We start from the raw sequence: 135,520 nt of genomic DNA on the forward strand, positions 1-135,520 counted from the left end.
ATGGCAGTCAAGTTGGAGAAGCTTCTGAAAAGCTAAGGAACGGCTTAGAATGCTTTTTCTTACATGCAAAGGAAGTCCTAAGAATTGCTATTGCACAAGTTGGGGGGTTTTAAAAAAATGTTTTCCCTGTGCAGTGCCCGTCAGATGTTTCTGTGAGCTTTTATATGGGCTTCTCAAGTCAAATTTTCACATTCCTTTTATATGACCAGCTGTTTTCTGTTTAAATTACCTAGTCATGTTTTGCTGAATGTTTTTTTTCCTTTGCTGAGACCTCAGCACCTTTGTTTGGGCTTTTCTGTTCAAATGTGTTTGGTTATCCTAAGATGCAAAATCTAACTGACAAAATTAATTTTTAAAAGATATCCAGGTGCTGTGATGGACATCTTGCAATCATATCTTCACCCCGCTTGCAATGCTGGGTGTGGATCATGACATTACTGCCTGCAGTAGTTGCCAAAAGATGTTTTGCAAGGCCTGGAGATGGGGGGGAAGGATCATCTTAAAAAGATCTTCAGTTAAACACCAATTTTGATCCTCTGGTGTTAGTAATGAAAGCAAAGCCAATGAGTGACCCAGGCTCTGGACCAATCACCTTGACATTAAGGGAGCAGCAGTGGGATTCAGGAAGAGTCATGAGCAGGGAATGCGCCTACTCTAATAATGGTCATCTGCATTGCTTGAACACACACTTGCAGTTTCTGGGATATCTAGCATTGTGTGATCCTGGCAGCAGAAACACAATGAGTGCAGCCATCTCCTCTCATAAGCAGCCCCTTCGGGAGGTAAGGCCATCTTCCAAAGCATAGCATCTTTCAACAGTTTTCCGGCAATATCTACACTAGCCCTCTGAACTTTGGAGAGGACATATCTCCTTCTACAGACCTTCACCCTCAGTTAGGCTCCAGCATTCATCAAGGAGGCATTTGATAGAATGCAAGAGGCCATCTTGACACCTAAGTTGTATTGGGGTATGTGATAAAAGTGCATCATTAGCACTGCAGGTGTTGAGAAAACAGTTCATTAGGCCATTCTGAATACTAAGCACTATGGAATCTGAGGTAGCTCAAGGTAGAGTATCATTGATAATGCAGACAGCCACCAGCAGGAGCCCATCATTGTTAAAAGTTGACAGAATAACTATCCCACCCTGAGCGATTAGAAGGGTGTTTATTCAAGTGTGGCATTATTTCCAGCTAAAGAACTGAAGGCATAACGAGACAATCAATTTATTGGGTCTTATTAACTTTAAAAAAATAAAAGCATTGACTCAAATGGAAGGGTGTCAAAATTTTGCACATGCCATATTCAGTGTTTTATTATTTTCAATCTGTTAACATCAGCAAATAGGAATGTTGCATTAAAAATTGCAGAACGATGTAATGTTTAAATTTGTGAAGGATAAAGTAGTTGTTACAACCCAGCCTTCCAGCAACTGTGATATGAAAGTCAGAGGAAGGGAAATAGACATGAATGTCCTCTGTTACAAATAATTACACATTTTGAATTTTAATAAAGTTCAGAATATTGTACAAAGTTTAGACATTTTTCTAGACCCTGACATGAGCTGTGTTTCATAGTAAAATAAATAAAATCTTGCTTAGGTACCACATCTGGCAGACCCAAAAACCATAAAAAAACAGCAAACGAACACATGACTGTTGTAGATCAATAGTACAACAGAGGAACACAAGCAGTTACTGGAAAAGATGTGGTCATTACATGTATAGTGTATTACATCATGGAAATAAGCAAATGCATTAAATGTTTAAAACAGGATACTTTAAGAATGGGCAGTCCAATCAATTTCCAGAATGCCAAATATAAAGAATTCAAAGTAAAAATCGCATTGTTCCTTCTAGCAGGTGCAGGGCAAAGTATCCTTCCTGACTACAACGAGAGCACTCCTCACAAACAAAAAAAATTGCAAATCATTAACTGTATGTTGGTGTTGAAGCCAGTGCAATACCAAAGGGGCCATCTAGTGAACACATCTGATAATTATTGTGTATTACTATTTTATGTATGTGTTCAAGTTGTGAAGCGCCTTGATCTTTGGACTGTGTGACAAACAATTTTAAATAAATAATTGCAATGTTAAAAACAAATCCTGGTATTAATCTTGTGTAATGTTTTACCAACATATAAACTAGAACAAGGGCAAAAAATTCCTTCACCACCACCACTGTATTACAAGTTTTAAGAGGAAAACATCTGCCTGACAGATGTAAAAACTCACATAAAGAGAGGGCACATACCTGAGAGTGATCACAAGGAGAGTGCCTGAGTGTCGAGGCATCAGAAAGGATGCTAACTCAGAAGAAGTCAGTATAACCATGGTGAAATGCCATGAAATGCCCATGGTGAAATGCAAAACAAAAAAAATTGGGGTCAGAATTGATCAATGTTGTCTAATGATCTGACACCCCACGTGTATTGCTTGAAAAAGGAAGAACAGGGGTAAGATGAGTAAAATTCATATTGCACTATGGAAGAAACAAAAGATAATTGACAAAAAAGAAACCCACCCTTGTTTAAACACATTCCTTATCACATAGTAGGAGTAGGCTCATTGTAAAAGATTATCCACCATTATAGGTGCTTGCAAAATAAAGTTTCAGCAGGAAGAACATAAGTCTAAAGAATTATCCCACAGAAATATTTCTCAAAGTCTAAGGGTGGTGGCTATTATAATGCAACAAGCTATTCCTGGATTTTCTGTAGACTGAGGTCTAAAACCCGTCATTGATAAGAGAAACTTTGTCCAAAAAAGCAATCTGCAGCAGGTATACAATACACTGTAAGAAAGATATAGATAGGGATCACATATTGAGCCAGTCAAAAAAAACCATAAAAGAATTGTATAATGGTCCCATTCCACAATAGGAAAATATTGTCAATATATTTATTTTTTATATTACCACACCTCTAAAAATGTTAAGGGGGAATCTGTTGCTATGTCAGGATAGAAGGCCTAAATGGAGAGGGATACAACCAGTGAATGTTTTTGTTTTGTTTTTTAAATCTACCGTGCAGTATTCTGAACTTTTTTAAAATTCACAATACCATATATAACAAGGACTTTCATGTTTAATTTTCCTTCATCTGTGTTTAAATTTGTATTATGGGGCAGCTTCTGTTCACTTAGATATTCATTGCAACATACATGCTGACTAGGGGTGCCTACATTTTTGCATATAATTGTACATCTGTGCCCCGCAGGAGTGGATAATGGCTGCTACCAACTTCTTCATAAAGTGCAGAGGGTAATGTGGGAAACCAGTTGGTTAGAAGGTGGACATGAAGTATTATGTTCTGAAAGCTTCCAGAGCTGAAAAGGTGCAGCTACCTCACAGGCCGATGGAGCGCACTGTTAACCTGCGTTTGACCGCGCATTTTTGACGCGCTATTTTTACCCCTTATACAGCGTGTCAAATGCATGGCCAACCCCCCCCCCCCCCCGAAACTAATAGCACCCGCAACATGCTATTAGTTATTCCCGCATGATTCAGAAAATAAAATGTGCAGCCAAGCCACACATTTTACTCTCAGAAATTAATGCCTGCCAAAGGAGTGGATAATGGCTGCTACCAACTTCCCCAGTGCGTTAATTTCGGCCGGCACTGGGGAAGTGTACAGAAAAGCAGAAAAAACTGCTTTTCTGTACACCCTCCGACTTAATATCATAGTGCTATTAAGTCGGAGGCCCCAAAATAAAAATAAAATTAAAACTCTGCCTGCGGCCCATGGGTCAGAAGATGGACGCTCAGTTTAGCTGGCGTCCGTTTTCCGAACCTGTGGCTGTCAGTGGGTTCGAGAACCGACGCCGGTAAATTTGAGTATTTGCTGTCAAACACGCTGATAGCCGCCGCTTCTGTCAAACAGGTGCTAGGGACGCGCTAGTGTCCCTAGTGCCTCTTTATACCGCGAGCCCTAATTTACAAACCTGGGCTTTCTGATCGCGCGCCCAGAAGAGTGGCTTGTGCGCGCGTCGGGAGAGCGGGCGCTTGCCGGCTCTGCCACGCATTTTTCTGTATCGGCCCAGTGTATGGTAGAAGAATCTGCTCTCAATAAAGGATAAGAGGACAAGGGCTGATTACTTGGTGCTCCCTGGGAAGGAGTCCTGTACTTCATAGATTTTTGGGAGGAAAAAAAAAACACATTTTCAGCATGGTGTGCACACGTAAACTCCTACAAGGCTTTTGATGGAATATATTCATCCTGTTCTGAATGGAGCAAAATGTTCTGAGTTTCTCCCTCCAGAGAAACAGGAGCAATTGTTCAGTTGTTGACCTCAAGGGTGCAGAAAGCATCTGGTCAGAGTGAACTATGATGCTTTTCAAATGGCATAGAGAGCCTCTACCATTGCTTTTGGTGCATGCTAATGCTCAAGGCTGCTTCGGAGATGTGCAGGATAGGTTTTCGAACATGCCAGTCAGTGAAGAAAAATCTCTTTGGCGATAGTGAAAGAAGCTGTGGCTCTTATAAAAGACAATTATATTATGCTTTAGACATTCTCTGCAGTCATTCCTTATCTGACCTTCACTACTTTGAAGTATCTTGTCCCCATGATGAGACTATAAAGGCCACAAGTCACAATATGCCACCCAGTCAAAACCATGGCTGGGTTGACTAGATTCAGTGGCCTGGTCACTTTCAGATCTCCCTATCTGGAGCAGGCTGGTTTTTTTTTGTTTTTTTTTGTTTTTTTTTAATAATTCATGCACTTAGGGGTAGATTTTAAAAAAGTACGCCTGCGCGTATTTTTGTTGATGCACCAGGCGCAAACGAGTACGCCGGATTTTAATAGATACGCGCGTAGCCTTTAAAATTCGGGGTTGGCGCGCACAAGGCTGTGCAAAAGCGGCAGCCTACGCACGCTGAGCCGCACAGCCTGCCTCCATTCCCTCCGAGGCCGCTCCAAAATTGGAGCGGCCTTGGAGAGAACTTTCCTTCCACCCCCCCACCTTTGTTCGAAAAGTTACGCCTGCCTGAGGCAGGCGTAACTTGCGCCGGCCGGCCGGCGCTCGATTCCCCGGCTTGGGAGCGGTTTCGGAGGCCTTGGTCACGCCCCTGAAACACCCCCAGGCTGGAACCACGCCCACAGCCCTGCCCCCAGATGACATGCCGCCGCGACACGTGACCAACAAGCCCCCGTGCGTCCTGGGGCTATGCTCGCCGCCGAGCCTATTCAACATAGGCTCAACGCGCGCAGGGGGAGCTTGGGGTAGGTTTTCGGGGGATACGCGCGTATCCCTTTGAAAATCTGCCCCATAGACTAACCCCAGCAAGCTGAGTACTCTATATTGTAAAAATGGTTACAGATAAGTTTTGTAGATTCCTCTAACTGGCACTCTGAGGCGGTCATTTCATATCCTGTGCATCAGGAAATCCTACGTATGGAGCTCTCACCTCCTGCAAGCCAGAGTGATCAAACTCATCCTGCCATAGGAGAATGTACGGGGACTTCAAATATTTCCTTGCATTCAAGTGAATGGGGAAAGCGGAGGGGGAATTCCTATCCTATTCCTGGAATAGGAGTATTGAACAACATGGGTACTGAATAAATATCCCCTCAAAGAGTAGTTAAAGATGATTATCCTGGGTACCATAATTCCCCTTTTAAACGAGAGACTAACTGTGCTGTCTGTATCTCAAGTAGGCTTACACCCATATAGAGATATTTCCAGTATTTCATTCTGCCACTTGGCCTAGTGTCAGCTTGACAAGTTTTTATGAAATATCTAACCATGTAGGCTACATTTTTATGCTGTCTTGAAGCGCATGTATGCCCCTATTTGGTTGATTGACTGGTCACGAGCACATCATGGGAAGGAGCAAACAAGTCCATATTTACAACAATCAGGGTGTCTTGCCTCGATAAGATTTGCTTTATATAACCTAAAATCACATCTGTTGACTCGATTTCAGTTTATAGGAGTTCTGCTAGATATGACTTAGGCAAAACCTTTTCTTCACCTTAGCAAGACACAGGGAGTCCTTCAGAGTTAGCAGACATCAGCTCAGAACATGTTAAGGCGCTGTGGCCCAATGTTCTCAACAGCTTATGCCACTTCCGTACAGATCTCTGTATGAGACAAGCCCAATGAACTTTAAAGTCCCAGTGGTCCCAGGCCATTGAAGGACTTCAAGAGCATATCCAGATCATGAAACAGCTCAGACTCCTGGTCCTGGTGGCTAATTCATTCAAATTTGGCCAGAGGTCTCCCCTTCCATATTCCTCATTATCAGTTCTGGTTGCCCCATCTTAAAAAAAAGACAGAGTGGACATAGAAAAGGTACAGAGCAGGGTGACAAAAACGATAAAAGAGAGAGAAAAGCTCTGTAATAGAGAAAAGCTAAACAGATTAGGGCTGTTTAGCTTGGACAAGAGATGATGAAATTTATAAAATCATGAGTGGGGTGGAAGAGGTAAACGGGGAATGATTATTTCCCCTTTCAAAGTCATTAGGACAAGGGGGCAAGAATTCCATGAAACTAACAACCGACAGATTTAAAACAAATCATACAAAGTATTTTTTTCACTCAGTGCACAATCAATCTATGGAATCTGTTTCCGGAGGACATGGCCAAGGCAAGTAACATAATGGGGTTTCAAAAAAGCATTAGATAAGTTCCTGAAGGAAACGTCCATAAACCATTATTAACCAGGTAGAGTTGGAAAAGCCAACACTTGTTCCTGGGAGTGAGATATAAGAAACAGATTAAATTTTGGGGATCTGATGGGTAATTGTGAGCTGGACTGGCCACTGTTGGAGACTGAATGCTGGGCTCAATGGACCTTGGTCTGACCCAGCATGGCACTTCTTATGTTCTTAAGGTACCATAAGAGGGCCAAGATCAGGCTGGGTAGAAACAGTGGCAGACTAACACAGCAAGAACCAGGAAAGAGGTGGGGTCAGAGGAGAAATATATTTGTTTCTCTTTTTTAACATTCTTTCTTTTTTGGGACAAAATACCCCAGTATAACCAACAAAGAAAATAGTGTGGGAGGTGTAGGTTGGTATCCTAGAGAGGTACAAGAAAAGAGCAAGGTGCAGAATCCAGGAAAGAGGTGGAGTGGGAGGAGAAATTTGTAATTTGTTTTCTTTTTCACTATATTTTCTTTTTGGGTGGAAAACACCCCAGAATAACTAAGAGAGGGTGCAAGAATTAGGCTGAGTGGTACAAGAAAACAGCAAGGCACAGAACTAGGAGTAAGGCAGAGCAAAAGCAGGCAGGCCAGCAGACCATCATCAACAAGAGAGATACCTGGCAATAACACAGCAAGGTGCTGAGGACCAATACTATGGGCACTGATTCTCTGTAGCTCTACAACCAGGCCTGCCTCTCACATGGAAATTCTGTAAAACCCAAGAGGTCCCCTGAAGCAGTATCTTCCAAAACACTGGTGTTGGGACCCATTGCACTGATATTTCAACTGAAGCTAAGTATTACCATTTGGAACTTTTTCAGACACTATATTTTTGGATTAGATGTGATCTGGCATTCGGTATTGTTTTTAAATTTGAAGAAAATGGGTACCTTATAACTGCAAATTTGTTTGAATTATATGAAGTAATCTCACACACACCCCTTTTGAAGACTGGCAAATGATGACAATTTGTTTGTTTCTCTGATATACCGTATATCAGGCCAAGGGAGGCACTTACTCTTCTTGGATCAAGGTAAAATGGAGCTCCCAAATGGGCAGGGTCTTTAGGATGGTCAAACCCCTTCCAGGCTGATAAAACTAGCAAAGACTATGGCACAGAGAGTAAATTCTCTCTTTCTCTCCCCAGGGTGGTGAACACCGGATGGGTGTCCCCAGTGAAATTGTTTTCTTTACTCTGAGTTAGAAGATCTTCAGGATCTCCTTGATCTTTCACTGACTCTCTAGTACTCTCTCTGGATCCTTGATATATAGGACCCTCTTTGAAACAAGCAGTTCTCTTGCTTCTAGCAGGAAGGAAGGGACAGGCAAAAGCCTTTCTCCTGGATCTTCTAACAAAATTGTTCTTCCCCAAAAAGGAACAGAAACTAACAGCGGAGACACCTCCTCACAGCAGGTCACCACCACTTCAGGGGTGTATTTTCCCTATCCCTGGGCGGTTCACACGCATGGTTCCCTGATCTCTATGTAGAAGACAGGTCCAGGTATCCAGTGAGGCTCCTAAATAAAAATCTCAAAATTCCCCTTAGACCCAGAAGGATCTCAGCCAGACAGGTTGTATACTAGAAGAGGAAATCCCTGGTCAGGACCAACAGCATAGGTGAGCCTGCCATTACTGACACAATCCCTCTGTGATAACCTAAATTGACTGCTTGCCAACCTGTAGCAAGGGCTCAGTTATAGATTGTTTCAAGTGGGTTGGCCATTCCAGACCCCACAGAAGTAGGGGCTGTATTTGAATGGTACCTCCTTCTTCTCTAACCTTCTCTCTCTAGCTGAAAGAGGGACTTAATGGTGACATGACTGCAGGGTCCAGCACACATAACTGAAGTTTTACTAGATAGTGAACTAAAAAAAAAAAAAAGGGTTACAAAGAACATGTACTGATGCAAAGTGTACTAATATAATAGCTTTCAACACGTTTGGCTGTTTTTTTCTACTTTATTATTAAATAACGATGGAAGCAGGAGTTAAATGTGCGCCTAAGAGCGCCAAAACAGTCACTACTCCCGCGTCTCGTTTGTCCAGCCCTGCCTCCGCTTTCAGACTTCCCCAGCTCCGCCCCACGATAGGCAATAGGTAGCATTCACCATGGACCTAGTGTTTGGGCAGCTCACGTCGCTTCAACCATCTTGAAAGTGCTCGCCTTCTGTGCAAGTATCTACACCTCCCTCTGCTTTGCTTTTTCCTGTCATTGCCGATGAGTCATCACTCTGCGACTGCTGGTCGGGCTGCCTGAGACAAGGAAAAAAAAGTACCAGTCACATAAAGGGCCGCTAATACGCAGCTACTCAGCCTCCCGACCCAAAACTAGCCCAACCCGCACAATAAGAAGAAAAAGAGCCCAATTGGGCTTAAAATATCCCCCATCTGGCAACCGGACAGAGCGAATGACGTCACAAAGGGGCACCGACACCTCTGCGTGACGGGCACTGGATGATGACGACGGAAGTAGTAGTGGGACAGCCTACGGGAGTTGGTAGCAGGCTAAGAATAGGGTTAATTAATATTTTTAATCATCTCATTAATTAATACTGAGAGGTTTGTAAAGCGGCGTCGTAGCGTGCCAAAAGCAGAGTCGGAGCTGGTGGTAAGGTGAGTCTAATTCTGTTTATGGCGGTGCCCGAAGTTTCTAGGAGGCTTAGGGAGCTGTAAGAATCGACTGGACTGCGGTAACAGAGCTGGGCACTAAGATCCTTTTTTTTTTTTTTTTTTTAATGTTTTCTCACTCTGCGCGCCTCACGAGACTATGACATACTTTATGTTGCCTAAAATCATTGTGAAGGAAATAGGGTAATCTTTGGCTTTATTTCTAAGAAATTAAATAGTGAACAAGTTGTAGATAATTGTACAATAAAAACAAACATTTTGTATGAGATAGGGGCAAGTTATGTTCTTCAGTACTATAGTAGATGACGTTAAAAAAGACCAATTGGCCGTCCATTCTGCACCAACCTGGTCAACACAAACTGTTTAAGATTTGGATTTTAGATTGAGATAGTCTGGTATAGTAGGTATGTTCCTGCTTCAAAGAGTTTACAATCTAAGTTGATTCCTGAGGCACTGGAGGGTTAAGTGACTTACTGAAATGTATTCCCTGTACGTACCAGGATCAGTCCAGACTCCTGGGTTTTGCCCCCCCCCCCCCCAGCAGATGGAGACAGAAGTTTATAAACAAAAACTCCGCCTATAAATAGGCTGGTGCCACCTACAGTCTGGCAGTATTCTTCTGTCTCCTAGCAGGTGGAGAGGGTGCAAAACCTACAGTCTGTTAGGGCCTCAGTTTAGGGGTTTTCAGTGTTAAGTGTTTAAAAAAAAAAAAAAAAAGGTTAGTTGTCAGACAGTCACTAGCAGGTAGGTGCTGGTTTTTACTGAAGGGGAAGGACTGCAGAGGCTTGCCTGCTGGTCCCAGTCCCCGCCTCCCAGGGGAAGGTAAGGTCCTGAGGGGACCATTCCCCCTGGTAGAGGCTGCTGAGGAGTGGGGGAGCCCCACGTACCGGCACTGACAGGCCTGGGGGTGATACCGGGGGTCCCGGCTCACTCCCCCCAGCCGGCTCTGGATCTGAGGTACAGTTATTTACTTTAAAAAAAAAACAAGGTACAATATGGCCTGTAATTTACGCCTGGTGTGTGTGCTGCTGTTAGGGCTGAGGGGCTTCCAACTTTATGTTGCCTAAAATCATTGTGAAGGAAATAGGGTAATCTTTGGCTTTGTTTCTAAGAAATTAAATAGTGAACAAGTTGTAGGTAATTGTACAATAAAAACAAACATTTTGTATGAGATAGGGGCAAGTTATGTTCTTCAGTAATATAGTAGATGATGTTAAAAAAGACCAGTTGACCGTCCATTCTGCACCAACCTGGTCAACACAAACTTTCTAGATTTGGATTTTAGATTGTTAGTTTGGTATAGTAGGTATGTTCTGCTTCAAAGAGTTTACAATCTAAGTTGATTCCTGAGGCACTGGAGGGTTAAGTGACTTACTGAAATGTAATCCAGTCCTCTAATACCTTTCACGTATTTGAATGTCTCTATTACAGATCTTTATAAAAGTCTCCACACCCTTGCATATTTTTCACATTTTTCATCAATAATCTCCCCACAGTATAAGAGAGCTCCTCAGCTCCAGGGCTAAATCTAAATGACTTGAAAGTCAAATGGCTGATTTGTTCCTTCTGTCCCTCACCACAGAAGGCCTGCAAGAGAATCCAAATCTGCTATAAACCTATTATAAATCATGGGCCCTACAAGTAAATCTAGAGAAAACAAAAATTATGATTTTCCAGAAAAGGCCAAAGTTCTCCAACACAAATTCAAATTCTTCCTAAAGAAACAAGAAATTGAGCATACGCTAGACTATACATACCTTGGCTTGAGACTTAAGAGCATCTGGGAGTTTTGAATTGACTATAAAGATGCTACAAAGAAACTTCTGGACAAATACAAACCCCAGAAAAACTGCAATTAAAATTATTTGACAGCATCATTCAACCAATCTTCTTATGTAAGAATGAGTTCTAGGGCCTGTCATTAAACAAAATAATACAGAATGGGACAGGACCCAGGACCCCAACAGAAATCCTATAACTCCGGTTCTGCAAACACACCCAGTGTCCACAGAAATACCTCTAATAAATGGGTGCAGAGCAGAATTAGGATGTTTCCTCTTATTTTATTTATCTGTTCAATATATATTTCACCTTTCAGACACGTCAAAGCAGATTACATTCAGGCACTCAACATGCAAAAAAAGAATATTCAAATTCTGGTGTCATCTCAATAACAGCAACACAAACTACCTCCACTACTAGGCTGTGTGAAACAACACAAAACCCTGGAAAAAAACACACACTGCAGCTATGTAGCAAACCTGCTCTACCAGTCCAGTGCTAACAACTGGAACCTGGCAATGCAAATATTGCAGCATGTCCTACAACACTAATACAACTCATTTTAAGACATGCAAATTGGAAAACAGAAAAGCTGGACTGCTATAGCTCCCTACACAGAATACCTCACCTCATTTACAAATGCAAAAAACAGACAGACCTTCATCAAATACAGAATAAGAGATCACAGGCTCGAAATAGAAAGATGCAGACAAAAGCTGAACTAGAAACACCAAGAGGCCAAACTCTGGATACAATTCAACCCTAGACAAACAGAAATAGAAATGCATTTCCTCCTGTGCTGTGCAAAATACAAAGACATTAGATATGCACCTTTCCCAAAGCTGGCAGAGAAAATCAGACTTCCCACAAAAGAATGAGCAGGAAAAGCTCTTTATTATCCTAGAGGAAAGAAGAGAAACAGCAGGTATAGCAGCAAAATATGTGGAATCCTGTCATCAGGCCAGAAATGAAAACTGACAGAAACAATATAGACCAGCACCAAAACCTGAGACGTGTGACTAATACTGTACTTTCCGTAACCTGAAACTTTACTTGAAGGGGAGGAATATGCAGAAGCTGATAAGGAAAAAGCAAAATTGTTTAACAAATATTTCTGTATGGTGTACACTGCAGAATTGCCTGGAGCAGAACCACATAAAACGAACACAAATAAGCTTGGAAGTGAGGTAAACCTCAAATCGATTTTCAGAACAGTGTGTTCCTGAGGAGCTAACTAAAAGTAGGTAAGGCAATGGGTCCAGATGGGATACATCTGAGGGTACTAAGAAATATCCTGGCAGCTACGTTTGCTGACCTTTTCAATGCTTCTTTAGAGTCTGGAGTAGTTTCGGCAGATTGGAGACAGACAGATGTGGTTCCTATTCAAAAAAAAGTGGAAGTGAGGAGGAGGCTGGGAACTACAAGCTGGTTAGTCTGACCTCTGGTGAGCAAACTAATAGAATCGCTGCTAAAACAGAGGACCGTGCATTTTTTGGAATCCAATGGATTGCAAGATCCGAGGGAGCATGGTTTACCAGAGGTAAATCTTGTCAAATGAATCGGATCAATTTTCTTGGATTAGGTGACCAGAGAGTTTGATCAAGGGAGAGGGCTAGATGTAGTGTGCTTGGATTTCAGTAAAGTCTTTGACATGCTTTTGAATAGGAGACTTGTAAATAAAATTGAATGCGCTAGGTATGGGACCTAGATTGACTGACTGGCTTAGAAACTGGCTGAGTGGGAGTTGACAAAGGGTAGTGCTAAATGGAGTTTTCTCTGAGGAGGGGGTTTTTACTAGTGGTGTGCTTCAGGAATCTGTCCTTGGCCTGATTTTTCTCTCTCCAACTTTTTCATGAGCAACAGAAAAGCATTGTCAGGAAAGGTTTGTCTTTTGCTGATTATGCCAAATCTGCAACAGGGTAGATGGCTAGGAAGGTGCAGAAAACACAAGAGATGTAGCAGCTACGATTTAATGCCAAAAAATGCATATTGCATTTAGGATGCAAAAACCCAGTAGAGAGGTACAGTATTGGAGGTGAAATTATTCTAAGCACAAAGGAAGAGCACGATCTGGGGGTAATTGTATTTGATGATCTTAAGGTGGCCAAACAGTTGGATAAAGAGATAGTAAAAGCCAGAAAGATGCTTGGCTGCATAGGGAGAAGAATGGTCAGCAGAAAAAGGGAGGTGATATTGTCCCTGTAGAGGTCTCCGGTGGGACCTCACTTGGAATACTGTGTACAGTTCGGAGACCGCACCTTCAAAAGGATATAAATAGGATGGAGTTGGTCCAGAGGTGGCTACTAAAATGGGCTGTGATCTTCGTTCTAAAATATATGGAGATAGATTTAAAGAGGTGTGGAAGAATCAGGGCATTGTTTATTTAGAACACCTTTTATCACAAGGGGTTCTAATGCCATTTCAGGATATATTGGATAGTTATGAGTTGGGGTCCGCAGAAATGTTTTCATTTTATCCCTGAAACTCGCTAACTCACTGTCTCCGGGTAAATCGATGTTTGAACATTATTGTGACCAGGTTGATAAGATGAGGACATGTCTTCTTAATGGAGTAATTATCGAACCTTTTAAGCACATTCGTGCATGGGAGAAGAACTTGGGGGGAATCATTAAGCCCGAGTGATTGGGGCTTAGAGCATTTGCTCGCATTTAAGAGAATTGTTTCGCTGGAATATGACTCCTGTTAAATTACATCATATGTATGCTAACGCAGAGGCCACTTGCTGGAGAAATTGTGAGGCACCGAGCACCCTACTTCATATTTGGTGGGAGTGTAAATATGTCTGTACACTTTGGGAGAAAATCACAAATTGGGTCTCAGACATATCGGGCGAGGGGAAGGTGCTTGATGCCTGATCTATATTACTTAGTATGCCTGTGAGGGGCCATGATAAACATGGTCAGAAATTCTGCCTTCAGGTGTTTATTGCAGCACGTTGTGAAATTGCTGCTTATTGGAAATGTCCAGAGGTTCCCACTATTCAGATAGTGTTACATAGACTACATACCCATTATTGTATGGCGTACCTTACAACTGCGCTTCATAATCAGTTGCCATCTTTTGAAAAGGCATGGTGGGATTCCCAACACTCTAAGACTTAGTTTTGTTGTTTCCTGAAGTCTATTTTGTCTCTCCCTTATGTGCCTGACCTTTTATAGTTCTCTCGAGGGAGCTGGATTGTAGTGAGAGATACCTTTTGTATTAGTACTTTTCATACTATTTTTATATGTACCTGCAGGCATTCATTCAATGGCTGATTTCTTTTTCCTTCATATTTCAAGTGCTGAAAGTATGTCATACCTTATTGTTTTGTATTATTGGTTGCAAGTATTTGGGAAGGCTATGGGTGGGGGGAGCTTCTTATGGAAACTGGGGATGTTTACTTTGTACACTATTTTCTTTTCTTGTGTTTTCACTGTTTTGACATCCAATAAAAACTTTCAGTAATATAATTTACCTGATAATTTTATTTTTATAAAAATATTCCAAAAGTAATTAAGAATAAAAAAAAAAAAAAAAGACTTGATTGCGTTTTCACATCCATCGTGATAGCAAACCCAAATTCACTCCAGATCAAAAACTTGGAATATGTTAAGTAGAGCCTACTTTTATTCAGTCACAGGTAGGCTCTATTTAAAGGTCTCACTATATGTGATCTTATTGCTGACTCAGGTTTCGATTTACCATATGTAATGGAATCATGGTATTATAAAGCCAATACACTCATCTTGAATGATGTTTCTCCCTCAAGATATGCTAACCAAATTCCACCCCTTTCCCACCTCACCAAAGTGCAAGGGCAGGAATCCCAACTTAAGAAGTAGCCTTTCCTTGCTCCTTTCTACCTCCCGCTTCACCTTTTATAAAATTATTTATTTTTGAAAAGCAGACTGACTGACTGTGAGTGTAAAATGAAACCAGTTCCTCTGGCTCTCCAAACTGAGGCTGGAGGCTACAGCAAGCAACACATCCAGACCTTTCCTTTTCTAGTGATTCACATGCAAGGTGGCTCCCCTTGGAGACCTACACAAGTCCCACTGCTGCCATGCCCTACTCTTGCCCCTTCTAAAACCCATAGCCCATCTCCAACACGTGTGTGTGTGGAGGGCTATACAGGAGACCTTACACATGGATTCTCCGTTTTCTCAGACCCATGGACTTTGTTAGCACTCGCCTTTTGCAGAGGCCCTCACATCTGCCATCCATCCCTTCACCACTTCCATCCTTCATCCTTCTCTCTCTGGCAGCCTCCATACCTCAGCAATCCCTTCTTTGTGTGCCTGGTGTTTCCTGGCTCTGTGTTCCTCGGCGTGCAGCTCTTCATCTTCCTCCCTAGCTCCAAACAGTGCAAAACCAGGGCAGTACCTCACACACTGCCCAAGATCCAGGGAGGCCACCCACACCGGAACTCTGCATGGCAGCTGGTGTCGCAGTAGCCAATCCCAGGACTCGAGGCGTACCAAGCAACCAATCCCATGCTTCATGACTTCCCAAAGCACAGCTCCCGGCTCCAGCTCAGCCAATTCCAGTTTCCAAGCGCAGCCAATCCGTCTCCTGCAGCCAGATTTTGGAGGGGCCATGGCCCCGGTGGCCCACCCCATTCTGATGCCTATAGAATGACATTGCTATCAGAGTACAGTTATTTTCATTCTGCTATCTGGCTGGATTAAGCAGAGGGAAGGCAGGTTAGAGAGAATACTTTCTATTGCAGTTTCAAGCCAGTTCTATTTAGACACCAAAGAAGATGAGGGCTAGGCATTCCATTAAACCAAGAGTTGCCTCTTAGATTTGGTTTGGGTTTTGTTATATGGGTCATTGATATCCTGCTAATTAATGCAGCCTGTAAGGTTTTCTTCTAAAGGATTCTCCTGTCATTTTCAGGTTTGGAAGACAGGAGAGATGGCAGAGCATGGGTTCTCAGCTGGACAGAGAGTAGTGGTGACATGGGATCGTTCCTCCTCGGCAGAGTCGCTGAAGGAGCTGGTGGAGAAGGTGCAAACAGCAGTGGGTGCGGAGGGACACGTAGCTGTGGAAAATCTTGACCAGCTGCTGCAGTGTAAGAATCCAGCAGATTCTGCTTTATATACAGGGAACACATTTCCTGGGGCTGCATTGCAAAAAAGCAAGGCACAACTCTTTTTTTTTTTTTTTTTTTTTGCAGTGCAGCATCAAACTGTCATAAAGGACAGAAACAGAGCAATTATAAAAATGGATTATGAGAGAGAGGAATTTGGGCTCTACACCTCAAACAGGCCTTGGAGAGACAGTCTAGACTAGAGTCCTGCCAAAAGCCCAGATCTAGACAATAATGAGAAGTGAACTGAACTTTGCGTTGCGGTCTCACAGATCTCAATAGTGTCAGATCTAAGATGGGTGACTAACACTGCCATGACCCTTGACATGGTACTCAAAAATCAGACCTGTCCGGGCATAAAAAAACCCCCCAAAAACTGGGTAGATTTTCTTCAGTCTACTTTAGACAGAAGGCAGCAGTTCTTTTTTATAATCCGGTGAATGGAGGGCCAACTCAGCCTTATGAGGTGACAGGACAAGTGACTGACTAAGGTGGAATTCTGCATCTGCGAGCAGAGCACCACCCTTTTGTGAAACTTAATACAAGGCATCTAAGTTACTAAGGCCTGCAACTCCCAGACTGTAGGCTGAAATGACTTCCTCCATTGTGGATATCCTGAAAACCAGATTTCACTCTTTTAAAGGTGCAGAACTGCCCCTGCTCTCCTATACATTCCTCAGCTCCCATGTCACTTCTCTGCTTTCCTTTTCTCATCATGGTGCTACCCTTTCATCTCGCCCCACTGTCTCCCCATGATGCTCCTCTTCCTTCCCTCTCATCTATCCCCATTTATCCACATGGTGCTCCTCTTTTTTTTGTTTTTTTTTCTCTCCCCTTCACCCCAATCTCTCCTCATTGTGCTGCTCTTATTCCCTACCTCTCCCCCCCCTCCTTATCTCTCCTAAGCTCCTCCTCTCCACTGCGATCTCGCCATATATTACTCCTTTTTCACCTCCCAATCCCATCTCTTCCTTTCTCCAACTTCCTCTCTCCCTATGATACCATGAGGCTCCTTTATCCTCACCCCTGCCCTCCACACCACCATGGTGCTCCTTTTCCTCCTGCTGCCTACCTCCACCCCACCTCTCCCTTTGCTGTGCTTCCTCCTTTTCTCACTCCCATCTCTCCTCGGGTGCTCTTCTTGCTCCCCTGGCTCCACCATCTCTCCCTCTGATGTTTTTTTGACTTTGTTCCCACTCCTAGTGCTCCCTGTGGTGCTCTTCTTCCTAAAAGTGCCTGTTAATTGTGTGGGCATCCAAGGAAATGTGAAATAGCTTGTCTACGTTTTAAAAAAATCCCATCTCTGAGTGCTGTTGTACTTCCCGACCTAAATCTGCCCACAGGAGCTCCTTTATTTCAATCCAGCAAAAGGTTATGTACAGAACAGAAGCCTGTGTGTATGTGTAGCTGTGCGGAGGATGACAATTTTCAGTCTAACCATCTTACCCAGGGAAAATGCTTTGAACATTTTCCTCTCCATCTGTGCGCAAGCACGTACGTACGTGTGTGTGTGTGTGTGTTTTCTTTATTTGGCTTTAGCTCGGGCCTTTTTGTTGGTAGCTCGAGGCGAGTTACATTCAGGTTCTGTAGATATTTCTCGATCACCTGGAGGACTTCCCAAACCTATCCTGGGGATCCCACAGCCAGGTGGGTTTTCAGGATATCCACCATGAATATGCCCAAGTTAAATTTGCATATACTGAGTCTCCATGATATGCATATTCATGGTGGATATCCTGAAACCTGACTGGCTGTGGAGCGCTCAGGGGTGTGGGAAGCCCTGGCTTACAATCTAGGTTTGTGCCTAAGGCAGTGGAGGGTGAAGTGACTTGCTTGAAATCACAAGAAGTGGCAGCGGGATTTGAAGCCTGGTTTCTCAGCCTGTTACTCTAACCACTAGGTGGCTACTCCACTCGTAGATAGTGGAGGAGTACCTTAGGTTGGGGAAGCCAGCATTCAAATCCCGCTGATGCTCCTAAAATGCATACTCGTGTGTGTTTATGGATATGTGTATAATAAATTAATATCCTCAAAACCCAGAATGGTTTTCCTCTAGTTTCTGAAAAATCCCGCAAAAATATGACCTAGACATTTTTAGAATTTCCTGTGCAAATGCAGATATATTAGTATGTATATTCTGCATGTGCAAATATATGTTTATCCTTTATAATAACATGTGCATTTTTCCCCATACTGTGGTGGGAAGGGGGTGAGGTGCAGTTTTGAAAGGGATTTCTGCACGGCTAAAAGCCAGTTCCCTGTATGTACCTGGATCAGTCCAGACTGCTGGGATTTGCTTCCCCTCCAGCAGATGGAGACAGAGAAAGTTTTGACAGACTCTGCCATATATACCAAGGTGCTACCCACAGTCTGCCAGTATTCCTCTGTCTCTAGCAGATGGTTGAGGTGCAAAGTCCACAGTCTGGTTTGATCGGTTAGCTAAAGAAAGGAATTGTTGATTGAGTTGAGAGTAGTAGGCAGAGAGGTTTGTTAGGATTAAAGTTAGATTGAAAAAAAAAAGGCTAAAGTTGGAGTCTCAAGCCGCCTGGAGGGTTGTGAGATCCTGAGGGATCATTCCCTCTCGTGTAGCAGGCAGCTGCTCGTAGGGGTCGAGGGCCCTAGTACAAAGGACAGAGCAGCTCTGGGGGTGATACCGGAGAGTCCGTCTCACCCTCCCCCCCCCCCAGAAAGAACTGAGACACACGAGGACTGCTGTGCCGGCCCGGGGGTAACTATTAAAAAAAATAATAATAAGTTTGTTTGTTTCTATTTGCGCTGACTCTCCCTTCCCTACTTGCGACTGCTGCTCCGGTTTCTTTTTTGATTTGCCGCTCCTGTGCGCTGCTTTAGTTTTCTGTTCGGACGGCTCTCATGCCCCAGTCCTCGGCATGCCGCGCGATGGACTCTGCTCTTCATGCATTCCTGGAGGGGAGGGACCCTCTGTTTTACCCCGGGAGGGTCGGCAATCTGCACACACGGCTTCCTCAAGGCCTCCTGCATCTCAGTCGGCCTCGGCTGACCTGTTACCGCGGAGCGCGGGAACGGCAGCCATTTTGAGTACAGGCAGGGGAGCTGCGAGGGGGGAGGGGATTTCTCCTCCCGATTTATTCCTGCAACAGCTCTTCTCCGGGGGAGCAGATGAGGCAGACCAAGATTCCACTGGTATTCATGATGATATTGAGGGGGCTGTGGACTCCTCCTCTTCCTCTTTTTTTTCTCATCAGTTTATTTTGCTTATGCATAAAGCCTTTAAAGCCAAAAAGGCTGGCAAGAAACAGGTTGAGGAGAGTTTTCCTACCGGTATTCCCCATAAAGTGACTCGCAAGTGGCCCAGGTCTAAGGGGAGCCGGGATGCGGACAAAGTGGGTCCCGGTCCTGCTAAGGTGCAGCGCCAGTTAAGACTGGGTAGCCCTCAGACGGATATGGATACTTCAGAGGACCAGGATTCGCAGTCCAAAACCCCGATGGGGGTGGATGGAGATCTGGACCAGTAAGGCTGTGGACAAGCTATATCCTCTGCCAGAGGAAGCTTTGGAGATGTTAAGAGTTCCCAAGGTGGATGCGGCAGTGTTGGCTGTCACCAAGAGAACCACTATCCCGGTCACCGGGGCGATGGCCCTCAAGGACTTCCAGGATAGAAAATTGGAACTTCAACTCAAGAAGATTTTTGAAGTGTCCGATCTGGCGGTGCAGGCCGCCATGTGTAGCAATTTTACTTTACGGGCAGGCCTCCGCTGGGTTCAGCAACTGCAGGCTAATGAAGACCTTTCGGAGGGTGAGGCTCTCCAAGTGGGTCAGCTGGAAGCGGTGGTCGCTTACAGTGCGGATGCGCTTCATGATCTGTTGCAGGCCTCAGCCAGAATCATGGTGTCCTGTGGTTGAGAAATTGGTCGGCGGATGTTTTGTCAAAAGCTCAGCTCGGCTCTTTGATTCAGTCTCTGGGAGAGAATAAGGTACACCGATTGCCAGAGGATTGGCCCAAGTCGAGAGGCTTTCTCTGCGAGGTCTCGCTTTCACGGAAATTGGAAGTTTCGTCTGGCCAGATCTTTGGGTCCTGCCTTTCGGCCAGGGGCTAAAGACAGCAATCATGGTCTCAGTCCTTTCGTGGCCGCCAGTTCGGGAGGCCTGGAACTTCCCAAGCTGCTCCTGGAGCCAAATCATCACAATGAGATGAGGCTGACCCATTCTTCGGAGGCCATCATGGGGGGGCAGGCTGTCCCTTTTTTTACGAGGAATGGGCCAAGATGACGTTGGACCAGTGGGTCCTCACAGTGATAAGACACGGTTGCGTGTTAGATTTTGTACGCTGTCCTCGGGACATGTTTCTGCTGTCTCTGTGCGCATACAAGGAAAAATGACAGGCAGTGCACGATACGTTGCGGCGTCTTCTAGCCCTGGGAGCCATTACCTCCGTTCTGTCGGGAGAACAGAGAAAAGGCCGATATTCCATCTATTTCGTGGTGCCCAAAAAAGAGGGGACTTTCTGGCCCTTTCTGGATTTAAAAAGAGGCTACAGATGCTTTCGTGTACCTCGCTTCCGAATGGAGACTCTGCGGTCAGTGATTGCCTCCGTAAGAAAGGGTGAGTTTCTGGCATCGCTGGACCTGACAGAGGCATACCTGCAAATTGGCATACGGAAGGCCCACCAGTGGTTTCTAAGATTTTTCATCCTCTGACATCATTATCAGTTTTGGGCTCTGCCGTTTGGACTTGCCACCGCTCCCAGGACTTTCACTAAGATGTGGTGGTGGCAGCGCAACTTCGCCGGGAAGGATTGTTAGTACATCCATATCTGGACGACTGGTTGATTCGAACCAAGTCCAAGGAGCTTTGTCAGGCGCGGTCTGCAGGATGCTGCAGCTGTTGAGATTGCTCGGGTGGGTGATCAACTTGGTCAAGAGTCACCACATTCCCTCTCAGACCTTGGAATTTTTGGGGGCTCTATTCGACACACAGCAGGGGAAAATTTTCCTGACGGCGGACCGCGTTACCAAGCTACAGGGTCAGGTTCGGGCCCTGTTGGCCAAATGTCTTCCCAGAGTGTGAGATTATCTGAGGGTCTTGGGATCCATGACTTCCACTCTAGAATTCGTGCTGTGGGCCTTTGCACATATGCGTCCTTTACAGTCGGTGTTGCTGTCCAGGTGGAGTCCGGTTTTAAGAACAGTTTCATCTGCTTCTACTGCTTCTGGAATTGACGAGGACCAGTCTCGAATGGTGACTTTGCTCGGGCAATTTGCTGCAGGGAGTTTCCCTGGTAATGCCTGAGTGGACAATAGTGATTACGGATGCCAGCCTCTCCGGTTGGGGAGCAGTATGACTACGGAAGTCTGTGCAGGGGCAATGGTCTCTACAGGAGTCTCAATGGTCCATCAATCGCCTAGAGACCAGAGCGGTATTTCTGGCATTACAAGTATTCTTTCCTCTGGTTCAGGGGAAATCGGTCCGTATCCTGTCCGACAATGTGACCACGGTGGCATATATCAATCGCCAAGGAGGGACCAAAAGTCGACCAGTGGCGGAAGAAGCACAGAGACTGATACAATGGGCGGAGCAGCACTTGCCCCACATCGCGGCATTTCACGTAGCGAGAGTTGAAAATGTGCAGGTGGACTTGCAGATCTGCTCAACCTGGTCGTGTCGGGTCCTCTGCGTCTACAGGATGGCCCAGTTCTCCTTCATCAAGGTCCCGTCTGTTTGGAAGAGGCGGATCGCTTTTGTCTAGCGGCATGGCTTTTGAGAGGCGCCGCTTGAAAAACAAGGGTTATTCGGACACGGTGGTCACTACCCTTTTAAGATCACGCGAGACATCTGTGTCCTTGGCTTACGCCAGGGTGTGGAAGATTTTTGAAGCCTGCTGCATTGAATGGGAGATTGTCCCTCTCCGGGCATCTCTAGCGGATATTTTGTGTTTTCTATAAGCTGGCCTAGCAAAGGGTTTGTCGTGCAATTCTCTGAAGGTCCAGGTGGCTGCTCTTGGTTGTTTTCGGGGTTCCATTCACGGACTGTCCTTGGCAACGCATCCAGATGTGGCACGTTTCCCTCGAGGAGCAAAGCATTTGCGACCCCCGGTCCGGCCACCTTGTCCTTCGTGGAGTCTGAATTTAGTCCTCAATGCTTTGTTTGGTCCACTCTTTGAGCCTTTAAAAAGGGCAACATTGAAGGTGGTGTTTCTGGTAGCTATTTCTTCGGCTCGGAGGGTGTCAGAGCTTCAGGCGTTATCTTGTAAGGCGCCATTCCTGCGGATTTCTGAGTTGGGAGTTTCATTACGTATGGTCCTGTCTTTTCTTCCGAAGGTGGTTTCTTCATTTCACCTGAATCAATCGGTGGAACTTCTATCGTTTCCAGATTTAGATCGGGCGGATCCCCTCGCGCGAGACTTGCAGAAATTGGATGTTCGTAGGGCGCTCATGCAGTACCTGGAGGTTGCAAACGCCTTTCGTTTTGTCAGACCATCTTTTTGTGCTGTGAAGTGGTCCAAAGAGAGGCAATATGGCTTTTAAGACTATGATAGCTTGCTGGCTGAAGGAGGCTATCACCTCTGCTTATTTACTGCATGAGAAGTCCTCTCCGGTGAATGTTCGGGCACATTCTACTAGAGTGCAGGCTGCGTCCTGGGCGGAATGCCAGCACATTTCGCCTCGAGATTTGTAGAGCGGCTACGTGGAAGTCTCCGGTTTTCGGGGGGGATTTGGAGAAGGAGTGCTCCAAGTGGGCCTCTCCAGGTCCCACCCTAAGTAAGTTAGCTCTGGTACATCCCAAGAGTCTGAACTGATCCGGGTACATACAGAGAAAGGAAAAATTAGGTCTTACCTGATAATTTTCGTTCCTGTAGTACCACGGATCAGTCCAGAGTCCCGCCCCTTCTCAGCATCAAGGCAATGGAGAGTCTGCTCAGTCGATATTTGTCTAGTTTGGGTCTGAAGATCAATCTTTTCACCTTGGTTATTGGGTTTGGGTCACGGTCAGTGTTCTAGTATTGAGTTTACGGTTCCTGTATATACCGTATTTTTCGCTCCATAAGACGCACTTTTTTCCCCCCAAAAGTGGGGGGAAAATGTCTGTGCATCTTATGGAGCGAATATATAAAAAAAAAAAAATCTAACAAACCCCCCCCCCCCACCCCCAAGACCTGCCAAAAGTCCCTGGTGGTCCAGCGGGGGTCCAGGAGCGGTCCGGGAGCAATCTCCTGGACTTGGGCCGTCGGCTGCCAGTAATCAAAATGGCGCCGACGGCCCTTTGCCCTTACTATCTCACTGGGGTTGACCGCTGCCATTGGTCGACTCCAGTGACATAGTAAGGGCAAAGGGCCGTCGGCGCCATTTTGATTACTGGCAGCCGACGGCCCAAGTCCAGGAGATTGCTCCCGGACCCCCGCTGGACCACCAGGGACTTTTGGCAGATCTTGGGGGGGGGGGGGGGGGTCAGGAGGGTGGGGGGGGGGTGTATTTAATTAATTTGGCAGTTCATGGGGGGTCAGGAGGGTGGGGGGTTGTTAATTCATTTAAAGGGTTGGGATGGGTTGTTTTTTTTTTGTTTTTTTTTTTGGGGGGGGGTGTCCCACAGAAATAGAAAGACAAAAGTTTTCTGATCTGGGGAATGGACCGAAATGGACCTCCCCAGACACGAAAACAAAATGGGGAGAAAAAGTTATGTACTCCCCTAATTTGCTCCATAAGACGAACAGAGCCGGTTTAGCACACCATTTTTTATTTATTTATTTTTTTTAATTTTCCCCCTCTGAATCCTAGGTGAGTCTTATGGTCAGGTGCGTCTTATGGAGCGAAAAATAAGGTAGTTAGTTTGGTTTGAACCATTCTGCTTTGACATTGAGTAATACTGGCAGACTGTGGGTGGCACCTTGGTATATATGGCAGAGTCTGTCAAAACTTTCTCTGTCTCCATCTGCTGGAGGGGAGGCAAAACCCAGGAGTCCGGGCTGATCCGTGGTACTATAGGAACGAAAATGATCAGGTAAGACCTAATTTTCCTTTTCCCTTTGAAAATGCCCGCAGCATGACAGCAGGTCCACACGTCGCACAACCTGCCCATCTTCCCTTTGGGAGTCACATTTTCCTTTCTGCCTCTGGTGAGCTTAGCCCAACGTAAACTGTGCAAACTTGGGGTGCACAGGACATCCTGAATATGTCTAGAAAGTATTGTTTTTCTAGGATTTTTCAGAAACTGGGGGAAAACTCCACATTCGGCATGTGATCATTGTGTGGCTTCATCATTTTGACTTGTTGGTGTGTCATCATCACGGAACACTTGTAAGCAATTTTTTTTCCGTTGCTTGTTGTGGTATCTAAACCCATGAGCTGATGGTATCTGCCTGCTCCTCCAGGATAGTGGTTTACATAGAGACTGGTTATTACCTCTCATGTGCACCCGCACAGGAAGCCCTGAGCCTGAAGTCCACTCAGGAAGTGGGCCACAACCCAGTGCTGCCTGGTGAGAAGCTTTTTTTACAGCCAGGGTAGGTGAGAGACTCTGAATTTACTGAAGGATGCCAATGAATATGTTTGTTTTTTTCCTCTTCCTTTCAGCGGCACACGTAGAGTCCAGTTTTGATGTGGCTCTGTTGGGCCTTGTGCCGGGCAGCGCCGCTGTGCACAGTACAGCCATGCTGGCAGATATTGCTCGAATTTTGAAGCCTGGTGGTAGAGTTCTTCTGAAGGAGCCTGTGACCTCTGCCTCAGTAACAGGAGGTAAATGATACCACCCAGTCGCTTATAAGTATCAGGAAAAGAAAACCTTTCTTAGAGAGCCAAAGATACAGCTTCTAGTAGGCTGCTTTAAATTCACACACATGTCATCTGCTGGAAATTTTGAGGGGGTGTAATGCAGGCTGCCACAGGAATAATGGCTGACCTAAAATATGGAACTGACCTTGGAGTATCCTGGTATTGTGCAGATGGAATATGAGTTAGGGTCAAAGCAAGAGGGACGCTTCTTGTTCATATCAAACGTATCCATAAGATTTGTTTTATTCGTTCTTGTATTTTATAATACTTACATCCCATCTCCTCCAAAACACTTGTTCTGGGCAGGTTACAGACTTGCATATGACAAGCATATTAATTAAATCCAGTGTAATAAACACTTAAAAGCTTCATGAAACAGGAATGACTTGCTGATTTTAAATATTTCATATTCCCTGTACGTACTCTGATCAGCCTAGGCTGCTGGTTTATGCCTCCCTTCCAGCAGATGGAGACAGAGAAAAACTTAAGACACCCCTGTAAGTAGGATGTACCACCTGCAGCCCCTTCAGTATTTCTCTGTCTCCAGCAGATGAAGATGGCAGAACCTGCAGTCCTAGCTAATTGACTCTAAACAAGAAAAAAAAAAAGAGTTGCTGTGACAGGAGTCCTTTAAATTTGTTTGACTGAAACAAAGTTTAAAAAAAAAAAAAAGAGAGCTGGGCCTCCCGAGGAGCAAAGTCATTTCTCCTCGGTGGTAGGCCTGCCGTGTGCTTTGCCCTTCACTCCAGTGTACCAGGAGCAGCAGCCGGTGAGTGACTGGGGGGGGATTTACTGGTGGGCCGGTCCCTCCTCCCCTGGCCAGAAACAACCGTGGGTTGTGCTCTGGTGAGACCAATGTGAATAAAAAAAAAAAAAAAAAAAAGAATTGGAATGCGTTGGTTTTTTTGTTTATTTTTTTGCAGCCGTGATGCTCTTATTCAGCCTCCCAGGCTCTGGGGTTTATTTTTGCGGCCTCCCCTCCTTGTTCAGCATGGCGATGCCGTGCGCTTTGGCCTGCAAATCCTATGGGGAGCCGGCAGCATGGCTCTCCAGAGATAGCCTCTGCTCCCAGTGTCTTCCCGGGGGCGAGGGCTCATCAGCGGGGGCAGCTGGTGGCAGGGGGAAGCAGGCACATCAGTCCCATGGTGCAGGCGCCCTGATGTTGCCTCGTGGTACTCAGCCTGCCCTGTGGAACGCGGGAACGGTGGCCATTTTAGGAGCTTTAGATGCCAATGCAGATAGCTCAGCAGGAGGAGGGGATCTCCCTCCTCAGCTATTTCTGCAGGATTTTTGCCCCGGGTCTCCCCATGATTTATTTCCTGCTTTCCATGCTTCTTTGGTTACTCCCCCTAAGGGAAAATTTAAAGGGCCAGCATCCTTTTTCGGCTGATTTTATTTTACTATTACATAAGGCTTATTTAGCTAGCCTTATGCCCATAGGAGATCCTGAGCCCCCTCTGGGGTGGCCTGGGTATGGGCCCTCTCCTCCAGTGCAGGTTCCTAGGCCAGATCCTCCTGAGGGTCTCCCGGATTAGGGTGGTCCGGGAAGGGACCGGTTCCGGAAACTAAGGGGTGGTGCCGCTGGGGGATCCGCTTCAGGTGGGCATGGATGAGGATTCCGAGCGTGTGGCCCCGGTGAAAGGGGATGATATCGGGTCCTTAGGCTCTTTCATAGAGATGAGTCGGAGCCGATGATCCCACATGTCCTAGCGGAGTTGGGTATACCGGCCGGTCAGACACCAGCGCCTCAGTATCAGGGCACAGTGGATCCGGTGCTGTCTGGTCTTCGTCCCCCAGCTAGGACTTTTCCTTTTCATCCTATGTTGCTCCAGCTAATGTTTCAGGAGTGGGATACTTTGGAAGCTAGCCTTCGTGTAGGCTGAGCTATGGAAAAATTGTACCCGCTGTCGGATGACCTCCTGAAGGTTCCCAAGGTTGATGCGGTCGTATCCGCAGACACCAAGCGTATGACTATTCCTGTGGTTGGGGCGGCTGCCCTTAAGGATCCTCAGGATCGTAAGCTGGAGGTGCTTCTCAAGCGTCTCTTCGAAGTGTTGGCTCTGGGGGTTCGAGCAACCGTTTGCAGTAGTTTAATGCAGCGTGCGAGTCTCCGGTGGGTACAACAACTCCTGAGTTCCAGAGAGCTCTCCCCAGAGGAGTCGGAGCAGGCTGATTATTTGGAGGCCGCGGTAGTGTATGGGGCGGATTGCCTTGTATGAAACTCCTTTGTACGTCCTTCCCGTACTATGGCTTCTGCGGTGTCAGCCCGCAGACTTTTATGGCTCTGTAATTGGTCAACTGATGTTTCCTCCCAAGTCGCAGCTGGGTGCTTTTCCGTTTCGGGGGAAATTACTTTTTTGGAGATGATTTGGAGCAGGTCCATTAAGTCCTTGGGGGTCAATAAAGTGTACAAGTTCCCGGAAGATAGGCCAAAAGCTTCCAGAGGTTTCGGCCCTTCCTGGTCGCGTTTTCGAGGACAGCGTCGTTTTCGCCAGTCTAAGCCAGCTCCGTTTGGCCAAAGACAGTCATCCGGCAGGTCGCAGACCTGCTCCTATTCCTTTCGTAGCAGTAGACCCATCCGAGACTGCAGTGCCACAGGAGTAACGGGAGTCAAGTCCTCCCAATTAAATAGCGCCGGCTCACTCCCCTGTTCCGGTTGTTGGGGGGTGGCTGTCCCTGTTTTAAGAAGAGTGGGTTCTAAACATTATAGAACACGGCTACGCCTTAGATTTTGCTCGTCCCTTACGCGATCTATTTCTGGTGTCACCCTGCTGGTCTGTGGAGAAAAGGTGCCAGGTGTCTCTCACGCTTTGCCAGTTGTTGGACCTCGGGGCGGTCATTCCGGTTCCTCTGAATGAACTTTGAACTGGCAGGTATTTGATTTATTTTCTGGTTCCGAAGAAGGAAGGGTCCTTTCGTCCAATTTTAGATCTGAAAAAGGTCAACAGAGCACTCAGTGCCCCATTTTCATATGGAGACGCTACATTCCGTAATCGCCTCCGTCAGAGCAGGGGAGATTTTAGCGTCCCTCGATTTGACGGAAGCATACCTGCACACTGCAATTTAGAAGGACCATTAGCGGTATCTCCGGTTTATGGTCCTCTGCAAGCATTACCAGTTTTAGGCAATTCCCTTCAGGCTGGCGACTGCTCCACGCACATTTACCCAAGGTGATGGTGGTCGTGGCGGCGGCTATCCGTTGCCAGGGGATCCTGGTCCATCCCTACTTGACTGGCTTCGAGCGAAGTCAAAGGAACTATGTGAGGTGGCGGTCGCCAGGGTGGTGCAGACACTTCACGCTCTGGATTGGATCATCAATGCGGACAAGAGCCAGTTGTCCCCCGCCCAGGTCCTAGAATTTTTGGGGGCGAGATTTGATTCTCTGATTGGGAAAGCCTTCCTGATGCAGGATCGAATAGACAAACTCATGTCGCAAGTTTGGCGTCTCTTGTCCATGCCAGTTCCCAGGGCGTGGGGCTATTTTACAGGTTCTTGGTTCTATGGCATGTTCTCTGGAGTTGGTCCCATGGGCTTTAGCTCTCATGAGGCCATTGCAAAGGGCTTTGCTGTCACGTTGGGACCCCAAGTCGGAAGCTTTTCAAGTTCCCTTATCCCTCCAGGAACCGGCCAGATCCAGCCTAGCTTGGTGACTGACCCACGAACACTTGTCCCGGGGGATGGATCTGGAGTCCCTCAGTGGACTATTATGACGACGGATGCCAGTCTTTCCGGCTGGGGGGCAGTTTGCCAATCTCAGGCAGCCCAAGGCCAATGGACCAGCAGGAAGCGCAATGGTCCATCAGTCGTCTCGAGACCAGGGCATTCTGCTTGGCCCTGCAGAAGTTCTTGCCTCTGGTTCATCGTCTGTCGGTTAGAGTGCTCTCCGACCAACGGTAGCATATAATCAACCGGCAGGGAGACACAAAAAGCCGCCCCTTAGCAGCGGAGGTGGATGAGCTCATGGCCTGGGCAGAAACTCACCTGCTCAGGATAGCGGCTTCACACATTGCCGGGGTAGACAACGTACAGGTGGATTTTCTGGGCCGTCAGAGATTGGATCCCGGAGAATGGGAGCTGTCCGACGAGGTGTTCGTGTTGATATCTCATCGCTGGGGGATTCACCGTTTGGATCTACTAGCGACTTGAGCGAATGCCAAGGCGCCGCACTTCTTCAGTCGCAGAAGAGAGCACGGAGTGGAAGGGGTGGGCGCTCTTGTCCTCCATGGCTTCACGACATTCTGCTCTACGCATTCCCTCCTTGGCCTCTGGTATTCAAGATCTTGAGAAGGTTAGAAGCCCATCTGAGAGCGGTGGTGTTGGTGGCTCTGAAATGGCCATGAAGGCCGTGGTTCGCGGATCTCCTCAACCTTGCAGTGGACAGGCCACTCCATCTGGGTCATCTTCCGAATCTCCTGCAGCAGGGTCCAGTATTTTTTGACCAGGTGGATTGCTTTTGTCTAGCGGCTTGGCGTATGAGAGCCGGCAGTTGAGAAAGAAGGGGTATCCGGATTCGGTAATTTCCACTCTTTTTTTATGGGCTCGCAAAACTTCCACCTCTCTTACATATGTCAGAGTCTGGAAGGTTTTTGACTCTTGGTGTAGTAGGTCGAATGTTTCCCCTAGGCAGGCCTTGATAGTCCACATTCTAGCCTTCTTGCAAGAGGCTTTGGCAAAAGGGCTAGCTTTCAGTTCTCTCCAGGTTCAAGTGGTGTTAGGATGTTTATGTGGAAAGGTGGACGGTGCGTCCATAGCGGTTCATTCGGATGTGGTTCGTTTACTTCGGGGTGCTAAGCATTTGCATCCACCACGTCAAGCTGTTTGTCTATCTGGGAGTTTGAATTTGGTCCTTAGGATGTTGTGTGAACCTCCTTTTGAACCGCTCAGGTGCATCACTCTGAAGGACCTTACAATCAAGACGGTGTTTTTGGTAGCTATCTGCTCGGCTCGGAGAACTTCAGAAATTCAGGCCCTATCTTGTTGTGAACCTTTTCTTAGGTTTTCCGATTTTGGTATTTCTCTTAGAACGGTGCCATTGTATCTGCTTTTCACGTGAACCAGTCCTTTGAGTTGCCTGCGTTCCCGGATTTGGATCAGAATTCTCCACATGCTTGTGAATTGAAGCGTTTGGATGTCAGGCGGGCACTGATGCATTACTTGGAGGTCACTAATAATTTTTGCCTGTCTGATCACCTTTTTGTCTTGTAGAGCGGTCCCAGGAAAGGGCTTAAAGCTTCCAAGGCTACTATTGCCTGGTGGTTGAAAGATGCTATTGCTTCAGCATACATATGTCATGGGCGAGCAGTTCCAGAGGGTCTTAAGGCTCATTTGCTCTGTTCTCAGGCGGCGTCCTGGGCAGAAAGTCAGTTGATTTCCCCTCAGGAGATCTGTAGGGCTGCAACCTGGGAAATCTTTGCATATCTTTGCTCGGCATTATCGTTTGGATGTTCGGGCTCCCGACTCGGAGAGTTTTGGCAATGGTGTGCTTCGAGCAGGGCTTTCTAGGTCCCACCCCATGTAAAGCGGCTTGGGTACATCCCAGCGGTCTGGATTGATCTGGGTACCTACAGGGAAAGGAAAATTGGTTCTTACCTGCTAATTTTCATTCCTGTAGTACCACGGATCAGCCCACATGCCCACCCAGTTTTTTTATTCCGCTCGACATATTATCTGGTTTTTTCCTGTCATACTATAGCAGGATGAAGATTCACATTTTGTACATAGTTGAGTCTCCTAAATTTGGTTTAATCATTTAAAGTTTTGGATTCCTGTTACCACTTTAATTCTGCTTTGATATTATTTATACTGAAGGGGCTGCAGGTGGCGCATCCTACTTACAGGGGTGTCCTTCAAGTTTTTCTCTGTCTCCATCTGCTGGAAGGGAGGCATAACCCAGCAGTCTGGGCTGATCCGTGGTACTACAGGATTGAAAATTAGCAGGTAAGAACCAATTTTCCAATTTTTTTTTCTCATACTTTCTCAGTTTTGGCTGCAGTTGTTTGAGGCATACTTTGATCTTCTACCTCTCTGGATAAGTGGCCTAGCCAATTCTTTCATTCCCAAGTTTCTTTTATTTAGTACAGCAATGTCTGAAGAATAAATTTTGGGAATATGCATTCTGTTGGTTAAACAGTAAAAATGAGGTCCAGGAATACTGAGGAAGACGCAGGGCAGCTCCAGCCTTTAGCAGGCCTGGCCAGGCAGAAAAAAAGTGCTTAAAATTAATCTGAAAAACATATTAGAACATATCTTTTGGGTTTCGGAAGAACTTTTTAAAATGAATAATCATGCCCAGGGCCTGACCTTTCCTTATCTGCTAGCTGAACCTGGTGCATGGGGTAACTGCTGACTCATTCCTTGGCTGCTATAATTCATGACTTAGATCAGACCTGGAGCGAGCTGCTGGGTAACTGTTTCTAGCAGGCTCGTGTAGCCTTAACAGGGAACTTTGCCAGGTGGGAGTCCTTACATGCTGCCTAAAAGTAATTGTAATTGTCAGTCCTGTCCCATGGAATGTGGCCTTTAGCTTTCTTCCAAATGAGAGAAATTTCCAAAGAGTAGAAAGCGAGAAGATAATTTAATAATCAATGCTGATCCCTCATTGAATGCCAGGCTGCGTCCTCTTCCCTTTCTCACTTCTGCCTATTTGTTCCAGGAAGCACTGTGAGAACAGCAGCTCGGCTCTCCTCTGCCCTGACACTAGCTGGTTTGACGCATGTGACAGAGGTAGGTTTAACCCTAAATTTGGATTGTGAAGGCTTCTGAACTTCCAGCTAACTGCATGTCAGCAGTGCCATTCTGAGTCAGGCATATATTTTTAATCTCTCTTCTCTAAGAATTCTTGGACTCCCATCTTTTGTCGGTGCAAGTACTTAGAAGTCTGAAAACCAGGACTTCCTCAGAGATATGTAAATGGGTATTCTTAGAATGTAAATAAAATCATAGAAATTTCTAGGATGGAGGCAAGAATACATAAGTGGAAGATAAACTTTGAGCCGTAGCTGCCTCTATTCCACAATTTAAAAACAGCATCAATCTATCCCAACATAACCCATGCATTGTCCTCATAATACAAAAATAATGGCGTGATTCCCTGCATACATTCTATCCCAGGACTAGTACAGATTTTAATACAAACGTAGAATATGAGGACTGTTAGGCCCATCTAGTCTGCTCAGTTTCAGACCTGGTGCAGGGCCTGTTGATGATCTGACTTTCCTCCTCATGTCGCAGTTCGGGATCCTATGTGCTTATTTCATGAATTCTGTGTTGTGTGTGGGGGTTTTTTTTTTGGTCTCCACCGCCACTAGGAGACTGTTCCTTGCACCTACCCTATTCTTTCTATAAATAAATATTTTCTTGTGTTGCTCCTGAGTGTACCTTTCTGGGGTTTCATAGCATAACCTCTTGTTCTAGAATTTTTTATTTTTCCTCTGATCAAGTAGGAAAAGCATGCAGAAGCTGGGCTTTGAGGAATGCTTTTCCAACATCAATTTGTAGAAGGAGGTGATGGAGGTCATACATTATGGGGCAGATTTTAAAAGGCGTGCGAATAGCCTACTTTTGTTTGCGCTCCAGGCGCAAACAAAAGTACGCTGGATTTTAGTAGATATGCGCAGAGCCGCGCGTATCTGCTAAAATCCTGGATCGGCGCGCGCAAGGCTATTAATTACGTATAGCCGGCGCGCGCCGAGCCGCGCAGCCTACCCCCGTTCCCTCCAAGGCCGCTCCGAAATCGGAGCGGCCTCGGAGGGAACTTTCCTTTGCCCTCCCCTCACCTTCCCCTCCCTTCCCCTACCTAACCCACCCGCTCGGCCCTGTCTAAACCCCCCCCTTACCTTTGTCGGGGGATTTACGCCTCCCGGAGGCCGCGACCTGGGGGCGGGTACGGAGGCGCCCCCGGACCGCCCTGGGCCGTAGCCACGCCCCCGTACCCGCCCCCAAAACGCTGCCGACACGCCCCCGAAACGCCGCGACGACCGGGCCCGCCCCCGACACACCCCCCTCGGAGAACCCCGGGACTTACGCGAGTCCCGGGGCTCTGCGCGCGCCGGGAGGCCTATGTAAAATAGGCTTCTTTATTTAACATGGTGGTCAACATAACACTTTGTCCATCAACAAGAGAATAATGCAAAGACATGTAAAGATAGACATATATGATATAAATGTAAACATAGGATCAGAGTAAAATACATATTGTTCAAGGAAAAACCATTCCATGAAATAGTGGGCCTTTGTATGAGACACCACTGCGTCTTATATTTGACCTATCGTCTCGCTCACACTTTATTGGTACTGCAAGGTGAGTTATATTCAGGTACAGTAGGGATTTCCCGCTCCCCAGAAGCTTAAAATCTTAAGGGGGTCATTTTACTAAGCTGTGTTCCCTGTACGTACCCGGATCAGTTCAGACTCCTGGGTTTTGCCTCCCCTCCAGCAGATGGAGACACAGACGTTTTGGCAGACTCTGTCCTATACTCTGAGGTGCCACCTACAGTCTGCTAGTATTTCTCTGTCTCCAGCAGATGGTGAAGGTGCAAAAACCCTACAGTTGTAGTTAGACAGTTAAAAAAAACAAAACAGTGTAGAAGGTTTAAGTTTTTACTCAGTTTGATCTGTGGGAATAGTTAAAAAAAAAAAAAAAAAAAAAGACTTTGAAGGATTTCTTCAAGCTCAAGTCAGCCTCCCAGGGGGTTGGCAGTTACTGAGAAGACCATCCCCCCTGGTATCTGAGGCAGTTAGAGTGGGGGTCAAGGACCCTGTTTGTCACTCTTTCCTCTAGCGCTTTGGGGTGATACTGGGGAGCCCGGATCACTCACCCCAGGAGGCACCAGACTCAACGCCAGCAGGCTGTAAAAAAAAAAAAAAAAAAAAAAAAAAAAATCTTAAATTTTCTTCAGAGAGCAGAGCTCTCCGTTGGTCTTTTTCGGGAGCGCTATTGCTAGGGGGTGAGCTGTGTGCAGTTTTCTTTTTCCTCCGTTGCCATTTTGCTTCTGTGGGCAGCTGCTTCAATGCCGCATGGTGCGGCCTGTAGAACATGTAGAACATCCGGAGCCGCCGAAACTAAGAGAACTAAGCTGTGCCACGAGCCGGGGAGACTCGGCCGGCCGCAGCACAGTGCACCAGACCCGTTCCACTCAGCGCAGGAACGGAGGCCATTTTGGCTACTTTTCACATGGCTGAGTGTGCTGCGGGGGGGGGGAGGGGAAGTCCCTCCCCTTATCGCCGCGTCTTGTCAGTCTCTGCGGGGGTGGCCCATCGGATTTTGCATTGGATGCGGCAGAGGACAGCCCTGAGGGACATCTGATTCCTCTTCATCCTCCTTTTCCTCGGACTTCATTATGTTGTTGCATAAGGCTTTTAAGGCCTGCAAAGTGACAAAGAGAAGTTCCGGGTCCTTGACAGCGACGTCTAGCCCTCCTACTAAGCGGCCTAGACACCCTGATAAAGTGGGCATGCCGAGACTGCAGCTTCCCCTTCGGACCGAGCCATCCCGTCCGCTGGACGATTCCTCGGTGGATTCTGAACCGGAGGATCAGGACTTGGGGGACAAGCCCCTGAGGGGGGCGGATCCAGATGATGACACAGACAATTCACTGCCGCAGGCTATGGAAGGAGATGACCCGAAGGTAGTCTGTCTCTTCAGGAGGGATGAATTGGGGCCGTTCATCCCGGCAATTCTGAATGAGTTGGATATTGAGACTCCGCAGGAAGATTCCCAGATGGGGAATATTGATCCTGTTATGGTGGGCCTTCGGGGGCCAACCAGATCCTTCCCTTTTCATCTCTTGGTAAATGACCTGCTCTTTCATGAATGGGACACCCTAGATTGGGTTTGAAGGTCAGCAAAGTGATGGATAAGCTGTATCAGTTACCGGAAGAAACCCTGAACCTTCTTAAAGTCCCCAAGGTGGATTCTGCGCTGGCTGTAACAAAAAAGACCACCATCCCAGTGACTGGAGCGACAGCGCTGCGAGATCTCCAAGATCGCAAGCTATAGGTTCAACTCAAGAAAATATTTGAGGTCTCCGCGCTGGGAGTACGGGCTGCCATGTGCAGCAGCTTCTCTTTGCAGGCAAGCCTTCGATGGGTCAAATGATTACAAAGTGTATCATCTCTCTCGGAAGAGGAGGCCGCTCAGGCAGAACGTTTGGAAGCCGCTGCGGCCTACAGTGCGGATGCCCTGTATGACCTCCGTACATCCGTCCGTTCTATGGTATCAGCTATCTCGGCCCGCAGATTGCTCTGGCTGAAAAACTGGTCTGCTGATGTCTCCTCCAAAGCTCAGTTAGGATCTCTACCGTTTAAAGGCAAGTTGCTGTTTGGAAAGGACTTGGAGGATTTGATCCAATCCTTAGGGGAGAATAAGGTCCATCGGCTGCTAGAGGATAGACCCAAGACGAGAGTTTCTTTTTCTCCTCGGTCCCGCTTGAGGGGGAATCGGAGATTTCATTCTTCTAGATCATCAGGTTCTTCAGCTAGACAGTCTTCCAGCCAGCAACAGTCCTGGTCTCAGTCCTTTTGAGGCCGTCGCTTCAGTAGACTTGGGTTAAGCCAGTCTGCAGGAGTGCCTAAGTCCTCACAATGAGATGAGGCCAGTCCCTTCCTCTGTTCCAATTGTGGGAGGCAGACTTTTGCAATTTTACAATGAGTGGACCAAGCTGATGTCAGAACAGTGGATCCTCAGTGTGATAAAGCACGGCTACGGTTTAGATTTTGTTCGGCGCCTTCAAGACCGCTTTCTTGTCTCCCCATGCTTGTACGTGGAAAAGCGTCAGCGGTGCAGGAGACATTACGGCGCTTTATCAAGCTCGGAGCCTTCATTCAAGTGCCTCCCGCTGAATGGTGGAAGGGCCACTATTCCATTTACTTTGTGGTGCCAAAGAAAGAAGGCACTTTTCGGCCCATTCTCGACTTGAAAAGAGTCAACAGATGCTTTCGAGTACCTCTGTTTCGCATGGAGACCCTGAGATCAGTCATTGCTTCGGTGCACAAGGGGGAATTCCTAGTGTCTCTGGATCTTACCGAAGCCTATTTACACATCAGTATCCGGCCTGATCACCAGAGGTTTCTGAGATTTTCAATCCTTGGAGATCATTTTCAGTTTTGGGCTCTGCTGTTCGGTCTTGCCATGGCGCCCAGGACCTTTACCAAAGTCATGATCGTGGTAGCGGCACAGCTCTGGAAGGAAGGACTCTTGATTCATCTGTATCTGGATGATTGGCTGATCCGAGCGAAGTCAGCAGCTCTCTGCCGTGCAACGATTCACCGGATTATTCTGCTGCTGCAATCACTAGGTTGGGTGATTAAACCTAGCCAAAAGCCATCTGATTCCCTCCTAGTCCTTGGAATTCCTGGGAGCCCTGTTACACGAGCCAGGGGAGGGTTTTTCTGACTGGGGATCGCATTATCAAACTACAGGGACAAGTGCGAGATTTGTTGTCCAACAGCCTCCTAGAGTTTGGGACTATCTTCGGGTCCTCTGTTTGATGACTTCAACTCTGGAATTGGTCCCATGGGCATTTGCTCATATGAGACCTCTACAATCAGAATTGCTGTCCCATTGGAACCCGGTGTCAGAGCAGTTTCATCTTCCTCTTCCTCTTACAGAATGTACTCGTTCCAGTCTCGATTGGTGGCTCCTCTCGGACAACTTAAGCTGCGGTGTCCCTCTGGAATTTCCCGTTTGGACGGTGGTTACCACGGATGCCAGTCTCACAGGCTGGGGAGCGGTTTGTCAGGACAAATCAGTGCAAGGTCTGTGGTCAATGGAGGAATACCAATGGTCGATCAATCGTCTGGAGACCAGGGCGGTTTGCTTAGCATTGCAGGCTTTTCTACCACTCTTGCAGGGCAAGTCGGTTAGGGTTCTGTCCGACAATGCGACAGCAATGACTGACTTGTATCAATCGCCAGGGGGGAAACCAAGAGCCAACCTGTAGCGATCAAGGCTCAGCAATTGATGCATTGGGCAGAACAGTATTTAGTGAGGATCGCTGCCTCTCACATTGTGGGAGTCGACGATGTTGGGCAGATTTCCTCAGTCGACACACTCGATCCTAGGGAGTGGGAGCTATCTGCAGAAGCCTTTCACCGCATATGCACCAAGTGGTTCCAGCCGAGTATGGACCTGATGGTGACGTTTTGCAACGTCAAGGCCCCTCTCTTCAGTTGACGCAGAGAACCGGGGGCAGAAGGCGTGGACGCCCTGGTTCTTCCTTGGCCGACGACGGTACTGCTGTATGTATTTCCACCCTGGCCCCTCATCAGCAGGGTGCTGCACCAAATAGAGTCTCACCCGGCGGAGGTAATCCTAGTGGCTCCGGAGTGGCCAAGACGTCCGTGGTTTGTGGATCTCGTCGATCCAGTGGTGGACGGGCCCCTGAGATTTCGAGGGCTTCCGAGACTTCTTCTTGGTGTTGGGTAATTGCCAGGTTCTTTGGCCTGGTTTGGCCTCTGTTGGAAACGGGATGCTAAGCTTGAATGGACCCTTGTTCTGACCCAGCATGGCAAGTTCTTATGTTCTTACATCAGGGTCCCGTTTATTTGGAAGAGGCAGATCGCTTTTGTCTAGCGGCCTGGCTTTTGAGAGGAAACGTCTCATGAGCAAAGGTTATTCGGACGGTGGTGGCTACCCTTTTGCGGTCTCGGAAAACCTCTACCTCCCTAGCCTATGTCAGAGTGTGGGGAGTCTTTGAATCGTGGTGCGTCAAGCATAAAGTGGAACATACTCGGGGCCCTGGTGTTGGATATTTTATCATTCTTACAGGAGTGCTTAGCCAAAGGTTTATCCTGCAGCTCTCTCAGGGTACAGATAGCGGCTCTTGGTGTTTTCCATGGTAAAGTCCATGGGGTAGCCTTGTCCACGCATCAGGATGTTGCTCTTTTTCTCCGGGGAACAAAGCATTTGTGTCCGCCGATCAGAGACCCTTGTCTCTCATGGAACTTAAACCCTGGTACTTAAAGCTTTGTATGCAGCACCTTTTGAACCCCTGAAGAGAGCGATGTTAAGAGATCTGACGTTGAAGGTAGTTTTTCCTTGTAGCTATTTCCTCTGCATGCAGAGTTTTGGAGCTTCAGGCACTATGATATAGGGAGACCTTTTTGAGAATTACGGATACGGGAGTTTCCTTGCAGATGGTGCCTTCCTTTCTTCCGAAGGTGGTATCCTCCTTTCATTTGAATCAGTCAGTTGAACTTCCGTCTTTTCCTAGTACAGACCGGTCTGATCCTCAGTCTCGGGATCTGAGAAAGCTTGATGTCCGCCGGGTTCTGTTGCGCTACTTGGAGGTTACCAACAGTTTCTGTATGTCAGATCATCTCTTTGTATTGTGGAGTGGCCCTAAAAGAGGACATAAGGTGGTTAGAGCTACAATCGCCCACTGGTTGAAAGAGGCTATTGGGTCAGCGTACCTTCTTTGTGGTCGGCCATTCCCGGTTGGTCTTCACGTACATTTTACCAGGTCGCAGGCGGCCTCGTGAGCGGAGTGCTAGCAAATGTCACTGCAGGAGATTTGTAGGGTGACCACTTGGAAGTCACTTCACACTTTTGCTAGGCATTACCGGTTGGATGCACAAGCCCCAGGTTCTGGGGGGTTTGGTGAAGGGTGATCCGAGCGGGGCTCTCCGGGTCCCACCCCATGTAGGAGAGCTCTGGTACATCCCAGCAGTCTGGACTGATCCGGGTATGTACAGGGAAAGGAAAGCTGGTTCTTACCTGCTAATTTTCGTTCCTGTAGTACCACGGATCAGTTCAGAGTCCCACCCAGTTCAGCACAGAGATAACGGAGAGTCCACTTGTTCAGTTATTGATTTTTCATCGCTCCGCAGGTAAGTATTTTTTAAGAGTTTCAAATTTTCATTGAAGTTGTACTATGTTGTCACGGGCTGTACTGCCATTTGAGGTTATTGGGCCTGGTTCCTATGATAGTACATCCCAGTGGTTATAGCTTGTAGTTAGTTAAGTTAGGTTTTGATTCATTCTGCTTTGATATAGTGTAATACTGGCAGACTGTAGGTGGCACCTCTGGGTATAGGACAGAGTCTGCCAAAACTTCTGTCTCCATCTGCTGGAGGGGAGGCAAAACCCAGGAGTCTGGACTGATCTGTGGGACTACAGGAACGAAAATTAGCAGGTAAGAACCAATTTTCCTTTAGTTGTTTACTTTGTGATAAACGACTTAATGCAGCAGTACTATGTGGTATTTCACTACGATGTCACTGGAATGATGAGTTGCTTTGCATGCACATGCAGCTCATTATTAGGCAATTTTATGTTAATATAACATGGCTTGCCCAAAAAAATCACAAACCGCATTGTTTTTATGAAAGCTATAAGTGAGGAGTTAATAGCTAACTTTCCCAGGAGCATTGGGATACTAATGTGCACCCTGAAGCTCCCAGAGCAGTAACCCAAAGTCTTCCTCTCTGCACTCCACCCCCACAAAATGTGGGAAAAACAATCCCTGAGGGTCTCGTGAGATCTCACTCCCTGCCACCCCTAGTGGTGGCACCTGTGAAAGAAAAAAAAAAAAAAAAGAGTGCAACACAGGCCCCTTCTCAACTCTGCCTCCATCAAAATTCTCCATCAAATTCTCAACTCTGCTTCCATCAAAATTCCCCTGCCCTGCCCTCTCCCCAAGGTTATAAGTACCAAACTGGTGGCTTAGTGGGACACTGAGCACCCCCTAGGCTCTGGGCCCTGCATTGTACCCTGAAAAAATGGCGTGTGCCAGCTGTCCGGTTTTCAGCTTATACCTTCATCACATGATAGAGACATAAGTTGACAACCAGCTGGTCAGCGCCATTTATTTTTTTTTTAAGCGACAGCTTAGGGCCCAAAGCCTAGGGGCCATTCAAGGCCTCAGTAAGTCACCGGGATTTGACAGGTATGACCTCAGGGGAGAGCTAGGATGGAGAGGGAGATCTGGAAGCCGAGAGGGTGGGGGCAGGAATTTTGACGACAGAGCGGGGTTGAGAGGAGTGGGGTCTGCACTGCATGTTCTCATGGCTTTTTTTTTCCCCCCCCCAAATTCTTGCATTGGGGCTGCCTCTGAAGGGGGTGTGACAGAGGAGTCTCAGTAGACCCCTGGGGGATTTTTCACACTTTGGGGGTGGGAATTTGGGCATCTCGAGCCCTTTAACAAGATGGCGGCCCCGAGTCGTAGGGCTGCCATTGCATGGAATTTGTGGGAGCTCCTAACCCCACTACATATTTCCTGGCAGCATTTTACCACCAAATAAAAGTATCGCAAGGTTTACTAAGTTGTGGTACTCTGTACTGAAACTTGGTAAATCCTGTGCAATTTTGAATCTCTGGGAAAAATACTGCAGCTCAGTAAATGACCCCCTAAGTTTTGCGAGGTGACTTGCTGAAGGTCACAAGGAGCGTGGGTGAGATTTGAATCCTTTCGTCCTAGTTCTCAGCCTGCTGCTCCAGCCACTAGGCCGCTCCTGTACTTATGCTATGCTTCAGTATGGCTTTTAAACTTCAGCATGTTGCCACCATGGGATAAGGATGGTATGGGGGGGAGGAGACGGGGAGAGCAGCTTGAAAGGCACCATTTTATTTATTTATTTATTTAGCATTTGTTTATATACCGGGGTATAGCTGACATTGCCTTCACTCCAGTTTACATAATAACAACCAGTTACATTTAAATTCATAACAGTATGACAGAGATTGAATCAAAAAAACAATAACTTAATAAAATTCAATAAATACAATGAACATTAGATATGAATGTATGCATATCTTGAAGTAGACAGTTGATATCGTAATTGAGAAAAAGGTTTCTGCGAATTGGGGCAAGTTAGAAGGAGGGGGTTGCAGCAAGAAAAGGAATGAGAAGTGGACATGATAAAAGGTTTAAGTTCTGCTGTCAATGGGTGAGCAGTCATTGTATGACTCTGAGAGTAGCCAATTTTTGAGTTCTTTTTTAAAAGATTTAGAGTTTACTTGCAAATTGAGGTGTTGAGGTAGTGAGTTCCATAATTTTGGGCCGACGATAGAGATGGCTCTATTTCTAGTGGAGGATAGCTTGGCTTGTGGTAGTGAGGGGACATCCAGCTGAATTTTATATGTTGATCTTGTGGTACGTGATGATTTATGTAGATTTATAATATTGTCCAGGGCAGTGAAGTCAGCTTTGTGAATTGTCTTGTGTAGGATAGTGAGGACTTTATACTCTATTCTATCCATTTTAATCTTTCGTCTAATCTTAAAAATCTCAATTACCACCTTTAACAGAAAAAAAAACATTTGAGGGCCGTGTACAATGAAAGCGTAGAGAACAAAATGAGGTCTGTATTGTCTTAGGTTTGTGGTGCTTATGGGAGGCAGTTAGATGCTGCAGCATGTTGGCAAGTTGCTCCATGCCAAAAGCCGGCAGCTTGGCCCAGCGCGAAACTGAAGCTTTTCTCAGCTATCGCACATCATTCTGATGTAAACTCAAACTTTTGAAAAACAATTGAGGAAGAGTGGGCTATGCACACATACTGACAAATCTCAGATGTGTCTGAGCAGAGGGTGTGTGTGACTGGGGGGGAGGGAGGGGGTGATATTGTGAGAGTCTAAAGTTATTTCTCTCACCGTAGAAGATTTACCCCGTCCAGTTTTCTTTTAGACCATTGACTGTATCCTACATGTCCTCTGTTCTACATTCACATCCAGTACTTTGTTGCTTCTCCAACTTCCAGTAATATTTCTTTTACCAATTCCTCAGTTATCTCTTATTCTGTTAATCTCTGCCCTCCAGCTGTTTTGTCTGCCACCACTGCATTGCCAGCCGAGGCCCCTCTTCTTCCTCATTTGTCAACTCCAAGGCTTGAGACTTTGATATTTTTTTTTTAATTCCTCTGATACCCTTTGATATATTGGCATCTGTGCTCTCCATTCAAACTTTAAAGATGATACAATTGCAGTAAAAAGCTTCTGGATTTAGTTGAAGTATGGAGCCCCACTAAGCAGCAGTTAGTATCTCCAAATGGGTTTGTTTTGTACAAACCATGGCAGGAATGAATCTCACACTTAAACCAGGGTATGCTGGTTACGGTCTCAGCCTCTCAGCTTTACTTCCAGTGTTAATACTTTCTTCGTGTCAGACCGCTTCTTCTGGCACTCATAAGGTATAATATGTACATGCAACATAGCAATGCATTCTTTGAAGTTCGTTTTTAAATAGGCCAGTGCCACCTGACAATTAGGACTATTTCTGTATCTTTCTAACATATTTTCCTAGTCTCTGGTTGCATCCCTTGGTAGTTAATGTCTGTCCAAACGTAGTACAGAAATAGTCACTTGGTAGTGACACTTCTAGGAGCAGTGCCATTCTTGTATTTTTCTCCTTTACCACTCTGGTTTTCTGGCATAAATCACTTTTATGTGTTGCTATGAGAATGTCCCATATAATCCCAACTTCATTCTCTGCAATTATGTCAAGGTCATGATCCCAGTAGTTCGTTGGCACCGCAATATTATTTTGTTTATAGTTTCCAGTGAATAAGCCATGCTTCTTGCATCAACATGTTGCCCAAGATGGGAGAGTTTCCAGCTGCATGCTACAAAATCTGTGTTTATCTGTCTTCTCTTTTTTTTTTTTTTTTTTTTTTAAATCAATGCTTGCTGAAAACCATCTAGTGCATAGTCTACTATCCTGTGGTACAATTATAAATCTCTCATTTTTGGGTTAACGTTCACCTCTTTAACCATTCCTGTTATCTTGTTCAGGGCATCCTGTGATCTCAGAGTCTTGTGGTCTTGACTTATCTGGTGTGACTGTGCCTCTTAGTATCCAGGCCTTGGTTAACCCTTGGTCCTGCCTTTTTGTTTCAGGTGCAAAAGCAGCCTCTGACGCTGCAGGAGATGCAGGCTGTTCAGCGGCAGCTTGGTTACCAAGACAATGACCTGGTCCTACTTGAGATAACAGGCAAGAAACCCAACTTTGAAGTAGGCTCCTCAGCACAGCTTAGACTTTCATTTGCCAAGAAGTTGACTCCAGCAGGTAAGGGTTACATAGTCATTTAGATTGAAAGAAGACTGTTATTGTAAACCGTTTGTTAAAACTGTATATAAAATACTTTAAATAAATAAAATAAAGGTCCACTGAGTTCTACTTCCTTCTTATGCTCTAACAACCCTTCAGTGATGAACAAATACCTTCCTGACCCAGTTGGGGTGATCCTCTTATATTCTTTCCCTCTAGTTTCTGGTTGCGTCCTCTTATACACCAATCACAAATTTTTCTTTTTTTTGGCAACGAAAGGGATTTAAACACACAGAGATTGATGCTCAAAGGGTTTCTACTCCTGGGGGAATTCACAAAAACATTTAGAATTCTGTCTACTTTATATTGGTCAAAATAACACAATATACATGAGAGTCTTTAAATAATTTAATTTAAAATGTAATACAGGAAAAAGTTAATACTTAAAGATGCAGAGTTTTAAATATTTTGAGCAGAATTTCCCTAGAAGTTCACTGTAAAAGTTTCTCTTCCATCCTCTTTCCCTATTCCCCTGGCCAGTCTCCATTCACTTTGCCCTTTCAGGCCCCAACTCCTCCACATGCCACTCTCTCTCCCCTCCCCTTATAGGCTCAATCCCTTCCACTCTCTCTCTCCACTCCCAGAGTTTGACCCTCTCTCAGTACTGCCCCTCACACCAGGCTCCCTCTGTCTCTCACACACAGGCTCCCTCTCTCTAGTGCATACACACACCTTCATATAGACTCCCCCCTCTCTCTCTCATGCGAGCACACACCCTCATACAGGGTCCCTCTTTTCTTGCACACACCCCAACTCAGGCTCAGTTTCTCTCTCACACATACACCCTCACACAGACTACCTATGTCTTTCTCTTACACCCCTGCACATGGACTCCCTCTCTTGCTCATGCCCCCCTACACATAGGCTCCCTCTCTCTCACACACACACACAATCCCAATTTCACACCAGCACCCAATTTCACACATATACACACACCTTCAAAATCTCCTCACATAGGCTTCCTCTCTCTGGCACCCTCACACATGCTCTTACCCCCCAGGCTCACAGTCTTACGCACACTCACTCTCACTGGGGCCTGATCCATCTTCGCCGCGAGTGGGACGGCCTCCACTCACGGCATGCCGGGACTGCTGAATTCTGCGCAGAAGGGGAATTCTGTGCTTTGCAGTAATGCAGAATTCCCTCAGGACTAGGTTTCTTTGGTTAACTTTTGGAATTAGTCTAACAAATCTCTGGCTAAATTTTGTCCAGGCAACTCATTGCACACAGAAGTTACCTGGGTAAAAATGAACTCCGGCTCTGTGTACGTTCAGGGGATGGTTTCCCTTGGTCTGGGCAGCACTGAAAGTTAGTCGGGTAAGTCTGGTCAGACCAATACCTTTCCAGATGTCTTTATCCAGTTTAGTCTGATATTCACCAGAACTTAAGTTTTATATGAGGAACTTCATCCGGATAACTTTCCTGCTCACTGGCTTACTCAGTATGGACTTCTTTTATTCATATTTAAGCACAATTGCACACTAATACAAATGTCAAGGATAATAATTCAAACAAAAGGACATTTCACACGTGGATAGTCACAATAAAAGTGGACTACACACTTCCTCCACATTGAATTCATAGTATCAGAGAAAAACAATTGGGCACGATATAACGGAAGCCACATCAGATCAGGTCCAGTAATCCACAATTATATCCCTTTTTCTTCTCGTCCTGCTACACCAGTCCAACCATAAGTGGGTTTTTTCCCCTACTAGCAGATGGAGACAGACAAAACTGTTTTCCTGTGTGACATTGAAGAGTTAAACTTCTTAAAGAAGGGAGACGCTTGAGAAGCCAAGTAATGTTATCTTGTTTGGGTCTGAGAGTGGGTTTCCTCCTGCTCTCCTGCTCTGATCTGTTCCCCCTCCCTCTCCCCACCCCTCGCCTCCTCCCACTCTCTCTTCTGTGGTGGCTGAAAAAAAAGACACAGTGAGGAAGAGGCAAATAGAGTTCTTCAGTAGCTGCCTCACTATGCTTAAAGTAGGTGCTGTGGGGGCTCAGGGCCAGGCAGACAAAGAACACGGTTGAGGGTGGGGAAGCTCCCCAGTGGAATTTTTTCGCAGCACAAGGGAAGCAATAGAAAGGCTTGCTCGCGGTTTCAAGCAGTCTGAGCCATGCGGGGTCCTTCGGGCTGCAGCGGAAAAGAACCTGGTGTGCCCCCACCCCTACTCCTCGCATCCCAAAAGATCCCTTCCAGGTTTTATTCAGAAAATGGCTAAGCCCCTTTTGAGATACAAGCAGAGGGTGAACCCAGGGTGCCTCTTGGCAGGTCTCAGAATATAGTAACATAGTATAGATGGCAGAAAAAGACCAAATGGTCCAGCCAGTCTGCCCAACAAGTTTATGGAAGTAACTGCCACTCCATGCAGGTTACCCCCCAAGCCTTTTGTAAAGGGTAGAAATATTAATAATCAAAACCAATCACTGTCAAACCCATATCAAAATTACTGCTTTCAGCATTTTCACAGGGTGAGTAGCCTTCTTGATAATTCAGACAGTGCTGCAAATAGAAAAATTTAACCTTATGTCCCTTCCACAATGGCGTTCACAAAGACATTGAACTCCCTTAACACAGTTCTGTCTTTAGAGTGTGCTCCATTTACCTTTGCACGCTGTCGCCTGTCAGTTAACCAGTTTGTAGTCCACTCCACCACCTTGGCGCTCGCTCCCAAGCTTCTCATTTTATTCACAAGCCGCCTATGTGGGACTGTATCAAAAGCTTTGTGGAAATCCAAGTAGATCGCATTGAGTGCTCTTTTTCAAACCAATTCTCAAGTCAACCAATCAAAAAAATCAATCCGATTTCTCTGACAGGATCTTCCCCTGGTGAATCCATGCAGCCTCAGGTCCAGCAACCCTCTGGATTGTAGATAGTTCACTATCCTTTCCTTCAGCAGAGTCTCCATTAATTTTCCCACCACCGAGGTGAGGCTAAGCAGCCTGTAGTTTCCAACCTGCTCTCTGCTCCCATTCTTGTGAAGCTTGTTGCACACTCTACTTAGCTTGTTTGAAGCTTGGTAGAGAGTGCATTGTACAAATCAACTCCTCTTATACCTTTCATCGATTCAAACAGCAGAAAATAGTCAGTGATGTCACCTTTGTTGTTTATACTTCCTACTGTGTATGTAAATCTGCCTCCCCAAACCCCACTCAGAGTTAAGTGCCTCCTCTTACAGTGGTATAAATAGTGGAGTGACATTGTTCTCTCCAGAGTTAGTCTCTTTCTTGCCAAAACACAGCTATCGTGGGCACACCGTGCTTTACGGTGTTATTGTGTGCTTAAAAATACTTTTAATGAGTTTATTTGGGGGGGGGGGGGGGCAGTGTCATTTACATGCACATCAGCTTTACCATGTACTTTCAGGAGTAAACTTTTTTGAATATTGTACCCATGCTACATTTATAGAATGATGTCCAAAGGTGCTTGCTTTTGTTTCTGGAATATTCTGGCTTTGTGTACCATGGCTTTGATCATTTTTGTTTGTTTATTTTTTCGGCCACCACTCCATATCATACATAATCAAATTAAAACAATACATGTAACACAATGCATTTCCTAACATTAAAAATAAAGCCACGCAAGACATGTGACCGGAGCCTAACCTTGCATAAGTGCTTCAAGGAGTATTGCTTCTTCTTACCTGAATTTATTGGGGGGGCCCCATCATGCTAAGAAATTCTATTCCTGAAGGCTTGCTGGAATAGCCAATGTTTCAGCCCCCTAATTATCTCCCTAGATAGCATGTTTGGAGGACAATTCATTCACACACTTCCCATCTTGTTGCATTGTCTGCACATTGAGTCATGAGTAACTAGTGTCGTTAGTCACAATAACGTCCTAGCTCCCAGTTACAGTCCGGTGTGTGGTTTGCATAATGCTTCATTATGAATGATAGCTGTAGAATTTGATCACTAACCTCTGCTACTTCTCTTGTGTTCTGACCCTAGTGAAGCCCCATGTGGACTCTGCTGCTGCACAGCTCTGGATGCTCTCAGCAACTGATATGGATGATGAGGATGTGGTAAGTTTGTTTGGTTTTTTTTTTTTTTTTTTTTAATGGCTCTTGCTTCTGATACCCATGATACTGAGGTGTCAGTGAAGCCAGTGGTGATTTTCTGCCTCTCCTTCCAGGATCTTGTAGACTCAGATGAACTGTTGGATTCAGAGGACTTGAAAAAGCCAAATCCTTCTTCTCTACGAGCTGATGTGTGTGGAGAAGGAAGCAAGAAAAAACAAAAGGCCTGCAAGAACTGGTGAGTTCTTGTTCTCTCCTCTAATGACAGGAGCCCAAGCAGCATGGTGAAGAAAGTGTGCTTACACTATAAAGTAAACCACACCACCTCCGTAAATCCAAAATGGCTGCAGAGACAATAGAAACATAACAGTAGGAAAAAACCGTATGGCCCATCCAGTCTGCCCATCCATCCAATTAATTTAGCATTATAATTCTCATCACTTCCTTAGAGATCCCCTGTATTTATCCCATGCTTTCTTCAATTCAGATACTGTTTTTTGTCTCTTCCACCTCCACTGGGAGGCTGTTCCACGCATCCACCACCCTCTCTGTAAAGAAATATTGCTAACCTTACTCCTGAGTCTACCCCCTTTCAACCTCATCTCATGAGTCCTCATTCTAGATCCTCCTTTCCATTAAAAAACGCTCACCTCCTGGAAACCTTTGAGATATTTGAATCTCTGTCTTGCCTTTCCTCTAGCGTATTCATGTTTAGATCTTTAAGTTATGCACATATGCTTTAGAATAAAGTCCACTGACCATTTTAGTAGCCACCCCTTGGAACAGCTCCATCTTCTTTTATAACTTTTTGAAGGTGCGGTCTCCAGAATTATACAAGGTATTCCAAGTGAGATCTAACCAGGGACCTATACCGGGGTAATATCACCTCCCTTTTTAAGCTGACTGTTCCTCTCCCTATGCAGCAAGCATCTTTCTGGCTTTTTACCATCTCTTTATCCAACTGTTTGGCCATCTTAAGATCATCAAATACAATTACCCCCAGATTGTACTCTTCCTTTGCACTTAGAATAATTTCACCTCCAATACTGTACCTTTCCCTTGGGTTTTTGCACCCTCAATGCATGACTCTGCATTTTTTAGCAATAATTTTAACTGGCAGCCCTTTGATCATTCCTCAAGCTTGGCTAGATCCCTCCTCATGTTTTCCACAATTTCCTGGCTGTCCACTCTGTTATAGATGTTGGTATCATCAGCATAAAGACAAAGCTTTCCCGACAATCTCTTGAAGTCTTCTGTGCGGAACAGTGTCAGAGCTCCTGCTGAAATCCAAGTACACTGCATCTAACGCTCTCCCTCGATCCAACTCTCTGGTCACCCAATCAAAGAAACTGAACAGATTTGTTTGACAAGATTTACCTCTGGTAAAAACCATGCTCCCTTGGATCTTGTAATCCATTGAATTCTGAAATGCACCGTCCTCTGTTTTAGCAGCGATTCCATTACTTTGCTCACCACAGAGGTCTGACTGATTGGCCTGTAGTTTTCAGCCTCCTCCTTATTTCCATTTTTATGAATAGGAACCACATCTGTCTGTCTCCAATCTGCCGGAACTACTCCAGACTCTAAAGAAGCATTGAAAAGGTCAGCAAGCGTAGCTGCCAGGATATTTCTTAGTACCCTCAGATGTATCCCATCTGGCCCCATCGCCTTATCTACTTTAAGTTTAATTAGCTTCTCATGAATATGTTGTTCTGAGAATCAATTGAGTTTACCTCACTTCCAATCTTTATTTGTTTTTGATTTATGTGGTCCTGCTCATGGCCCTTCCACAGTGAACACGGAACAGAAATATTTGCTAAGCAATTTTGCTTTTTCCTTATCAGTCTCTACATATTCCTAGAGTCTCACAATGCCTCTTTTGTACTTCCTTATATCATTAATCTCCCCCCCCCCCCCCCCCATGTTACCATATTTGCTAATCCTGTTCATACCCCAGATCAGTCCAGACGCCTGGGTTTTGCCTCCCTACCAGCAGATGCAGACAGAGAGGAAAAGCTTTACTGACACTGCTACTTAACCTAGTGTATCCCCTGCAGCCACTATATCTAAATCATCTTCTTCCATGACTGCCTCTAGATCTGGGACTTTATTCCCCATACTATGAGCCTTGGTATACATAGCTTTCCAAATATTGCCTCTTTTCCCCATGTTGCACAGTTCTTTATGAGTCGGACCTTTTTTAATTTATGGATTGAAAAGTTCAAAGGGAGAGTCGTTTCAGTGATGCGCAGACTCTTTCTCTAAGCTTGCCTGGTTTCTGAACATGCTGTGAACATTGGGTTCTCTTAGTGATTTTATGGGGGATTTGGTCCATTCCTGCACAGAGGGGAGAGTAGGTGCAGCTTCCACAACACATACACAGTGCTCATTTTCAGGGATGGGAGTGTGCGCTCTTTGTGGGTGGAAAGGAGACTGTCCAGCCTTGACAACACTCAGTGTCTATAATGAGATTGAGGTCTCTTCCTTTAGGGAAGAGGGAATGTGCAGCCCTGACAATACAGAACACTCACAGCATCTGTAATGCGATCAGCAAAGTGAGTAATTACTAACAGCTAGATTTGTCAGGGAGAAAACATTTTTATTTTTTTTTGTAATTTGTTTTATTCAAAGATATTTTGAATTACAGCCATATAAAACAGAACATAATATGTACCCCTCAACCTCAAGGAAGAAAACATTTTTAGTGTTTGTTTGAAGCAATTGGTGGAGTTCACCATTTACGTGCCCGTCCTAGGATGTGATGCTACTGGAAGTGCTTTTTCTCCCTTCTTTAAGATTTTATGTGCGCACATGATCAGGGATCATTACTATTTTCAGCTTGAATCTTTTTTTTATCTCCAATGCTCCAGTAAGATTATATTTGAAGGACTGATTTTAAGCAATGTGATCCGAACCTAATCCTGGAGAGCGTGATGAGGTCATTGGGCCTATGCAGTAAACTGTAGGGTGAACATTAAGGTCCAAGAAAACAAAGAGGTAGGCGATCTATGGTACCGTCAGGTGAACACAAAAGGAATAGATGCCGTTATCTTTTCCAAGTACTTTATTGATGCAGAGACGTTCCAGATAAATTGCCCGACTCAGGCCGAATTTCGCGGCTTTCTAGCCTTTTGTAAGAATTTTATTTTTAGATTTGCATATACAGTAATTGTTGCATGAAATTATTCATTAAGTTTTTTATGAAATTGACACATGTTGCAATGGTGGTTGTTTCTCTTTTAGTTGTTTTATCATCGTTGGCATATTATCTGATCTGAGTGGATCAAACTTTATTAATGATTTGAATTTTGAAGGTAAAGTATTGTCTAACGTCATTGTCTAACGTCACTGTTATTTATTTATGTATTCATTTTTGTGTTCACTTATTTAACTTTTTTAATTAAATTTATCATTTTAATTTTAGATCTTCATAATGTTTAAAAAGGATGTTTATTGATTTATATAAATTTCTTTTTAATATTTATAAGATCTTAATAATATATTTGTTGTGAGATATTTATTTGTTCAATGCTGATTGTTCATTTGTAGCCCCTGAGGCAGCGGCTAGAAAGCCGCGAAACTCGGCCTGAGTCGGGCAATTTATCTGGAACGTCTCTGCATCAATAAAGTACTTGGAAAAGATAACGGCATCTATTCCTTTTGTGTTCACCGGGTGAACATTAAGGCCTGTTTGCACTTGCCAAAAATATTGTACTGTGCAATCAGGCCTTAACATGCACGTGAAGCTGGTCTCCTCACCACCAGCCCACACATACATTAAGGTCCACATGCTGAAATTAGCATTTAAACAAATGTAAATGAGGTCTTACCAGGTTCATGGTAAATAGCGTGGTATACTGATCTCCACCCACAATTTACCATGGAACTGATTTTTAAAGGCAAAAAATGAACACTTGCTTTGCACCAGGCCTCAGCACAATGAACTCCAGGTTCAGCTCCATAGATTAGTGGTAGCCTCAGCAACTTTACTGCACCTCGTACCAGGAGTTACATTTTCAGTGCTAATAAAACACAAGTCAAGCCTCCACCTTCTCTTCATTGGGGAATAATAGATTAACACGAGAGCTGCATGGAGGAGTGCTGATTTGTGCCCACTTTTACTCACATTGGTGGAGTAAAGTTGTACGTACAAAACTGTGCAGCCGAGCACACCTTATTCCATCAGGGACTCAAGACATGGCTATTGCTGGCAGTGTATGAATGGGGCTGACTGAAAAAAAAACCCCAAATAGTTTCTGTGTGAAACACTTTTTGGCAACTAAGTGACTGTGTTTTAAAGTTTGGAAACGGTTGCATCAAAGTGTGTCCCTCCAACTCGCCCCTCTTTCACACTGAGGACTGTCTGGTTACGTGAGGAAAAAAATCATGTTCGTACTTCAGATCTCTTCCAAGTTGAACATAAGGCTTGCCATACTGGGTCAGACCTAGGGTCCATCAATCCCAGTATCCTGTTTCCAACAGTGGCCAAGCCAGGCCACAAGTACCTGGCAGGTTCCCAAGGGGTAGATAGATTCCAAGCTGATTATCCCAAGAATAAGCAGTGGATTTTTGCACGTCTACCTTAATAATTGTTAATGGACTTTTCCTCCACCAACTTGGCCAAATCTTTTTTTTAAACGCAGCTATAGCTTTCACCATATCTTTTGGCAATGAATTCCAGAGCTTAATTATGCGCTGAGTAAAAAAAATAATTGCTGTTATTAGTTTTAAATGTATTACTCAGTAACTTCGTTGTGTGTCTCCTACTCTTTGTACTTTTTGAAAGAGTAAACAACTGATTACTGTTTACTCGTTCCATTCCACTCATCATTTTATAGACCTCTGTCATATCTCCCCTCAGCCATCTCTTTTCCAAGCTGAAAAGTCGGGGAACTGTTCCATCCCCTTTATCATATTGGTCGCCCTTCTCTTTACCTTTTCTAATTCTGCTATATCTTTCTTGAGATGTGGTGACCAGAACTGCACACAAGACTCAAGATGAGGTTGCACCATGGAGCAATACAGATGCATTATGATATTCTCCGTTCCATTCCTAATAATCCCTATCATTCTATTTGCTTTCTTGGCTGCTGCTGCACACTGAGCAGAAGATTTCAATGTACAGGGTGGCCCATGGAAAATACCAGTGCATTGGAGGCAGGCTACATTTCTATGGGCCACTCTGTATTATCAATGATGACGCCTAGATCTTTTTCCTGAGTGGTGACTCCTAATGTAGAACCTTGCATTTTGTAGCTATAATTTGGCTTACTCTTCCATAAGTGCATCACTTGCACTTCTCTACATTAAATTCCATTTGCATGCTCAATCACCCAGTTTTGCAATGTCCTCTTGTAATTTCTCATAATCCTCTTGTGATTTGACAACTTTGAATAATTTTGTGTCATCAGTAAATTTGATCAACTCGCTTGTTCCCATTTATAAATATATTAAGAAAGCATTGGTCCCAGATCAGATCCCTGGAGCACTTCACTATTCACCTTTTTCCATTGGGAAAATTTACTATTTAGCTCTACTCTCTATTTTCTATCTTTTAACCAGTTTGCAGTCCACAATATGACACTGCCACCTATCCAATGACTTTCTAATTTCCTATGAAGTCTCTCATAAGGGACTTTGTCAAGTGCGTTCTGGAAATCCAGATACAATATATCAACTGGCTCACCTTTATCCACATGTTTGTTTACGCCTTCAAAAAATGTAGCAAATTTATGAGGCAAGACTTCCTTGGCTAAATCCATGTTGGCTTTGTCCCATTAAACTATGCTTATCTATATGTACCCGGATCAGTCCAGACTCCTGGGTTTTGCCTCCCCTCCAGCAGATGCAGACAGAGGTTTTAACAGACTCCATCCTATACCCCTGAGGTGCCACCTAGAGTTTGTCAGTATTTCTCTGTCTCTAGCAGATGGTGGAGGTGCAAAAGCCTGAGTCTGGTTAGGTGTTGGTTAGACTGGGTTTAATTTAATTAAAAAAAAAAAAGTAAAAAGAAGAAGCATATTTTTCTTTTGGCTGAGAAGAGTTTCTGAAGAAGATACCTTTTAGCCTCCCAGGGGGTTGGCAGGTCCTGGTGGAACCAACCCCCTTGGTAGAAGAGGCAAGAAAGCAGAGGATTGAGAACCCTGTGCCTGGGAGTAATACCGGGGAGCCCAGGTCACTCATCCCCAGAGCGAAGCCACTTGCTGTCTTGAAAAAAAAATTTTTTTTTTAGAAGTAAGTTTTTATTTATTTATTTATTTATTTATTTATTTGTTTGTTTGTTTGTTTTGCCACAAGGTGGCTGGCCCAGCGTTCTTTCTCCCCTTCACCATCGTACCTCTGTTTTGCTCGCGTCCAGCCGTGGTCCGCTTGTTTCGTAAGGAGGAATTGGGGCCCCTTATCCCGGCAATTCTGGAGGAATTAGGGATTGAGGTTCCTCCTGAGGACTCTCAGTTTGGCGCTATCGATCCGGTGGTGTTAGGCTTAGGGGACCGGCAAGGTCCTTCCCATTCCATATGTCAGTCACGGACCTCTTGTTTCGCGAGTGGGATACGCCTGACCTGGGCTTAAAGATCGGGTGAGCTATGGATAAGTTATATCCACTCCCAGAGGATGCTCTTGACCTGTTTAAAGTGCCCAAGGTCGATGCCATGGTTTCGGCAGTGTCGAAGAAGACCACCATTCCGGTGACAAAGCCATGGTGTTGAAGGATTTGCAAGATCGTAAACTTTCTCAGCTGCAACCAGTTGGACTCGGGGGAGTAGGAACTCTCTGAAGCATTTTGCATGCTGTGCAACTGCTGGACCACTCTCGTCATGGACTTGATGGCGACCTTTCGCAATGCGAAGGCACCTCGATTTCTTCAGTTGGCGTTGGGAGCCAGGGGCAGAAGGGGTAGACGTTCTGGTTCTTCCCTGGCCAAAGGATGTTCTGTTGTACATCTTTCCACCGTAGCCATTGGTCGGCAAGGTTCTTCACCTCATCGAAGCTCATCCGGGCACGGTGATACTAGTAGCACTGGAGTGGCTGAGGCGCCCCTAGTTTGCGGACCTTCTGAACCTCAAGATAGACGGTCCACTGAGGTTTCGTCCTTCGAATCTCCTGTGCCAAGGGCCCGTTTGTTTCAAAGAGGCCAATCGCTTTTGTCTAGCAGCATGGCTTTTGAAAGGCAGAGGTTAAGGAATAAGGGTTATTCAGAGGCCATGATTGCCACACTCTTACGTTCCCGGAAGACTTCCACGTCCATGGCGTATGTTCGCGTCTGGGGAGTCTTTGAGTCTTGGTGTGTGGATCAAGCGGTGGAACTGTCCAGGGCTTCGATAGAATGTTCTGGCTTTCTTGCAGGTGGGCTTGGTGAAAGGATTGGCCTTTAATTTCCTTAGAGTGCAGGGGTCGGCGCTTGGCTGTTTTCAAGGGAAGGTGCAGGGAGTTAGCCTGGCGTCTCATCCGGATGTGGTTCACTTCCTGCAGGGATCTAAACATCCGCGCCCTCCGATCCATAAACCCTGTCCTTCCTGGAAGCTAAATTTGGTGCTGTGCGCCCTTTGTAATGCCCCTTTCGAGCCGTTGAAGCGGGCGACTCTGAAGGACCTGACGTTGAAGATCGTGTTTCTGGTGGCTATCTCCTCCGCGCTACATGTTTTGGAGCTGCAGGCCTTATCGTGCCAGGAGCCCTTCCTTCGCATATCGTATTCCGGGGTTTCCTTGCGGACAGTTTCCTCTTTTTCACCGAAAGTGGTGTCCTTTCATTTGAACCAGTCAGTGGAGCTCCCTTCCTTCACGGAGGAAGATAAGGATCTCTGGAAGTTGGATGTCAAGAGGGCACTGTTATGATATCTAGAGGTCACGAATGGGTTCCGTCTATCGGATCAACTGTTTGTCCTGTGGAGTGGGCCCAGGAAGGGTCATAAGGCCTCCAGGACCACTATTGCATGCTGGTTAAAGGAAGCTATTGTTTCGGCGTACCTTGTCCAAGGTTGACCGATCCCGGTCGGTCTTAAGGCTCATTCTACTAGATCTCAAGCTGCCTCGTGGGCAGAATGTCAACAGGTGTCGCCGCAAGACATTTGTAGGGCAGTGACTTGGAAGTCTGCCCATACCTTTGCCAAGCATTATCGACTGGATGTCTGGGTCCCAGAGCCTGGATCATTCAGGGCTAGTGTGCTCCGAGCAGGACTCTCTCAGTCCCACCCTTATTAGGGAAGCTTGGGTACATCCCATGAGTCTGGACTGATCCGTGTATGTACAGGGAAAGGAAAATTGGTTCTTACCTGCTAATTTTCATTCCTGTAGTACCACGGATCAGTCCAGAGTCCCACCTATAATGGGTTGAGAGTCCGCTCGGCTGGTTGTTATCTATATTCTCAGAATTGGAATGTTTCCTTAATTGTGTTACAGGTTTTTCATCCCCTCTGCTTTTTGGGGTTTGTTTATAGGAAACTCTTTGGTTAACCTTGATTTCTGCTTGGGTACAGTGTAAAACTGACAGACTCTAGGTGGCACCTCAAGGTTATAGGACGGAGTCCGTTAAACCTTTTCTGTCTCCATCTGCTGGAGGGGAGGCAAAACCCAGGAGTCTGCACTGATCCGTGGTACTACAGGAACGAAAATTAGCAGGTAAGAACCAATTTTCCTTTCAGCAGTTTTGTTCTTTATGATAGTTTCTACCATTTTGCCTGGTACACACATCAGACTCACTGGTCTGTAATTTCCTGGATCATCCCTTGATCCCTTTTAAAAAAAAAATTGGCGTTACATTAGCAACCTTCCAGTCTTCAAGTACTATAGATGATGTTATTGATAGTTTGCAAATTTCCAATAGCAGGTCTGCAATTTCATTTCTCAGTTCTTTCAGCACTCTGTATACCATCTGGTCCAGATGATTTGCTACTCTTTAGTTTGTCAGTTTGCCCTAGTACATCTTCCAGGTTCACTGAGATTTATTTCATTTCCTCTGAATCGTCATCTTTGAATTTCATTTCTGGCATGGTTACATCTCTGCAAAATATGTTAAATCCCCTGCTCCAAATGTTAGGTATTAGATAGCGCTATGGTAATATGACCTTCATAATAGGCGTCATAGTGTGGTAATTCTTACCATTTTGTCACTCTGCCTTATGCTTAATCATTGGTCAGTCCATTTTTTATAATATTTTCCGTGTGCTAGTGCTCCGTGTATTAAAACGTTAACTTCATTAGTACAAAACTTGCAGTCTTTTGTTGATACTTATCTTAACTTAGATGTAATTTCTTTGCATGTTATTAGCCCGAGACTCTCCTCACAGATGGTCCGTAGCAATGCGACCAATCTCACATCGCTTCTCCGGTGTCTGTGCCCGACACTGTACAGGGTTTCGGACGTGCGTCGTCCTTCCTCAAGGGCAAGAATCTACGCCGCAAAATAATGTTTTAACAACAAAACTAAAACATACTATACTTAAGGTCAAACGTGTATTAGCTACTCACTCATATCAGGCTCATCATGGCTCCCAGCGTTTTTTGTGCATCTTTTCCGGTTTTTGAATTTCCCGCCTCCTTTTTAAAGCCCCCTCACGTACAACTTACGTCACTTCTGGTGTTAAAGTGAATACCATTCAATCATAGCATTAAGTCCTAGTGGTGTGACCGTATGCATGCGAAAGATCCACTGTTGCTCTCTTAAATTTAATAAAAAATTAGGATCACCTCCTCGTACATTCTCTGAAACCACTTCCAGCACTGCCATCGTAGTTGTTGAAAAGTATGACGCTATTCAAGGCAGTGGGCTACCATTGGGGCAAGGATTTTTCCTGTGGAAATACAACTCCGATGTTCGGTTAACCGGACACGTATCTGGCATTTAGTGCGCCCTATATAATAAAGGTTACAAGGGCACACCACAATGTATATCACTCTTGAGGTTTCACATGAAGAATATTGCCGTGCACTATGTTGATGTCCATCTTTATCAATCCACTGTTCTCCTTCAATCACTTGATCGCATACTGAACAATGCTTACATGGCCAGTGTCCTTTATTTTCATTCGCATTAATGGTGATGGTAGGTGAAAGAAAAGAATGCGTCACCAGATCGCCCACATTTTTGCCCCTACTAAAGGCAATGATTGGTGACTCTTTGAAAATACTATGTGTCTTAAGTACTGGCCAATAATGATGTAACAATTTAGAAATATGGGTACCTAAACTGGTATATGGCAGAGTGCACACTATGCGTTTTTCTTCTCTAATCTCTGTTGTATCTAAGAGTAGCCATTGTCGTTCAGCATTATACGCTCTTTTGTATGCTCTTTTAATGTATTTAACAGGATACCCGCACTGTAATAACCGCAATTTAAGAACCTCTGCTTGATGTACATATTCACTTCTTGTGCTACAAATCCTACGTAATCTGAGAAATTGCCCAATAGGTAAATTCTGACGCAAATGATGAGGCATTGGGCAATTTCTCAGATTACGTAGGATTTGTAGCACAAGAAGTGAATATATACATCAAGCAGAGTTTCTTAAATTGCGGTTATTACAGCGCGGGTATCCTGTTAAATACATTAAAAGAGCATACAAAAGAGCGTATAATGCTGAACGACAATGGCTACTCTTAGATACAACAGAGATTAGAGAAGAAAAACGCATAGTGTGCACTCTGCCATATACCAGTTTAGGTACCCATATTTCTAAATTGTTACATCATTATTGGCCAGTACTTAAGACACATAGTATTTTCAAAGAGTCACCAATCATTGCCTTTAGTAGGGGCAAAAATGTGGGCGATCTGGTGACGCATTCTTTTCTTTCACCTACCATCACCATTAATGCGAATGAAAATAAAGGACACTGGCCATGTAAGCATTGTTCAGTATGCGATCAAGTGATTGAAGGAGAACAGTGGATTGATAAAGATGGACATCAACATAGTGCACGGCAATATTCTTCATGTGAAACCTCAAGAGTGATATACATTGTGGTGTGCCCTTGTAACCTTTATTATATAGGGCGCACTAAATGCCAGATACGTGTCCGGTTAACCGAACATCGGAGTTGTATTTCCACAGGAAAAATCCTTGCCCCAATGGTAGCCCACTGCCTTGAATAGCGTCATACTTTTCAACAACTACGATGGCAGTGCTGGAAGTGGTTTCAGAGAATGTACGAGGAGGTGATCCTAATTTTTTATTAAATTTAAGAGAGCAACAGTGGATCTTTCGCATGCATACGGTCACACCACTAGGACTTAATGCTATGATTGAATGGTATTCACTTTAACACCAGAAGTGACGTAAGTTGTACGTGAGGGGGCTTTAAAAAGGAGGCGGGAAATTCAAAAACCGGAAAAGATGCACAAAAAACGCTGGGAGCCATGATGAGCCTGATATGAGTGAGTAGCTAATACACGTTTGACCTTAAGTATAGTATGTTTTAGTTTTGTTGTTAAAACATTATTTTGCGGCGTAGATTCTTGCCCTTGAGGAAGGACGACGCACGTCCGAAACCCTGTACAGTGTCGGGCACAGACACCGGAGAAGCGATGTGAGATTGGTCGCATTGCTACGGACCATCTGTGAGGAGAGTCTCGGGCTAATAACATGCAAAGAAATTACATCTAAGTTAAGATAAGTATCAACAAAAGACTGCAAGTTTTGTACTAATGAAGTTAACGTTTTAATACACGGAGCACTAGCACACGGAAAATATTATAAAAAATGGACTGACCAATGATTAAGCATAAGGCAGAGTGACAAAATGGTAAGAATTACCACACTATGACGCCTATTATGAAGGTCATATTACCATAGCGCTATCTAATACCTAACATTTGGAGTAGGGGATTTGACATATTTTGCAGTTATTATAATTGATCCCTATCTCATTTCACAACGTAGAGGTCGATGACTGGGGGATATTGATGGTTACATCTCTTACATCCTCCTCACTAGATACTGAAGCAAAGAATTAATTTAGACTCTCTGCTATGGCTTTGTCATCCCTAAGTGCTGCTTTTATCCCTTGATTACCTAATGGTTCAACTGACTCCCTCGCAGGCTTTTTACCTCGAATGTATGTGAAAAAGTTTTTATTATGAGCTTTTGCTTCCACGGCAAGCTTCTTTTCAAATTCTCTCTTTACCTTCCTTATCAGTGCTTTGCACCTGACTTGCTAGTGCTTATGCTGTTTCCTGTTTTCTTCATTCGGATTGCTTTTCCATTTCTTGAAAGATGTTTTTAGATATTATAGCCTCTTACCTCACCTTTCAACCATGCTGGTAGTCGCTTAGCCTAATTTCCATCTTTTCTAATGCATGAAATACATCTGGTCTTGGCTTCCAAGATGATATTTTTAAACAACATCCATGCCAGAGCTAAACTCTTAATCTTTTGCAGTTGCTCCTTTCAGTTTTATCCTAACCATTTTCCTCATTTTATCATAGCCATCTTCTTGAAAGTTAAATGCTTTCGTAGTATGACTTCCTTTTGGGCTCCCTCCAGTTAAGTCAAATTTGATAATATTGTGATCACTATTGCCAAGTGGTTCCAACATTGTTACCTCTCACACAAAATCCTGTGTTCCACTAAGGACTAGGTCTAAAATCGTTTCCCTCTTGTTGGTTCTTGTACCAGCTGCTCCATAAAGCACTCATTTATTTCATCTAGGAACTTTGCTTCTCTAGAATGTCCTGATGTAACATTCGCCCACTCAACACTGGGGTAATTTGAAATTGCCCATTATTACTGTGCTGCTGATTTTGTTAGCTTCCCTAATTTCTTTTAGCATTTCATTGTACTGTTCATTCTGGCTAGGTGGATGGTATATCACCCCCATTACTATTTTATTCCCTTTTTCACCTAGAATTTCTATCCATAAAGATTCAACATTGCATTTTGTTTCCTACAGAAATTTTATCCTGTTTGACTCAACACCCTCTCTAATATATAGTGCCACCCTTCCCCAGTTTGATCCATCCTATCATTTCGATATAATTTGTACCCTGGTATCACAGTGTCCCATTTGTTATCCTGCTTCCACCAAGTCTTGTCAATTATATCTACCTCTTGATTAAATGCTACACTCTTTACTCTCCTATCTTTTATTTTTTAGACTTCTAGCATTTGTATATAGACATTTCAGAGTCTGTTTCTTGTTTGTATTAACACCTGACAGGTGTAATTTGGAATCTTTCTGCACTTAAAGGCACCGGATCCCCTTTGGCATTTACTTATTTATTTTAATTTTTTATTTTCAAAATTTTCCACAATTACAATATAATATGCAATTAGAACCCGGTACATATTTCAGCATTTATACGTTTTTTCCAAAACTACAAATCAAAAAAGAACATATATCTGTACCTAAATATAAGAAAACAGGGGACAAGAGAAACTAATGAGGACTACAAAGAAACTTTTATATATTATTAAAGGTAATAGGTAGGAAGGAGTATCTAATTCCCTTTATGCCGATTCATCCCTTGGGGTGCTATGCGAGTGGCCAGCCAGCAAATCCTTGAGCTGTTCCGGTTCAAAAAAAATAAATAATTATTATCCATGAAGCGAACACAACATTTACTTGGATATTTCAAAACAAAACAGGCACCCATCCATAGGACCCTATTTCTCATCCCCAGAAACTGCTTTCTACAATCCTGAGTAATTTTAACTATATCAGGGTATATCCAGACTTGTGCCCCATAGAACTTAGTCAGCCTGTTCTTAAGAAATAATTTCAAAACATTATTGCGATCGGTAATGAAAGCAAACGAAACCAGCATAGATTTTCTTTCCTTGATTCCATCGAAAGTTCAAGTAACTCTGAAATGTTCAGTGAATTCACCTGCTCTTCTTCCACAGAACTTCTTTGAGGCAAATAAATCTTTGAGCATACAGGAAGATGTCTCAGGAATTTTTAAACCCTGCTTCATATAAGTTTTAAATAACTCGAGCGGTGATACAGGAAAATTAATAATTCTCAGATTAAGTATTCTCCATTTTCTCTATTATCGTTTCAGATTTAATAATATTCTTTTGTACATTTTCCAACTGAACAATTCTTTGCTCATGATTTGCTATCTTAGAATTGAAAGACACAATCAACGAATTATTTATCATAGTCTGATTTTTTTTTTTTTTTTTTGTTTCCAAAGTAGTTGCTGTTAATGTTTTTAATGTAGCTTCAATTGCTTTCAGAGCAGACCACACAGTGCTTAAGGAAATTTGTTCAGGCTGTCCAAGCCGAATACTCACTGCTCCAAGGTCTGGCTGTTCTCCTCTCTTATCCTCAAGGTCTCCCGGCCACTTTATTCCCGTGGTGGTAATCTCCTCGGGTCTCCCTTGACTCTCCATCTCGTGGTATTCAGGGCTCCGAACAGACCAGCCATCTCCTCGCCGCAGGATTCCTCCCTCCCTCCTCCACGTGCTCGGTCCCCAGCTGGGCCAACTCTCCTCAAGCCTGATTGAATTTGCTGTTGGCCTCCGTTGTTCTTGGAGACTCAGCTGGCTGTGCGGGGTGTGCCAGCTTAATCGGCTCGCCGGGGCTCAGAGTCACTTCCAGGGTCAGAGGGGACTGCGTCCGCTCTACAGCAGTCCCCTCCGACGTTCGAGGTGTTCCATCGGAGAAGAAGCCCTTAATTCGTCTCTGCAAAGGGTCAGTGTCTGGTATACCTGATCAGGCTCCCCTAACGCGGCCCTTCCGTTTGGTATGAGGCATTCTAAGTTAGATTGTAAAGGTTGTAAGCAAAGGACGATGAGAGCTTCTCTCCTCCGTGTCTTACCTGGCGGCCATCTTGCCCCCCCTTTGGCATTTATTGCAACTTCTTTACTGGGATGCCCTGTTTTCCCTATTCTCTTAGTATCCTTCAAAGATGCATCATTCAGAACCATACACTTCTCAGCAACTTGCGCTGTCTCTTTTTTTAAAGGTTAGTACAGCAGCCTGGTTCCACTCTGGTTAAGGTGGAGCCCATCCTCGAAAAAGGCCTCCCCTTCCCCAAAATGATGCCTAGTTCTTAACAAACCTAAAACCCTCTTCCTTGCACCCTCAGCTCATCCACGCATTGAGACTGGAGCTCTACCTGCCTTTGGGGTCCTGCATGTGGAACAGGAAGCATTTCAGAGAATGCTACCCTGGAGGTTCTAGATTTCAGCTTCCTACCTAAAACCCTAAATTTGGCTTCCAGAACCTATCGTATGTTTTTGCTCCATAAGACGCACTTTTTTTCCCCCAAATGTTGGGAAAAAATGTCTGTGTATCTTATGGAGCGAATATTTAAAAAAAAACAAACAAAAAACTAACTAAAACCTCCCACCCTCCTGACCCCCCCCCCCCCCCCCAAGACTTGCCAAAAGTCCCTGGTGGTCCAGCGGGGGTCCAGGAGCGATCTGCACTTCGGCCGTCGGCTGCCAGTATTCAAAATGGTGCCGATAACCTTTGCTCTTACTATGTCACAGGGGCTACCGGTGCCATTGGTCGGCCCCTGTCACATGGTAGGAGCAAGGGACGATATGGGCCGTCCCTTGCTCCTACCATGTGACAGGGCCGTCCCTTGCTCCTACCATGTGACAGGGGCTGACCAATGGCACCAGTAGCCCCTGTGACATAGTAAGGGCAAAGGCTATCTGTGCCATTTTGAATACTGGCAGCTGACGGCCGAAGTGCAGGAGATCGCTCCTGGACCCCCGCTGGACCACCAGGGACTTTTGGCAAGTCTTGGGAGGGTCAGGATGGTGGAGGGTTGTAGTTAATTAAATTTAAAGGGTTGGGATGGGGTGGTGGGTTTTTTGGGTTTTTTTTTTGGGGGGGGGGGGGGTTTCCAACAAATAGAACGATAAAAGTTTTCTGATATGGGGAGTAGACAGAAATGGCTCTCCCCAGACCTGAAAATGAAATGGGGACAAAAAAAAAAGTTATGCCCTCCCCTAATTTGCTCCATAAGCCGCACAGGCGCCCGGGAACAGAGCCAGTTTAGCAACATTTAAAAAAAAATTTTTTTTTTAATTTTCCTGCTCTGAATCCTAGGTGCATCTTATGGTCAGGTATGTCTTTATGGAGCAAAAAATACGGTACCTCCTGCACTTTCCTATGTCATTGGTACCCACATTTACCAAGAGAGTTGGCTTCTCCCTAGCACTAATTAAAATCCTATTTTTGTGATTTGTGACACCTTCACACCAGGCCGGCAAGTTACCAGACGGTCCTCACGTCCACCAGTCACCCAGCTATCAACCTTCCCAATAACTGAATCACCATCTTTAACGGCCGTCCTAACCCTTCCCTCCTGGGCATTTGCTCCTGGAGACCTATCCTCGGTGCAAGAGGATACTACATCATCTTGAGGGAATGTCCTAGCTCCAGGATTGCTTCCTGCATCATCAAGCTGCTGCTCTCCTTCCAGGTGGCCTATCTCCTCCCAAAGCTGCACAGGGGCTACCAGATCAGAGGTGGGACTTCTCTACTATGTCCCTGATGGTCTCCTCTATAAACCTATCTGTCTTCCTTAGCTCCTCCAGGTCTGCCACTCTAGCCTCCAGAGATCAGACTTATTGTCTGAGGGCTTGGAGCTCTTTGCACTTACTGCATACACATAACCTCTCCCCAACTGGGGGATAATCATACATGTGGCACTCAGTACAGAAGACTGGAAAGCCTCTCTCTCACTGCTGGAGTTGCTGGATTTTCCAGCTGAACTCCAGTGGACTTCTTGGGTTTTCCAGTGCGGCAGTACTTTTTTTTTTTTTTTTTTTAAAGCAGCACTGGAGCAGAAGCTTCCACTGTGAGATGGTGTCCTCCGCGCTGTCATAGAAAAGTTACAAAAAAGAATCACAGGTAATATTACAAACATTGTCTATCTGCACTTTTAGTAAACATTGAGGCAGATTTTAAAACCTGCGCACGGGCACAGATTTGTTCACCCAACCCGGCGCGAACAAATCTATGCCCCCCCCTCCCCCTTTTCGTCAGCATGCCGAGGGCCCTCCGATGCTCGGCGTGTGGGGAACCGGGATCGCGTTTATCCCGCGAGGGGGTGTGCACGTGGTGCCTCCCTGCTGGGGAGGGCACCTCACAGCCGCCAGGACGCCTTTCTGCGAGCGATCAAGCGTGCCTTCAGAAGAAGGAGCCGGCACCGATGCCGCTTCTACGACCGGGCCGGGCCCAGTCACGCCGGGAACAGATTCAACACTTCGCTTGTCTCCCCTCTCCCACAGCCTGGGATTACCTGCAGGTCCTGGGATCCATGGCGTCCACTATCAATCTCGTACCGTGGGCATTTGCACATACGCGCCCGTTGCAGAGGGCATTACTCTCTCGCTGGACACTGGTCTCGCAGGACTACCAGCTCGTCCTCCCTCTCTCCCAGCTCATCAAAGCCAGCTTGAGCTGGTGGCTAGACCCGCTCCATTTGGCGCAGGGCATGCCCCTGGAAATTCCGGACTAGGTGGTGTTCCCCACCGATGCCAGCCTCACCGGTTGGGGGGCAGTGTGCCAAACGAGATCAGCACAGGGACAGTGGACAAAGACCCAAGCAGCGTGGCCAATCAATCGTCTGGAAACAAGAGCAGTCCGGCTGGCACTCATACGTTTCCTTCCTCTCGTGCGACATCGAGCGGTCAGGATCCTCTCGGACAACGTAGCGTAATCAACCGCCAGGGGGGCACGAGGTGTCGGCATGTCTCGTTGGAAATGGCCCGCTTGATGTCGTGGGCAGAGATTCACCTCTCCCGTCTGGCAGCCTCCCACATTGTGGGCGTGAACAACATTCAGGCGGACTTCCTGAGCCGACAACGCTTAGATCCCGGGGAGTGGTCACTCTCCGAAGAGGCGATGCAGCTCCTCATTCTTCGCTGGGGGCCCCTCGTCTGGATCTCATGGCCACTCTTCACAACACCAAGGCACCGCGATTCTTCAGTCGTAGACTGGAGCACGATGCAGAAGGCGTGGATGTGCTGGTTCTTCCCTGGCCACGTCATCTCCTTCTATACATGTTTCCCCCATGGCCACTAGTGGGCAGAGTCCTTCGGAGAATAGAACTGCACCAGGGTCTTATCATTCTGGTGGCCCTGGGATGGCCATGCCGTCCTTGGTTCGCGGACCTTATCAACCTCGCGGTGGATGGCCCTCTGCGCCTGGGCCATCTTCCCCGTCTACTACACCAAGGTCCAGTATTTTTCGACCAGGCAGAACGCTTCTGTCTTGTGGCCTGGCTTTTGAAAGGCGGCAGCTTCGACGCAAAGGATACCCGGAGGCCCTAGTCACGACCCTCATCAAGACTAGGAAGACTTCAACCTCAGTCGCGTACGTTTGAGTCTGGAAGGTCTTCGAATCCTGGTGTGCCTCTCACGATGCTTGACCAAGAGTGGCCTCTGTGCCTCAGATCCTTGAGTTCCTCCAGGACGGCCTAGAGAAGGGACTCGCCTACAACTCCTTGAAAGTACAAGTTTCTGCTCTCTGGTCACTTGTCCATTTGCCGGACCATCTTTCATTTTTCTCTCACCCGGATATTGCCCGCTTCCTCAAGGGGGCGAAACACCTGAGACCTCCAGTCCAGACCCCTTGTCCCTCCTGGAGCCCTATCTTAGTTCTCAGGATTTTGGCCGGGCCTCCCTTTGAACCTCTGTGCGCCGCCACTCTCAAGGATCTCACTCTCAAGACGGTTTTTCTGGTGGCCATTTGTTCTGCACGCCAGGTCTCAGAACTACAAGCACTCTCATGCAGAGAGCCTTATTTCCGTTTTACGGACTCAGGGGTCTCCTTGCGTACAGTGCCTTCCTTCCTGCCCATGGTGGTCTCTGCATTTCATCTGAATCAGACAGTAGAACTCCCGTCCTTCTCTGCCAGTGAGTCACGGACTCTCCACAACCTTGATGTCAAGCGCATCCTGATCCGTTACCTGGAGGTCACCAATGATTTTCGGGTGTCGGACCATTTGTTTGTCCTTTGGTCTGGACCAAAGAAAGGCTCTAAGGCTACGAAGACAACGATCACTAGATGGCTTAAGGAAGCTATTGTGGCAGCATACATAGGAGCGGGTTGACCACCCCCTTTGAGTGTCAAAGCACACTCCCTTCGATCTCAGGCGGCGTCCTGGGCGGAAAGCCAGTCTTTCTCCTCCCAGGAGATTTGCCGGGCGGCGACCTGGAAATCATTGCATACATTTGCAAGGCACTATCGATTTACATCTCCAGTTGCCGGCTTCCGGTTACTTTGGCGACAGGGTCATTCGAGCAGGGCTTTCAGGGGCCCACCCTATGTAGGGAGGCTTTGGTACATCCCACCGTCTGAACTGATCCTGGTACGTACAGGGAAAAGAAAATTATTCCTTAGCTGCTAATTTTTGTTCCTGTAGTACCATGGATCAGTCCAGACGCCCTCCCTAACAATTTTTGGGGATTGGAGTTCTCCTGCTCGATCTTCCCTTCTGACTTCGCTACTCTGTTTATCCTGTTCAGGTGTTCATGTTATTCCATTCAGGTTTTCACCTCTACGTTTCTGAGGCTGTTCCACAGTTCTTTTTGCAAGTTCAAGTTGTAGCACCAGTTGCTTTCATTTGCATATATTTTTTATCATATTATGGTGTGGTTGGTTAGCTTGATCCATCTGGCTCTGATATTCTCTATACTGAGGACTCACAGAGGGTGCACTGGTTTATATGGCAGCACCCTCCAAAGCCTTGTCTGACTCCATCTGCTGGACGGGGGACATAACCCACTGTCTGGATTGATCCATGGTACTACAGGAATGAAAATTAGCAGGTAAGGAATAATTTTCTTGTAAACGTGAAGGACCTGATTTACAAAGGCTTTTCTCCCGTTCTGTGTCTATGGGTTGGGAGGTTTCTGTTATAATGGGGACTGGCTTAGTAGAGGCTTTTTTTTGTTAGTGTTTCCTGCCTCCTTCCAGCTCTGAGGCAGTCTCACAGTTCTGGCTGCGTTGGGGGGGAGGGGGATGAGGGCAGCCATGTGATAACCTCTCTCTCCCGGAGCTGTGGAGGGAACTAACTGGGAAGTTGAACCCCCATATTGGATAGATCCGTCTGTGATGTTAGTCCTGTTTTTTGCTTGTAGTACCTGCGGCTTGGCCGAGGAGCTGGAGCAGGAGAAGCAACTTGCTGTACCACAGTCGAGTGTGGGGACCAAATCTGCCTGTGGGAATGTAAGTACTTTTTATTTAAAAGGCAATTTATGACCCGCTTGATGCCTTTCCTCCTCCTGTCTATGGTGGGGAGGGGGTATTTAGAAGCAGAGCGACTGGAGATTCGTTTGGATAATTGAATGTGTGCCTTTTCTTAGTGCCTGCAAAGAGATACTAAACTTTGAAAAAAATTGTACAGGAGCAGCAAGTAGAGAGCTAATGGCTGTATTTCAGCCGCAAGTTATTGTAATTGTTGCCCATATTTTTCTGCACTGACTGGTTGTCTCACTTCAATGAGGGAAGGGATGGGCTAGAGGATTTCTCTGTTCGATTCATGTTAACTCGATATGAAAGAAGCTAGCAGTTAGACTTCGGCTGTTCAGCAAATGAATTCAGCAACTGCTTGTGTGCTGTCAGTAAAACATCTGGCAGTAGGTAAATCACATGCAGTAGGTACAAGCCTAATAAAAAGAACTGTAAACAGAATGGAAGAGCGTAAATCTTGGCTTATGTTAAGGTACACAGCAAACCGCTGCGGCATTAATGGAAATGCTAATTAGCAGCAGTGCAAAGGATGTGGGTAAGATATTTATTTGTCATGATCCCAGTAAAGCTGGCATGCATCACTTTATAACTCCAGGCTGCTAAGGAGGTTCCAGTATCCATCTAATATGGCTTAACAAAATCACATCCACAGTTGCATGACATGTCAACACAAAAATGCGCAGAAAACCTTGTACCATCCTTCCAGCCTTGCTTCAGTTTCCACTCGGGGATTGCTCAAGGCAAATTTCCTCTCCCTCTGGAAGTGGTGAATATCCTTTCAGCCTTGACAGGCTTGAACGACTTGAGATCTAACAGCATGAAGGTTAATATTCATCAGGACGGCGAAACAGGTAGTGTATCCAGCTAAGCCAGATAAATTGCCATGGATAATCAGTGGCGTGCTGCCAGTTAAGTGCCACACTGAATCTTAGCTGGATCCAGCTAACTTTAGGTCTGCTCTCCAGCATGACCAGACTTAGCTGGGTGCATTATCTGGCTAACTTAACTCCGCCCCTAAATGCCCCCAGAACTCCTTGAACTTATCTGACTAACTTTTATCCACTTAAACAGCTGGATAGGTCGGGGTCATTCAGCGTAGCGAGGAATAAAAAATCCACAGTTTGCTTGGCTAAGTTCCAAACCTAGCCAGACAACCCGTTTCAACATTCACCTCCTGGTAACTTGCAGAAGTCGCAGAGAGAGGAGGTGAGAAGGGATTTGAGGGGTCACCAGGTTAGGTGGCTGAGGGGATATTGAGTTTTTCTCACACTTATTGGATGATGGGAATGTTACAGTTCAGGTATGTGTTGTGGATATGTACAAAGATGATATATTGCTCAGCAGTAAGACACACATTAAAACAGGCACTCGTATTGAGCACCTGGTTTCCTAACATGCGCACAGCCGCATCCCCTGGGTGCCCAATACAATATGTAAATGAGGGACTATAAAAAAAAATCTGCTTTGCGTGCCTAGCAATTTTTTGCATCAACAGGTAATGGCTAATAACCTTATCTGCATGGAATTTACATGCGATGGGCGCTATCGGCTACGCATTTTGGACGCGCTAATCTCCTTATTGCATCTGGTATTAGTGTAGCACGTCCAACCACGCGCAAACCTGTGCACTAACCTGGGCGCACTTTATTGCATCGGAGCCTTAGTGGGAGAGTAGCTTGCCTCGCTGGGCGCTATTCTGCTGCTGACCCGGTAGGACCTGTATCTTGTTTCTTTATGAACTTGTTCTAAGACTCATCTGGGCAGTGAATAACGGGGCCACGTTTCATGCTGTCTGTCCTGATGCAAGTTGCTTCCTGTTAAAGATCTGGCTGGTGTGGTGTGTCCCATGGCTCGTGTTGGAATTTATTATTTTTTCTCTCTCTCTCTCCTGCCAGTGTTACTTGGGGGATGCCTTCCGCTGTGCCAGCTGCCCTTATCTGGGGATGCCAGCTTTTAAACCTGGGGAGAAGATCCTCCTAAACCAAAATCAACTGCAGGATGCCTAGGATCTGGGATGAGGGAGAGGAAGATTGTATGCTTCCTGTGTCCCCCAGTCTTTTTTTGAAGCATGGTTGTCATGCACAGAGACTCCATTGTTTGCAGCCTGAATATTCTTTGATAAGTTTGATGATTTTCTCCCTACGTGACATTCTCAAACCAATCGAGATACCATCCTTGGCCTGTACTGAGAACTGATTAGCACCATACTAGAATTCTTCCTTAAAGCTCCTCCATTCCATATCTGCGCTTATTTTTAGCTTCTGATCACTGGATAATGATGAAATGTGAAAATAAGTTGAAAGAGAAATGTCCTTATTAAGAATCTTTACTATCGGGCTTTAATGTTCCTAAGTCACGCACTGGTGTGAGATGCAAGCCACCACAAGAACTGTTTTTACAGGGAGTGCCCTGTATCATAAAACTGTTTAAAATAATCCTTTTGTTTTCTGGTATTTTTGTTTCATGTGGTTCCTGCTGATAGACACAACATGTTAACCCAAAGGCCATGATGTCCTGGGCCTGCTGCGGATGCAGAGGTTTGCTATGATGGGTCCCTGTGGTTTGAATATATTACAATAGGAGTAACCATTCTGTGGCTCAGGAGCCACGTCTGGTTCTTGTCTGGCCACATGGCAGTTGAGCAGCACATGAAGGGTAGGAGGGGAGGGACTGGTGCAGAAAGCACACACAGCAGAGAAGAGCCATTCTGCTCCCTGCTCCAGCCTTCCTGCCCTCCTGTAGTGCTGGTTGCTGTAGGGGCTGGAGCAGGGATCAGAGACTTTCCTCTATTCAATCCTGCTCTACTTCTTTCCCTGTCTGCCAGCAGCAGCAGTTGAAAACAGGAGGGGAAGGAAGAGGTGAAGCTTGAACTGACGAGAGCAAAGAAGAGTTAGTCAGCTCTCCCCATCCTGTCTAACCCTCCTCCCTGCTTCCTAGAGCTCTTCTCTCTGAAGGGGAGAAACTAGAGTGTACACTGTCTCAGGCCCAGCAGCTCCCTGTGCTCCCAAGACTTGGGATTCAGTTGACAGTAGCAGGAAAAGGAAGTCACCTAGATCTCTAGTCAGGCCAGAATGATTTATGACAAGAGAAAAGGAGTGAGGGGAGAAGGAGCTGAATGCAGTTAATGAATATTTGGGAAGGGCAGTGCATGAAGCGACTGTTGGGAGAGGCGAGGGATGTGAATACTTGAAGAAGAAACAGTACAAGAGGGGATGAAGGCTTCTAGGGGCAGCAATGTGAAAAAGATTAAATATTGCAAGGGCTGGAGGGGGTAGCAGCATGAGGAGGAGCTTATGCTGTGGAGGAGATGAGATGAAGGGGTGAATACAAGGGTGGTGTTTATATTAGGAAAACTAAGTGGTTACTTAGAGCGCCAAACTTTTGGCAACAAAATCCAGCCAGTACAAGGCCCAAAAGGGTACTGTGCCAGAGCCAATACTGCTAAAGAAGAGAGCACTGTGCTGGAGCTACTGTCTCTTGTGGGAGGGAGTATTGTGCCGGAGCTACTGCCATGTGTAGGAGGGAGCACTGTGCCGGAGCTACTGTCTCTTGTAGGAGGGAGCACTGTGCTGGAGCTACTGTCTCTTGTAGGAGGGAGCACTGGGCGGGAGCCACTGCCGCGTGTAGGAGGGAGCACTGGGCGGGAGCCACTGCCGCGTGTAGGAGGGAGCAATGGGCTGGAGCCACTGCCGCGTGTAGGAGGGAGCACTGGGCGGGAGCCACTGCCGCGTGTAGGAGGGAGCACTGGGCGGGAGCCACTGCCGCGTGTAGGAGGGAGCACTGGGCGGGAGCCACTGCCGCGTGTAGGAGGGAGCACTGGGCGGGAGCCACTGCCGCGTGTAGGAGGGAGCAATATGCTGGAGCCACTGCCGCGTGTAGGAGGGAGCACTGTGCTGGCGTTGCCGGTAATAGGTAAGTTGGGGGAGGGGTTGCATGACCAAAGGTTTACCTAACGTGCCAAATGCTCTTGTACCAGCCATGGATAAGTATTGTTTCCCTCCCCATCGCCCTGAAACCAGCAATGAAAATTGGACTGTCTGGCACCTTATTCCTCCCCAAGGTCTGTGCTACTGCAATAAGTTTGAGGGGACTAGGCCTTGGGTGGGGGAGAGGGGAGGGAGTGTGGGCCAGGACTGGGTGTTGTATAAGAGCCATTTGGAGGGGGCATGAGTGTGCAAGGGATGGGGATAGAAGATGCTCAAAAGAATGGGGAAACGCAGTAGCTAGGTGTGAGAAAGATTTGGGGGGGGGGGGGGGGGATGTGTACAAGAAAGCCAGCAGTGGTGAATGGGGAGGTTGTTTAAAAAAAAAAATGGTGGCAGGGGGCAGAAGTAATGATGAGAGTGTGTGTGTGTGTGTGAGAGCCAGAGTCAGTCCAGAGGAGATGAAAGAGAGGATAATAGATACAGAAGGGGGTGATGGGGCTGGGGTGGGGGAGAATGGAAGACAGAGGTGAGGAGGGATGAAAAAGCCAGAGATGGTGTTTGAGAGGCAAACGGGACCTTGCGAGAGGGGGTGAATGCATTTAGGGGGAGTGGCCTGAAAAGGGATGATGGAGGAGAGGGGAAGTGTGTGAGAGAGCCAGAGAGAGGGGGGGTGGGAGCATAGAGAGTAAGAGGAGATACTGATGCTGAGCAGAGGGGGAGGGCAAAGAGGCATAAGGGATGGGGCAAGAGATGTTGATGTTGGAGTTGCCAGGCCCCTCTCATTCTTGGGGAAGGCTGAGAGACCTGTAGGGACAGGGGGGAGGATTGAGAGAGACATTGGGCAGAGCATGGAAAGAAATATGGAGGGAGATGCTGGTTAGAGGTGAAAACAGGGTGGGAGAATTGAGAGACTGATGGGGACAGAGTGGAAGAATTGAGAGAGGCTGGTGGGTGGATTATGAGAATAGGGTGAAACAGAGAGACTGGTGGGAGAGGGGGAGGGGAAATTGGGAGAGAGAGCCTGGTAGGAAGATTTGAGAGGGGGCAGGGTGGGGAATTCAGAGAGAGACTGTAAGCACAGAATGCAGGGATTGAAAAAGACTGGAGGGCACAGGATGGAAGAAAGGGTGGGAAATAGACTGTGGGGACAGGATTGAAATGAGAGAGACTGGTGGGAATTGACAGAGACTGGTGGAAGAGTTGAGAGATGAGACAGGATGGGGAGGATTGAGAAGACTGGTTGGAAGGACTGAGAGAGAGAGACGGGTAGGTGCAGGGATTGAAAGAGGAACAAGCGGGAAATAGACTGGTGGGGACAGGCTGGAAAGACTAAAACATATAGGAGGACACACTGGTGGTAAGAAGATGGTATAGTAGCATAGTGCACGATGGTCCATCTAGTCTGCCCAGCAAGATTTTTATTTTATTTTAAAGAGTAGTAGCAACTGCGACGTGCAGTCTACCTCCAATCAGCAATGTCAATTTAAGAGTAATAGGAGAACCACCCCATTTGTTCATTTCTGTTCTCTAGCCAGCAGGAATTCTGTGTTTGTCCCACGCGCTTATGAATTCCAGTTACTGGTCTTGTCTTTCCACCTCTTCTGGGAGGACATTCCACGCATCCGCCAGCCTCTTCATGAACAAATATTTCCTGAAGTTCCTGAGCCTTTGTCCTGTATTTTTTTACCTGCCCCTCCATAGTTAAGAGTGGGGTACAGTTTACATACATAATAAAAACAGAACAATAGCATGAACATAACTGAAAATAATACAAAATAAAACATCTTAATAACACTTGACTGTTGGCACTGAAAAATTGCTATAAACGTTTTAGTCAAGTGGCTCAAACTTGAGTTGAAATAGGTGGGTTTAAAGAGCTTTCTTGAAGGCTGTAGTCTTTAATGAAATGTATAGCTACAGGCAGGGAGTTTCCACAGGGTGGGACCAGCAATTGAAAATGCCCTTTCTTTGATTTCACCTCGATGGAAAACTTTAGGCTAGGGGACATCGAGCAGGCCCGAGCTGAAGGATGTGAGTGAATGTGCAAGAGTATAGACCTGAAGCAGTGCAGTAACCTAAGGGGATGTTATATTATTTATTAGACAAAACATTGTTGTGAGTTTATACTTAACATGTGGGTGAATAGGGAGCCAGTGTAGGCATTGAAGGACAAATGTGAAGTGTTGGTGAATGGCTACTCTGGAAAGCAGAGCGCACAGAATTCAGGTTGATTTGAAGGGGTCACAGAGAGTTTGCAGGAAGCCCGGTGTAAAGGACATTACAGTAATCAAATCTGCATAGAACTAGGGATTGAAGGACAGACTGGAAGAGTGAGGGGCATAATTATTAATTGTGTGTGGTGAGGGTGGAGTGGGCACAAGGCTGTAAGATTCACCTAAGCTGCCTTTCATCCACCCTGAGAGAGTTCAGCATCCACAGACCCTTACTATTCACCAACTCTCCCTTTCCCAGGGGCAAATGCTGGGGTAACATATCAAGGTGAGCTTGGATGTTCTTTTTAATCAGGCAAGGGATGCCCAAGTAGGGCTGTTTCTGTATCTTTAGGCCACATTTTCTTGGTCTCTGATTTCTTGGTATTTGATGATCTTCAGTACAGAACAGTCACTTAGTACTGACCCTTCTATTAGTAGTGCTGCTTTTCTCAGAAGTTGGCCATCCCTGCCTGCAGGCAGAAAGAAGACTCCCGTGGTTTTCTGGCACCAAGCGTTTTATTGGTTGGTCTGGGAATGAATAATTATCCTCTACGATTTATGCAAAGAATGTATGTAAGAAAGAATGACATTTAACAGTAATTTCCTAGCGTGTAGCAGATGGACTCAGGACCATTGGGGTATAGTGTACTCCTGCTAGCAGTTGGAGACGGATCAGATTTCAATCTGACGTCAGCCCCTAGTACATATACCCCTGCAGGAAGTGCAGCTCTTCAGTATTTTCCGTCTCCATAGCAGTTAGGGACTCTATGCACGCTCTCAAGCGTTAGATCAAATTCAAAGAAGAAAACCCAAAATTTAAAGAAGAAAACCTACCTGAAGACGAGCCCTGCTCTCCTGCGGTGATACCCTCGGGTCCACCCCCCAGTTGAGATTCCCGAGGTGATTTCCGTGGTCCCTCGGAGGTAAGCCTTGGCCCGGCGGCCGAATCGCAGCGAGGACCTAGCCCCCCCTGATCCTCGGGCACGGCTGAGAGGCAGCGGGTGCACCCTCGAGCGCGGCAGTGAAGGTATTTGCCCTCTCCCCCCGCAGCTGGAGACCGCCCGGGATGAAACCGGGAAGCGCCGAAGACAAGGTAATGTAGAAATCTTCTACTTGAATCCGGTCTCAGAGGATCGAGGAGGAGCACAGGTCATCGACAGGTCCCTAGCCAGGACCTGTCCCTGCTAGGGCAGATCAACCCGGTGGCCAATGCCACCGGGTTGATCTGCCCTAGCAGGGACAGGTCCCGGCTATTCCAAGAGTCTGCCCACGTGAAGACACTCCGAGGGGGTCGCCATATTGCCCGCATGCTCGACATCGCCATCTTGGCCTACTCGCCACGCTGTTCACCTCCGAGCACACATCTCAGAGTCAGGCGCACAAAGCACATGTGCGCATAGACTTACGCACGCATAAATCCTTGCGTGCATAACTTGCACGCACAGAGCCGAGCGCATATCTACGGCACAGCCGCGCGCACTACTTACACTCTCATCTTAAGCGCACTGGAGTGCATAAGATTTACGCGCCGACAGCCTTGGCACCCCCAGGAACAGAAATTAAAGCACAAGGCCTCTGCCCAGCATGCCACATCAGAGCCGCTCAAAGCGAGGAGGCCGATGCCCTGTGCATGCAGTGCGAGGAGGCCCTGGGAGATCCAGCTCAGGGCCAGTCCCACCCAGGGCCGAGTTCTAGTGCCTCAGGGGGCACCCTGGACCTAGCCAAGGGGACCCCCCCCCACAGACGGGGACCCCCAAGGAACCAGCGTTGATATCATGGGTGGAGTTCTTCAAGGGGATTCACACCTTTGTTCAAATGCAAACTGAACCTCTGGCTGACCAGCCACATGCTCCACCGGAGGACCCACATACCCCAGGCCCTTCAAGACCTAGGCACAGGCTCCCATTACCCAGAAGCCCCACCTATGGGGGCTCGGACATCTCTGAGGAGGAAGCCGAACCCCTAGAAGAGGGGGAGCTCCCCCGGGGACAGAGCCTCACCGAACCATGAGACGCTTCTTCACAAAGGACGAGCTCCCAGACCTGGTCAATCAATGTCTGTTGGAGCTCGCCATCCCGGGCCCAGGTACTTCGGGGGAACCTAAACCGAACCCCCTGCTGGAGGGTCTTCGACAGACTTCTCGCCATTTCCCTCTGTTACAAGCAACACAACAGCTGATTGACCTGGAATGGAATGCTCCGGAGTCCGCATTCAAAGGGTGACGAGCCTTGGCAGCCCTGTGCCCCCTGGAACCAGCAACCAAAGATCTTCTTGCATGCCCAAGAGTGGATTCCATGGTCTGAGTGATATCTAAGCGCACCACTATCCCAGTGGAGGGAGGAGCTGCGCTCAAGGATGCACATGACCGACGTCTGGAGTCCATCCTCAAACAGTTATTTGACATGGCCGCTATGTCTCTACAAATTGCGGCCTGCTGCACCGTGGTGACACGTGCCTGCTTATCACAAACCAGGAACAACACCCCAGGAGAAGACATGGAACCAGCAGTATCATTCCTAGCCGGATGCTGCCTCCGACCTAGTGTGCACAGCGGCCAGAGGAGTGTCATCTGTGGTGGCTGCCAGGAGGCAACTCTGGCTCCGAAGCTGGTCGGCCGACACATCTTCCAAAACGCGCCTCACAAGGATGCCCTTCAAAGGATCCCTCCTGTTCGGCAGCGAACTAGAGAAACTGGCTGACAAATGGGGCGAGACCCCATTGCCGCGACTGGCGGAAGATAAGACGAAGAGAAACCAGCGTCCCTTCCCCAGGTCCTCCAGGGGCAGAAGTTCGCAGCGCTTCAATCCTTACAGGAGCAACTATCAAGCGCCCCGCCTACGGGCAGGAACCAGTCCTTTCGGACCAAGCACAAAAAGAGGGGAACCAGCTTGGGTACGGGCCCCAGCTGCACCCCACAATGAGATTCAGCCAACCCATCCAAGGGAAGAAGCCATAGAGGGCAGACTAGCCCTATTCTACCGCAGATGGGTCGAGATGGTGAGACCGCATCTTGAATACTGTGTACAATTCTGGTCGCCGCATCTCAAAAAAGAGATAACCTCGGACAAGTGGGTCCTAGCCATCATTCGGGAGGGGTACTACCTGGATTTCCTATGAACCCCTCCGGACAAGTTCATGGAGTCCCCCTGCCACGACCCCTCCAAGAGGGTGGCAGTGGAAGCTACACTGTCCAGACTACTGGCCCTCGATGCCATAACCCCAGTGCCTCCACAGGAAATAAATACTGGCCATTATTCCATTTATTTTATCATTCCCAAGAAAGAGGGAACATTCAGGCCCATCCTGGACCTCAAGTCGGTCAACCGCCACCTCAGGATCCCTCGCTTCCGCATGGAAACCCTACGATCCGTTATAAGGGTGATACAACCAGGAGAGTTTCTCACATCCCTGGATCTTTCGGAGGCCTACCTGCACATCTCCATTCATCAGGAACATCAGCGCTACCTACGCTTCAAAGTCCTGAACCGTCACTACCAGTTCCGGGCACTACCCTTCGGGTTAGCCACAGCACCCGGATGTTCACCAAGGTAATAGTGGTGGTGGCGGCAACACTGAGGAAGGAAGGAATCCTTGTTCACCCTTACCTAGACGATTGGCTGATCAGAGCAAAGTCACCGGAGGAAAGCCGCCAAGCAACCAGCAGAGTCATAACTCTATTGGAAAGCCTAGGATGGGTAGTCAACAGAAACAAAAGTTCCCTACAGCCCTCACAGTCGCGGGAATACTTAGGAGTCCGATTCGACACCAAAGAGGACAAGGTTAGCCTGACCCCCACAAGGAGATCAAAATTGTGGAACTGGCTGCAAACCTTGCTGAACGATCCTCATCCCACAGCATGGAATTACCTGCAAGTCCTCGGGCTGATGGCATCCACACTGGAAGTTGTGCCATGGGCGCGAGCCCACATGAGGCCCCTACAGCTCTCACTCCTATCACAGTGGAGCCCACGGTCCCAGAACTACACCTTATGTCTATCACTCCCGGGCAGAGTTCGGACCCAGCTACAGTGGTGGCTGCAGGCCAGCCACATGAGCCGGGGCTCAAGACTATCCTCCCCAACCTGGACCCTCCTCACCACAGATACCAGTCTACTAGGATGGGGAGCACACTGTGAGGAGCTAACCGCCCAAGGGCAGTGGAACACAGAAGAGGCGGGATGGAACATCAACCATCTAGAAGCGCGGGCAGTCAGACTAGCTTGCCTGAGGTTCGCTGACAGACTTCGAAACAAAGCGGTCAGAGTAATGGCGGACAACGCCACGACAGTGGCCTACATCAACCGGCAGGGGGGAACCAGAAGCAAACAGGTGTCCCTAGAAATAGACCCCCTGATAGCATGGGCGGAAGCAAACCTCCAGGAGATCTCCACTGCCCACATCGCCGGGAAAGACATCACGGCAGACTTCCTCTGCAGGAAAAGTCTAGCCCAGGAGAATGGAGGCTGTTGTCCGCAGCCTTCAAGATGATAGTGGATCAGTGGGGGACACCGGACATGGACCTTCTGGCAAACAGATCCAATGCCCAAGTATCCAGATCCTTCAGCCGCAGGCGGGAACCGCAGTCCCAAGGGATCGATGCCCTGGTACAGCCCTGGACCCCGGGGACTCTACTATACGCCTTCCCGCCGTGGCCCCTACTGAGCGCAATCATTCACAAGATACACCTACGCAAAGGACTAGTTCTGGTGGCTACGGACTGGCCAAGAAGACCCTGGTATGCAGACATGAGAAGACTGCTGGCAGGGAACCCCCTACCCCTGCCCCCACACAGGGACCTGCCACAACAAGGTCCGATCCGCCACGAGGACCCAGCTCAATTCTCTCTTACGGTCTGGCCATTGAGAGGGCTCGCCTGAGAAAGAGCAGATACTCAAGGGTGGTAATCGACACTCTCTCCTCCGAGCACGCAAGTTCTCCACATTACTAACGTACATAAGTATCTGGAGAGTATTTGAAGCCTGGTGTGAAGACCACAACATCAAGCCACACTCATTTACAGTTCCCGTGATCCTGGAATTCTTACAGAACGGACTACAGAAGGGTCTATCCCTCAACTCCATCAAGGTACAAGTGGCCGCATTGTCATGCTACGGCTCCAAGAGCAAGGGCGACAGCATAGCTTCTCACCTGGATGTGTCACGCTTCCTGAAAGGAGTCAAACACATTCACCTACCACTAAAGTGGCCAGTACCTCTGGGGAATCTCAATCTCGTTTTGGACTTCCTAGCGGGAACCGCCTTTAGACCCCTCCGAGGCCTGTCCCTCTGCCTGTTAACCTTAAAGACGGTGTTTTTGCTGGCGGTGTGTTCAGCCCGCCGCATATCGGAACTACAAGCACTGTCCTGCCGTGAACCGTTCCTCAGGCTCACCCCGGATCCATCCAACTACGCACGGTTCCCTCCTTCCTTCACAAAGTGGTCTCACGCTTCCATCTTAACCAGACCATCTCGCTACCAACGACGGATGGCTTGAAGACTTCGGAAGAAGTCCGTAGTCTACGCCACCTCAACATCGGCAGATTCCTATCCAGATACCTGGAAAAGTCCAAACCTGTACGAAAAACGGACCCCCTTTTTGTCCTTCACAGCGGAAAGAGACAAGGGGAAGCGGCCTCGCGGGCAACCATCGTCCGCTGGATCAAGGAAGTCATCAAGGCGGCCTACGTAGAAGCTGGCAAGCCACCACCTCTACAGGTCAAGGCCCATTCAATAGACTTAGTTTTTGGGTACTAATAGACTTAGTTTTTGGGTACTTGATAGGTTCTTATGGCCTGGATTGGCCACTGTTGGAAACAGGATGCTGGGCTTGATGGACCCTTGGTCTGACCCAGTATGGCATTTTCTTATGTTCTTATTCTACCAGAGCCAAGGCAGTATCCTGGGCAGAAACTAGAATGCTGTCACCTGCTGAGAGCTCCAGGGCGGCTACATCGTCCTCCATCCATACCTTCTCCAGATTCTACCATCTGGACGTTCAGGCTCGGGAGGATACGGCATTTGCAAGGGCAATACTAAGTGGGTCACAGGCTGCCTCCCACCCGGTTTGGGAGTAGCTTTTATATATCCCATTGGTCCTGAGTCCATCTGCTACTTGCTAGGAAATGGAGAAATTACTTACCTGATAATTTCGTTTTCCTTAGTGTAGACAGATGGACTCAGCATCCCACCCTTGACTGCTGTCACGCTTTGTTTTTCAAATGATTCAAGGGTGTAAGCCATGTTTTCATTTACCTAGAGCATCCACCCTGCCGGGTGTCAACACTTTCTGGTTGAGTACACTGGCGGACTCCAGCTATAGTCAATCAACCAGTTCAAGTTAATCAGGTTAATCAAGTTTTAATGTTTAACCAAGTTATGAAGTTATCCAAATTATTAAGTTAATCAATCAGTCAGTCACACATATATCCACAATGCTTTTCGAGGAGAATACTGAAGCGCTGCACTTCCTGCAGGGGTATATGTACTAGGGGCTGACGTCAGATTGAAATCTGATCCGTCTCCAACTGCTAGCAGGAGTACACTATACCCATTGGTCCTGAGCCCATCTGTCTACACTAAGGAAAACGAAATTATCAGGTAAGTAATTTATCCAATGTGAAGTAAGAAAGTAGGAGTGGGGATGGAGCTGGGGCGGAGCTTGGTTGGCCCCTTCCCCAACAAAAAAGGCATTCTGCTGCCCCTAGGCTGTTTTAACAACCTGGAATAATTTTGTCATCTACAAATTTGGTCATTTCACTTGTTGTTCCTTTTTCTAGATCATTCATGAATTTGTTAAACAGCATAGATGCCACTACTGATTCCTATGGTACTGCACTAATGATCTTAATTATCTGGAAAACTGACCATTTAGTCTGATCCTCTGCTTCCTGTCCTTTAACCAGTTACCCTGTCCTCAATAGGACATTCTCTCCGATTCCAGGACTTTGTAATTTCCTGATTAGTTTCTCATGGGGAACTTTGTCAGTTGCCTTCTGAAAATCCAAATACACTAAATCTATGGGCTCACCTTTAGCTGTATGTTTATTCACATCTTCAAAAAATGAAAAAAGATTGATAAAGCAAGACTTCCCTTTGCTAAACCCATGGAGACTCTTCCCCATTAAAGTGTGTTTTTATGGCCAGTGATTTTGGTTTTAAGAAAGGCTTCTACCATTTGACCCAGCACTGACATCAAGCTCAGTGGTCTATATTTCCTGGATCACCCCTGGAGCCCTTTGTAAAAATCAGCGTCAGTCTTCAGGTCTCGTGCCTGTGTAAATGATCACTAGTAACAGGTTAGCAATTTCATGTTTTAGTTCTTTTAGAACTCTGGGGTGGATGCACCGGGTCCTGGTGGCTCTGAGATTGATTTCTGGTTTCATTTGAGCACCTCAATCTCCTGCAGCTTTATCAACCATGACCTCTAATCAGGAATCCAAGCTCATGGATATCATAGAAGCAGTCTGCAGACTTCTGGATCTGTTCTTATGTTCCATGTATAATTTGGTTTCATGCTCTTCCTCTGTACATCAGCATTACAGAAGAATCTGAACTCAAAGTACTTTAAGGTAGAGATGTCTGGGATCAGTAATAATAATGGGGGACTTTCCTTATTCCAGTCAATTTCTAGATAATTAAACACGTAAACTAACAAGGAGAACAACATTTCAGAATGGAAGTGCCCCAAATAGATAAGGAACAGTTTCCAAGAGGAAACTGTGAATGACCTGCCAGTCTTAGAACATTTAGGTAACAGTGACCATCACGTAGTTGCGTTTCAAATCAGGATAAATGGAAAACGTGCAAATGATAAAACCAAAATATCTCATTTTAAATGGGCTAAAAGTAGTGTTCTATATAACTTGCTGGCTAGGGTAGCCTAGAACCTAGGGTTTATTGATAGAAATGCAGACGGGAAATGGGAGGTATTTAACAAAGATTTTCCATAGTTACCAAAGTGTATGCTTGCCAAAGGGAAACAAATCTAAGAATAAGAAAAGCACATCCTAAGCAGTTGGATTCACCCAGGATGAGGGCAATTTTCAAAGCCATTTATCCAGGGTAAGTGGCCTGTCTGAAAATTGCTCCTCCCCCTGTACCCAGCTGAAAGTCTGCACGGGCTTCCTGAATTGCATGGAGATGCTTCTGGGGGGTGTATTTAGGTATGTGCCCTATTTTTCCCCTCTCTTGGCTGTAAACACAAATAACAGGTACAAAGTGCATGGCCACTTTTAGCAAGCCTACTTTAATGGTAGCTAATTTTTAAAGTGCAGCTATTTTGGCGGTTTCCTTTTGAAAATTGGCTACCAATGATGTGGGCTGCTCAAGCTTGTGTTTTCCCTGGCTTAGTGGTGCGTGATGATGGGTGTGAGAGCCTGTGTACAGGGTCGGACCCCATCATGTATGCTTGTGAGAAAGAGGTGTGAATGGGGGAGGGAGCAGGGAGATGTTTGGATAGGATGCTGAGCTGCTTGTGCAATAGGTAGGGAGAAGCGTCATGATAGGCTGCAGCCAGCTCGATACGGGGGCCAGAAACTGATCCAAATCGGATGTTTTTACAGAGGCCGTTTTCAGATTCTTTCTAAAGGACTTTGATAAAGTATAGTAAATAGTATGCACTGGCTGACTCCCTTTTTCCACGGGAGGAAAAGAAAAAGAACATTTTCTTCCCGTAAGATATCACTGGGAGATATATGGGCTAAAGGGAGGTATCTGCTCTGACATGGAATAAATGTATTTGGGATAGAGGCCTTGGGGAGGCAATTAAAAGCTGCAGAGCTGGTTGCCCAATTGTGAGCAGGATCGGAAGTGGAGAAGAGCCTGATGATGGAAGTATAGGCAGGATCTACCTGCTGCTTGCTCTGAGTATCTTTATTTGGGCCCTTGTGAATAACAGTTTGAGAATGTAAAAGCACATAGAATAGCAGCTCAATATCTCCTTTTACAACAGCAGATAGTTGGGGAATATCTGATATTTGGCTGCTATTTGTCTCCTGGCAACCAAAACCGCCGTGGGTGCATGGATCCTTTGGTTTGTCCTTACGGGTGCAGGTCTGTTCTGCCCTGCTGCCTTGTCTCTTATGTGCTGCGGTGACCAACATTAGACCTTTTATGTGTTGGAGGAAGGGGTACTCAGGTTATACAAAATGCCAAGAAATTTATTTTGAATAAACGTTTACCAGGTAACAGAACTACAGCAATCCATGCATGCACCATACATCCTTCATTTATTTATTTTATTTTATTTATTTATTTATTTATTTAAGGTTTTTATATACCGGCAATCATGAGAACATATCTTGCTGGTTTACATGAAACGGGAGTGCATTAAATACATCAACTAGAACTGTGGTGACCGAAGGAGCAGTTACAAATAACAAGGGTAGCAGAACTTGGAGAAGAAGGAAGAGATAGCATTTTCAGCACGGCTGCTTCTCCATCTTGTTTTCCTATTCTCTAACTCCCTTTTTCTTTCTTGTGCTCTGCCATTCTCTTTTTTTCCGAGATGTAAAAAGAAATCTTTTTTTTTTTTTAAAGTCTTTAAATGAATAATGTCCTTTGCACAGAAAAGAATGGTCCCCAGATTCTCCGAGAGAGGCTGCATGTAGAAAACAGTCTGGATGCATCAGTTTTTCTGCAGGTGCTTCATGGCTCTTTGCACCCACTTCATCCTTGGGTCAGCACAGGCGCTCTTCCCAGACTCTGTCATAAATCTGCAAAAAAGCGAGAATGGTTTAAATAATGACAGAAAATATAAACTATCTGTAAAATGCAAACCTCAGTACTCACTGGCAGCCTATATCTGGAGGATTCCACAGTGACTAAACTCCCAAGTACTGGCTAGAGTTACGCAGAGGTTGCAAGGTGACTACATGATCCCACAGAACTGTCCCATTCCCAGTTGGTATTCATCGTGATTGTACACTAAGCCACAGAACTGTCCCAGTCTGTGTTCTGTAGTGGCTGCAAGGCAACTGAAGTCCCCAGCACGGTTCCAAAATCTGCTTAAGAAAATTAAACAGTGGCTGAATTCCCCATACAAATGTTTGGAAGCATTTCACAGTGATTGCATGCCCAAGCACTGAGCAATCTTTGTTTCCTCGGTGATTACATACAGCCCGATACTGTAAAACCGCGGGAGAGCGGACGAACGCCCGCTCTCCCGGCGCACACACCGGCCCTTCGCCGGTGCGAGCTATCCAGTATGCTCCAGCATGCAAATTAGGCGACACGGTGCAAACGAGGGAAAGGAGGCGCTAGGGACATTAGCGCGTCCCTAGCGCCTCCTTTTGGCCTGGAGCGGCGGCTGTCAGCGGGTTTGACAGCCAACGCTCAATTTTGCCGGCGTCGGTTCTCGAGCCCGCTGACAGCCACGGGCTCGGAAACCGGACGCCGGCAAAATTGAGCATCCGGTTTTCGGCCCGACAGCCGCGGGCCGAATTCAAATTATTTATTTATTTATTTATTTACTTTTTTTTACTTTTGGGGACCTCCAACTTAATATCGCTATGATATTAAGTCGGAGGGTGCACAGAAAAGCAGTTTTTACTGCTTTTCTGTGCACTTTCCTGGCGCCAGAAGAAATTAGCGCCGACCTTTGGGTCGGCGCTAATTTCTTAGAGTAAAATGTGCGGCTTGGCTGCACATTTTACTTACTGGATCCCGCGCGCATACCTAATAGGGCCATCAACATGCATTTGCATGTTGAGGGCGCGTGTTTTCCTCCCCTTACTGAATAAGGGGTAAGGGAAAACACGCGTCCAGAGCAGGCTGACAGTGCGCTCCGACGGAGCACACTTTACTGTATCGACCTGATAGTGGTTGCACTCAGCTGCAGGCTCATCAATTGTGCTTAAAGGGATTACACAGTATGTGAATTCCTTGGCACATCTCAGTCTGTGTTAAGGTTTATACGGTGACTGCATTTGCCAGGGCCAGCAGTATCCCAGTCTGTGCAAGGGGGATTGCACACTGAATACATTCCACAGATCTGTCTCTGTCTGTCTGGGATAGTGGGGGAGGAGGAATAAGAATTGTCCAATGACTTTCCTAGTTGGTGTTTACAGTGATTATACTCCAGTGCAGCCTAGAATTGCACACAGTACTCTAGGTGTAGTCTTACCATGGCACAATACAGAGATATTACTACTTCTCTGTTCTATTCTCCATTCCTTTTCTAACAATTCCTAACATTCTGCTTGCTTTTTTTGACTGCCGCCGCACACTGAGCCAAGGATTTCAAAGTATTGTCTACAATGATGCCCATATCCTTTTCCTGGGTAATAACTCCTAATATGGAACCTAACATCATGTAACTATAGCAAGGGTTACTTTTCCCTATGTGCATCACTTTTTACTTGTCCACATTTAATTTCATCTGCCATTTGGATGTGCTATCTCCAAGTCTCATAAGGTGCTCCTGCAATTTCTTACAATCCACTTGTGATTTAACTCAGAATAATTTTGCATTGTCTGCAAATTTGATCACTCGTCGTACCCTTTCCTAGATCATTCATAAATACTGTATATTAAAAAGATGGTCCCAGTACAGATCCCTGAGGCACTTCACTGTTTACTTTTCTCCACTGAGAAAACTGATCATTTAGTCCTATTCTCTGTTTCCTATCTTTTAACCAGTTTGCAAGCCTCAGTAATACATTGCTTTCTAACCCATGACTTTTTATTTTTCTCAGGAGTCTCTCATGGGGAACTTTGTCAAATGCCTTCTGAAAATCCAAATACACTACATCTACCCGTTCACCATTATCCATGTTTATTAATCTCATCAAGAAAATGTAGCAGATTGGTGAGGCAAGACTTTTCTTTTGTAAATCCATAATAGTTGTCTCCATTATACCATCTTTCCATATGTTCTATGATTATGTTCTTTAGAGTAGTTTCTATGATTTTCCCAGAACTGAAGTCAGGCTCACTAGTCTATAGTTTCCCCGATCAACCCTGGAGCCCTTTTTAAAGATCGGCATCACATTAGCCACCCTGCAGTCTTCAGGTACAATATGTGATTTTATTGATAGGTTACACATTTTTAGTAGTAGATCTGCAATTTCATTTTTTTATTCTTTCAGAACCCTGGGGTTTAACCCATCCAGTCCAGGCGATTTGCTACTGTTTAGTTTGCCAAGCTGCCCTTTTACCATACATTCCTGCGTATAAGTCACAGTTTTATTCAGCGATTTCAGTGACTGTGACTTATACACTGGTGCACATTATATACTGTCACAATCTCTCTCTCTCTCTCTCAGCCTGTGCTGTTAATCTTGCTGTACAAATATGTGTGACTTATCTACCAACTTTTTCATCAAAATGACAATTTATACACTAGAAAATATGGTATATCATCCAGGTTCACAGTGATTTGTTTCAGTTCTTCTGAATAATCACTATTAAATACTAATTCTGGTTTGGGTGTTTCCTCAACATCCTCTTCTGTAAACACCAAACTTTTTATTATAAGTTTTTGTCTCTATAAACAGCATTTTTACAAATTCTTTTTTTGCCTGCCTTATTAATGGTTTAATCTAACTTGCCAATGCTTATGCTTTTTCCTATTGTTTTTCATATGGATTCTTTTTCCAATTTTTGAAAGAAGTTCTTTTGACTAAAATAGCCTCTTTCACCTCACCTTCTAACCATACCAACAGTCATTTGGCCTTCCTTTCACCTTTTTCTAATGCATGGAATGCATCTGATCTGGGCTTCCAAGATTATTAAAAATACCATGTCCACACCTGATATAAACTCTTAACTTTTGTAGATTCACCTTTTAATTTTTTTCTATTTTCCTCATTTTATCAAAGTCTTCCGTTTAAAAATTAAATGCTAGAACAGTAGATTTACTTAATGTCCTCCCTCCACTCATCAAGTTAAATTTGATTGTATTATGATCTCTGATACTAAGCGGCCCCACTACCATTACCTCTCACATCAAATCCTGCATTCCACTAAGAATTAAGTCTAAAATGGCTCCCCCTCTCATTGGTTCCTGGTCCAGCTGCTCTATGGAGCAGTCATTTATTACATCCAGAAACTTTATCTCGCTAGTGTGTCCTAACATAGTAACATAGTAAATGAGAACAGATAAAGACCAAAGTCTGCCCAGAAATTTTGTTTTTTAAATTAGGGTAGTAGCAGCTGCCACTCCATGCAGGCTACCCCTTAGCATTTTGTTAAAGATAGTAGCAATATTGACTGGGTAAATATCCTGAAGTGACATTTACCCAGTCAATATTGTAGTAATTGAAATCTCCTGTGCTGCCAAATGTGTTAGCTTCCCTAATTTCTGTTAGCATTTCATTCTCTGTCTGTTCATTTTGGCCAGGAGGATAGTAGTCTAGTCTCACTGTTACACTCTTCCCCATCATCCATAGCATTTCCACCCATAAAGATTGTACCGTGTATTTAGTCTCCTGTAGGATCTTTATCCTGTTGAAATCTATGCATCCTTAACATAAATCATCACTCTCCCACCAAGCTGATCCTCCCTATCAATGAGATATAATTTGTACCCTGATGTAGCACTGACTCATTGGTTATCCTCCTTCCATCAGGTCTCTGGGATGCCAGTTATGCCTACCTCTTCATTCAGTGCTATATACAGCATTCTAACCCTCCCATCTTACTTCCTGAACTTCTGGAATTAGAATGCAGACATTTCAGGTATGTTTTTTATTTTTATATTTCCTAGCAGTTAACAGAGATAACTGGGAATCTTTTAACTCAATCTTTTATTTACTTAGTTTATTTAATTTGATAACACCACCTTTCTTCCTGTCAAGAACTAAGGCACTGTACAATATAAGGTTGGGGAAAGAAACAATCACATTCAAATAATTTAAAACAAGACTAAAGTAAAATCATAACTACATAAAAATACAATAAATACTTTTTAAAAAGTAAGAAAATAATAAGCACATGGGCACAGAGGCATCAGGGATCCTTTTACTTTTATTGAATCTTCTCTATTGAGATGCTCTTACTCCCCTGTTTCTTTAGTATCCTTTCAAGGTACCTCTCTCCGAACCATGCGCTGCTGAGCATCTCTCAGTTTTCCCCATGTTCTAGTTTAAAAGCTGCTCTACCTCCCTTTTAAACATTAATGCCAGCATCCTGCTTCCACCCTGGTTATGGTAGAGTCTATTCTTTCAGAAAAGACTCTCCCCTTCCCCCAAAAGATTCCCCAGTTCCTAACAAAATTAAAACCTTCTTCTATCCACTCAGTGAGTCTCCGGAGCTCTGCCAGCCTCTAGGACTCTGTGCATGGAACAGGGAGCATTTCAGGGAATGCTACCCTGGAGGTTCTGGATTTCAACTTTCTACCTAAAAGCCTAAAGTTGACTTCCAGACCCTCCCTATGTCGCTGGTGTCCCATGCACCACAAAAGCCGGCTCCCCCGTACCACTGACTAAACTCCTATCTATGTGACGCATGAGGTTTGCCCCCTTGCTCTTCCAAGGCAGGGGCTGACAGGACTTGGCTATCATGTTCCTAAAGATCTCCTCTATGTACTTCTCTGTCTGCCCCAACTCTTCCATGTCTGCCACTCTAATCTCCAGAGATTGGACTCATTCTCTGAGAACCAGGAGCTCTGTGCACCGGGTGCACACATACAGCCTCTCACCAGCAGGTAGATAATCATATGTGTGGCACTCGGTGCAAAAGACTAGAAAGCGAGTAGGAGAGATGTTTTTGGTTGTTTGTTTTCATAAGTCTCTTTATTTTTTATATTATATTTGTTTCCTCCTATTTTTATTAGAAAGATGACTAGAGAATGGAATAGTGCCTATGGTGGGGAAGAGCAGGAAGGCCAATGTCAAGTCTCTCTCAATTGCTGCAGATTTGTTACCATCGGACAAGCACCACCACCAGTGTCTATGGCTACTGCTGATATTAGGCTACTAGGCCAAGAGGGCAGGCGCAGCCAGTAGCAATGGTCAAGAGGTTAGTGGAGAATGAGGAGAGTGATGAAATGCTGGAGGAAGTGGCCAATGAGGCAGAGAAAAAAGTAATGTAGAAGAGATGGGGAAAGAGACTGCTGAGGCAGACAGGGAGGAGGAAGCAAAGGAGAAGAGTGAACAGAAGGAAACAGAGGAGACGGAGCCAGAGATAGAAAGTTAGTCCCACCCTGACCATTAATGTGTGCTGTCAGGAGATCCTGGCCATGGCACTAGTTTAGGCTGTCACTGGATGGCAGCTTGCAAATCTGTGTTGCAGTTCACTGCAGGAAATGTGATGCTGGCGTCCATTGGAAGTGGGAGGGAATGCGTCTACCCACATCATCCCTGATTGCTCAGCTCAGGTGGATTCACCCTAGGCTGCTGCCAGAATTACCACTGGAAGCAGCAGCTCTGGGGTGACATTAAATGCTGATCCATTACCTGCAGACTATTTAGTTCAACATTCTGTCATTGTGGACACGGACGTGCTAAATATGCTCAGTAAGAATGCTCGCTAGTGGGCAGCTGAGAGATTCCATTACAACTCGTACAAGCTGGTCACACGCTCTAAATGTTTTATTTCCAAGAATTAAAGCTCATTTATGTCCAAGATGCATGCATCTGTAAATATGCCTCTATCTGTTCTGTATAACGTATACCATTATCTGCCAAACAAACTATTTCTTCATAGTGTGGAAGCTCGTCCCTTAGCTGCCATTGATCTATTGATAAATCTCCTCCTCCTGAACTTTCACTGATGATCAGGACGCAGAGATTTTGAATCCTGTAATGCTCATGTGATTGCAAGGACTGTGCAGAGCTAACAGTGCCTGGATTAAATCCTATACTTACACAATAGCCCTTCTGGGACAATCAGCAGATGTCTCCCTGAAGCTCTTCAGTTTAGTAACACGGAGCGCCTTGCTCATATATCCTGAGCAGCATTCTAAACCAACATTAACACCTACAACTGGAGTAGAGAAAGAATACAGTTTAATGCCATTTCAAGAGGCAGAGTTTGCAATTAGAAGGGCTTTGAATTTTCATGACAGGAGCCAGTCACTACCAATCACACTTTACAGTCGCCATCTACGTTGTGGAAGTCGGTGCTTACTTGTGCTACTATTATGAATAGCAGAAAATGTTAATGCCCTGCTTACGCTGTCTCCTAGATTTCCAACCTTTCTCCGGTCACTCTCTCACCCTTCCCCTGATTTCTCATTTCTCTTACCGCTCTCAGGTCTAGCTGTTCTTGTCTTTCTTCATCCTCCCCACGGGACCCTAATGTTCCTGTTCTCTGCCCCTCTATCTTTACCCTCTCCTTCCCCAGTGCCCCTCTGTCCTTTTTCCTCCTTCCCTCCTGTCTCTTTCCCTTTCTTCCTTATGGTCTTTTGCCTTCTTCCCTTCCCTGTACTCCTCTGTCTTTCTTCCCTCTCCTTCCCCTTCCATGCATATAAAAAAAATGTTGCAACAGTGCTGCAGCTGAAGGGATGGCGAAGTCACAGGAACTGCCTTTGCTCTATTTAGTGACAGTCTCTGTGCAGGAAAAAAATCAGCAGCTTCCTTCACGTGGCATTTTTTGAAGCAGCTGCAGTGCTGTCACCTGGGTCCCAGAAAACCTGTGAACTCTCCCTCAGAGACTGTGAAGCAAACCGTTGTTTCTAACAGAGCCGTCTTTATATTAATATGCTACAGCTTAGGAGACTATCAGGCCGATGCTATTTCATGCACTGAGCCTAGTGCACAGGCTAATGAGCTCTTGGCCTCCCGTGCTAGGCTAACACCTGATGCAATAAGGGGATTAGCGCATCCAGACTGTGCATCCAAACCAGCGTGCAGCTAATAGCACTCATCACATGTAAATGCAATTAGATGAGGCTATTACCTATTACCCCGATGAAAAAAATCATTGTGAGCCCGATGTGCACGTTTTGTGTGCCTCTATTTTGTTCCTCTTTTTCTTACCTCACTATCTTTACTAACCTCTTTCCACCCTTCCCTGTACCTCCTCTCTCTGCTCCTCCCCTTTCCTCCTCCCCTTACCTCCTCCCCTCCCTGTCCCACACTCTCTCTCCTCCTTCTCTTCCATTCCTCTCTTTGCCTCTCCATATTTCCCCTTCCCTCCTTCATAACTCTCCCATCTGTCTCTTTTCCGTTCTTCCTTTTTACCTCCATCTCTTTACATCTATGGCTCACCTTGAAGCTCAGACCATAGAAATAGAACAGCACAGGAGAGGTGGCAGCCAGCAGGAGGTGGGGCATGAAGCTTTATTATCCTCCTGCCAGCTAGGGAGAGGGTGAGGGGGTTACCAGGATTGGGGGGTGGGAGAGAGGAACTCCTCTACATGCAGAACCTGGTTCTCTCCTCCTGCCAGCTAGGGAGAGGGTGAGGGGGTTACCAGGAGTGGGCGGTGGGAGAGAGGAACTCCTCTGCATGCAGAACCTGGTTCTCTCCTCCTCCCAGCTAGGGAGAGGGTGAGGGGGTTACCAGGATTGGGGGGTGGGACTGAGGAACTCCTCTGCATGCAAAACCTGGTTCTCTGCACCTGCCAGCTAGGGTGAGGGGGTTACCAGGAGTGGGGGGTGGGAGAGAGGAACTCCTCTGCATGCAGAACCTGGTTCTCTCCTCCTGCCAGCTAGGGAGAGGGTGAGGGGGTTACCAGGAGTGGGCGGTGGGACTGAGGAACCCCTCTGCATGCAGAACCTGGTTCTCTCCTCCTCCCAGCTAGGGAGAGGGTGAGGGGGTTACCAGGAGTGGGGGGTGGGACTGAGGAACTCCTCTGCATGCAGAACCTGGTTCTCTCCTCCTGCCAGCTAGGGTGAGGGGGTTACCAGGAGTGGGGGGTGGGACTGAGGAACTCATCTGCATGCAGAACCTTGTTCTCTCCTCCTGCCAGCTGGGGAGAGGGTGAGGGGGTTACCAGAGTGGGCGGTGGGAGAGAGGAACTCCTCTGCATGCAGAACCTGGTTCTCTCCTCCTGCTGTTGGTCCTGCACTTTAGGCTGATTTTGTATAACTAGGAGTAGGCCCCGCCCATGGTGGGACCTGGTGCAGTTTGGCCCTGGTTTCCAAAGCTAGTAACAGATTATTTTGTTCTCTGGGAAAAGCGATGAAGTCAGGATCTCCCTAAAGAAGCTTAAACACAATTGCTTCATAATGTAGCCCAGAGTGCTAGATCTCATTCTGAAAGGCTTCAAAATCAGAGCGTGAGAGAGGGGCACAGAGGAAGACACACAGATCACAGAGAAACAGAGAGAGAGAGAGAGCGCTGTTCAGCCAGATCTCTATTCTCATACAGTTTTCTGATTGGCAACTCAGTGTTGCTGACAGCAATATTGCTCCAAAGATTACCCACAGATCTCAGTAGTGCAATATTACAAATGTCTCTTAAATTTCCTGTAGATTTCTATTAGTCATTGCTGATATTTAATAGCACAATAGTGAGCTTTTGAAATGCAGATTTCAATATAATGCAGTTTTCTTGCGGTATCTGCTGGCGCTCAGGGCAATACCGCAATCCTAAGGAGAAGGCTTAGAATCAGGGTTACAAAATGCATTAGAATTAATAGTACCACCTCTAAATCTTGCAAGCCACAGAGAGTCTAGAACAAGGCTATCTGTGTTTCCCCTGAATTTCCTGCTCTGCCCATTCAGGTGCGCATCCTGCTCTGCTGAGAAGATTTTACTCACTTGCAGGCATCGCATGGAGGGAAGCCCCCAACAGGACAGTGAGCAAGAGAACCATCTGCAGGCGATTCATGGCTCCGGAAAAGTGGCTTGGTGATAGCTCAGCTTTGACTTCTTCTAGATCCTGTGAAGTGAAAACTCTGAGCCGAAGCTGCAGAATTTATATCGCTCCCTTCCCTCCATCCTGTTTGTTCCTCTGAAGAATAATTTCACTGGAAATCTAGCTGAAGAGGAATATTGTCAGAATCTGAAGTGTGAAAAGAGATCAAGAATGGAGCAGGCACTTCTCCTTTCCTAGGAAGGAGAGCTGCCGTGTGCGATGTACTAGCTGTGCGCTGAAGGGAGTTTCTAAGCAGAACTGAAACTCTCCCTGGAATCTGGAGGCAATGGGTGAGGAAAATCATTAGAAAATAACTACAAACTTCTCTTGAAATACTATCTTAAGCTCTGTGCAGTAAACCATGTGTGGGGTCCCCTTCCTCCCCCTTCCTCCCCCATCTCCCCCACTCACCATGTCTTCCATTCAGGTACTCTGTGGGCTGAGATCTGGTAAGCAAAGGAAAACCTATATCTCAAGGCGCTTGGATGCCAATAAATCACTCTTTTCGCTGGATGTGGTGTTCCAATAAAATAAACTTTATTTAAAACTCATCTTTGTCAGGTGTAGCAATATGACAGAGTACATTTCATCTTGTCCTACCTGTACCTGCACAAGCTCACGCTCTCATGATCCCCTTTAGTTTTATCCACTGTAGGTTCTCCTACTGAATGGCTGTAATGTTCATTTTCTCTGGGACACCCCTCTGCATACATTCCTTTCCTTTCTTTCTCCTTCCCTGTAGCTTGTTGCACAAACTCCTTCTTGCTTGTCTTGTCTTCTACCATGTACCGGATGGGCATACTCCTTTCTCCCTCTGGAATAATGTCTGAGTGGCACTTAGTCCCGCTGAGTACGGGAATCAAAGTGGGTTCTCCTTTTCTCCAGTAATTTTCAGTGAGCTGCTGACTGGTTCCCAGTTAGGCTACTGGCAAAGCAAACACCCCCACAGCATTGTAACAGGACTCTGTTCTAGCTCAAATGGTGGGAAACTCTTACAACTTCACTAGTTCCAGATCGTAGGACTAAGACTCACAGCTAAGGGACAGACAGGTTCAGAAAAGTCTTCCCTTCAGCTGTTGTCTAAAACAAAACAAAAGAGAGACAGCTCACAAGCCCTTTCCTCAGCCTGTAGCCACTTTCAGGACACAGCACAGATGCAACACCTTCACTGCCGGGGAGAGAGGAATAACTGTTCCCCTTCCTTCTGATCTCTAACTCCAACTCCTAACTGCTGGCATGCAGCTCCCAGAACATTCTAGACTCACTGCAGGAATGATTTATTGTAGCAACCTCCCACGTGGGAGTTTTATCTTCAGTATTGTGGAAAATCTCACAGTTAAAATAACCCAGGACTCCATGCAGGACTCCATGGAGAGTGAATTCTTACTTAAACATACCACACATTGCTCCTACCTATTGCTATGTACTGAAGGATCATGGGGGGAGTCTGGCAACTAGAATTAAATGCAAAAAAGTGCATTGCCATATATTTGGGGTGCAGAAATCCAAGTAGCAGGACGTGATGGGGGTGAGACATTGATATGTACCAGGTGAGAGATTTTGGGGTGTCCGTGTCTGATGATTTCAAGGTAGCAAAATAGTGAGATGAGGTGGTTGCTAGAGGGGAGGGCAGCAAAATCCAGCCAGGGCAAAGCATGGAGCTGCTGCTGGAGCCTCGTGTGCCACTGGCTGAAGAAGAGAAAGAGGTCCAGAGTAGAGGCTACTAGCAGAGCCTCCTACAGTGGCCGAAGATCAGGAAAAGGCCTGGCGGCAATGTCAGTGAGGAGGGGCAGGGCTTAGAAGAGCCTCGTTCCCTCAGTGGAGAGAGCAGGGCAGCTGATCTTCTGTGGCTCTGGCCACCTTCCCCTCCGATACAAAGCGCACTATTAAGAGAAGGGAAAAAACTCGAGGGGAGGAAGCAAGGGACATGCTGGAACAAATAAAATAATCGATGTAAAATGTTCATTTTGATTGCATTGATTTTACCGTCCCAAAGAAAGAAAGCAGCCTCTCCATTCCAATAAATCTTGCCCAATATTAGTTACCACTGGGGCATAGTTCAGCCTGTACAGATCGCGCATATTAAAAGGAATGTGTGTAGGATCACGTGATGTGGTGAGCGGGATCGGACGTCTTTGATCTGGCTCCGGGCGACGCAGCTTCCAATCTGCCAAAACCACTGAAAATCTCTCAGGGAGACTCCAAAAAGCTTAATTCACCACCAGCTTATGTCTATCACCAGCTTCATGCAAAAAAACCGCCATCGGCAATGCCGGCAAAAATAGCGACGAGACGAAAAGAAAACAAGAGGGGTAGATTGCAAAATGGCGGCGGCGGCGGGGGGAATGGAGGCCCAAACCAAAGGCAGTCCTAAATCAAACCCCCTGATTTCTCCTACAATGGAAGATATTAAAGAGGCCGTGATCAATGCCCTAGATGGCAAACTGACAGGACCTTCTGCGCAACTTTTGTCTCTTCAAGCAGCTATAGCGGAATGCGCACCCCGACTTGATCAGGTGGAAAATAGAATCTCCACATTAGAAGACGAAGTTGTGGCGCTTCAAACTAGAGTACCCTGGAACAATCGCTACAAGATCAATCGGACAAGCTCGTTGATCTGGAAAACTGTGCGAGGCGTTCCAATATAAGATTTCTAGGAATCTCTGAGTCAATTGAAGAGCATTTGCTACGAAAAACCCTACTGACCTGGTTGCCAGAAAGCCTTGATCTAGAAGAGCTTAAAGAAACACTTGAGATAGAGAGAGCGCACTGCTTGGGACCCAGGGTACCAGGACAAACAAGACCACGTAGTGGTTTACCACCGTGAGGAAATGTGAGAATTTAAAGCTACTGGAAATGCCAATAAGATTAGCACCTGACAACTCAGCGAAAGTTGCAGCCCTACGCCGGGCTTTTGTATCAATATGCAGTTCTCTCATAGAGAAGCACATTCGCTTTTCACTGCAATTCCCAGCCAAGCTCTGTGTCAACTCTGAAGGCAAATGGGCTACTTATGATTCCCCAGAGACAGCGAAAAAATTCTTGGAAGATCTTAACAAATGACATTAAAACAACAGAGAACAACGCTTACATAAGATGGCAGATGGGGGCTGCATCTGCCCGGGCACATTTCCCGTTGATCTCCAGAGTAGACTCAATGAGTCTCGCAGGGTCTGTGTTGTGTCCGTCGCTGTCCGACGTCTCTGCTTCGCCCACCTTGCCTCATTGGTGACTCCCTCCGGGGTTGATGGAAGGGTAGCTGCTGCGGCGTCTCCAGGCCGTCCTCCTCCAGCATTCCTGGACCGGCTCGATGCTGCAAGCCGCCATGTTGACCAGATGCCTAAGGGTGCGCGCGCGGCCCAACTGATATACTGGCGTTGGCGCGAACCTCAGGGGCATCCCCCTGAAATGACGTCATCAGCTCCAGATATTTAAGGTCTCAGTTTTCGCTAACAAGATGAGTTAACAAGGTATGGGGTTTGCTTCCTTCAGGTTGCTGCGGATGGGATTCGTTCTCCGCAAACCTAGCTATTCTGCCTCCTCGGACTTCACTAGAGGTACCCGCTCCTCGGGGGCCTCGCTTTCTCTTTTTCTTTTCAGGTCGCAGTCCGGAACTGGTACTTGCTCCTCGAGGGCCCACGTCCTGGACCAGCTCCTGAATACCACTTCTGCTAAGAAGACATCGCTGCTTGCAACATAGTGAGTTTCCATCTATCTCTCAGAGCTTTCCCTGGGACCAGGTACTCGCTCCTCGAGGGCCTACTGCATTCCAACTCCAGGGCTGCCTCAAGAGACTATGGTGTGAGTGTTATCACCAAGGACTTGTTCCAGAACTCTGCTATCCTATCTACTCACTTTCTTAGTTTCTCTACAGCTCAGCCACCTTTGGTGGTTTAATATACTACTGACTAAGAAGTCTTTGTTGCTTATAACATCAGTGAGTTTCTATCTATCTCTCAGAGCTTTCCCAGGAACCAGGTACTCACTCCTCGAGGGTCTAATGCATACCAACTTCTGGGCTGCCTCAAGAGACTATTGTGTGAGCGTTACCATAAAGGACGTGTTCCTGAACTCTGCATGTCTTGCCTACTCACTTTCTTAGTTTTTCTACAGCTCAGCCACCTTGGGATCGCTGTTCCAGCACCTGAGGGACTACAGCCCAGCCGGGCACTTCCAGCTCACTACTGCCACCTCTGGTGGTTTAGTATATCGTCTAATAAAAGAACTAGTGTGTGTCTGTCTCCTACACTAAGCCTGACCAGTGGTCCCTCTCGGGAGCTTCCCTGAGGGCGTGGTCACCTGCCACTGGTTCAAGGATCCACCCACAACTATTCTAAATAATAACAGATTGCTATCTCCAGCAACTCTGTTAATAACAGACTGCTACTCTCAGCTTTATCAACAGAGCTCTAATAACAGATTGCTAATCCTAGCTTTAACAACAGAGCTTTAATAACAGTCTGTAATAGATATCAGGGGGTTAGGGAGGGTTGGGGTAGGAAGAATCATTGGTATACTGATGAAAAATGGGGTAGATGATGGTACATTAGAAATGTTTTCAGAGACAGAACATGGATGCTTTACCCAGGAGGAGTAGGACCGGCTGGGAGTCCTGCTCTTCTGTATATAACAGTGTTTTGCATGTACTGAAAAAGCTCCGTATGATTAACAATGGGGGTTAAATACTGATTTATTTCTTGGAATATCGATGGGCTAGATTCCCCTATATAGAGAAAGAAGATGTTCCAACAGTTACAGAGACTTAAAGTTAACATTGCTTGTATTCAAGAGACACACCTAAATGATTTAGAAAGTGTAAAGTTATGCAGAGAGTGGGCAAATGCATGCTATTTCTCCCCAGCTACTGGGAAAAAGGGGGGTGGCTATATTGGTACACAAATATACGCCCTTAGTAGTGATAAAAGAAATAAAAGACGATGGGGGGAAATATAATATAATTCAGGGGACACTGTCAGGGAAAAATATTACGCTGTGCAATATCTATGCCCCAAATGTACACGATCCAGGTTTCTTTGCGCATATAATTAATGTTTTATTAATTAACCCACATGGAGATCTGATTTTGGCGGGGGATATGAACTCTGTACACGATGCTACATTGGATAATTCGTGACTACCTAAGATTAGAACATGAGGCTCGAGACAGGGGTGACCTCGCTATGTAAACGTTTACAACTGCATGATATTTGGTGAATTCTGCACCCAGATGTAAAAGAATATTCACATGTATCCAGAGCACATGGTACGATGTCTAGAATAGACTATATTCTCCTTGCTGAAAACATGTTTGCCAGGGTGGAAGAGGTGGATATAGGGGCTATAGTTATAGCAGATCATGCACCAGTATGGATGGAGGTTTGGTTCTCTTCTGATCGGGTTACCCAAAAACACTGGAGATTTCCACCATTTACATGCCGATAAATTTTTTCTTAGGTTTCTCAACCAAAAATGGGAAGACTATGTTACCAATAACAAGTAATATGTCACTGACCCTTCATTATTTTGGGAAACAAGCAAGGTTGTACTAAGGGGTGATATAATAGCGTATAATATTCACAAAAATAAACAATTAAATGAGTCTATACAAGCTGGAGCGTCAATTACAAAGCACTAAGGCAAAGTTAGCAGAAAACCTATCTACCTCTAATAAAGACTCTTATTGGGCATGCCTTAAATCATTGAATGCACATTTACATATGCGACCTCAAAAAGTGTTGCGAGCATCAGAACATGGGTTTTTTAGGTACGGCAATAAGTCTGGGAAATTATTTGCGCGTTTAGTGGCCATAAAAAGGAAGAAAACTTTTATTAGTGGGATGAAAACTACAGCGGGTACTTATGTTACAAAATCTTCTGAGATCTGTGAAGTTTTCCGTCAATTTTATGAGACGTTATATCAGGAGGATAGAGAAGGGACTAGCGATGAGGAAGCAAAGAGTTTCCAAGATTTACATTTACCACAACTGTCCAAGGGGCAGACAGAATCCCTCACTAGGCCAATAACGGAACTAGAACATCAGGGAGTGATTCGGGCTAGTAAACCTAATAAGTCGCCGGGGCCAGATGGATTTGCAGCCGAATATTATAAAAATTTGTGTGCACATATAGTGGGCCCTAAGGCTATGTTTTCCACTTACGTTCAATACAGCTCATATTACAGTATTGCCCAAACCCGGGAACGACCCACTGTATGCCTCCCCATGTAGGCCAATTTCACTACTAAACTGCGATTTAAAAATTTATGCTTGAGTTTTGGCTTTACATCTGGTAACTATCCTACCCTCTATAATATCATCCCACCAAGTTGGTTTTGTGCAATCTCGGAATGAGGCACTCATGTTATCCATCTCCTTTCAGCCATTGAAACTTCACAACGCCAGAATATAACAGCTATTGTAGTGGGGTTCGATTCGGAGAAGGCCTTCGATCGTGTATCGTGGGACTACATGTTCTCGGTTTTAGGAAAGTTTGGCTTCCCCGCACAATTAATACAAGCAATAAGTATACTTTATCAGAACCCTGAGTCGCATGTAGTGGCTAATGATTCCATATCAGAGCCGATTCGTATTCAAAGGGGAGGACGTCAAGGCTGCCCACTTTCCCCTATTCTTTATGTTTTATCTCTTGATCCAGTACTTAGGAAATTGGCGAATTCCCAAGAAGTGCAGGGGTTTATATATAATAATAGCCGTTTTACTGTGGCTGCATTTGCAGATGATATGTTGCTTTTTCTGAGTGATCCCGTTGCCTCTCTGCCTCATGTGCTTCATACCCAGAAGGTGTTTGGGAAATTTGCAGGGTTAAAGATCAATACCGATAAGTCTGAGGCCCTAGATGTTATGGGAAGGCTGCAACACTCCTGGCCTGGGAAGTTCCCACTCAAATGGGTACAGACAAACCTAGAATACCTGGGAATTTATATTCCAGCTGACCCACAGACACTCTATAGTCTAAACCTTACCCCCCTTAAAAAGAAATTGATCAAAAATTTACAAATGTGGAGCAGTTTGCCTCTTTCTGGGAAGATTTTACTGTTAAAAATGATGGAAACGTCCAAATGGTTGCACGTTTTTAATATGCTCCCCATATGGTTACGACAGAAAGACATCCTAGACATAAATATGGAAATAAGGAAATATATCTGGGGTGGGAAACGAGCTCGTATACCATTAGAAACTCTTATGAAACCCAGGAGAGAGGGGGATTAAATTGACCTAACTTAGACGTATATAATCAGGCATGCTTGTTGAGACATATACGAGACTGGATTTTTGATACTGAGTTGTATGCCCTTAGAGTATTATAAAGCATGGCTGGCACCCTTCGGACGAATAGGCTCCCTAAACATATCAAGGAAAGTACAGTTATCCACCCTTTTCGGAAAGTATGGAAAACAACATGTAAATGCATCAAGCTATCATCAGAAGCTACAGTTTATTTACCTATCTGGGGATGCCCTGCTTTTAAACCGGGCATGGATCAGGCTCTTTTTTATAACTGGAACATGTTGGTGCTAAAGAACATTTCTCAGTGCTTTCACATGGGGGCTACACCGAGCTATGTTTTTAGCTTTCAGGTGCTGCAAGATCTCTATTCACTCTCTACTAAGGATTTTTACGACTGTTTACAGTTACGTCACTTCATACAGGAAGAAATGAACTCTAATCCAAATCTTTTGCAATCTTTTGCTCTACACCACCTGCTACAGGGGCCGGATGGTAAAAGGTTTACCTGTTCTCAGTATTATAAGGCCATTATGGACCTCAAGCCACCCCAACACCTTTATTTATTGCTTGAAAGATGGAATAAACACCTTGCAGATCCATTATCGCTTGCAGACTTGAAATTCTGTTTCCAGAGTATACCCAACATAGTGAAGAACGTGTCTGTCAGAGATAAATAATTCAAATTTCTATATCAAGCGTATTACTCACAACAACGTGCATACTATATGGGGGTGAGTTCAAGTTACCTCTGCTTTTGTTGCTCAGACCAAGCCCCAGACGTTTTCCACTGTTTTTGGCTCTGTCCAACAATAAAGCAATTTTGGACTTTTATACAATCCATAGGGCAACGAACATGGAATAAATTGGTACCAATAGATCCAAGGCTCTGGCTTTTTCGGATAACTGATGGTATTGTTCCAGAACTTGAAGAAAGACAAGAACGTTGCTTGGATAAAATGGTGCCTATAGCCAAAGCTACTTTCCTGGCTCAATGGATTGAACCTTACCCCTCACTCCAGAGTTTCTAGAAACAAAGGAATGTGAATACCCAAATATGTAAAAGAGTGTCTTGCTCGTTTTTTATTAGTATAGTTTTAATGTTATGAATGATGTTTTTTATCTCTGGATTTTATTGCTTGATGTTTTGGAGGAATGATGATGTTTCTGCTTTTCTGTTGTTGCACTGCAGTGCATAATACAGTCAGGTTTGTGGTTTCCAGTACAATTTTTGTTGGCACGTTTCTGCTTATACTTTATGGTCTTTCTATTCCCTCTTTGGCTAGGGTCTGTATTAAAAGGTCCAGGGCTTATGTAATTTTAATTCTTGCTGTGAAAATAATGGTACAGCATTATGCTCATTTTCTCCTCATTTACATTTTAAACAGAGGTTTGCTCTTTATTAATGAAACTCGCCTTCAGAAAATGATTTTGAATGTTCTTGCAGAAAATATTTTTATTTTGCATATTTTATTGTTGCAACTACTGTTAATAGATTAGGCAATTAGTTTAAGCCAATCTTTGATTGGTTTGCTTTGAGCATAAAATTGATAGGCTGTTTTGTATCAAGGAAATTAGTGCTGACAGAGGAATATAACAAAACAGTTTTTCTCACAGCAACCAATCCCATACGGGCCGATACAGTAAAAATTGCGGGAGAGCCGGTGCTCTAAGCGAGCGCCAGCTCTCCCAATATGCCCCCACGCCACTCTCCTGGGTGCGTGATCGAGTATTTAAATGAGGGCCTGTGGTAAAAGGAGGCGCTAGGGACACTAGCTCAATTTTACCGGTGTCGGTTCTCGAACCCGTTGACAGCCACGGGTTCGGAAAACAGACTCCAGCTAAATTGAGCATCCATTTTCCAACCCATGGGCCGCGGGCAGATTTAAAATTTTTTTAAAATTTAATTTATTTATTTAAATTCTTTTCTATACCGTCGCTAAGTTATACACCATCGCAACGGTTTACATGTAGGCATTTTGGGGCCTCCAAATTAATATCGCTATGATATTAAGTCAGAGAGTGTACAGAAAAGCAGTTTTTTCTGGTTTTCTGTACACTTTACCTGTGCTGGCTGAAATTAACTTCTGCCTTTGGGCAGGCGTTAATTTCTGAAAGTAAAATGTGTGGCTTCGCTGCACATTTTACTTTCTGTATCACGCGGTAATAACTAATAGGCGCTATTAGTTTCAGAGGGGTTGGCCTTGAGTTTTTGACGAGCTATCACCCCTTACTGTATAAGAGGTAAAAATAGCGCGTCAAAAACGCGCGGCCAAACTGAGGCTAAAAGTGCGCTCGAATGAGCACACCATATTGAATTGGCCCGTTAGAGAGAACATTGCTGGGGAGCTTGAAAATATATATGCATATTTGTTGTAAATACCTCGGTGGCTATCTTCAGAAGTCAACATAACACACCTTGGGCCTTAGCTGCTCCCAACTCACACACCTTGACCAGATAGGCAGGAGCTGAGGAGGTTAAAATACATCTACATACTTCCCCCCAACTGTATCAGTGATTGAGTCAAATAATCCTCGCAACCCACAGACCTCTGTTTGCTTTGCAGCCTTTGTTTCTGGCTCAAAGACCTAATCACAGCAGTATATAGGCTTTTCCCCTTCAGTTCAAAGCCCAGTGCAGCTGACCTGTGTGAAAGGATGCAGTGGTCTCAAACCAGCTGAATGAGTCATGTAAAGACAAGTATTTCACTACTGATGGCAGGTTCTTATGAATTTGTGAAAATTAAGGTAAAGAAACAAAATACTGTGCCTTACTACATATGTACCAGGCCAATGCAATTAAGATATTTTTTATTATTTGTAAAAGATTTGTGAAAAGCTGGCATCAGAGCCAATGTTTTTTTTTTTCATCCTCTTTCCCATTCAAGATACAGGGAAAGATTCTTTACTGATTAACATCTACAGTTCCCTTTTGCAGTGAAAAATTCCCAGTGGTTCAACGTCAAATACTGGAGGCTGCAAACTTCTACCAAGTTACTGCTTAATGGACTTTTTAGTTTCCTGTTAGCAAATAACTAAGTACAAAATGTTTGCCTTTGGGCACTTTTTGTCTAGCCTTTGTGTTCAAGCTATGGGGGTCATTTTTCAAAATGCGGTAAGGCGTTTTCGCATGCGTTAAGGGCTTATCGCATGCGAAAAGCCCCGTTTTCGCATGCGATAGGCCTTTAACGCATGCGAAAACGTGTTTACCGCATGCGATCGCACCATATCGTATGGTGCGATGCAAATTCCAAAAATGGGAGGAGTTAGGGGCGGAGAATGGGCTGGGTTAGCCTCTCTGCGAAGAGCTATCGCACAGCCATAACGCAGATTTTAACTACACCTCTTTCAAATGCTTTAGGCTGTGCGATGTGTCCCGTAAGGCTTATTTCAGATGATTTGAAGGCGCCAGAGCCCCGGAGAGAGAGAGAGAGAGAGAGCTTGATGGACTCTCTACCTGGGTAACATCAAGCTAGGTTGAGAGAACATTGCCCAAATCTCATCTTGGAGTGAGTTTCCTCACTCCAAAGGCCAGCAAATCTTCACAAGAGACCACTGTTCTGTTCGTAGGTGTCACATAGAATGTCAAAGTGGCCCCTAACCCCCTACACTCTTACCTAATCCCCACCTCGAGTTACTAGGTGGGCCTATCATAGGGATACAAATACCTGCCTATGGAACATGCTATTATGGCCAGTCTCTCTCTCTCTCTCTCTCTCTCTCTCTCTCTCTCTCTCTCTCTCTCTCTCTCTCTCTCTCACTCTCATATGATATTGCAATTTGCACTAACTTAGCTCTTCACACAGGTAATTATTGCAATAAATACTATGTTAGCATAAAATACACCCCTTTTGCTATCGCATGCGGTACTTACCGCATTTTGATAAATCCAGGCCTATGTTTGTAAAATCTTGTGGGAGTGTCTGGGGACCTCTGCTGGGAGCTTGGTGCGTTTCACATCCCTGATCAGCAGAATCCTTAGAGCCACCAGAAGTTGGCAGCGTGTAAAGAGGAGCGGCAGGAGGTGATGATTCAGAACTGAATGCAACATAAATCCAGAAAGTGATCTGATTTAATGTGTGAAGCACTCAGTCCTTACTCCTTCTTTTATAGGGTGATCTGTTGTCCCATTCACTTTGACATTATGCACTTAAATAAAGACCAAAAAGCAAGGTTGTGTGGCTTTATATTATTTGCTAAGGCACTTCTGTGATTTTATTTAGCATTTTTCAGTAAAATTCTGTTTGAAAAGAAAGAAGAATTTGTTTTTCCTGGTTTTGTTTAACTTGTTTTACTTTTTATTTGAAGCTTAGGAAAAGTCAATCCAATTGTTTTAGTTCAACAGAAAATGGATGAAAGTAGCAATGGGTAAGGAATATCTGTTTTAGTAAAAGGTAGAGACTGGGTCTTACTGTCTCACCCAGGCTGGGCTACACCATCTACTCACAGGTGCAATCCCACTACTGCTGGGCATGGGGGCTTTGACCTGCTCTGTTTCCAACCTGGGCCAGTTCACCCCTCTTTACACAACCTGGGTCTCCTGAGCTCCCCCAGAAGCACCATATTGATGTCCAGCTTTGTGTGGACACCCACTCAGCATAGCCTGATGTAGCCCAGACACCCTAAGCTCAAGCAATCCACCAGCCTCAGCCTCCCCAGGAGCTGGGATTACAGGCTCACGCCACTGAGCCCAGCACACTGCCCTCTGCTGTCACTGAGCTAAAGCTCCGCCTGTGTGTGACATCACAGTGCAGCTGCTGCACTGTGGCTCCACTAAAGCACAGCTGACAAGCCAAGCAGGCCCCTATCGCACTACTCTTACAGCGGGCTGGGGTGGCAATGAATAATGTCCCTTTTATGTGACTTTTCCAAGAAACAGAAATGGAGGAACAGGACACGTCATTTTACTTCCTGCTCAACACCATCAACCCCATTCACTTTGCAGCTTTTGTTTCTGGCTCAAAGACCTAATCACAGCAGTATATAGGCTTTTCCCCTTCAGTTCAAAGCCCACTGCAGCTGACCTGTGTGAAAGGAGACAGTGGTCTCAGCCCAGCTGCAAGAGTCAGGGAAGGAACAGGCACTTCATGACTCCTGTCCGATTCTTATGAATTTGTAGAAATTAAGGTAAAGAAACAAAGTAATATGCCAGAGTTCTAAGAGTTTCTGCAGACACTTATGAATGAGATCAGAGAGTAAGAGCGTGTGTTGAATTTCAGACACTTCCCAGTAAGAGGTAGATTGGATCAGGGGAATAGAAACCATCTAATAGAGGTGCCTTGTGGCTCCTTCATGCGTTCCTTTCTTTCTAGCTGTCTTCCAGGGAAGGTGGCTGAAGCTGAAGTTCAGAGCCTTCAGGGAGAAAGAATAATCTTAGTGTCAAGGGGATCCAGAGTGGGAGAGAACCGAAAGATGAGCTGCTAGGATAGGGGAAGTTAATGAGAAAAGTCTTAGTGTGCAATGGAGGATTCTGTTTCTATTCCTAGAGGTGGATGTGCACTCTGGGACAGAGTAAGTTAGCACGCACGTGCATTTCCCACAAGAGTTTCTGCAGCTTGGAGTGAAAGCCAAAGAAACCAAAGTGTGTGTCTGAGGAGTCTCAGGAGGAGGAGCCATCAGAATATTTGGAAAGTTGATTTCAACTACCAGCAGGAGAATTAATAATTTCCTATCGAAGATTAAAAATGCACAAAGATGCCAAGGCGGATCAAGTCCTTTTCAAATAAGTCCCTTTGAGTCTCCTGTGAGTAGGTCTGAGAGAGATGGGGTTATCTCTTTGTTTTCTGATGGGTTTTCTCCTTATACAGTCTGACCATGAAACATTGGCTGGAGTCGGGATACTGGGACGTGCAAGATAATTTTGGGAGAGACTGATATGAATCTTTTGAGGACCTTATGGAGATTTTCTCTCTTGGAGTTATAACCAAACTAAAATGTGATACTTCACTTTCAATGCATATCCAGCATGGCTCTCTGCTTCTACAGCAGGGGAGAAGAAAAAAAAAACCAACAAGAGCTGTACAACATAGTCTAGGTAAAACAAATAAGCATGGGTGTAGCTTGCTTATCGCGGCGGTTACTGCCCCTACTACCCCTAACTAATCAAGCTAGATATTTCACTTGCATGCAGCTCCATCACTGCTCTCTACATTAATGGTGGGGGTGGAAGGGGAATAGAACAAGGAGCTAAGAGTAACAGATAAGAATGAGAGAAAAAATGTGTGAGGCTTGCGGGGCAGACTGGATGGGCCATTCGGTCTTCTTCTGCCGTCATTTCTATGTTTCTATGTTTCTATGTGTGAGTTATATTAGATGCAGCTTGTGTCTTTGCACCAGAAACCAGAAAATCTTTCATAAAAACATAGATGGGGTTAATGATAGAGAAGAATGTTGTCCGCTGTACACTACAGTCAGATTGTGTTACTGGCTTGCTGAAACCCCTATATATAGAGAGAGTATATACCATTCCCTGATGTGTTATGAATTGACGACACGACTCACTAGTATTTCATTCTTGATTCTCTTTACATATTGGGGAGGAAAAATCTACAGCCTATTTCAAGTACCAATAGAGACAAGGTGTCAGTCATAGGAGCATCTCTAAAGAATACCCTGCTAGGGGTACATTGTACATCCGTCCCTTTGACTCTCCTGAGAGTAGGTTTGAGAGAAATGGGGTTATATCTTTGTTGTCTGATGGGCTTTTTGATGTGTTTTAGTCTCTGTTTTCAACTTATCTTCACCTGCCTTTTCTTTATGGTTCTCTGTTCAATTTTCGCAGATGAAATTTAATATAGACAAGTGCAAGGTGTTAACCATAGAAAAACATAATCCTAACAATGTATACACACTGCAGGGTTCAATATGTAAGGGGGGGGGGGGGGTGTCAGAGAGTTAACACACTTTCTAGAGTGGATGCAAATCTCTGAAGGGCTCTGTTCGCAAATTGGAGCAGTATGGAATTGTGGATGTATAGTGACATCACAACAAGGGGTATAGTGACATCACAATAGGGAGATGTCCTAATGCTCAGAGTACAAAATCCTGTGTTTTGAGAGGTATGCGGTGCTGTTTCCTGCCATCAGCACCTGGGAATACTAGGGCTCCAAGCCTGGGAGTATCTGGGTTGCAGGGTGGAGGATCCTCAGTGCCAACCTAGCCAAGGTTGTACGCATAGTGTCTGTCTTCACTCTAGATCCAGTCAATGTCTCAGTAAATCAGTGAAATAGAAGAGTTGTGTGAGAAGTAGCTGACTCAAGAGCTTGCAAACAGAAGAGCAGCAGCAATCCCCTGCGAGGAAAACAGAGCGATGGCCCACTCGTGATCTTTCAAGAAGCTTCTATCAGTCTGAGTGCCTGAGAGGTGTCCAAAAGTCGGGATAATCTTTCAGAAAGCAGCCTGTCTGTGCCCATTTAAATAGAACTATGACCTCCTACTATCTTTTTGTGTCTTATATTTCATGTAGTGATTGTGTATGAATTTTCAGCAAATTTAGTTTTTGCTTGTCCAGCCAAAGCCTGGTTTAGACCTTTGCTTATGTGATGAGTGGCCGTGCTTGCTGAAAGAGAGGCTGGAGATTGAAAGAGGGACACAAGAAATCCACAGAGGTGGGAACTGGAAGCTTGCTCGGGGGTAGCGGGAAGGTTATCCAGTGAGACACCTTTGTTATCATCGCAGTCAGGCACCAGGGCTACACATATTGCCTGTTACAGCGCAGGAAGAGGATCTAGGTTCATTGTCGGCAACATGTTAACATCTCCAGCCCAGTGTGTGGCGGCAGCCTGAAAAGCAAATGGAATGCTAGGAATTATTTGGAAAGGAACGGAAAATGAAGCTGGGAATACGATCATGCCTTTATATGGATCCGTAGTGCAGCGCCTCCTGCAATAGGATGTGCAATTCTGGTCACCGCACCCCAGACTAGATAGAGCAGAAATAGAAAATCTAGAGAGAAGAGAAGCGAAAATGATTACGAGGATGGAACGACTCCCTAATTGAAAAAGACGAAATGGGTTTGAGCTTTTCAGCTTGGAGAAGAGGTGACTTAGAGGGGATATGACAGAGATTTAAAATATGCTGTGTGATATGGAGCGGGTTAATAGGAAGCGGTTATTTACACTATCAAATCATGCCAGGAACTAAGGGATGCTCCCTAAATCTAACGGGAAGCAGATGTAAAACAAATTAATGAAATGATATTTTCACCCAGTGCACTATGAAGCTATGGAATTTGTTGTCAGAGGCCATGGTTAACGCTGCCAGTACAAGTTAATTTAGGCAAGGTTTGGCCATGTTTCTGGATGATAGCCCCATTCATAATTCTCATTCTCTTAGACATTGATTTCTCCACCTCTAAATCTTGAGAAAGGCAAGATGAGATTGGAATTTGGCAGGCACTTCCTGGTGATGTGGACTGGCCATTGTTGGATACAGGATGCTGGGCTCAGTGGACCATTGGGCTCAGCCAGCATGGCATTTTCTGCTGAATATCTCTTACAGGGAAGGACTGGTATAGCAGGTAGCCCAATGGGCTGTGAAGAAGCCAAAGCAGGATCCAAATCCCACTTTTCCACTTGCAATCCTTGAACAAGGAATTGTATCTTCTGTAACATTAGATACCTACTTAGATTGTAAGCTGGGGAAGTGGCTTAATGGACCCAAATTCTATAAATGCTGGAGACTCTCTTAGGCATCATTTGCAAATAGAAACAAAAAACATCCATTTGTTTTCAATAATGATTTTTTTAACACACAGAGAAGACGAGCTGAAGTACTAGCGCCCTCTGCTAGTAATCTGAAGCTGTTGCAAGACTGCAGAGAAATTAAAGCTGCCAGCAAAAGATGCTGGATAAACTAGGAGTGGGAAATAAACTAACCACTGCTTTAAGAGGAAGAAAATATGCACGCATAGCCTGGACACATTATAGCAATCACAAAGGGGCTGCCTTAGCACAAGTTTGGAATCAGCAAGTTTTCAACCAATGCGTGCAAATAGGGGAGGGGAGGGAGGGAATAATGGAAATTACTTCAGATCCTCCCTTCCAATCGGGCCCCTGCAATTAAAGATCTATTTTATTAGTTTTAAAAGATTTCTGACAAGCTGCCATCAGAGGAAATGTTTTTTATTCATCCTGTTTCTCATTCATGTTCCAGGGGAAGAATCTTTACCAATTTGCTATATGTCTGTTCCTTTTATTACATTAGACAGCTCATGTTATTTTATTTTATCATTCAATATGTTTTCATATGTTTTATCATGTTCTATTATATAATTTACATTTGTTTCTCTTATCATTTTATGTGTGTAACATTTTTTGTTCTCCACCTAGGCCTTTCTGTGTTAGGTGGGCTATAAATTCTAATAAATGTAAAATGTAACTGATTAAGTCCTACACACAGTTCCCATTTTCCATATCTGTATATTCTATATTTGTAAGATCTTGTGTGAGTGTCTGGGGACCTCTGCTGGGAGCTTGGTGCGTTTCTCATCCCCGATCAGCAGAATCCTTAGAGCCACCAGAAGGTGGCAGCGTGTAAAGTGGAGCAGCAGGAGGTGATGATTGAGAACTGAATGCAACATAAATCCAGAAAGTGATCTGATTTAATGTGTGAAGCACTAAGTCCTCGCTCCATAGGGTGATCTGTTGTCCCATTCACTTTGTTATTATGCACTTAAATAAAGACCAAAACGCAAGGTTGTGTGGCTTTATATTATTTGCTAATTGAGAGAAAACATACTAAAATCATTCAAACACCAATAACCCTAAGAAATAACAAAAAAATTGAGCTAGCCGAAAAAGTAAGGAATCTGGGAGTAATAATGGACCCAGAAATCAACCTGAAGCAACACATATTTATAAAAGTAAGAGTAGGCTACGCAAAACTTATGGTCCTCCGAAGATTAAAACCATTACTCACACCTGCTCACTTCAGAACAGTATTGCAAACACATATCTTTTCTAGCACTGACTACTGCAACGCACTCTTACTAGGACTCCCAAGCACATCGATAAGACCACTCCAGATACTTCAAAATACTGCAGCCTGAATACTAACAGGAAAAAAGAGGAGGGACCATATAACCGAAACTCTAGCAGACTTACATTGGTTACCCATCGAATACAGGATAAAATACAAAGCCTTATGCACCATACACAAACTAATATATGATAAAGAAGCAGACTGGCTAAACACAGCCTTACGAGTACACGTTCCACAAAGAAACCTCCGCTCAGCAAACAAAACACTACTAACAATCCCTTCAGTAAAGTCAGCAAAATTAACCCAAGTGAGAGAAAGGGCTTTATCATTGGCTGGGCCCATACTATGGAACACGATGCCCCCTGAACTCAGATTACAGAATAATCTCAAAACTTTTAAGAAAAATCTAAAAACATGGCTCTTTAAAAAAGCCTTCACTAAAGAGTGTGGAGGGTAGAGAATGAAAGTACAGGGTAATGCAGATGAGAATGAATTTAATCAATCCTACTTTTAAGAAGTAATATTTCAAAGTGATAGTAACTCAATAATATACCTGGACTTGACCAACATTGCTCAAATAATGATTTTATTTATGAAATTGTAGCCAAACTTTATTGGCACCTGTTGGAATGTAAGATATCCTACATTTACTTACCTTAGTCTATGTGCCTATTTGTAAACAGTTGCGATGGTATATAACTTTGCGACGGTATAGAAAAGTTTTTAAATAAATAAAAATAAAGCACTTTTGTGATTTTATTTAGCATTTTTCAGTAAAATTCTGTTTGAAAAGGAAGAATAATTTGTTTTTGCTGGTTTTGTTTAACTTATTTGATTTTTTATTTGAGGCTTATGAAAAGTCAATCCAATTGTTTTAGTTAAACAGAAAATGGATGAAAGTAGCAATGGGAAAGGAATATCTGTTTTAGTAAAAGGTAGAGACTGGGTCTTACTGTCTCACCCAGGCTGGGCTCCACCATCTGCTCACAGGTGCAATCCCACTACTGCTGGGCATGGGGGCTTTGACCTGCTCTGTTTCCAACCTGGGCCAGTTCACCCCTCTTTACACAACCTGGGTCTCCTGAGCTCCCCCAGAAGCACCATATTGATGTCCAGCTTTGTGTGGACACCCACGCAGCATAGCCTGATGTAGCCCAGACACCCTAAGCTCAAGCAATCCACCAGCCTCAGCCTCCCCAGGAGCTGGGATTACAGGCTCACACCACTGAGCCCAGCACACTGCCCTCTGCTGTCACTGAGCTAAAGCTCCGCCTGTGTGTGACATCACAGTGCAGCTGCTGCACTGTGGCTCCACCAAAGCACAGCTGACAAGCCAAGCAGGCCCCTATCGCACTACTCTTACAGCGGGCTGGGGTGGCAATGAATAATGTCCCTTTTATGTGACTTTTCCAAGAAACAGAAATGGAGGAACAGGACACGTCATTTTACTTCCTGCTCAACACCATCAACCCCATTTGCTTTGCAGCTTTTGTTTCTGGCTCAAAGACCTAATCACAGCAGTATATAGGCTTTTCCCCTTCAGTTCAAAGCCCACTGCAGCTGACCCGTGTGAAAGGAGATAGAGGTCTCAGCCCAGCTGCAAGAGTCAGGGAAGGAACAGGCACTTCATGACTCCTGTCCGATTCTTATGAATTTGTAGAAATTAAGGTAAAGAAACAAAGTAATATGCCAGAGTTCTAAGAGTTTCTGCAGACACTTATGAATGAGATCAGAGAGTAAGAGCGTGTGTTGAATTTCAAACACTTCCCAGTAAGAGGTAGATTGGATCCGGGGAGTAGAAACCATCTAATAGAGGTGCCTTGTGGCTCCTTTATGCGTTCCTTTCTTTCTAGCTGTCTTCCAGGGAAGGTGGCTGAAGCTGAAGTTCAGAGCCTTTAGGGACAGAGAATAATCTTAGTGTCAAGGGGATCCAGAGTGGGAGAGAACCGAAAGATGAGCTGCTAGGACAGGGGAAGTTAATGAGAAAAGTCTTAGTGTACAATGGAGGATTCTGTTTCTATTCCTAGAGTTGGATGTGCACTCTGGGACAGAGTAAGTTAGCACGCACGTGCATTTCCCACAAGAGTTTCTGCAGCTTGGAGTGAAAGCCAAAGAAACCAAAGTGTGTGTCTGAGGAGCCTCAGGAGGAGGAGCCATCAGAATATTTGGAAAGTTGATTTCAACTGCCAGCAGGAGAATTAATAATTTCCTATCGAAGTTTAAAAATGCACAAAGATGCCATGTTTGTATGAATCAGTGAGGTGTGCACCAAAGACGGATCAAGTCCTTTTCAAATAAGTCACCTTTTCTGCCTTTTTCCTCCCCTGTGTCCCCTCCCCTGCCCTTCCCCCTCCTGGTTTCTGCCTTTTCTCCTGTCCCTGTGTTCCCCCCTGCCCTTCCCCCTCCCGGTTTCTGTCTTTTTCCTACCCTGTGTCCCCCCCTGCCCTTCTCACTCCCGGTTTCTGCCTTTTTCCTCCCCTGTGTCCCCCCCCCCCTGCCCTTCCCCCTCCCGGTTTCTGCCTCTTTTCCTGTCCCTGTGTTCCACCCCCCCCCCCCCCACTGTCCTTTTCTCGTCCCATATACCATCGCCCCGGCTCCACTGGGCCACCACCGTTGCCCAAGAGCCTCCACAAGGCTCCACCCCATTGCTTCGGAGGCCTTTCCCCTTCTGCCCCCCACCACAGCCCCCCTCCAGCCCAGGAGCTTAACCCCCTCACCCAATTCTAATTGTGTCGGCACCCAAACCAGCCTGGTGTTCCCGGGCCCGGCTCGCCCCTTCTCCAGTAACAGCCCCCCCCCCCAACAGCATCCCACGTGGCTCCTTGCACCCCTGCCCCACCTGTTTTTCAACCCGCACCCCGTGGCGGTTATCCCCTCCCCGCCAGCGCCATTCCTTGCCCTGCCGGTCCCGCCCAGGTGGCCTTTTGCACTGCCGGCCACGCGAGCCCCGCTGTTGCTCCCTCCTACCATCCAACACGGCCCCTGGCGTCTCCCGCCCACTCCCGGGCCTCGTTGACAGTGCCCGGGCACCCGACCCCCTCCTCCCTTAAAAACCCACAGGTTGCTCCCCCCATGGCTGCTTTCAAATCCACCCGCCGGTGCCACGTGCCGTCCCTTCCTCCCGCCTTGGCTCCTCCCCACCTGCCCATGCGGCCTCTCGTGCTGCATGGCCTCACACGATTTCACCGACACCGCCCCCTGTTGGCCCCCCCCCCCCCAGTCCTCACGGTCACCCGGAGCACCCCGCCCCCCCCCAGCGAATGCCCCCGGTGACCTCTTGGCCCGGCCCCCCCCGACCCCTTCCACCAGCCTATGCAGCCCCGATATTTTGCCTACCCTTCAACCCTTCACCCCCCGGACCCTACCTGGCCACAGGCCACCCCCCCCCCCGGCCCTTCAGCATCCCAAGCGCCGCCCCCTGACCACGCCCCCTTGCGGGATCTCGCTGTCCCCCCCGTCCCTCTAGCGCACTCCGCCGATCATCTTTTTCCCCTTCCACCCATAGGCAGCTCGCCCTGCCCCCCTACTTCCCACGCGACCCGAGCCATGTCACCCCCTCTATTCGGGCGTTGGTGGGAGCAAAAAAAAATTGATTGCGGTGCGGAGGTAGGGCGCAGTCCCCGCGGGTCCACCTGACCCGGCCCACATGCCATCCTTCCCACTGGCCGGCCTCAGCGGCCGTCTTGCTCCGCCCCTTCCTTCCTGCCTTACTCAGGCACCACGACCCAATCCATTCTGGCAGCGGCAGGCGCGGAAACAATTATAAGGCGATGCGGGATTAGTTTAAGACTATTAACTAAAATCAAGATTTAAAGATCAAGCAATAGAAACAAAACAAACTCTTTAATATTAAAACCACTTTATAACAACAGACTGTTACATTCATGCAGCGTGCATAATATTGCCAAAATAATTACAATTGTAGTTTTCAGTGAGAAAGCAGATGGCAGTGTGATATTTCTCTGAAAATCATTGGCATTTACCAAAGATTCTCATTAAGGCTATTCAGAGAAATGCAGCATAATAACATGGTGTTCTGCAATCCAGTTTCATCACCAAAGCCTGAATTGTACCATTATCTTTAGTAAGGATCAGTTGCATAATTTTACTTTATTTCATCGTTGCTTAATTACAATCTGTCCTTTTCAATGGTTTTCTGTTTGTGGAACACTACGTTGACTATCTAAAACATTTTACTTCCCTTACATAGGGATTGCTGCTATTTCACCTCTGCTTGGTTAAGTAAACTACAATAGCTTAAGCTGCAGCACTCTAGTGCTGCATTCCATTCCATTTGACAGGCTCCTTATTCGGATCTAAACCTCTGGGAAATTCAAAATCCTTGTAATTTGGGAAAGCTATGCTTCCTGGAGCTGGGGGGAGCCTTTGGCCGCGGCCCTCGCCCCCTCCCCTTCTCTTTATCTAAATATTAGCCTGTTCTGTCCTGTGCCCCCTCCTGGAGCAGGGAACTGTAAGGAAGTCAGGCTGCAGGCAATTAGTACAGTTACCTGGTCCCTTCACTTCTGTGCTCACTATATGTATAACGCTTCTCAAAAGCCCATGTTGCAGCAATCACTTGAATCTAATACTATCCTATCTTTACCTTACCTTGACAATTATTGGTATTTAAACCCGCTATAACACTACACATTCACTCTGAATTATGTATTTTCCCTGACCAGCTGTCATCCGCACTCAGGAATAAAGCAGGGAACAGGTTTCATTATTTCTTCCCTCAATGCTATATGGAGTGACCAGGTACTAGTGGCACCGGGTGTGCCTCCCCACTCTGCTTGCTAGAGGGGAGTTGAGAGTTGACTGGGGTGGATGCGTCTGCCTCACGAACCCCGTTGTCCCGCTTCAGTGGGAGATGGACAGACCCTGGGAAAGAGGAGAAGACCCTGGGAAGGAGGAGAAAAGGAGGCTTAGGAGGAGGGAAACCACTCCCGGGTATGGGATGGGGGGGGGGGGGGGGGGGTGGGGGGTGGGAATGATGAGCTGAATCAGGGGGGGACAGTGGCGAGAGGGTGATATGTCAACTCTCCGTGAATCCGGTGTAGAGCCACTTCATGCTGATCATCCTTTAAGAAGCTGTATAACATTTACGGGCTGTGCTCTGCTACAGCTAGTGCGGCTCGTTCAGTGGGTTGCTACCGGCCCTCGTACACTTGAATTGAGGGTGGCCTGCTCCCCACACCGTGCATGAATGTCTGTGCCATCCCACCTGAAAACCATGTACTAAGCTGGTAAGCTTTTCCTAAGAAGCCAGGAATGACTTCCAGCACTGGTCTATATTGGCTGATTTTGGATAGCCACAAATCAATATCTTTACTATCACCCAGCCGTACCCCCATATGTGTGGTACTTTTCACCTACACTGCACGTCGTACGGTATTTGAACAGGGTGATTTTTCTACTTTAATGCTAGACATAATTCTAAAAGCCGCCGACCAATTAGCTAATGTTTTGCTATGCTGGGTTGTCCTTAACTGCCAGCTTGCAGGCCTAACCCATTATATCCCAGTATCCTATTTAGAGCCTAGCTTCTTAAAATGTTTGGGACATAACAGGTGAAAGGGTTATCATGATTCAAGAGAATTGTTAAACCTGGCCCTATACTGATAAACTATTGGGACGAAGTTCTAACCAGTGGGAAGAGCGTGAGTTTAAATAGTTGTGACGAAGGACTGCACTAATTTCGATCTAAAGAATTACCAGAGTTGAAGGAATTAGATAAAAGAAGGAATTCAGTGTAAAGAAAAGTGTTTCTTTACTAATAAAGGGGAGTTCCCAATGTATTAAATCCTTCTGTATTATTATTTATTGACTTGAATCGAGATTGAAGCTGTGAGGTGGCGGCTCACGTGTATGAAGGAGGTTCGGCGGGTGGGGCAAGAGCCGCGTGAGAGCCCGTTTCTCTCTTCACCCCTCTCCACCACCTAACTTTAGAATTTCACCCCTGGGGGTTGTACCTAAAAAGAGCCAGGCGATTTCAGAATGATCCATCATCTGTCATTCCATGAGGGAGGACCAGTAGACCAGAACGATTATTTGGACCCCGAAGCCAACTCCATATATTATGCATCAATTGACCAGGACTTCAGTTATGGTGAGGCGTTGGGGGTAGGGTTCATGATTTGCTAAGGCGGACATCGCGTCTGCCCTCTGACACCCCAGATGTTTCCATTTGTGGGGGTACAATTTCAGAGTTCATGTTATGTAGACAAATGCCTGCAGATGGGCTGATCCATATCTTGCTCCTATTTCAAGAAGTTCAGCACTTTTGTACAATGTGCGGGGGAGAAGGACATCTGTAGAGAAAAAATCACCCATTACCTGGCCAATTTTTTGTTCGCAGGCCACAGGGACACACATGCATGCGCCCAAGCCCTTAATGCATTCAGCAGTACGGCGGACGTTTTGGGTATACATCTTGGTATGCGAACAGGGAGCAACATTTTTCAGGGTGTTTCTGGCCTATGATAGTAGACAAAATTCTAAAACCTGCCAACCAATTTGCTAAAGTTCTGTCTTTGAAGGGTTTATCCCTAGCTGTTAGCTTGCATGCTTCATGGCACTTTGGCTCGGCTCCATCCCCCTCCCTGTAGCTCATCACAAAACATTAGGGCCAGCCCAAATATTGTCCTTTCTCCAATGGTCACGCGCCTCCTGCACAAAAATCTAGAAGTGTGGCGTGACGCCATTTGGCCGTGAGCAAGTCAAGGATGGTTACTAGGGATGTGAATCGTTTTTTGACGATTTAAAATATCGTCCGATATATTTTAAATCGTCAAAAATCGTTAGGGCCACGATACAATACCAATTCCCCCGATTTATCGTCAAAAAATCGTAAATCAGGGGAAGGGGAGGGCAGGAAAACCGGCACACTAAAACCCCCTAAAACCCACCCCGACCCTTTAAATTAAATCCCCCACCCTCCCGAACCCCCCCAAATGCCTTAAATTACCTGGGGGTCCAGCGGCGGTCCGGAATGGCCTCCTGCAATTGAATCGTGTTGTCTTCAGCCGGCGCCATTCTGCGCCGCCATTTTGCAAAATGGCGGCGCAAAATGGCGGCGGCCATAGACCAACACGATTCGACTGCAGGAGGTCATTCCGGACCCCCGCTGGACTTTTGGCAAGTCTTGTGGGGGTCAGGAGGCCCCCCCAAGCTGGCCAAAAGTCCCTGGGGGTCCAGCGGGGGTCCGGGAGCGATCTCCTGCCGCGAATCGTTTTCCGTACGGAAAATGGCGCCGGCAGGAGATCGACTGCAGGAGGTCGTTCAGTGGGGGTTCTCAGACAGTTTGCACCTGAATAACTTGAATTTGAATTTGTCTTTATTTGTATTTTCTTGGTAACAGAATATATATCAGAATGTTCAACTGGTGCCATTCTAAATGTTCATCTAAAGGAAATTTGTCTCTAATTTGAGATTTTGGAGAGATTTAAGAAAATGTGGTCATGCAGAGGATTTCAGGTTAATTCATTTGGGAAAACAGTGGGTGATAGGATGTTTTATTATTGAATTGGTTTATATCAGTAGATTTATGGTGAAAGTAAATGCATTTAAATAAAAATAAAGAATGCTAAGTTACAACTGAAATTTGAAAAGTAACTGAAAAGATATTTCTCGTAAAAAGGTCTGATTGAATAATTTCATAGTCTATATAGTCATTGATTGTAGAATGGTTCAACAGAGACATTTTAACCTAGGTTTTGGTTTATATTAAGCACTGCTTAGATAGAAATGTTGCTGGATTGTCAGGGACGTTAGGCCTAATTGGCTTCCTGGTTCTTTACGGTTGCAGTTGATCAGATGATCTGGAGGAGGACCAGGGGATGATGCACTCACTATACGGGCTGACCAGGCCCCTCTGTACATGACATTTATTCTCCAGAAACCCTCTAACTATGGTACTAGCTATTAGCCACATCCCAGAAAGCAAAGCAGGGCTGTAGGGAAGTGACTGTGGTTCCAAACCAAGATCTGTTTATTTTCATGAATAAAGGTATTTACAGATGCAATCCACAGGAGAATTTAAACTCTGAAACAGTAACAGCATCCTCCAAATAGTATATCCTCAGAAAGCATCCCCGGGTGACCAGGAAATATGCAGCATTCAGACTCTCAGGAAATTTAGGTCAATTACAGCAGAGCTGGCTGACGTTTCTGCCTCAATGAGCTGAGGTTTTGCTTCCCTGATTCTCTGGAAATCCCAGTCACTAGAAATTGTCTGCAGTTCATTCAGTTCCCATCAGTAAAGTATTACTCCCAGTTCTTTAGGCAAACACGATCAGGGTCTTTAAAAGATGAGACCTCTGTGGCTGGACTGAAATTATGTGACTTGGGGTTTGAATAGGCCAGAAAGCTGGCATCTTCCAAACTGGGCAGTAGCTAACCTGATATACTGGTTATTCTCTTCCTACCTCCTGCAGAATGGCTCCTAAATCTCTAAAGATTAAAAAAACAACCACATGGAAGGGGTTTCTTAAGCTGATTGACAAGGGCTTAAAGGCACACAGTTGTATTATCACACAGGGTCCCAATACCTAATGAAGCACCTGATTACACTGTGAAGGAACTGCAAAACTACTGACCTCATAATTATAAACACAAGAACAGGAAACGCTCAGTATGGTAATGGAATATTATGTGATGAACGTGTATTTCTGCAAAACTTGAAATATGCTTTTGTTTTCATTCCCCCCCATCCCCAAGGAAAGACAGTATTTTGATAATTAAAACAGAGTTTCATGCACACTGAAGAAACGTTTGATGACCACCTTTGCAGGAAAACCTTTGTAATTGCAGTGATAAAAAGAGATTACTATGAGGATCGCACTGTGGCTTCAGGGAATAGTCCAAAAGAAATCTTTCAGATTTCACAGGAATTAGTGGGAAGGCATTGTGTACCGAGGGAGATTATCCCTGAAAAGTTCAATTTGCTCAGTTCTGAAAAAGTAAAATTGAAGGGTTACGCGATCAGTTGATTGTAGATACCCGTTCGATTAGGGAGATAAAAGGATTGGAGAAGGAATCACCTTTAGTGAATCACTGGGTCGGTGTTGAGACATTTGAGGAGGTGACCCAAGGAGAACTTTGTGGGATTTTGAAAAATCTGAATGCTACCAATTGTAGCTTTGACCCTTGTCCGTCAGTTTTAGTGAAAAATCTCCCTATTCAGTTAAATGGGGAGATTACAAAAGATTGTAAATGGCTCACTGAGGGAGGGAATATTTCCAGTAGCACTGAAGAATTATATCCACTTTTAAAAGGTGGAGGGTTGAATTATGAAAACTGTGCAAGCTACTGCCCAGTGGCGAAGAACCCATTTTTAGGGAAGGTGATTGAAGAGGTAGCAACCGTTCAATTGTCTGAATTGGTGTGGGAGAATAAGCTATGAGATGAATGAATGCCAGTCAGGGTTTGGCACCGATTATACTACAGAGACATTGTTGGTAGCAGCACAGGATTCTATTTGTAGGAATCTGGAGAAGGGCAAGTCAGTTGGGTTGTTGCAGTTGGATCTATCAAGTGTTTTTGACTTGATAGACCATAGAATTTTAGTACAAAGATGTGAGAACTGGGTTTTGGAGGAAACATTTTATATTGGGTTTCCTCTTTCTTGGAGGAGAGGATGTTGGATATGCGTAAAGGGAAAGAAGTCCACTCCGTATTGTTAGAGTGTGGACTTCCACAGGGATCCCCGTTATTGCCATTACCATTTAACATGTTTGTGCAACCTTTGGGATGAATAATTCAGATGTTGGGCTTCAGGGGGATTTATCTAAACAGAGGATGGCCAAATTTTGTGCCCCTTTGGAAGAGACCCAGAGAGGTTGCTCGTTAAGGTATATGAAGGGTTGAAGAGTTTAATGGATTGGATGATAGAAAATAAATTCGTTTTAAATGGGGGTAAAACTGAGTGGATGATTTTTACAATGACAGAATCAGAAAAACCTCTACAGCTGGAGATGGGAAAAAGTAAATGTTTAAACACTTCAAATGTTTGTAATTTGGGGGTCCAATTGGATGATAGATTGGCCTTTGAAGCCCAGATTCCCCTTACAGTGCGGAGGATTTTTAGGAAATTAAAGCAGCTCAGGAGAATTAAAGGTTGGTGAGTTTTGGGGCTTTTTGGATTGTTATTCAGGCATTAGTTTGTAATGGGTTATTGATAGGGGTGACAGTAAAAACCATGACAGCGAGGTTGGTGTACTGGTGTCCAAGAAGGGTCAGTGTGAGAGCTGCACTGGCTCCCTGTTGATATAAGAATAAAGTTTAAGATCATGACTTTAATGTATAACGTGAAATATAATGAGGGAGCAGGCTATTTAGCTAATTTGGTACAAAGATATATTCCAGGTCAGAATTTACGTTCAGCAAATAGCCCTCTTTTCATAACAGCAGCGGTTAAAGTGATCAAAAGAGAGGCTTTTCGAAGAAAGATGTTCTCAATTTGTAGGCCGGCACTTTGGAATTTAGCACCACTGGAAACCAGGCTGGAGAGAAAGTATTTAACATTTAGAAAGTAAAGGCATGGATGTTTTTTAATTGTAAAAGCAAAACAGTTTTAAGACTGCAAGCTGTTAAAAGGATGTTTAATATTTTTATATGATTGATTGTATATTGATTTTTATTATGTTATAAAACGCTCTGGCCAGTATTTTTCTGTTGTGCGGCATAGAAAAGCTGAGAAATAAATAGATAAATAAATAAAGCTCTGTAATAAATGCTGGGGGAGAGACATTCTCAGGGCACTGTCTTTTTACGACCTGCAATCCTCTCGTCAGAGTCCAGTAGTAGTAGTTATTATGTGGGAGTGAGCTAGTGTTTCATTTGAGCAAGACCATCTTAAATCATCTGGTTTTAACCTAATGTTGCATGCTTATACTTGGATTTGGCTGGACTCTTACTGATATAAGTCCCTGTAGGGTCCCATGAAATAAAAGTCCTAGTGCCAAGGTTTCTTCTCTGTGGAATGAAATTTGGTTAGGTTGATGGTGGATTGGACTGAGCTCAGAGGTGAGGAGAGTATAAGATCTCTTATTGGATAAGGAAATAGTCAAATCAAACTTATTTTCCCTCTGTGACTCCAGATTGCCCCCGTAAGTGAAAATCTTGCCCCTCTCGTTTAGCCTTCCTTGGCAGACTTAGGATCATGAACCCAAACCCTGGAATCAAATTACTTCAGTTCACACAAGTTTGGTAGTTCCAACTTGCAAACAATTTATGTACTCTTCTGGAAATTCAGCAGTAAAGCACAAAACAATATGAGTTACAGGCTCCAACAGCACAGGCAGGATAATAAAACCAACTACCCATTAGCAGCAAGATAAGAAAACCTCTTCTAGTTCAGGAAAAACAATAGAACTTCAATCATTACTTACAGCTGAGTACAAAGATCATTGGGTGGAAGATTATCCAACAAAGGACAAGAGTTCAGGCTAGAATCTGGGGTCTAGGGCTTCATGAGGAGAAATTAGGCATTAGCACCAAGGTGCCGGTCCTGTCACTCCTTGTTCATGGAAGAACCTGTAGGATCTTTTCTGCACTGGAAACACCAGAAAACCCTCTGCTAGAAAATAATCAGCAGAATCCTCTTGAATATTCTCTAAAAGATCTCCAAGGGACCTCCTTTCTCAGATTCTCTAAACTAGTATGCCCCAGTCACATAATTACAGCCCTGCACTGCAGAACCAATTACCCAGAGAATTAATGGTAGAGGTTAAGAACACACCACACCAGCAAATACCACAGGGGCCTAGGTCCATTTGGAACTTGGGTCACACTGAATTCCCCAGAAGGTTGTCTGTCAGTCCAAGAAGTAATGCTGAAAAGATTCTTGCTTGCTGACAGTAACTACATGGTTTGGTTTTTTTTGTCCGCAGAAGCTTCCTTTTACTCTTTTGTACTTCCAGGTTAATTGGAGCCAGAGCTGGGATCTGATGCCATGAGCTTTCAGTCACGACTAGTGATGATCCTGGGCTGGGGGCTGTGCACTAGGGTTCCTTCTGGAATCCTGCAATCAAGGGCCCTGAATCTGGCCACTAGGTGTCACCCTTAAGCAGTGACCATGACTCTCTCCTCTGCACCCTACCCCCCCCCCCCCCCCCCACCCAGGGGCTGTGAACACTGCCTCTGTAGCATCCCCAGCCTGGGGAGTGAAAAATTCAACGCAGGGTTCAACCTGGTAACCTTCCTCATGGTGGTGCACAACACTTGTCACCAGAGTCAAGGGGCCTGTCCAGCCACTCATTTTCTATCTTTATAATGACATTTTCTTGAATCTGAGTATTGCATGGCCACTGTTAGAGCAGTCATCCCTGAAAGCTTCTGCGTCAGCCATTATCCTACTCTCCCCATTTCCTTCCTCACCAGAGCTTCCTTTTTAACAGCAAGCATTAGGGAAGCATACTGGGGTTTAGACCCCTGCACTTTATGGTCAGAATGGTCTGAGTCCTGTGATTGTGTGAAGGAATTAGGCCCTCTACACCTCCCACCCGTCACCGTGCAGTGCTTTCCATGTGCGCAAGGGTCTCGGTGGGAACTTTCATACTAAGCAATGTGTAGCAGCAGATTCAGGTCCTGTGAACATTTGCTTCTCACACAGAGGTAGCGAGCTGGTGAGTTTAGGGTCGCCACCTGGCTCCATGCCTTGAAGAGTAGTTCAGTCCTCGGTTTTACCCTATTGAATGCAGAAACTTGTAGTTCTGATTGTCTCGTTGGTTTATCTGGGAACTTATGACATGGAGACAGGAGGGGGGGGGGGGGGGGGGGAGTGTTTGATATTAATGTTATATTGGAGATGAGCATGTATTAATACAAATCATTTATCTTCCAAAGGCTACGAATATTATATCATGAGAGTGAAAGCAAGGAAGAAATCAACACGGCAGAGTAAGTCTTTTTCGCACTGTCCTTAGACATAAACCGCACGGGACCTGCATTTCCAACAAAATGGGAACACTAGCCTGGACTGATGGGGAGGGAGCCAATGCTAGAGACCCTTTGTTGAGCCTAGGAGGAGCCTTCTTTGCAGAAAAAGGGTAAAGCACAAGGCAAACACAGTCAAGGCGGTAAGCATGTGCTGAGAAAAAGTCCTTAGTAGCTGCCCAGCATCTCCTAGCAACACATTCCGTTGCCCTAGCAACAGGTTGCATCTCTTAGCAGCCACAGCGCCTGCGCTCTCCCAGGAAGATCAAGCCCCATCTCTTCACTTCCAAAAAAAACAACCGAGCTCCAGTGCTGACAGCCGAGGAGGCTGAATGTCAAGGGCTGATTCCTATAAGCTGCGACTGATTTGATCCCAGACTTGATTCCCTGGCTTCGATCTTGAAACACAATCCTTCTGCAGGTTTCGGCTCCAAATGGGCAGAAAAGTAAAGGTTTCACCTCATGGGATAACGGCACCTCTGTGTGCATGCTGCAGATAACAAACGAGTTTTGGTCGTGTTAGAATTTGCTCCGTTTATGCTTGGTGTGACCACTTTATGACAGCACATTTCTGTCCTTGTGTGCAATCGAGTTCATGCTGGATCATGTTCCATAGGCGGCTGGAAATGAAACTTATGCATAGAAAAGGCTTGAACTAAGGTGTCAAACAGTACCCGCCTCATCGAGTTACGAACAGCATCGCTAATAATTTGGAGGGGAAGTAATTGCAGATATTCTTCTGGGAAGTGGGAAAAAAAACCCAACCCCTAACCACCATGCTGCCCTCTACTCAAAAAGTTTCTTTCAAAAGCATCAGAGGAAAGGGTTTAAACATAGACGCTAAGCTGGCTGTGGCTCACAATTGGGCTGTACGCTGATGGTGGAAGGGAGCACGCTTGGAAACATACAAAGGTATTTAAACACTTTCCTTTGTTCATTTTTTTTTTGTCTAACCCTGATGCTAGTTTCAGGATGGAGCTGAAATATCAGTTCTGCAAAGGATGACTTTGATTCTGGACTGTCTGGATCAGGTCAAGACCTTTTTCACATCTGGAATGGCTGGCAACCGTGCTAGACTCTTTGCAGATCCGCTCAGTCCCTTAGCTGTAGACTCCTGTATCTGGCAGGCGTCTCCTGCTCTCCCACAAGTTGAAAGCAAACACCTGCTAGTTTAATGTTCCCAGGTAGGATGTGGCCAATCTTGGAGTCAGTTTCTGAAAGTAGCCCGGGGGGGTGACACGCACAGTGGATCCTCCAAGGCCAAGGAGATCTGCAGACCCTACTGCAGGGCCCAATGATCTCCCTCATCCCAATCCCTGGAAAGATCTGAGGCTTCAGCTAGGAAGTGACAGGAGAGGGTTCTTGCTCTTCCCTGCCCAGTGCAGAGAACTGCTGCCGCCTCTGTGGATTATGCTACTTCCTTCCCTCAAAAAAAAAACAAACAACCCACATCACTGCTGCTGCTGCCACTGGACAGCGGGAATCCTGGGACCCAATTCAAAGTAATATAGGCCGCACGTATGTCCCACGTAAAGAAAATGTATGTGCTGAAAAAAAATTAATTTTGTTGGCTGATGTGGCTTTTTTCTGTTATCTGGTTCCCTTCTGCCCAGGACATATCCCTGATAATGTAGTTTGAATTGGGTCGGGATTACTTTGCGGTGAGAAAACAAAGAATGTGTTTCTTGGCTGTCAGAGAGCTGTATCTTTAGCAAGAACTGGTAACGTTTTTTCCTGGGGCAATTCATAGACCCTTTATAAACTATTTGCCTGCTACGCTTGTTCCCACCATGCGAAAAGGTGCCCCAGATTTGGCCATCAAAAATCTGGTAACCTTGAAAGAGTGCTGGTGTGCATGTGCTTCAGTTGTTCTCACGTACGGGGAAGGGGACCAGACAAGAGCTGGATGGCTGCTTTCTCAGAGCTCCAAACTGTGGATTCTGCCCCGGTGGAGGAAAATGCCTGCCTGGGGCAGTCCCTGCTGAAGAATCATAACAGGCCAGATGTGGCATGCAGCCACCTAAGTGCTGGGGTCAGGGATTGCCACTGACCTGTGTAAACCAAGTTTTTAGTGGTGGAGTTCTCGGCAGATTGACCCTCCTGCTAGCTAAGCACTAGAAGTAAGGTCAGTCTTGGGCAGCAAGCAGGAAGGGGAATGAGATGAGGAGTATTCAGTAGAGGCTCAGATAAGCTGGCAGTGAAGAGCAAGGGAGCTTCCAGTAAGGGACCAGGATAGAAGTGAATTTATATCCTTCTTTGCGTGAACAATGGAAACAGCAATAGGCCATGTCTCGAGCTGTTTTTTTCCAGCACATAGCACACTAAACACAGCCAGGAGTTCTAGGAGAGGAAGGGATATAGTGTGTTTTGCTGAACAATTTTTGTCTTAAAAATTGCTCTCCCTTGCCTGCTCTATATTTTTCTGCTTTTGACAACCTAGAGTTTGGCTCATTCTTTAAGATCACATGTTTTTGAATACCCCTTTTCTGATATTTTTCAAATAACATTTTGGAGAGTGCTCCATGGCATGTTTATTGCTTTGCATGGATTTTCAGGCCATTTATCAGTAGGGATATCATGGCAAGATGCAGGGCAGCATGGATTTACTCAGAGGTGAACCTGATCAACTTCTTTGCTTGGGTGACCAGAGAGTTGGATCAAGGGAGAGCACTAGATATAGTGTACTTGGATTTCAGTAAGGTCTTTCACATTGTTTGAGTGGGAGGCGACAAAGTGTAGTGGTAAATGGAGTTCACTCCAAGGAGGGAGATGTTACTAGTGGAGTGCCTGAGGGATCAGTCCTGGGACCAGTTCTTTTCAACATATAGGTGACAAAATTGTGGAAGGATTGTTGGGTAGGGTTTGCCTTTTTGCCGATGATTCCAAAACTGTAACAGGGTGAACAACCAGGAAGGTGTGGAAAATATGAGGAGGGATCTAGCAAAGCTCAAGGAATGGTCTAGGGTCTGGCAGCTAAAATTTATCTGAAAGGTTCAAATGCACAGGAGGCGACATCTTTCAACAGAAAGGAGGATCTAGAACAAGTGGTCATGAGATGAGGGGGAAAGGGGGTGGACACAGGAGTAATCCTAGGAAATATTTCTTTACAGAGAGGTAGTGGATGCATGGAACAGCCTCCCAATGGAGGTGGAGGAGACAAAAACAGTATTTGAATTTAAGAAACTATGGGATAAATAGGGAATCTCTGTGGGCGTTATGAGTGGATTTTTTTTCACAAATTATGAGAGAGAGAGAGAGTACCTGCTTTGCCCTGGGTAAGTCTAAGCATTCCTTCCTGTGACTCTCTTGTGATTCCAGCTCGGCTGGCCATAGTAACACTAGGTTCCCTTTGGGAATTAATGACAGGCTTTGGGAAGTCCCTGAACTCTTCTATACAAAAAACGGATTTTCTTTCATCTAAATTCAAATGATTGATTTCCAACAATGAAGGTCAAATAGCTGTTATTAGCTCTAAAGCGTCTGTCATAAAGTGGTCACCTCGAGTTACTAGGTGGGCCTCCTATAGTAGCATAAATAGCTAACTACTACAAGGCCCTTGTAGATACTCTCTCTCTCTCATAATTTGTGAAAAAATCCACTCATAACATGAGTTGGAAAATGACCTCCTATGTAAAATTTTCTAAAAAGTTAGTTAAATCATGCAAAGTAACATTAGATTCAGCAGAAGTATTTTTAGGAAGAAGCAATAACCTACAAACAGAAGGTAGTTGGTCTGAAGAAAAATCCAAAATTTCCAAAAAAATATCTTTTTAAAGTCGCTTCCAGAATGTCCCCCATACGCTTAGGAAAATTAAATAATCCCAAATTCTTGGTATAATTTTCAAGATGTTCTATCATTCTTGAAAGAGTATTACAGTCCTTAATTGTAGCCAGCCACATTGAAAGCCTGAATTTGCTTCAAGTTGTCTTCAATTACAGACGGAAGGAATGGATGCCTTCCAGTCCCAGTCATTTGATATTTTTCATTCACAGATATTTGTTTTATTTGCTCAGAACCTCCACCATTAAAGCATGTTTCAGGTGTAGGTATGTTCCCAATATCCTCCTCCGTAAAGACCAAGGCAAAGAATTCATTTAGTTTTTCTGCTATTTCCTTGTCCTTCTTGAACACCCCTTTTGCCTCTTATCTAGCAGCCCCAGCTAATTTCCTCACAGGCGTTTTGCTTCAAATGTACTTGAAAAAGATTTTATTAGTTTTTTGCCTCACGGTCAAGCTTTTACTCAAAGTGTTTTTTGGCCTGTCTAACTACTGTTTTACATCTAACTTTCCAGCGCTTATACTGTTGCCTATTTTCATCATTTGGGTTTGCTTTCCATTTTCTGAACAATGGTCTTTTAGCTTTAAGTGCCTCTTTTACCTCACCATCTCACCATTAAACCACACTGGCAATCGTATGGTCTTCCTTCAATCTTTTTTAATGCATGGAATACATTTTATCTGAGCTTCCAAAATGGTATCTTTTAACAATGTCCATTTTATTTATTTATTTATTTATTTATTTATTTATTTATTTATGAACTTTTAATATACCTCATGCAAACTATTAAACCTTTGCATCCTCTCCTTTCAGTTATTTTCTAACTAATTTCCTCATTCTATCATATTCTTCCTTTTTAAAGACATATGCTACTATAGTAGTTTTACTTAATGTCCTCCCTCCAGTGATTGTTAAATTTAATTGTATTATGATGACTATTGCTTAGTGGCCCCACCAGAGTAACTCCTCACAGCAAGTTGTGCATTCCACTGAGGAAACCAAGCACCAATGTAACGTAGCCACCTCTCTCATTGGTTTTAGGATCAGCTGCTCCGTGAAGCAGTCATTTATGACATCTAGAAATGTAACCTCTCTAACATGTACTGATGAGACATTGAGTCATTCAATTGAAATCTCCCATTATTATTGTGTTGCAAAATTTGTTTTTTTATTTTCAGCTAGTATTTCACAGCTCCTGTGGCTGGTAATATATTTTTAGCAGTGTGGACTTTTATAACTGAGCAGACTAATAGGCCAATTGATATTTATCTGCTGTCATCTACCAAATTACTATGTTAATACATTTTGATCTCACTTTAGATGCAAAGCAAAGGGTAATTACACAAGACTTTCCTTAGGAAAGGGGATGGATAGCGTTTAGTTGCCTAAATGAGCAGCTTGTGAGTGCAGTATCCTGCAAGCTGGTTTGCATTTATCAGGTTTCATGAAGCATCCATTCAACCTCCTGGTTCCTTTATTTTGTAATTCATTGCTACAGACTGCTACAAGAGGGTCCAGCTGAGTTCTTTGACACCACTACCTCAGTTCTTCACCAGACTGAAAAGGAAAAAGAGGACACTGACCTGACAGACTATTTTTCACAGGTAAGAATTCACTTCCCTCCATAAAATAATAGAAGAGAGCTACCAGAATGCTGTAGGATCAGTACCATAAGACCCATGAAAAGGGACTTAACAGTCTAATAGGTATATACCTAGAGAAGAGGTAAAGATGGGAGACATGATAGAAACATTCAGATACCAGTGAGCATGTGAGCTGGTAGTTAGAATTACAAATTGTGAAACAGGAGACTTGGGATCAAATCCTGTTTCTGCTGGTTAGCAAGGTACAGCATTAGAGTCATCAGGTAAGTGACATTATTTTCTGAATATAATACCCATTTAACCACTATTTAGCACAGTATTTACTAAACTAATGAGATGAGGAACACTGCTGAATTAAAGTGTGGCAGCACTCTGTTTTCAATTCATTTTAATTTTTATATTCTGCTTTTCACAGCACTTCAAAGCGGATTACATTCAGGTACTGTAGGTATTTTCCTATCCCCAGAGGGCTTACAAGCTAATGGCCAGATTCATTAAGGCATTTCTCCCATTTTGTGTACAAATCAACTTTTCATCATTTATAAGGTCTAAAATTCTTTAATGAGGTCAATTTTACAATGAATACCTCTGAATGTGTCTGTAACAACCCTCTCCCAACCCCAAATCACCTCCCAAAAACTCACCCCGAATCAAAGTGTCCCCGTACAATACTTCATATATAGAGAATCAGACTGAGCCTTACAACAAGGTTCTCTCTCTCTCCCCTCCTCTAACAGGAGCAGCTCCAGTGCAGCCCTCTTACATGCATGCATACACACAGCTTTGACAATCTACCTCTTAGTGAATCAGGTACTAAATTTGTACCTGAGCCAATGAAGGATAAAATAACTTGCCCAATGTCACAAGGAGCAACAGTAAGATTTGAACCTTGGTTTCCCCAGTGCAGAGCACACTGCTCTAACCATTAGGCTAATCCTCCTTCCCTGTATGTACCAGGTTCAGTCCAGACTGCTGGACTGAACCTGGTACATACAGGGAAGGAGGATTAGCCCCCCCCCCCCCCTAACAGATGGAGACAGAGATGTTTTTAAAAACAAAGCTCCGCCTTATATAGGAGAGTGCCACCTACAGTCCAGCAGTATTACTCTGTCTCCAAGCAGATGGCAAAGGTACAAAACCTACAGTCTGGTCAGGGGATTGAATTTGTTTAAGACAGTTAGTCAGACTTAGTGCAGAGTTGTCTGGAAAAAAATTAGTGAATTGGTCTCTTTAAAAAAAAAAAAAAAAAAAAAAAGACTTGAGCAACTCAGCGATTCTGTGGTCAGCCTCCCAGAGGGTAGGTAGGTCCTGAGAGGGCCGTCCCCTGCTGGTTCGAGGCAGCTGCCAATCCATGCAATCATATACTGAACATATTCAAAAACAGTCAGTTAGGTTTGAAAGTTAGCCAGATACATGTAGCTGGAGTGGATAACAGGTTTATTCAGCAGGACATGTAGCTGGATAAGCAAGTTTATTCAGCAGGACATTTATCCCACTGAATATACGGGACATATTATCCGGCTAACTTGTCCACTAAACGGTCTACTGAATATTGGCCTCCCTCTGTCCTCTTCTCTAGGGTATATATATGTAATAGGGATGTGCTGTTTTAAAATGACATTAAAATATCAACCCCTATAAGCAAGGAAATGAAGAGACAGTAAATAAAATATTTGATTAATATCAGGTTGGTCTGAGCAGATGTGTAGCTTGCCATCTTCCTACCTCCACATCCCAGAGACTGAGTTCCCCGGTCAGGGTCAGGATATTTGGGGTTTTTTTTTGTAATACATCTTTTGTTAGCTTTATCATAAATGTGACATTCGCCACAATGTAAAAAATGCAAATGTACAAAAAAATGATCATTTACACTGTGCTAAAGTTTACTACAGTTGAGCTTTACGGTAGCCATAACAGCTTACTACCATACAGCTTAGCTACACAAATAAGAGAAGTTGCACAAAATTTCAGTGGCTGAAGCACAGGGAGATAAATTGACACACCTAAAGTCACACAGAGAGTCAATGACTCTCAGCGCTAACATCTGTGAGGCCTTAGCTGTGCTGAACCAAGAATCAGATGGACAGCAGAAGCTGAGTGCAGGGGACACAAGTAGACTTAAGAAACAACCACTACTTATTATTGCATGACAGCATAAGATCTATAGTATTTACTGATTGGGATCTTGCCAGGTGCTTGTGATCTGGACTGGCCATGGTTTGAAACAGAATACTGGCTTGATGGACCCTTGGTTTGACCCAGTAGGGCTTGATGGACCGTTGGTTTGACCCAGTAGGGCAAATTCTTATGTTATTAGCTTATGCCTGGGAGACGCTGTCACTGCTGATTTGAGGATCAAACTTAGAACAGGAGGACATGCTAGACTGTCACTAAACACATTTCTTTGTCTTTCGTGAAGGTGCTACAGGAGGCAGCTGACACTGTTGATGTGGCCAAAGAAGGTATCATAATGTTAACATTCAGCCAGTTGTTTTTTCACCAGCACAAATCTCTTTCCTTCAGAATCTGAGCCAGTGTATCCCAAGTCTTTAAAGGCTCCCCTGCATTCTGTGTCAGTGATAGGCATCATTTGGAAGCTGAGGATGGATGGGTCTTCTGTGTGCTATGCCGGCTGTCTCGGGATTTGTGCCTGGGAAAGTCTCACTGTAGCACAGTAGGGATATGCAGGCCAAATACATTTGTTTCAGTTCATTTCTTTCATTTCTGGGATTGCTTTTTTCTTTGTTTTTCAGTTTATTTAATGTTTATTTCAGTTCTGTTCATTTCCCAAACCAAAACAAATCATTAAAAGAAAAAAAATCCCAAAACAAATTAAGGAGTGAAATGAGGCCTCCCCAAGGCCTTCAAACCCCTTTCCACCCTCAGAGACAGGTAGGGGGCTCGGGACTCCTTGACCACCCTCCTGCCTCTCAAAGAAAACTGCAGGATCCAGGCCTACCCAGCTGGGCTTAGCCAGGTCCAGTCAAAACCTCCCTGGAAAAGTTTGCTGGAGCTGGGAACCTCCCTAGCCTCCACTTACTCTTTCCTTGTGGGTCAATGGTGAAGAAAGGGGCAAGAGCAATGCCCATTCGCTCGCCTCTAGTTGCATTCTTTAAAAATGGTGCTGCTGGCCCTAGGAATGACATCAAAGTGACAACACTGTGGTGCTGTTCACAGGGTCAGCTGACATTGTTATGTTGTGCAGGTGCACAGAAGAATTTTCCCCCCTATACTGCACCTCTCCCTGCATTTTTTAGCATTAAATCTTAGTTGCCAGACTGTAGATGATTCCTCAAGCTTTGGTATCATCTGCAAAAAGACAAACCTTTCCCAATTGTCCTTCCTGCAGTCCAATTCTACTAACAACCCTATCCTCCATTTAGCACTATTCTTTATTGCCTTCTACTCACTCAGTTTCTAGGGCCCATAATAAGGGTGCTCAGTTTATTGTGTCAAAAGCCCTACTGAAATCCAAGTGCACTTCATCTAACGCTTTCCCTTAATCTAACTCTCTGGTCACCCAGTCAAAGAAATTGATCAGATTTGTCTGATAAGATCTACCTCCGGTAAAACCATGCTGCCTTGCAATCCATTAGATTCCAGAAACCGTACTGTCCTCTGTTTTAGCAGCAAAAAGCAATGGGCCGGATTTTAAATCACCTACGCATGTAAAAGCCCGGGGTTTTATGTAGGTGGGCGTTACATGCGCCAGGCCAATTTTCAAAGGCCCGGCCTCACCTGTAAATCCCCAGGACGTGTGTAAGTCCCGGGGTTAGTGAAAGGAGCGGTCCAGATGTGGAGCGGGGCAGTCCGGAGTGGGGCGGGATGGGGCTAGAGGCGCCTGGCACAGCGGCCATTTGCCGCTGTGTCGGGAGATCGCATGCCTCCAAGGTGCCGGCCCGTGCAACTTGCTCCTGCTCAGAAGCAGGCGCAAAAGGTAAGTTCATGATTTGGGGGGGGGGGGGGTGGTTTAGGATAGGGATAGGGGGAGGGCAGGATAGGGGAAGGGGCTAGGGGGGTTGGTAAGTTCCCTCCCAGTCTGCACTTTAATTGGAACGGACTGGGAGGGAATTGGGGAAGGCCCCGATGCGTCGCCGTGGGTAAATGCAAAAATCTTTCCCCACTTGCATGCGCTGACCCAGCTTTTTATAACATGCGTGTGCAGGATTTCCAACTCATGAATATGTTTTCTTTACTGTCAGTCTGCCAGAATTATACTGACAGCCTAACTGTTTTTTTATGAACAGACATTTTACCATTACTATGTTGTGCACAGCCAGACTTACTATGCAGAGATTCACCCCTTTAGATGAAATATTGCCCCAAAATCCCAGTGCTGATTTTCTATCGGGTCTTGCTAAATCGCCAGTTTGGAACCTTGGAGAACTGCAGCAAATTGCTTCCTTGTCCTATTGCAGCCAGAGCGGAAGGCGGAGTCTGCCCCTGGCTCCAGTCTGGTATCTTTCTTTTTAGGAAAACTTAATTCACATAGACTGAGCCCAAGGCACCAGAGACAGGCCTCATTGCCCAGGATGTTTTTACTGATACATTTTTTTTTTATGAACATATCAATATCCATATTCAAAATCCATTTACATGGATCTCTCAAATGTTATCCATCTAAATGGCAAATTTGACGTATTCAGCCACTTCGACTAAATTATAGCTGGATAAGTAGTTATCTGGCTATATTTTAGCTGGAGAAAAAAGGGGCATTCTGGAACGGGTAGATGTGAATCAGTTATTTACTCTTTTGGATAATAGAAAGACTAGGGGCACTCCATGAAGTTAGCATGTGGCACATTTAAAACTAATCAGAGAAAGTTCTTTTTTACTCAACGCACAATTAAACTCTGGAATTTGTTGCCAGAGGATATGGTTAGTGCAGTTAGTATAGCTGTGTTTAAAAAAGGATTGGATAAATTCTTGGAGGAGAAGTCCATTACCTGCTATTAATTAAATTGACTTAGAAAATAGCCACTGCTATTACTAGCAACGGTAACATGGAATACTTAGTTTTTGGGTAATTGCCAGGTTCTTATGGCCTGGATTGGCCACTGTTGGAAACAGGATGCTGGGCTTGATGGACCCTTGGTCTGACCTAGTATGGCATGTTCTTATGTTCTTATGTTCTTAAGAAGTTGAGTATTCTGGCTAACCTAGATGAATGTCAGGTATATATGGCTTGGTTAGCTGGATAACTGTTACCAATCTGTTAGAATCTGCTCCTCCAGAGGGGAGGAGCTAGCAATCTGTAGAATCTGCTCCTCCAGAAGGGAGGAGCTAGCACTCTGATAGGATCTGCTGCTGGATACTCCTGTAAGGGGAGGAGATAGCAATAAAATGTACTTCTGCTAGCATGTTGGCAATCTGTAGCAAATCTGCTAAGGAGTAGCAATCTGTTGTGGGATATGCTATGCGGATGGAAGGAGCTAGCAGAGGAGAATAGCAGTTTGATAGAATCCTCTCCCCAAGGGGGAGGAATGGCAATCTGTAGTGAACTGCCTCCTATGGGTCTGCTAAGAAATGGCAATATGTTATGATGTAGACTGCAGAGTTGGTAATCTGTACCAGCGGAGTATAGGAGATGGTGCTCAGCTGGACATAAAGTAATTAAGTGAATCCTTGGGCCGATGGCAGATGACAGCACCCCCAGGAGGGAGTCCCGAGAGGGACCACCGGCTAGGCTGTAGTATGGAGACAGACACAGATAGTTCTTTTTATTAGATAAGTAGTATAACCACCAGAGGTGGCAGTAGTGAGCTGAAGTGCCCGGCAGGGCTGAAGTCCCTCAGATACTGGAACTGCGATCCCAGGGTTGCTGAGCTGCAAAGAGACTGTATATAGTGAATAGACAGGGTATGCAGATATACATAGCCAGTACTAGATGATAACTCACATAAGGTCTTGAGATAGCTCAGTAGCTGGAAAGGGTAGGCCCTTGAGGAGCGAGTACCTGGTTCCAGGGAAAGATCTGAGAGAGCGATGGTTACTCACAATTATCTGTATCTGGAGTAGGCTTCTAGTCAATAGAGAATCTTCAGGGTGTTCAGGAACATAGGCCCTTGAGGAGCGAGTGCCCGTTCCTATATACCATCTGAAATAGTAACTAAAAATGTCTGTACCTGCAATGGCTTCTGGACAAGGAGAATCTTTCTTTTACTGACTGACAGTGCATTTACTGACAGTGGGCAAGTTTGGTCATAAGACACGAAAGGTTTGTTGATAAAGGCAATGGGATACAAGTCAATGGGTATTAATAACATGGGAATGAGGTGAATGCATTAAAAGCAGTAAATATGCTCTGTTTTAGATTTTTTGGAGCTTTTGATAATTTTCTGATATCTTATTTGACACCAAAATTACAGTCTGAAGAGCCCTAAATTCACCATTTCCCAGGATGCACAGACATATCGGTGTCCAAACACGAGTTCAATCACGTGCAGGCAGATTTTGCTGTCTTGTCATTTTTATATATTTCCTTTTCTGTCTTGGTGATTTTGTAAGAGTTTTGTGTGAAAAACAAACTCGGTTGTTTTTAGTTCAACCTGCTGCTGCTCAGGACTGAGATGAACTGGCAGGTGGTTAAAACACACAGCAAGGGGTGCTGCAGGTCAGGATTGAGGTGCATTGCCAGAATTGGGTGGGGATCTCAGTGCTGTGATAGCAGAAGGTACTGCAGGTCAGGAGTGACTTTACTAGTAGAAGAGAATGAGGTGTAGTGTCAGGACTGTAGAGGATATAGCAGTTTATGACTGAGGTGCATTTTGAGAGTTTGTTGAGATTGGGTGGAGAACCTATCTAACACCATCCTCACTGATATGTCTTTAATCAGTGCTATCAATGTTCAGTTCTGTGTGATGCTATGTGTGTCATCAATGGGCAGTGATCATGTCTTGTGTGATTTGCTCTGTTTTTGTTTTTTTTCTAGTTTCAGATGTCCTCGCCTGCTGTGCTTTGCTTGAAGCTCCCAGTCTCCTAGCATCATGACCAAGCAAACTAAAGACGTTGAACTTGATCACCTTGTGCATGATAAGCCGCTTGATTATCAGAGTGCTTCCCTTGCCTCCCCTGGCACTGCAGAGCTGCTTCCCAATGTTCCCAGCTATCAAGCCTCCTCTGCCTTACCCCTCTTGCCCCCTTCCCCCAAAACCCAAAAGGCTGGGGTGCTGAATCCAACTTTCCTAAAGGAGGAGTTATCCACCTCTCGCCCCTTAGGTAGCAAAGAATGCCACCTTTGTGTCATATCTGTTTTGTGGTGATTTTGTGTAGACGTTTTCTGTCTTGTTTTGTGTGATATGTTAAGAAGTCTCATGAAATACAGAGTTCTGTTCAGGAATGCCGCATGCATCCAAAGAAAATGAGAGGTAGTTTCAGATAGAGCCTTTTTGCGTGAAGTAATATTGAGATGTACATGCTGGGAGAGCTCTGAGGCATGGGACTTGAAGGGAGAAGTACACGCAAGGAGAATTCTCCTGCATGAGGTTCATATTGAGGCATACAAGTAGGGAGAGCTCTCCCGCACGTGCCTCAGAGTGAGGAGTACATACAAAGAGAGCTGCCCAGCACAGGGCTCCTTCTTAGTCAGAGAGAAGAATCTGACTTCATTTCCACAGGGAAATATTTCTCAAGATTTTTGGATCCAATACATTTAAAATATTTTTAAGGATAATTCTCGGTTTTATTCTGTAAATATATTTCTAAGTATTTACTCCTTCCATCACATTTTAATTTTAAAAATATAATAACTGATTTCCTAAGTTTCCCAAAGGGGAATAAACTGCTTTGCAACTGATGATTTAATAGAATGTCCCATCTATTAACTGTACTCAGAACATTCATATGGGGAGTATACTGTGCTCCTCCTCTGAAAGATTGCGTGGTAGGGTATAATTCATCGCAGTACATTTCCAAGAGCAGCTTAAGGGACCAAATAAAACATTTTTGCAAGCAGAATGCTTTTACAACAAGAATTACCTG

The 135,520-nt window shown here is 45.4% G+C and overlaps 2 protein-coding genes across 2 annotated transcripts; one reads left to right on the plus strand and one right to left on the minus strand.

Annotated features, from left to right (window-relative positions):
- Positions 1 to 8,898: 8,898 nt before the first annotated feature.
- Positions 8,899 to 69,571, plus strand: CIAPIN1 (cytokine induced apoptosis inhibitor 1). The gene is made up of 9 exons (XM_029608938.1): positions 8,899 to 9,265; positions 15,965 to 16,139; positions 24,704 to 24,865; positions 31,554 to 31,624; positions 42,732 to 42,900; positions 46,894 to 46,967; positions 47,078 to 47,199; positions 67,007 to 67,094; positions 69,014 to 69,571. Exons 2-9 carry the CDS (start codon positions 15,983 to 15,985, stop codon positions 69,122 to 69,124), a joined length of 954 nt encoding a protein of 317 aa, XP_029464798.1. The 5' UTR covers positions 8,899 to 9,265; positions 15,965 to 15,982; the 3' UTR covers positions 69,125 to 69,571.
- Positions 69,572 to 82,648: 13,077 nt separating this feature from the next.
- CCL17 (C-C motif chemokine ligand 17) lies at positions 82,649 to 92,150 on the minus strand. The gene is made up of 3 exons (XM_029610640.1): positions 91,900 to 92,150; positions 89,062 to 89,179; positions 82,649 to 82,968 (listed from the first exon to the last, which is right to left on the minus strand). The coding sequence occupies exons 1-3, from the start codon at positions 91,967 to 91,969 to the stop codon at positions 82,881 to 82,883; spliced, it is 276 nt and encodes a 91-aa protein (XP_029466500.1). The 5' UTR covers positions 91,970 to 92,150; the 3' UTR covers positions 82,649 to 82,880.
- Between the last annotated feature and the right edge of the window lie 43,370 nt (positions 92,151 to 135,520).

Source organism: Rhinatrema bivittatum, chromosome 7, assembly GCF_901001135.1.
Source record: "Rhinatrema bivittatum chromosome 7, aRhiBiv1.1, whole genome shotgun sequence".
NCBI lineage: Eukaryota > Metazoa > Chordata > Amphibia > Gymnophiona > Rhinatrematidae > Rhinatrema > Rhinatrema bivittatum.

Excerpts from the sequence above, each read along its gene's own strand:
- CIAPIN1 (XM_029608938.1), top strand. The coding sequence starts at position 15,983 with ATGGCAGAGCATGGGTTCTCAGCTGGACAGAGAGTAGTGGTGACATGG. Across the intron at positions 24,866-31,553 it reads CTCTGCCTCAGTAACAGGAG|GAAGCACTGTGAGAACAGCA; the intron begins GTAAATGATACC and ends TATTTGTTCCAG. Across the intron at positions 31,625-42,731 it reads GTTTGACGCATGTGACAGAG|GTGCAAAAGCAGCCTCTGAC; the intron begins GTAGGTTTAACC and ends TTTTTGTTTCAG.
- CCL17 (XM_029610640.1), bottom strand. The coding sequence starts at position 91,969 with ATGAATCGCCTGCAGATGGTTCTCTTGCTCACTGTCCTGTTGGGGGCT. Across the intron at positions 89,180-91,899 it reads CCTCCATGCGATGCCTGCAA|TTGTAGGTGTTAATGTTGGT; the intron begins GTGAGTAAAATC and ends TCTCTACTCCAG. Across the intron at positions 82,969-89,061 it reads TGTCCCAGAAGGGCTATTGT|ATTTATGACAGAGTCTGGGA; the intron begins GTAAGTATAGGA and ends GCTTTTTTGCAG.